The sequence below is a fragment of the Apodemus sylvaticus genome, chromosome 13 (assembly GCF_947179515.1).
Source record: "Apodemus sylvaticus chromosome 13, mApoSyl1.1, whole genome shotgun sequence".
NCBI lineage: Eukaryota > Metazoa > Chordata > Mammalia > Rodentia > Muridae > Apodemus > Apodemus sylvaticus.
The window spans coordinates 97656735-97800913 of NC_067484.1; positions in this window are offsets into that span (position 1 = coordinate 97656735).

Here is a 144179-nt window from a genome sequence, read left to right on the forward strand (position 1 = left end):
AACGCATCGTACAAAATTAGCGTGTATCGCCTAAACAACACGTTGTAACTCGAAAAGATTTGGTATGGCGTGTACGTCTAAACGTGCAGCCTCAAAAGAGAACCCACAGGAGAATTTTCTTTCTGCAAAATTTTTCAGAAACCCACGTTTTAAGGAAATCCCGCATCGTGCGAAATTATCGTGTTTTTCCTAAACAACACGTTGTAACTCGAAAAGCTTTGGTGTTGTGTGTATTTGTAAGCGTGTAGCCTCAAAAGAGAATGCACAGGAGAGTTTTCTCTCGAAAGAATGTGTAAGAATACCACGTTATGAGGAAATACAGTGTTGCAGAGTTAAGACCAATTCTTACATATTTAAACACTTTACACGAAGAAATAACGCATTGTACAAAATTAGCTTGTATCTCCTAAACAACGCATTGTAACTCGGAAGGATTTGGTGTGGCGTGTACATCTAAACATGTAGCCTCAAAAGAGAACCCACAGGAGAAATTTCTTTCATCGAAATTTGTCAGAAACCACGTTTTAAGGAAATCCCGCATCATGTGAAATTATCTTGTTTTTCCGAAACAACATGTTGTAACTCGAAAAGCTTTGGTGTTGCGTGTATGTCTAAGCGTGTAGCCTCAAAATAGAATGCACAGGAGAGTTTTCCCTCGAAAGAATATGTAAGAATACCACGTTATAAGGAAATACAGTGTTGCAGAGTAAAGACAAATATGTACGTATTGGAAACACTTTATGAGAAGAAATAACCCATCATACAAAATTAGCTTGTATCTCCTAAACAACACATTGTTACTCGAAAAGATTTGGTGTGGCGTGTACGTCTAAACGTGTAGCCTCAAAAGAGAACCCACAGGAGAATTTTCTTTCGTCAAAATTTGTCAGAAACCACGTTTTAGTTAATCCCGCATCGTGCGAAATTACCTTGTTTTTCATAAACAACACGTTGTAACTCGGAAAGATTTGGTGTGGCGTATACGCCTAAACGTGTAGCCTCAAAAGAACCCACAGTAGAATTTTCTTTTGTCAAAAATTTTCAGAAAACCACATTTTAAGGAAATCCCATATCTTGCGAAATCATCTTCTTTTTCCTAAACAACATGTTGTAACACGAATAGCTTTGGTGTTGCGTGTATGTCTAAGCGGGGAGCCTCAAAAGAGAAGGCACAGGAGAGTTTTCTCTCGAAAGAAAATGTAAGAATACCATGTTATAAGGAAATACAGTGTTGCAGAGTAAAGAAAAATACGTATGTATTGGAAACACTTTACTAGAATAATTAAAGCATCGTACAAAATCAGCTAGTATCTCCTAAACAACACGTTGTAACTCGAAAAGATTTGGTGTGACGTGTACGTCTAAACGTGTAGCCTCAAAAGAGAACCCACAGGAGAATTTTCTTTCGTCAAAATTTTTCAGAAAGCACGTTTTAAGGAAATTCCGCATCGTGCGAAATCATCTTCTTTTTCCTAAACAACATGTTGTAACTCGAATAGCTTTGGTGTTGCCTGTATGTCTAAGCGTGGAGCCTTAAAAGAGAAGGCACAGGAGAGTTTTCTCTCGATAGAATAGGTAATAATACCACGTTATAAGCAAATACAGTTTTGCAGAGTAGAGACAAATACATACGTATTGGAAACACTTTACTAGAAGAGATAACGCATCGTACAAAATTAGCTTATATCTCCTAAACAACACGTTGTAACTCGAAAAGATTTGGTGTGGTGTGTACGTCTAAACGTGTAGCCTCAAAAGAGAACTCACAGGAGAATTTACTTTCGTCAAAATTTTTCAGAAAACCACGTTTTAAGGAAATCCCGCATCATGCAAAATTATCTTGCTTTTCCTAAACAACACGTTGCAACTCGAAAAGCTTTGGTGTTGCGTATATGTCTAAGTGTGGAGCCTCAAAAGGGAACGCACAGGAGAGTTTTCTCTCGAAAGAATATGTAAGAATACCTCGTTATAAAGAAATACAGTGTTGCAGAGTAAAGACAAATACTCACATATTGGAAACACTTTATGAGAAGAATTAACGCATCGTACAAAATTAGCTAGTATCTCCTAAACAACACGTTGTAACTCGAAAAGATTTGGTGTGGCGTGTAAGTCTAAACGTGTAGCCTCAAAAGAGAACCCACAGAAGAATTTTCTTTCGTCAAAATTTTTCAGAAAACCACGTTTTAAGGAAATCCCGCATCTTGTGAAATTATCTTGGTTTTCCTAAACAACACGTTGTAACTCGAAAACCTTTGGTGTTGCGTGTATGTATAAGCATGAATCCTCAAATGAGAATGCACAGGAGAGTTTTCCCTCGAAAGAATATGTCAGAATACCACGTTATAAGGAAATACAGTGTTGCAGAGTAAAGACAAATATGTACGTATTGGAAACACTTTACGAGAAGAAATAACGAATCGTACAAAATTAAGTTGTATCTCCTAAACAACACGTTGTAACTCAAAAAGATTTGCTGTGGCTCATTCGTCTACACGGGTAGCCTCAAAAGAGAACCCACAGGAGAACTTTCTTTCGTCAAAATTTGTCAGAAAACAACGTTTTAGGGAAATCCCGCATTGTGCAAAATTATCTTGTTTTTCCTAAACAACACGTTGTAACTTGAAAAGCTTTGGTTGTGCGTGTATGTCTAAGCATGTAGCTTCAATGGGGAATGCACAGGAGAGTTTTCTCTGGAAAGAATATATAAGAATACCAGGTTATATGGAAATACAGTGTTGAAGAGTAAAGACAAATACGTACGTATTGGAAACACTTTATGAGAAGAAATAACACATCGTAAAAAATTAGCTTGTATCTCCTAAACAACACGTGGTACCTCGAAAAGATTTGGTGTGGCGTGTACGTCTAAACGTGTAGCCTCAAAAGAGAACCCACAGAAGAACTTTCTTTCGTCAAAATTTGTCAGAAAAACACGTTTTAAGGACATCCCGCATCATGCGAAATTATCTTGTTTTTCCTAAACAACACGTTGTAACTCGAAAAGCTTTGGTGTTGCGTGTATGTCTAAGCGTGTAGCCTCAAAAGAGAATGCACAGGAGAGTTTTCTCTCGAAAGAATATGTAAGAATGCCACGTTATAAGGAAATACAGTTTTGGAGAGTAACGACAAATACGTACTTATTGGAAACACTTTACGAGAAGAAATAACACATCTTACAAAATTAGCTTGTATCTCCTAAACAACACGTTGTAACTCGGAATGATTTGGTGTGGCGTGTACGTCTAAACGTGTAGCGTCAAAAGAGAACCCACAGGAGAATTTTCTTTTGTCAAAATTTGTCAGAAACCACGTTTTAAGGAAATCCCGCATCATGCGAAATTATCTTGTTTTTCCGAAACAACATGTTGTAACTCGAAAAGCTTTGGTGTTGCGTGTATGTCTAAGCGTGTAGTCTCAAAAGAGAATGCAAAGGAGAGTTTCCTCTCGAAAGAATATGTAAGAATACCACGTTATAAGGAAATACAGTGTTGCAGATTATAGACAAATACGTATGTATTGGAAACACTTTACGAGAAGAAATAAGGCATCATACAAAATTAGCTTGTATCTCCTAAACAACACGTGGTAACTCGAAAAGATTTGGTTTGGCGTGTACGTCTAAACGTGTAGCCTCAAAAGAGAACCCACAGGAGAATTTTCTTTCGTCAAAATTTGTCAGAAAACCACGTTTTAAGGAAATCCCGCATCGTGCGAAAGTATCTTGCTTTTCCTAAACAACACGTTGTAACTCGAAAAGCTTTGGTGTTGCGTGTATGTCTAAGTGTGTAGCCTCAAAAGGGAACGCACAGGAGAGTTTTTTCTCGAAAGGATATGTAAGAATACCACGTTATAAAGAAATACAGTGTTGCAGAGTAGAGACAAATACGTACATATTGGAAACACTTTACGAGAAGAAATAACGCATCGTACAAAATTAGCTTTTATCTCCTAAACAACACGTTGTAACTCGGAAAGATTTGGTGTTGCCTGTACGCCTAAACGTGTAGCCTCAAAAGAGAACCCACAGGAGAATTTTCTTTCGTCAAAATTTGTCAGAAACCACGTTTTAGTTAATCCCGCATCGTGCGAAATTATCTTGTTTTTCCTAAACAACATGTTGTAACTCGGAAAGATTAGGTTTGGCGTGTACACCTAAACGTGTAGCCTCAAAAGACAACCCACAGTAGAATTTTCTTTCGTCAAAATTTTTCAGAAAACCACGTTTTAAAGGAAATCCCGCATCGTGCGAAATCATCTTCTTTTTCCTGAACAACATGTTGTAACTCGAATAGCTTTGGTGTTGCGTGTATGTCTAAGCGGGGAGCCTCAAAATAGAAGGCACAGGAGAGTTTTCTCTCAAAAGGAGATGTAAGAATACCATGTTATAAGGAAATACAGTGTTGCAGAGTAAAGAAGAATACGTACGTATTGGAAACACTTTACTAGAAGAATTAATGCATCGTACAAAATTAGCTTGTATCTCCTAAACAACACGTTGTAACCCGGAAAGATTTGGTGTGGCGTGTACGTCTAAACGTGTAGCCTCAAAAGAGAACCCACAGGAGAATTTTCTTTCGTCAAAATTTTTCAGAAAACCACGTTTTAAGTAAATCCCGCATCGTGCGAAATCATCTTCTTTTTCCTAAACAACATGTTGTAACTCGAATAGCTTTGGTGTTGCCTGTATTTCTAAGCGTGGAGCCTCAAAAGAGAAGGAACAGTAGAGTTTTCTCTCGATAGAATAGGTAAGAATACCACGTTATAAGGAAATACAGTGTTGCAGAGTAGAGACAAATACATACCTATTGGAAACACTTTACTAGAAGAAATAAGGCATCGTACAAAATTAGCTTGTATCTCCTAAACAACACGTTGTAACGCGAAAAGATTTGGTGTGGCGTGTATGTCTAAACGTGTAGCCTCAAAAGAGAACCCACAGGAGAATTTTCTTTTGTCAAAATTTGTCAGAAAACCACGTTTTAAGGAAATCCCGCATCGTGCGAAATTATCTTGCTTTTCCTAAACAACACGTTGCAACGCGAAAAGCTTTGGTGTTGCGTGTATGTCTAAGTGTGTAGCCTCAAAAGGGAAAACACAGGAGAGTTTTCTCTCAAAAGAATATGTAAGAATACCACGTTATAAAGAAATACAGTGTTGCAGAGTAAAGACAAATACATAAGTATTGGAAACACTTTACGAGAAGAATTAAAGCATCGTAAAAATTAGGTAGTATCTCCTAAACAACACGTTGTAACTCGATAATATTTGGTGTGGTGTGTACGTCTAAACTTGTAGCCTCAAAAGAGAACCCACAGGAGAATTTTCTTTCGTCAAAATTTTTCAGAAAACCACGTTTTAAGGAAATCTTGCATCATGCGAAATCATCTTCTTTTTCCTAAACAACATGTTGTAACTCGAATAGCTTTGGTGTTGTGTGTATGTCTAAGCATGGAGCCTCAAAAGAGAAGGCACAGGAGAGTTTTCTCTCGAAAGAATAGGTAAGAATACCACGTTATAAGGAAATACAATTTTGCACAGTTAAGACAAATAAGTACATATTGGAAACACTTTACGAGAAGAAATAACGCATCGTACAAAATTAGGTTGTATCTCCTAAACAACACGTTGTAACTCGAAAGGATTTGCTGGGACGTGTATGTCTAAACATGTAGCCTCAAAAGAGAACCCACAGGAGAATTTTCTCTCATCAAAATTTGTCAGAAACCACGTTTTAAGGAAATTTCGCTTAGTGCGAAATTATCTTGTTTTTCCTAAACAACACGTTGTAACTCGAAAAGTTTTCGTGTTGCGTGTATATCTCAGCTTGTAGCCTCAAAAGAGAAAGCACAGGAGAGTTTTCCCTCGAAAGAATGTGTAAGAATACCACGTTATAAGGAAATACAATGTTGCAGAATAAAGACAAATAAGTACATATTGGAAACACTTTATGAGAAGAAATAACGCATCGTACAAAATTAGTTGTATCTCCTAAACAACACGTTGTAACTCGAAAAGATTTGGTGTGGCTCGTACGTCTACACGTGTAGCTTCAAAAGAGAACCCACAGGAGAACTTTTTTCATCAACATTTCTCAGAAAACCACGTTTTTAGGAAATCCCGCATTGTGAAAAATTATCTTGTTTTTCCTAAACAACACGTTGTAACTCGAAAAGCTTTGGTGTTTCCTGTACGTTTAAGTGTGTAGCCTCAAGGGAACGCACAAGATAGTTTTCCCTCGAAAGAATATGTCAGAATACCACGTTATAAGGAAATACAGTGTTGCAGAGTAAAGACAAATACGTACGTATTGGAAACACATTAAGAGAAGAAATAATGCATCGTACAAATTAGCTTGTATCTCCTAAACGACACGTTGTAACTCCAAAAGATTTGGTGTGGCACGTACCTCTACAAATGTAGCCTTAAAAGAGAACCCACAGGAAAACTTTCTTTCGTCAAAATTTTTCAGAAAATCACTTTTTATAGAAATCTCACATCATGCGAAATTGTCTTGTTTTTCCTAAACAACACGTTGTAACTCGAAAAGCTTTGGCGTTGCGTGTTTGTCTAAGCATGTAGCCTCAAAAGAGAACGCACAGGAGAGTTTTTCCTCAAAAGAATATGTAAGAATACCACGTTATAGGAAATACAGTGTTGCAGAATAAAGACAAATAAGTACGTATTGGAAACACTTTACGAGAAGAAATAAAGCATCGTACAAAATTTGCTTGTATCTCCTACACAGCACGTTGTAACTCGAAAAGATTTGGTGTGGCTCGTACGTCTACACGTGTAGCCTCAAAAGAGAACCCACAGGAGAACTTTCTTTCGTCAAAATTTGTCAGAAAAACACGTTTTAAGGAAATCCCGCATCATGCAAAATTATCTTGTATTTCCTAAACAACACGTTGTAACTCGAAAAGCTTTGGTGTTGCGTGTATGTCTAAGCATGTAGCCTCAAAAGAGAAGGCACAGGAGAGTTTTCTCTAGAAAGAATATGTAAGAATACCACGTTATATGGAAATAGAGTGTTGCAGAGTAAAGACAAATAGGTACGTATTGGAAACACTTTACGAGAAGGAATAACGCATCGTACAAAATTAGCTTGTATCTGCTAAAGAGCACGTGGTAACCTGAAAGGATTTGGTGTGGCGTGTAAGTCTTAACATGTAGCCTCAAAAGAGAACCCACAGGAGAATTTTCTTTGGTCAAAATTTGTCAGAAAACCACGTTTTAAGGAAATCCCGCATCGTGCGAAATTATCTTGTTTTTCATAAACAACTCGTTTTAACTCGAAAAGCTTGGGTGTTGCCTGTATGTCTAAGTGTGTAGCCTCAAAAGGGAACGCACAGGACAGTTTTCTTTCGAAAGAATATGTAAGAATACCACGTAATAAGGAAATACAATGTTGCAGAGTAAAGACAAATACATACATATTGGAAACACTTTACTAGAAGAATTAACGCATCATACAAAATTAGTTTGTATCTCCTAAACAACACGTTGTAACTCGAAAAGATTTGGTGTGACGTGTACGTCTAAACGTGTAGCCTCAAAAGAAAACCCACAGGAGAATTTTCTTTCATCAAAATTTGTCAGAAACCACGTTTTAAGGAAACCTCGCATCGTGTGAAATTATCTTGTTTTTCCTAAACAACACGTTGTAACTCGAAACGCTTTGGTGTTGCATGTATGTCTAAGCGTGTAGCCTCAAAAGAGAACGTACAGGAGAGTTTTCTCTCGAAAGAATATGTAAGAATACCACGTTATAAGGAAATACAGTGTTTCAGAGTAAAGGCAAATACATACGTATTAGAAACACTTTAAGAGAAGAAATAATGCATCGTACACAATTAGCTTGTATCTCCTAAACAACACGTTGTAACTCGAAAGGATTTGGTGTGGCTCGTACCTCTACAAGTGTAGCTTCAAAAGAGAACCCACAGCAGAACTTTCTTTAGTCAAAATTTTTCAGAAAACCACGTTTTATGGAAATCTCGCATCGTGCGAAATTATCTTGTTTTTCCTAAACAACACGTTGTAACTCGAAAAGCTTTGGCATTGCATGTTTGTCTAAGTGTGTAGCCTCAAAACAGAATGAACAGGAGAGTTTTCCCTCGTAAGAATATGTACGAATACCACGTTATAAAGTAATAAAGTGTTGCAGAATAAAGACAAATAAGTACGTATTGGAAACACATTATGAGAAGAAATAACGCATCGTACACAATTTGCTTGTATCTCCTAAACAACATGTTGTAACTCGAAAAGATTTGGTGTGGCTCGTACGTCTACACATGTAGCCTCAAAAGAGAACACACAGGAGAACTTTCTTTCGTCAAAATTTGTCAGAAAACCACGTTTTAAGGAAATCCCGCATCGTGCAAAATTATCTTGTTTTTCCTAAACAACACGTTGTAACTCGAAAAGCTTTGGTGTTGCGTGTATGTCTAAGCATGTAGCCTCTAAAGAGAATGCACAGGAGAGTTTTCTCTCGAACGAACATGTAAGAATACAACGTTATTAGGAAATACAGTGTTGCAGAGTAAAGACAAAAACGTACATATTGGAAACACTTTACGAGAAGGAATAAGCATCGTACAAAATTAGCTTGCATCTCCTAAACAACACGTGGTAACTCGAAAGAGTTTGGTGTGGCATGTACGTCTAACCGTGTAGCCTCCAAACAGAACCCAAAGGGGAATTTTCTTTCATCAAATTTGTCAGAAACCACGTTTAAAGAAATCTCGCATCGTGCGAAATTATCTTGTTTTTCCTAAACAACACGTTGTAACTTGAAATGCTTTGGTGTTGCGTGTATGTCTAAGCGTGTAGCCTCAAAATAGAATGCACAGAGAGTTTTCTCTCGAAAGAATATGTAAGAATACCACGTTATAAGGAAATACATTGTTGCAGAGTAAAGACAAATAAGTACAAATTGGAAACACTTTAAGAGAAGAAATAACGCATCGTACAAAATTAGCTTGTATTTCTTAAACATCACGTTGTAACTCGAAAATATTTGGTGTGGCTCGTATCTCTACACGTGTAGCTTCAAAAGAGAACCGACAGGAGAACTTTCTTTTGTCAAAATTTTTCAGAAAACCACGTTTTATGGAAATCTCGCATCGTGCAAGATTATCTTGTTTTTCCTAAACAACACGTTGTAACTCGAAAAGCTTTGGCGTTGCGTGTATGTCTAAGCGTGTAGCCTCAAAAGAGAACGCACAGGAGAGTTTTCCCTCGTAAGAATATGTAAGAATACCACGTTATAAGGAAATACAGTGTTGCAGAGTAAAGACAAATAAGTACATATTGGAAACTCTTTAAGAGAAGAAATAATGCATCGTACAAAATTTGCTTGTATCTCCTAAACAATACGTTGTAACTCGAAAAGGTTTGGTGTGGCATGTACTTCTAAACATGTAGCCTCAAAAGAGAACCCACAGGAGAATTTTCTTTTGTCAAAATTTTTCAGAAAACCACGTTTTAAGGAAATCCCGCATCGTGCGAAATCATTTTCTTTTTCCTAAACAACATGTTGTAACTCGAAAAGCTTTAGTGTTGCGTGTATAATTAAGCGTGGAGACTCAAAAGAGAAGGCACAGGAGAGTTTTCTCTCGAAAGAATATGTAAGAATACCACGTTATAAGGAAATAAAATACAGTGTTGCAGAGTAAAGACAAACACGTATGTATTGGAAACACTTTACAAGAAGAAATAACGCATCGTACAAAATTAGCTTGTATCTCCTAAACAATACGTTGTAACTCGAAAAGGTTTGGTGTGGCGTGTACTTCTAAACATGTAGCCTCAAAAGAGAACCCACAGGAGAATTTTCTTTCGTCAAAATTTTTCAGAAAACCACGTTTTAAGGAAATCCTGCATCGTGCGAAATCATTTTCTTTTTCCTAAACAACATGTTGTAACTCGAAAAGCTTTAGTGTTGCATGTATAATTAAGCGTGGAGACTCAAAAGAGAAGGCACAGAAGAGTTTTCTCTCGATAGAATATGTAAAAATACCACGTTATTAGGAAATACAATTTTGCAGAGTAAAGACAAATAAGTACATATTGGAAACACTTTACGAGAAGAAATAATGCATCATACAAAATTAGCTTGTATCTCCTAAAGAACACGTGGTAACTCGAAAGATTTGGATTTGGCGTGTACGTCTAAACATGTAGCCTCAATAGAGAACCAACAGGAGAATTTCTTTCATCAAAATTTGTCAGAAAACCACGTTTTAAGGAAATCCCGCATCGTGCGAAATTATCTTGTTTTTCCTAAACAACACATTGTAACTCGGAAAGCTTTGTTGTTGCGTGTATGTCTAAGCATGCAGCCTCAAAAGCGAACGCACAGGAGAGTTTTCTCTCGAAAGAATGTGTAAGAATACCACGTTATAAGGAAATACAGTGTTGCAGAGTAAAGACAAATACGTACGTATTGGAAACACTTTAAGAGAAGAAATAATGCATCGTACAAATTAGCTTGTATCTCCTAAACAACACGCTGTAACTCGAAAATATTTGGTGTGGCACGTACCTCTACACATGTAGCCTTAAAAGAGAACCCACAGGAAAACTTTCTTTCGTCAAAATTTTTCAGAAAATCACTTTTTATAGAAATCTCGCATCATGCGAAATTATCTTGTTTTTCCTAAACAACACGTTGTAACTCGAAAAGCTTTGGCGTTGCGTGTTTGTCTAAGCATGTAGCCTCAAAAGAGAATGCACAGGAGAGTTTTTCCTCAAAAGAATATGTAAGAATACCACGTTATAAGGAAATACAGTGTTGCAGAATAAAGACAAATAAGTACGTATTGGAAACACTTTACGAGAAGAAATAAAGCATCGTACAAAATTTGCTTGTATCTCCTAAACAGCACGTTGTAACTCGAAAAGATTTGCTGTGGCTCGTATGTCTACACGTGTAGCCACAAAAGAGAACCCACAGGAGAACTTTCTTTCGTCAAAATTTGTCAGAAAAACACGTTTTAAGGAAATCCCGCATCATGCAAAATTATCTTGTATTTCCTAAACAACACGTTGTAACTCGAAAAGCTTTGGTGTTGCGTGTATGTCTAAGCGTGTAGCCTCAAAAGAGAACGTACAGGAGAGTTTTCTCTCGAAAGAATATGTAAGAATACCACGTTATAAGGAAATACAGTGTTTCAGAGTAAAGACAAATACGTACGTATTGGAAACACTTTAAGAGAAGAAATAATGCATCGTACACAATTAGCTTGTATCTCCTAAACAACACGTTGTAACTCGAAAGGATTTGGTGTGACTCGTACCTCTACAAGTGTAGCCTCAAAAGAGAACCCACAGCAGAACTTTCTTTCGTCAAAATTTTTCAGAAAACCATGTTTTATGGAAATCTCGCATCTTGCGAAATTATCTTGTTTTTCCTAAACAACACGTTGTAACTCAAAAAGCTTTGGCATTGCATGTTTGTCTAAGCGTGTAGCCTCAAAACAGAACGAACAGGAGAGTTTTCCCTCGAAAGAATATGGACGAATACCACGTTATAAGGAAATACAGTGTTGCAGAATAAAGACAAATAAGTACGTATTGGAAACACATTATGAGAAGAAATAACGCACCGTACAAAATTTGCTTGTATCTCCTAAACAACATGTTGTAACTCGAAAAGATTTTGTGTGGCTCGTATGTCTACACGTGTAGCCTCAAAAGAGAACACACAGGAGAACTTTCTTTCATCAAAATTTGTCTGAAAACCACGTTTTAAGGAAATCCCGCATCGTGCAAAATTATCTTGTTTTTCCTAAACAACACATTGTAACTCGAAAAGCTTTGGTGTTGCGTGTATGTCTAAGCGTGTAGCCTCTAAAGAGAACGCACAGGAGAGTTTTCTCTCGAAAGAACATGTAAGAATACAACGTTATATGGAAATACAGTGTTGCAGAGTAAAGACAAAAACGTACATATTGGAAACACTTTACGAGAAGAAATAAGCATCGTACAAAATTAGCTTGCATCTCCTAAACAACACGTGGTAACTCGAAAGAGTTTGGTGTGGCATGTACGTCTAACCATGTAGCCTCCAAACAGAACCCACAGGGGAATTTTCGTTCATCAAAATTTGTCAGAAACCACGTTTTAAGGAAATCTCGCATCGTGCGAAATTATCTTGTTTTTCCTAAACAACACGTTGTAACTTGAAATGCTTTGGTGTTTCGTGTATGTCTAAGCGTGTAGCCTCAAAAGAGAATGCACAGAGAGTTTTCTCTCGAAAGAAATGTAAGAATACCACGTTATAAGGAAATACATTGTTGCAGAGTAAAGACAACTACTTACTTATTGGAAACACTTTAAGAGAAGAAATAACGCATCGTACAAAATTAGCTTGTATTTCCTACACATCACGTTGTAACTCGAAAATATTTGGAGGGGCTCGTATCTCTACACGTGTAGCCTCAAAAGAGAACCGAAAGGAGAACTTTCTTTTGTCAAAATTTTTCAGAAAACCACGTTTTATGGAAATCTCGCATCGTGCGAGATTATCTTGTTTTTCCTAAACAACACGTTGTAACTCGAAAATCTTTGGCGTTGCGTGTATGTCTAAGCCTGTAGCCTCAAAAGAGAACGCACAGGAGAGTTTTCCCTCGTAAGAATATGTAAGAATACCACTTTATAAGGAAATACAGTGTTGCAGAGTAAAGACAAATAAGTACATATTGGAAACACTATAAGAGAAGAAATAACGCATCATACAAAATTTGCTTGTATCTCCTAAACAACACGTTGTAACTCGAAAAGATTTGGTGTGGCTCGTACGTCTACACGTGTAGCCTCAGAAGAGAACCGACAGGAGAATTTTCTTTCGTCAAAATTTGTCAGAAAACTACGTTTTAAGGAAATCTCGCATCGTGTTAAATTATCTTGTTTTTCCTAAACAACACGTTGTAACTCGAAAAGCTTAGGTGTTGCGTGTATGTCAAAGCATGTTGCCTCAAACAGAACGCACAGGAGAATTTTCTCTCGAAAGAATATGTATGAATACCACGTTATAAGGAAATACAGTGTTGTAGAGTAAAGACAAACACGTACATATTGGAAACACTTTACGAGAAGAAATAACGCATCGTATAAAATTAGCTTGTATCTCCTAAACAACACATTGTAACTCGAAAAGGTTTGGTGTGGCGTGTACTTCTAAACATGTATCCTCAAAACAGAACCCACAAGAGAATTTTCTTTCGTCAAAATTTTTCAAAAAACCACGTTTTAAGGAAATCCCGCATCGTGCGAAATCATTTTCTTTTTCCTAAACAACATGTTGTAACTCGAAAAGCTTTAGTGTTGCGTGTATAATTGAGCGTGGAGACTCAAAAGAGAAGGCACAGGAGAGTTTTCTCTCGATAGAATATGTAAAAATACCACGTTATCAGGAAATACAATTTTGCAGAGTAAAGACAAATAAGTACATACTGGAAACACTTTACGAGAAGAAATAATGCATCATACAAAATTAGCTTTTATCTCCTAAAGAACACGTGGTAACTCGAAAGATTTGGATTTGGCGTGTACGTCTAAACGTGTAGCCTCAATAGAGAACCAACAGGAGAATTTCTTTCATCAAAATTTGTCAGAAAACCACGTTTTAAGGAAATCCTGCATCGTGCGAAATTATCTTGTTTTTCCTAAAAAACACGTTGTAACTCGAAAAGCTTTGGTGTTGCGTGTATGTCTAAGCGTGTAGCCTCAAAAGAGAATGCACAGGAGAGTTTTCTCTCGAAAGAACATGTAAGAATGCAACGTTATAAGGAAATACAGTGTTGCAGAGTAAAGACAAAAACGTACATATTGGAAACACTTTACGAGAAGAAATAACGCATCATAAAATTTTAGCTTGTATCTCCTAAACAACAAGTGGTAACTCGAAAAGATTTGGTTTGTCGTGTACGTCTATAAGTGTAGCCTCAAAAGAGAACCCACAGGAGAATTTTCTTTCTTCAAAATTTGTCAGAGAACCACATTTTAAGGAAATCCCGCATCGTGCGAAATTATCTTGTTTTTCCTAAACAACACGTTTTAACTCGAAATGCTTTTGTGTTGCGTGTATGTCTAAGTGTGTAGCCTCAAAAGGGAATGCACAGGAGAGTTTTCTCTTGAAAGAATATGTAAAAATACCACGCTATAAGGAAATGCAGTGTTGCAGAGTAAAGAGAAATACGTACGTATTGGAAATACTTTATGAGAAGAAATAACGCATCGTAAAAAATTAGCTTGTATCTCCTAAAAAACACGTTGTAACTTGAAAAGATTTGGTGTGACATGTACGTCTAAACGTGTAACCTCAAAAGAGAACCCACAGGAGAATTTTCTTTCTTCAAAATTTGTCAGAAACCACGTTTTAAGGAAATCTCGCATCGTGCGAAATTATCTAGTTTTTCCTAAACAACACATTGTAACTCAAAAAGATTTGGAGTTACGTGTATGTCTAAGCGTGTAGCCTCAAAAGAGAACGCACAGGAGAATTTTCTCTAGAAAGAATATGTAAGAATACCACGTTATAAAGAAATACAGTGTTGCAGAGTAAAGACAAATACGTACCTATTGGAAACACTTTTAGAGAAGAAATAACGCATCTTAAAAAATTAGCTTGTATCTCCTAAACAACACGTTGTAACTCGAAAAGATTTGGTGTGGCTCGTACGTCTACACGTATAGCCTCAAAAGAAAACCCACAGGAGAACTTTCATTCGTCAAAATTTGTCAGAAAACCACGTTTTAAGGAAATCCCACATCGTGCAAAATTATCTAGTTTTTCCTAAACAACACGTTGTAACTGGAAAAGCTTTGGTGTTGCGTGTATGTCTAAGCGTGTAGCCTCAAAAGAGAACGCACAGGAGAGTTTTCTATCGAAAGAATATGTAAGAATACCACGTTATAAGGAAATACAGTGTTGCAGAGTAAAGACAAACACGTACGTATTGGAAACACTTTACGAGAAGAAATAACGCATCATACAAAATTAGCTTGTATCTCCTAAACAACACATTGTAACTCGAAAAGGTTTGGTGTGGCGTGTACTTCTAAATATGTAGCCTCAAAAGAGAACCCACAGGAGAATTTTCTTTCGTCAAAATTTTTCAGAAAACCACGTTTTAAGGAAATCCCGCATCGTGCGAAATCATTTCCTTTTTCCTAAACAACATGTTGTAACTCGAAAAGCTTTAGTGTTGCGTGTATAATTGAGTGTGGAGACTCAAAAGAGAAGGCACAGGAGAGTTTTCTCTCGATAGAATATGTAAAAATACCACGTTATCAGGAAATACAATTTTGCAGAGTAAAGACAAATAAGTACATATTGGAAACACTTTACGAGAAGAAATAATGCATCATACAAAATTAGCTTTTATCTCCTAAAGAACACGTGGTAACTCGAAAGATTTGGATTTGGCGTGTACGTCTAAATGTGTAGCCTCAATAGAGAACCAACAGGAGAATTTCTTTCATCAAAATTTGTCAGAAAACCACGTTTTAAGGAAATCCCGCATCGTGCGAAATTATCTTGTTTTTCCTAAACAACACGTTGTAACTCGAAAAGCTTTGGTGTTGCGTGTATGTCTAAGCGTGTAGCCTCAAAAGAGAATGCACAGGAGAGTTTTCTCTCGAAAGAACATGTAAGAATGCAACGTTATAAGGAAATACAGTGTTGCAGAGTAAAGACAAAAATGTACATATTGGAAACACTTTACGAGAAGAAATAACGCATCATAAAATATTAGCTTGTATCTCCTAAACAACAAGTGGTAACTCGAAAAGATTTGGTTTGTCGTGTACGTCTATAAGTGTAGCCTCAAAAGAGAACCCACAGGAGAATTTTCTTTCTTCAAAATTTGTCAGAGAACCACGTTTTAAGGAAATCCCGCATCGTGCGAAATTATCTTGTTTTTCCTAAACAACACGTTTTAACTCGAAAAGCTTTGGTGTTGCGTGTATGTCTAAGTGTGTAGCCTCAAAAGGGAATGAAAAGGAGAGTTTTCTCTTGAAAGAATATGTAAGAATACCACGTTATAAGGAAATGCAGTGTTGCAGAGTAAGACAAATACGTACGTATTGGAAACACTTTATGAGAAGAAATAACGCATCGTAAAAAATTAGCTTGTATCTCCTAAAAAACACATTGTAACTTGAAAAGATTTGGTGTGACATGTACGTCTAAACGTGTAACCTCAAAAGAGAACCCACAGGAGAATTTTCTTTCTTCAAAATTTGTCAGAAACCACGTTTTAAGGAAATCTCGCATCGTGCGAAATTATCTAGTTTTTCCTAAACAACACATTGTAACTCGAAAAGATTTGGAGTTGCGTGTATGTCTAAGCGTGTAGCCTCAAAAGAGAACGCACAGGAGAATTTTCTCTAGAAAGAATATGTAAGAATACCACGTTATAAGGAAATACAGTGTTGCAGAGTAAAGACAAATACGTACCTATTGGAAACACTTTAAGAGAAGAATTAACGCATCTTACAAAATTAGCTTGTATCTCCTAAACAACACGTTGTAACTCGAAAAGATTTGGTGTGGCTCGTACGTCTACACGTGTAGCCTCAAAAGAAAACCCACAGGAGTACTTTCATTCGTCAAAATTTGTCAGAAAACCACGTTTTAAGGAAATCCCATATCGTGCAAAATTATCTAGTTTTTCCTAAACAACACGTTGTAACTCAAAAAGCTTTGGTGTTGCGTGTATGTCTAAGCGTGTAGCCTCAAAAGAGAATGCACAGGAGAGTTTTCTATCGAAAGAATATGTAAGAATACTACGTTATAAGGACATACAGTGTTGCAGAGTAAAGACATATAAGTATGTATTGGAAACACTTTACGAGAAGAAATAAAGCATCGTACAAAATTTGCTTGTATCTCCTAAACAACACGTTGTAACTCGAAAGATTTGGTGTGGCGTGTACGTCTAAACGTGTAGCCTCAAAAGAGAACCCACAGGAGAATTTTCTATCGTCAAAATATGTGAGAAAACCACGTTTTAAGGAAATCCCTCATCGTGCAAAATTATCTTGTTTTTCCTAAACAACAAGTTGTAACTCGAAAAGCTTTCATGTTGCGTGTATGTCTAAGCATGTAGCCTCAAAAGAGAATGCAAAGGAGAGTTTTTTCTCAAAAGAATATGTAAGAATACCACGTTATAAGGAAATCAGTGTTGCAGAGTAAAGACAAATATGAAAGTATTGGAAACACTTTACGAGAAGAAATATCGCACCATACAAAATTAGCTTATATCTCCTAATCAACACGTTGTAACTCGAAAAGATTTGGTGTGACGTGTACGTCTAAAAGTGTAGCCTCAAAAGAGAACCGACAGGAGAATTTTCTTTGGTCAATTTTGTCTGAAAACTACATATTAACGAAATCCTGTATCGTGGGAAATTATCTTGTTTTTCCTAAACAACACGTAGTAACTCGAAAAGCTTTGGTGTTGCGTGTATGTCTCAGCGTGTAGCCTCAAAAGAGAACACACAGGAGAGTTTTCTCTCGAAAAATATGTATGATTACCACGTTATACGGAAATACAGTGTTGCAGAGTAAAGACAAATACGTACTTATTGGAAACACTTTACGAGAAGAAATAACGCATCATACAAAATTAGCTTGTATCTCCTAATCAACAGGTTGTAACACGAAAGGATTTGGTGTGGTATGTACGTCTAAACGTGTAGCCTCAAAAGAGAACCCACAGGAGAATTTTCTATCGTTAAAATTTTTGAGAAAACCACGTTTTACGGAAATCCCTCATCGTGCAAAATTATCTTGTTTTCCTAAACAACACGTTGTAACTCGAAAAGCTTTGGTGTTGCATGTATGTCTAAGCGTGTAGCCTCAAAGGAGAACGCAAAGGAGTGTTTTTTCTCGAAAGAATATGTAAGAATACCACGTTATAAGTAAATACAGTGTTGCAGATTAAAGACAAATACATACCTATTGGAAACACTTTACGAGAAGTTATAACGCATCTTAAAAATTAGCTTGTATTTCCTAATCAACACGTTGTAACTCGAAAGGATTTGGTGTGGCGTGTACGTCTAAACGTGTAGCCTCAAAAGAGAACCCACAGGAGAATTTTTTTTGGTCAAAATTTGTCAGAAAACCACAATTATTAAGGAAATCCTGCATCGTGCGAAATTATCTTGTTTTTCCTAAACAACACGTTGTAACTCGTAAAGCTTTGGTGTTGCGTGTATGTCTAAGCGTGTAGCCTCAAAGGAGAACTCACAGAATAGTTTTCTCTCAAAAGAATATGTAAGAATACCACGTTATAAGAAAGTACAGTGTTGCAGAGTAAAGAGAAATACTTACTTATTGGAAACACTTAAACTTTACGAGATGAAATAAAGCATCGTACAAAATTAGCTTGTATCTCCTAAACAACACGTTGTAACTCGAAAGGATTTGGTGTGGCGTGTTCGTCTAAACGTGTAGCCTCAAAAGAGAACCCACAGGAGAATTTTCTTTCGTCAAAATTGGTCAGAAAACCACGTTTTAAGCAAATCCCGCATCGTGCGAAAGTATCTTGTTTTTCCTAAACAACACGTTGTAACTCGAAAAGCTTTGGTGTTGCATGTATGTCTAAGCGTGTAGCCTCAAAAGAGAATGCAAAGGAGAGTTTTTTTCTCGAAAGAATATGTAAGAATACCACGTAATTAGGAAAAACAATGTGGCAGAGTAAAAAAAAAAAAATACGTACATATTGGAAACACTTTACGATAAGAAATAACGCATCATAAAAAATTAGCTTGTATCTCCTTAACAACACATTGTAACTTGAAAAGATTTGGTGTGGCGTGTACGTTTAAACGTGTAGCCTCAAAAGAGAACCGACAGGAGAATTTTCTTTGGTCAAAATTTTTCAAAAAAACATGTATTAAGGAAATCCCGCATCTTCCGAAATTATCTTGTTTTTCCTAAACAACACGTTGTAACTCGAAAAGCTTTGGTGTTGCGTGTATTCCTAAGCGTGTAGCCTCAAAAGGGAACACACAGGAGAGTTTTCTCTCGAAAGAATATGTAAGAATACCACGTTATAAGGAAATACAGTGTTGCAGAGTAAAGACAAATACGTACGTATTGGAAACCCTTAAACTTAACGAGATGAAATAAAGCATCGTACAAAATTAGCTTGTATCTCCTAAACAACACGTTGTAACTCAAAATGATTTGGTGTGGTGTGTACGTCTAAATGTGTAGCCTCAAAAGAGAACCCACAGGACAATTTTCTTTCGTCAAAATTTGTCAGAAAACCAAGTTTTAAGGAAATCCCGCATCGTGAGAAATTATCTTGTTCTTCCTAAACAACACGTTGTAACTTGAAAAGCTTTGGTGGTGGGTGTATGTCTAAGTGTGTAGCCTCAAAAGAGAACGCACAGGAGAGTTTTCTCTCGAAAAAATATGTAAGAATACCATGTTATAAGGAAATACAGTGTGGCAGAGTAAAGACAAATACGTACGTATTGGAAACACTTTATGAGAGAAATAACGCATCTTGCAAAATTAGCATGTATCTCCTAAACAACACGTTGTAACTCGAAAAGATTTCGTGTGGCGTGTGCCTCTAAACATGTAGCCTCAAAAGAGAACCCACAGGAGAGTTTTCTTTCGTCAAAATTTGTCAGAAAACCACGTTTTAAGGAAATCTCGCATCATGCGAAATTATCTTGTTTTTCCTAAACAACACGTTGTAACTCGAAAAGCTTTGGTGTTACATGTATGTCTAAGCGTGTAGCCTCAAAAGAGAACGCACAGGAGAGTTTTCTCTCGAAAGAATATGTAAGAATAACACGTTATAAGGAAAAACAGTGTTGCAGAGTAAAGGCAAATACGTACATATTGGAAACACTTAAACATTACGAGAAGAAATAACGCATCTTAATAAATTAGCTTGTATCTCCTAAACAACACGTTGTAACTCAAAAAGATTTGGTGTGCTGTGTACCTCTAAACGTGTAGCCTCAAAAGAGAACCCACAGGAGAGTTTTCTTTCGTCAAAATTTGTCAGAAAACTACGTTTTTAGGAAATCCCGCATCGTGTGAAATTATCTTGTTTTTCCTAAACAACACATTGTAACTCCAAAAGCTTTGGTGTTGCGTGTATGTCTAAGCGTGTAGCCTCGAAAGAGAAAGCACAGGAGAGTTTTCTCTCGAAAGAATATGTAAGAATACCACGTTATAAGGAAGTACAGTGTTGCAGAGTAAAGACAAATATGTACTTATTGGAAACACTTAAACTTTACAAGAATAAATAACGCATCGTACATAATTAGCTTGTATCTCCTAAACAACACGTTGTAACTCAAAAAGATTTGTTGTGACGTGTACGTCTAAACGTGTATCCTCAAAAGAGAACCCATAGGAGAATTTTCTTTCCTCAAAATTTGTCAGAAAACCACGTTTTAAGGAAATCCAGCATCGTGCGAAATTATCTTGTTTTTCCTAATCAACACGTTGTAACTCGAAAAGGTTTGGTGTTGAGTGTATGTCTAAGCGTGTAGCCTCCAAAGAGAACGCACCAGAGAGTTTTCTCTCGAAAGAATATGAAAGAATACCACGTTATAAGGAAATACAGTGTTGTAGAGTATAGACAAATACGTACTTATTGGAAACACTTAAACTTTACGAGAAGAAATAACGCATCGTACAAAATTAGCTGTATCTCCTAAACAACATGTTGTAACTCGAAAGGATTTGGTGTGGCGTGTATGTCTAAACTTGTAGCCTCAAAAGAGAACGCACAAGAAAGTTTTCTCCCAAAAGAATGTGTAGGAATACCACGTTATAAGGAAATACAGTGTTGCAGAGTAAAGACAAATATATACTTATTGGAAACACTTAAACTTTACGAGAAGAAATAACGCATCGTACAAAATTAGCTTGTATCTCCTAAACAACACTTTATAACTCGAAAAGATTTGGTGTGGCGTGTACGTCTAAAAGTATAGCCTCAAAAGAGAACCCACAGGAGAATTTTCTTTCGTCAAAATTTGTCAGAAAATCACGTTTTACCGAAATCCCGCATCGTGCGAAATTATCTTGTTCTTCCTAAACAACACGTTGTAACTCAAAAAGCTTTGGTGTTGCGTGTATGTCTAAGCGTGTAGCCTCAAATGAGAACGCACAAGAGAGTTTTTTCTCGAAAGAATATGTAAGTATACGATGTTATAAGGAAATACAGTGTGGCAGAGTAAAGACAAATACGTACATATTGCAAATACCTTGTGAGAAGAAATAACGCAACCTACAAAATTAGCTTGTATGTCCTAAACAACACGTTGTAACTCGAAAAGATTTGGTGTGGCGTGTACGTCTAAACGTGTAGCCTCAAAAGAGACCCCAAGGGAGTATTTTCTTTCGTCAAAATTTGTCAGAAAACCACCTTTTAAGGAAATCCCGCATCGTGCGAAATTATGTTGTTTTTCATAAACAACACATTGTAACTCGAAAAGCTTTGGTGTTGCGTGTATGTCTAAGGGTATAGCCTCAAAAGAGAACGCACAGGAGAGTTTTCTCTCGAAAGAATAAGTAAGAATTCCACATTATAAGGAAATACAGTGTTGCAGAGTAAAGACAAATAAGTACTTATTGGAAACACTTACGAGAAGAAATAACGCATCTTACAAAGTTAGCTTCTATCTCCTAAACAACACGTTGTAAATCGAAAAGATTTGGTGTGGTGTGTACGTCTAAACGTGTAGCCTCAAAAGAGAACCCACAGGAGAATTTTCTTTCTTCAAAATTGATCAGAAAACCACGTTTTAAGGAAATCCCGCATCGTGCGAAATTATCTTATTTTGTCCTAAACAATACGTTGTAACTCGAATAGCTTTGGTGTTGCGTGTATGTCTAAGTGTGTAGCATCAAAAGAGAATGCACAGGAGAGTTTTCTCTTGAAAGAATATATAGGAATACCACATTATAAGGAAATACAGTGTAGCAGAGTAAAGGCAAATACGTACGTATTGGAAACACTTAAACTTTACGAGAAGAAATAACGCATCTTAAAAAATTAGCTTGTATCTCCTAAACAACACGTTATATCTCGAAATGATTTGGTGTGGCACGTACGTCTAAACATGTAGCCTCAAAAGAGAACCCACAGGAGAATTTTCTTTCGTCAAAATTTGTCAGAAAACCACGTTTTAAGGAAATCCCGCATCGTGCGAAATTATCTTGTTTTTCATAAACAACACATTGTAACTCGAAAAGCTTTGGTGTTGCGTGTAAGTCTAAGCGTGTAGCCTCAAGAGAAAACACACAGGAGAGTTTTCTCTAAAGGATATGTAAGAATACTACGTTATAAGGAAATACAGTGTTGCAGATTAAAGTCAAATAAGTATGTATTGGAAACAATTTATTAGAAGAAATAATGTATCATACAAAATTAGCTTGTATCTCCTAAACAACACGTTGTAACTCGAAAAGATTTGGTGTGGCGTGTACGTCTAAAGGTGTAGCCTCAAAAGAGAACCCACAGGAGAATTTTCTTTAGTCAAAATTTGTCAGAAAACCACGTTTTAAGGAAATCCCGCATCGTGAGAAATTATCGTGTTTTTCCTAAACAACACATGGTAACTCGAAAAGCTTTGGGGTTGCGTGTATGTCTAAGTGTGTAGCCTCAAAGGAGAAGGCACAGGAGAGTTTTCTCTCCAAAGAATATGTAAGAATACCACGTTATAAGGAAATGCAGTGTTGCAGAGTAAAGGCAAATACGTACGTATTGGAAACACATAAACTTTTCGACAAGAAATAACGCATCTTATAAAATTAGCTTGTATCTCCTAAACAACACGTTGTAACTCAAAATGATTTGGTGTGGCCTATACGTATAAACGTGTAGCCTCAAAAGAGAACCCACAGGAGAATTTTCTATCGTCAAAATTTGTCAGAAAACCACGTTTTAAGGAAATCCCGCATCGTGCGAAATTATCTTGTTATTCTTAAACATCACGATGTAACACGAAATGCTTTGGTGTTGTGTGTATGTCGAAGCGTGTAGCCTCAAAAGAAAACGCACAGGAGAGTTTTCTCTCGAAAGAATATGTAAGAATACCACGTTATAAGGAAATACAGTGTTGCAGAGTAAAGACAAATATGTACTTATTGGAAACACTTAATCTTTACGAGAAGAAATAATGCATCGTACAGAATTAGTTTGTATTTCCTAAACAACACGTTATAACTTGAAAAGATTTGGTGTGGCGTGTACGTCTAAACGTGTAGCCTCAAAAGAGAACCCACAGGGGAATTTTCTTTCGTCAAACTTTGTCAGAAAACCACGTTTTAAGCAAATCCCGCATCGTGCGAAATTATCTTGTTTTTCCTAAACAACACGTTGTAACTCGAAAAGCTTTGGTGTTGCGTGTATGTCTAAGCGTGTAGCCTCAAAAGAGAACACACAAGAGAGTTTTCTCCCAAAAGAATATGTAGGAATACCACGTTATAAGGAAATACAGTGTTGCAGAGTAAAGACAAATATGTACTTATTGGAAACACTTAAACTTTACGAGAAGAAATAACGCATCAAACAAAATTAGTTTGTATTTCCTAAACAAAACGTTATAACATGAAAAGATTTGGTGTGGCGTGTACGTCTAAACGTGTAGCCTCAAAAGAGAACCCACAGGGGAATTTTCTTTCGTCAAAATTTGTCAGAAAACCACGTTTTAAGCAAATCCCGCATCGTGCGAAATTATCTTGTTTTTCCTAAACAACTCGTTGTAACTCGAAAAGCTTTAGTGTTGCGTGTATGTCTAAGCATGTAGCCTCAAAAGAGAACGCACAAGAGAGTTTTCTCCCAAAAGAATATGTAGGAATTCCACGTTATAAGTAAATACAGTGTTGCAGAGTAAAGACAAATATGTACTTATTGGAAACACTTAAACTTTACGAGAAGAAATAACGCATCGAACAAAATTAGTTTGTATTTCCTAAACAAAACATAATAACATGAAAAGATTTGGTGTGGCGTGTACGCCTAAACGTGTAGCCTCAAAAGAGAACCCACAGGGGAATTTTCTTTCGTCAAAATTTGTCAGAAAACCACGTTTTAAGCAAATCCCGCATCGTGCGAAATTATCTTGTTTTTCCTAAACAACACGTTGTAACTCGAAAAGCTTTGGTGTTGCGTGTATGTCTAAGCGTGTAGCCTCAAAGGAGAACGCACAAGACAGTTTGCTATCGAAAGAATATGTAAGAATACCACGTTATAAGGAAATACAGTGTTGCAGAGTAAAGGCAAATATGTACTTATTGGAAACACTTAAACTTTACGAGAAGAAATAACGCATCTTAAAACATTAGCTTGTAACTCCTAAACAACACGTTGTAACTCGAAAATATTTGGTGTGGGGTGTACAACTAATCGTGTAGCTTCAAAAGAGAACCCACAGGACAATTTTCTTCTGTCAAAATGTGTCAGAAAACCACGTTGTAAGGAAATCCCACATCGTGCGAAATTATCTTGTTTTTTCTAAACAACACGTTGTAACTTGAAAAGCTTTGGTGTTGCGTGTATGTCTAAGCGTGTGGCCTAAAAAGAGAACGCACAGGAGAGTTTTCTCTCTAAAGAATATGTAAGAATACCACGTTATAAGGAAATACAGTGCTGTAGAGTAAAGACAAATACATATGTATTGGAAACACTTTATGACAAGAAATAACGCATAGTACAAAATTAGCTTGTATCTCCTAAACAACACGTTGTAACTCGAAAAGAATTAGTGTGGCGTGTACGTCTAAACGTGTAGCCTCAAAAGAGAACCCATAGGAGAATTTTCTTTCGTCAAAATTTTTCAGAATATCACATTTTAAGGAAATCCCGCATCCTGCGAAATTATCTTGTTTTTCCTAAACAACAAGTTGTAACTCGAAAAGCTTTCGCGTAGCGTGTATGTCTAAGTGTGTAGCCTCAAAAGAGAAGGCAAAGGAGAGTCTTCTCTCGAAAGAATACGTAAGAATACCACATTATAAGGAAATACAGTGTTGCAGAGTAAAGACAAAGACGTACGTATTGGAAACACTTTAAGAGAAGAAATAACGCATCGTACAAAATTAGCTTGTATCTCCTAAACAACACGTTGTAACTCGAAAAGAATTAGTGTGGCGTGTACGTCTAAACGTGTAGCCTCAAAAGAGAACCCATAGGAGAATTTTCTTTCGTCAAAATTTTTCAGAATATCACATTTTAAGGAAATCCCGCATCGTGCGAAATTATCTTGTTTTTCCTAAACAACAAGTTGTAACTCGAAAAGCTTTCGTTTAGCGTGTATGTCTAAGTGTGTAGCCTCAAAAGAGAAGGCACAGGAGAGTCTTCTCTCGAAAGAATACGTAAGAATACCAAGTTATAATGAATTACAGTGTTGCAGAGTAAAGACAAATACTTATGTATTGGAAACACTTTATGAGAAGAAATAACGCATCGTACAAAATTAGGTTGTATCTCCTAAACAACACGTTGTAACTCGAAAAGAATTGGTGTGGCGTGTACGTCTAAACGTGTAGCCTCAAAAGAGAACCCATAGAAGAATTTTCTTTCGTCAAAATTTTCAGAAAATCACGTTTTAAGGAAATCCCGCATCTTGTGAAATTATCTTATTTTTCCTAAACAACACTTTGCAACTCGAAAAGCTTTGGAGTTGCGTGTATGTCTAAGCGTGTAGCCTCAAAAACGAAGGCACAGGATAGTTTTCTCTCGAAAGAATATGTAAGAATACCAAGTTATAATGAAATACAGTGTTGTAGAGTAATGACAAATACATATGTATTGGAAACACTTTATGAAAAGAAATAACGCATCTTACAAAATTAGCTTGTATCTCCTAAACAACATGTTGTAACTCGAAAAGAATTGGTGTGGAGTGTACGTCTAAACGTGTAGCCTCAAAAGAGAACCCATAGAAGAATTTTCTTTCGTCAAAATTTTCAGAAAATCACGTTTTAAGGAAATCCCGCATCTTGCGAAATTATCTTATTTTTCCTAAACAACACTTTGCAACTCGAAAAGCTTTGGTGTTGCGTGTATGTCTAAGCATGTAGCCTCAAAAGTGAAGGCACAGGATAGTTTTCTCTCGAAAGAATATGTAAGAATACCAAGTTATAATGAAATACAGTGTTGCAGAGTAAAGACAAATACATACGTATTGGAAACACTTTATGAAAAGAAATAACGCATCTCACAAAATTAGCTTGTATCTCCTAAACAACACGTTGTAACTCGAAAAGATTTGGTGTGGCATGTACGTCTAAACGTGTGGCCTCAAAAGAGAACCCATAGGAGAATTTTCTTTAGTCAAAATTTTTCAGAAAATCACTTTTATGGAAATCCCGCATCGTGCGATATTATCTTATTTTTCCGAAACAACAATTTGCAATTCGAAAAGCTTTGGTGTTGCTTGTATGTCTAAGCGTGTAGCCTCAAAAGAGAAGGCACAGGATAGTTTTCTCTCGAAAGAATATGTAAGAATACCAAGTTATAATGAAATACAGTGTTGCAGAGTTAAGACAAATACATATGTATCGAAACACTTTATGAGAAGAAATAATGCATCGTACAAAATTAGGTTGTATCTCCTAAACAACACGTTGTAACTCGAAAAGAATTGGTGTGGCGTGTACGTCTAAACGTGTAGCCTCAAAAGAGAACCCATAGGAGAATTTTCTTTCGTCAAAATTTTCAGAAAATCACGTTTTAAGGAAATCCCGCATCGTGCGAAATTATCTTATTTTTCCTAAACAACACTTTGCAATTCGAAAACCTTTGGTGTTGCGTGTATGTCTAAGCATGTAGCCTCAAAGGCGAAGGCACAGGATAGTTTTCTCTCGAAAGAATATGTAAGAATACCAAGTTATAATGAAATACAGTGTTGCAGAGTAAAGACAAATACATACGTATTGGAAACACTTTATGAGAAGAAATAACGCATCGTACAAAATTAGGTTGTATCTCCTAAACAACACGTTGTAACTCGAAAAGAATTGGTGTGGTGTGTACGTCTAAACGTGTAGCCTCAAAAGAGAACCCATAGGAGAATTTTCTTTCGTCAAAATTTTCAGAAAATCACATTTTAAGGAAATCCCGCATCCTGCGAAATTATCTTGTTTTTCCTAAACAACACGTTGTAACTCGAAAAGCTTTCGTGTAGCGTGTATGTCTAACTGTGTAGCCTCAAAAGAGAAGGCACAGGGGAGTTTTCTCTCGAAAGAATACATAAGAATACCACGTTATAAGGAAATACAGTGTTGCAGAGTAAAGACAAAGACGTACGTATTGGAAACACTTTACGAGAAGAAATAACGCATAATACAAAATTAGCTTGTATCTCCTAAACAACATGTTGTAATTCGAAAAGAATTGGTGTGGCCTGTACGTCTAAACGTGTAGCCTCAAAAGAGAACCCATAGGAGAATTTTCTTTCGTCAAAATTTTTCAGAAAATCACACTATAAGGAAATCCCGCATCATGCGAAAATATCTTATTTTTCCTAAACAACACGTTGCAACTCGAAAAGCTTTGGTGTGGCGTGTAAGTCTAAGCGTGTAGCCTCAAAAGAAAAGGCACAGGATAGTTTTCTCTCGAAAGAATATGTAAGAATACGTCGTTATAAGGAAATACAGTGTTGCAGAGTAAAGACAAATACATACATTGGAAACACTTTATGAGAAGAAATAACGCATCATACAAAATTAGCTTGTATCTCCTAAACAACACGTTGTAACTCAAAAAGATTTGGTTTTGCGTGTACGTCTAAACGTGTAGCCTCAAAAGGGAACCGATAGGAGAATTTTGTTTCGTCAAAATTTTTCAGAAAATCACGTTTTAAGGAAATCCCGCATCGTGCGAAATTATCTTGTTTTTCCTAAACCACACGTTGCAACTCGAAAGGCTTTGGTGTTGCGTGTATCTCTAAGCGTGTAGCCTCAAAAGAGAAGGCACAGGATAGCTTTCTCTCGAAAGAATATGTAAGAATACCAAGTTATAAGGAAATACAGTGTTGCAGAGTAAAGACAAATACATACGTATTAGAAACACTTTACGAGAAGAAATAACACATCGTACAAAATTAGCTTGTATCTCCTAAACAACACGTTGTAACTCGAAAGATTTGGTGTGGCGTGTACGTGTAAACATGAAGCCTCAAAAGAGAACCCATAGGAGAATTTTCTTTCGTCAAATTTTTCAGAAAATCACGTTTTAAGGAAATCCCGCATAGTGCGAAATTATCTTGTTTTTCCTAAACAACACGTTGTAACTCGAAAAGCTTTCGTGTAGCGTGTATGTCTAACTGTGTAGCCTCAAAAGAGAAGGCACAGGGGAGTTTTCTCTCGAAAGAATACGTAAGAATACCACGTTATAAGGAAATACAGTGTTGCAGAGTAAAGACAAAGACGTAAGTATTGGAAACACTTTAAGAGAAGAAATAACGCATAATACAAAATTAGCTTGTATCTCCTAAACAACACGTTGTAATTCGAAAAGAATTGGTGTGGCGTGTACGTCTAAATGTGTAGCCTCAAAAGAGAACCCATAGGAGAATTTTGTTTCATCAAAATTTTTCAGAAAATCACGTTATAAGGAAATCCCGCATAGTGCGAAAATATCTTATTTTTCCTAAACAACACGTTGCAACTCAAAAAGCTTTGGTGTTGCGTGTAAGTCTAAGAGTGTATCCTCAAAAGAAAAGGCACAGGATAGTTTTCTTTCGAAAGAATATGTAAGAATACCAAGTTATAACGAAATACAGTGTTGCAGAGTAAAGACAAATACATACATATTGGAAACACTTTATGAGATGAAATAATGCATCGTACAAAATTAGCTTGTATCTCCTAAACAACACGTTGTAACTCGAAAAGATTTGGTGTGGCGTGTACGTCTAAACCTGTAGCCTCAAAAGAGAACCGATAGGAGAATTTTGTTTCGTCAAAATTTTTCAGAAAATCACGTTTTAAGGAAATCCCGCATCGTGCGAAATTATCTTGTTTTTCCTAAACCACACGTTGCAACTCGAAAAGCTTTGGTGTTGCGTGTATCTCTAAGCATGTAGCCTCAAAAGAGAAGGCACAGGTAAGTTTTCTCTCGAAAGAATATGTAAGAATACCAAGTTATAAGGAAATACAGTGTTGCAGATTAAGACAAATACATACGTATTAGAAACACTTTACGAGAAGAAATAACGCGTCGTACAAAATTAGCTTGTATCTCCTAAACAACACGTTGTAACTCGAAAAGATTTGGTGTGGTGTGTACGTCTCAACGTGTAGCCTCAAAAGAGAACCCATATGAGAATTTTCTTTCGTCAAAATTTTTCAGAAAATCACGTTTTAAGCAAATCCCGCATCGTGCGAAATTATCTCGTTTTTCCTAAACAACACGTTGTAACTCGAAAAGATTTGGTGTGGCGTGTACGTCTAAACGTGTAGCCTCAAAAGAGAACCGATAGGAGAATTTTGTTTCGTCAAAATTTTTCAGAAATCACGTTTTAAGGAAATCCCGCATCGTGCGAAATTATCTTGTTTTTCCTAAACCCACACGTTGCAACTCGAAAAGCTTTGGTGTTGCGTGTATCTCTAAGCGTGTAGCCTCAAAAGAGAAGGCACAGGTAAGTTTTCTCTCGAAAGAATATGTAAGAATACCAGTTATAAGGAAATACAGTGTTGCAGAGTAAAGACAAATACATACGTATTAGACATTACACTTTACGAGAAGAAATAACGCATCGTACAAAATTAGCTTGTATCTCCTAAACAACACGTTGTAACTCGAAAAGATTTGGTGTGGCGTGTACGTCTAAACATGTAGCTTCAAAAGGAGAACCCATAGGAGAATTTTCTTTCGTCAAAATTTTTCAGAAAATCACGTTTTAAGCAAATCCCGCATCATGCGAAATTATCTTGTTTTTCCTAAACAACCACGTTGTAACTCAAAAAGCTTTTGTGTAGCGTGTATGTCTAAGTGTGTAGCCTCAAAAGAGAAGGCAAAGGAGAGTCTTCTCTCGAAAGAATACGTAAGAATACCACATTATATGGAAATACAGTGTTGCAGAGTAAAGACAAAGACGTACGTATTGGGAAACACTTTAAGAGAAGAAATAACGCATCGTACAAAATTAGCTTGTATCTCCTAAAAAACACGTTGTAACTCGAAAAGATTGTTGTGGCATGTACGTCTAAACGTGTGGCCTCAAAAGAGAACCCATAGGAGAATTTTCTTTGGTCAAAATTTTTCAGAAAATCACGTTTTAAGGAAATCCCGCATCGTGCGAAATTATCTTATTTTTCCTAAACAACACTTTGCAACTCGAAAAGCTTTGGTGTTGCGTGTATGTCTAAGAGTGTAGCCTCAAAGAGAAGGCACAGGATAGTTTTCTCTCGAAAGAATATGTAAGAATACCAAGTTATAATGAATTACATTGCTGCAGAGTAAAGACAAATACATATGTATGGAAACACTTTATGAGAAGAAATAACGCATTGTACAAAATTAGGTTGTATTTCCTAAACAACACGTTGTAACTCGAAAAGAATTGGTGTGGCGTGTACGTCTAAACGTGTAGCCTCAAAAGAGAACCCATAGAAGAATTTTCTTTCGTCAAATTTTTCAGAAAATCACGTTTTAAGGAAATCCCGCATCGTGCGAAATTATCTTATTTTTCCTAAACAACACTTTGCAACTCGAAAAGCTTTGGTGTTGCGTGTATGTCTAAGCGTGTAGTCTCAAAAGTGAAGGCACAGGATAGTTTTCTCTCGAAAGAATATGTAAGAATACCAAGTTATAATGAAATACAGTGTTGCAGAGTAAGACAAATACATGCGTATTGGAAACACTTTATGAGAAGAAATAACGCATCGTACAAAATTAGGTTGTATCTCCTAAACAAAACGTTGTAACTCGAAAAGAATTGGTGTGGCATGTACGTCTAAACGTGTATCCTCAAAAGAGAACCCATAGGAGAATTTTCTTTCGTCAAAAATTTTCAGAAAATCACGTTATACAGGAACTCCTGCTTCGTGCGAAAATACCTTATTTTTCCTAAACAACACGTTGCAACTCGAAAAGCTTTGGTGTTGCGTGTATGTCTAAGCGTGTAGCCTCAAAAGAAAAGGCACAGGATAGTTTTCTCTCGAAAGAATATGCAAGAATACCAAGTTATAACGAAATACAGTGTTGCAGAGTAAAGACAAATACATACATATTGGAAACACTTTATGAGAAGAAATAACACATCGTACAAAATTAGGATGTATCTCCTAAACAACACGTTGTAACTCGAAAAGATTTGGGGTGGCGTGTACGTCTAAACGTGTAGCCTCAAAATAGAACCGATAGGAGAATTTTCTTTCGTCAAAATTTTTCAGAAAATCACGTTTTAAGGAAATCCCGCATCGGGCGAAATTATCTTGTTTTTCCTAAACCACACGTTGCAACTCGAAAAGCTTTGGTGTTGCGTGTATCTCTAAGCGTGTAGCCTCAAAAGAGAAGGCACAGGATAGTTTTCTCTCGAAAGAATATGTAAGAATACCAAGTTATAAGGAAATACAGTGTTGCAGAGTAAAGACAAATACATATGTATTAGAAACACTTTATGAGAAGAAATAACGCGTCGTACAAAATTAGCTTGTATCGCCTAAACAACACGTTGTAACTCGAAAAGATTTGGTGTGGCGTGTACATCTAAACGTGTAGCCTCAAAAGAGAACCCATAGGAGAATTTTCTTTCGTCAAAATTTTTCAGAAAATCACGTTTTAAGCAAATCCCGCATCGTGCGAAATTATCTTGTTTTTCCTAAACAACACGTTGTAACTCGAAAAGCTTTCGTGTTGCGGGTATGTCTAAGTGTGCAGCCTCAAAAGATAAGGCACAGGAGAGTTTTCTCTCGAAAGAATATGTAAGAATACCTCGTTATAAGGAAATACAGTGTTGCAGAGTAAAGACAAATAAGTACGAATTGGAAACACTTTATGAGAAGAAATAATGCATCATACAAAATTAGCTTGTCTCTCCTAAACAACACGTTGTAACTCGAAAAGATTTGGTGTGGCATGTACGTCTAAATGTGTAGCCTCAAAAGAGAACCCATAGGAGAATTTTCTTTCGTCAATATTTTTCAGAAATCACGTTTTAAGGAAATCCCGCATCGTGCGAAATTATCTTGTTTTTCCTAAACAACACGTTGTAACTCGAAAAGCTTTCGTGTTGCATGTATGTCTAAGTGTGTAGCCTCAAAAGAGAAGGCACAGGAGAGTTTTCTCTAGAAAGAATATGTAAGAATACCAAGTTATAACGAAATACAGTGTTGCAGAGTAAAGACAAATACGCACCTATTGGAAACACTTTACGAGAAGAAATAGAGAACCCACAGGAGAATTTTCTTTCGTCAAAATTTGTCAGAAACCACTTTTTAAGGAAATCCCGCATCTTGCGAAATTATCTTGTTTTTCCGAAACAACACGTTGTAACTCGAAAAGAATTGGTGTGGCGTGTACGTCTAAACGTGTAGCCTCAAAAGAGAACCCATAGAAGAATTTTCTTTCGTCAAAATTTTCAGAAAATCACGTTTTAAGGAAATCCCGCATCTTGTGAAATTATCTTATTTTTCCTAAACAACACTTTGCAACTCGAAAAGCTTTGGAGTTGCGTGTATGTCTAAGCGTGTAGCCTCAAAAACGAAGGCACAGGATAGTTTTCTCTCGAAAGAATATGTAAGAATACCAAGTTATAATGAAATACAGTGTTGTAGAGTAATGACAAATACATATGTATTGGAAACACTTTATGAAAAGAAATAACGCACCTTACAAAATTAGCTTGTATCTCCTAAACAACATGTTGTAACTCGAAAAGAATTGGTGTGGAGTGTACGTCTAAACGTGTAGCCTCAAAAGAGAACCCATAGAAGAATTTTCTTTCGTCAAAATTTTCAGAAAATCACGTTTTAAGGAAATCCCGCATCTTGCGAAATTATCTTATTTTTCCTAAACAACACTTTGCAACTCGAAAAGCTTTGGTGTTGCGTGTATGTCTAAGCATGTAGCCTCAAAAGTGAAGGCACAGGATAGTTTTCTCTCGAAAGAATATGTAAGAATACCAAGTTATAATGAAATACAGTGTTGCAGAGTAAAGACAAATACATACGTATTGGAAACACTTTATGAAAAGAAATAACGCATCTCACAAAATTAGCTTGTATCTCCTAAACAACACGTTGTAACTCGAAAAGATTTGGTGTGGCATGTACGTCTAAACGTGTGGCCTCAAAAGAGAACCCATAGGAGAATTTTCTTTAGTCAAAATTTTTCAGAAAATCACTTTTATGGAAATCCCGCATCGTGCGATATTATCTTATTTTTCCGAAACAACAATTTGCAATTCGAAAAGCTTTGGTGTTGCTTGTATGTCTAAGCGTGTAGCCTCAAAAGAGAAGGCACAGGATAGTTTTCTCTCGAAAGAATATGTAAGAATACCAAGTTATAATGAAATACAGTGTTGCAGAGTTAAGACAAATACATATGTATCGAAACACTTTATGAGAAGAAATAATGCATCGTACAAAATTAGGTTGTATCTCCTAAACAACACGTTGTAACTCGAAAAGAATTGGTGTGGCGTGTACGTCTAAACGTGTAGCCTCAAAAGAGAACCCATAGGAGAATTTTCTTTCGTCAAAATTTTCAGAAAATCACGTTTTAAGGAAATCCCGCATCGTGCGAAATTATCTTATTTTTCCTAAACAACACTTTGCAATTCGAAAACCTTTGGTGTTGCGTGTATGTCTAAGCATGTAGCCTCAAAGGCGAAGGCACAGGATAGTTTTCTCTCGAAAGAATATGTAAGAATACCAAGTTATAATGAAATACAGTGTTGCAGAGTAAAGACAAATACATACGTATTGGAAACACTTTATGAGAAGAAATAACGCATCGTACAAAATTAGGTTGTATCTCCTAAACAACACGTTGTAACTCGAAAAGAATTGGTGTGGTGTGTACGTCTAAACGTGTAGCCTCAAAAGAGAACCCATAGGAGAATTTTCTTTCGTCAAAATTTTCAGAAAATCACATTTTAAGGAAATCCCGCATCCTGCGAAATTATCTTGTTTTTCCTAAACAACACGTTGTAACTCGAAAAGCTTTCGTGTAGCGTGTATGTCTAACTGTGTAGCCTCAAAAGAGAAGGCACAGGGGAGTTTTCTCTCGAAAGAATACATAAGAATACCACGTTATAAGGAAATACAGTGTTGCAGAGTAAAGACAAAGACGTACGTATTGGAAACACTTTACGAGAAGAAATAACGCATAATACAAAATTAGCTTGTATCTCCTAAACAACATGTTGTAATTCGAAAAGAATTGGTGTGGCCTGTACGTCTAAACGTGTAGCCTCAAAAGAGAACCCATAGGAGAATTTTCTTTCGTCAAAATTTTTCAGAAAATCACACTATAAGGAAATCCCGCATCATGCGAAAATATCTTATTTTTCCTAAACAACACGTTGCAACTCGAAAAGCTTTGGTGTGGCGTGTAAGTCTAAGCGTGTAGCCTCAAAAGAAAAGGCACAGGATAGTTTTCTCTCGAAAGAATATGTAAGAATACGTCGTTATAAGGAAATACAGTGTTGCAGAGTAAAGACAAATACATACATTGGAAACACTTTATGAGAAGAAATAACGCATCATACAAAATTAGCTTGTATCTCCTAAACAACACGTTGTAACTCAAAAAGATTTGGTTTTGCGTGTACGTCTAAACGTGTAGCCTCAAAAGGGAACCGATAGGAGAATTTTGTTTCGTCAAAATTTTTCAGAAAATCACGTTTTAAGGAAATCCCGCATCGTGCGAAATTATCTTGTTTTTCCTAAACCACACGTTGCAACTCGAAAGGCTTTGGTGTTGCGTGTATCTCTAAGCGTGTAGCCTCAAAAGAGAAGGCACAGGATAGCTTTCTCTCGAAAGAATATGTAAGAATACCAAGTTATAAGGAAATACAGTGTTGCAGAGTAAAGACAAATACATACGTATTAGAAACACTTTACGAGAAGAAATAACACATCGTACAAAATTAGCTTGTATCTCCTAAACAACACGTTGTAACTCGAAAGATTTGGTGTGGCGTGTACGTGTAAACATGAAGCCTCAAAAGAGAACCCATAGGAGAATTTTCTTTCGTCAAATTTTTCAGAAAATCACGTTTTAAGGAAATCCCGCATAGTGCGAAATTATCTTGTTTTTCCTAAACAACACGTTGTAACTCGAAAAGCTTTCGTGTAGCGTGTATGTCTAACTGTGTAGCCTCAAAAGAGAAGGCACAGGGGAGTTTTCTCTCGAAAGAATACGTAAGAATACCACGTTATAAGGAAATACAGTGTTGCAGAGTAAAGACAAAGACGTAAGTATTGGAAACACTTTAAGAGAAGAAATAACGCATAATACAAAATTAGCTTGTATCTCCTAAACAACACGTTGTAATTCGAAAAGAATTGGTGTGGCGTGTACGTCTAAATGTGTAGCCTCAAAAGAGAACCCATAGGAGAATTTTGTTTCATCAAAATTTTTCAGAAAATCACGTTATAAGGAAATCCCGCATAGTGCGAAAATATCTTATTTTTCCTAAACAACACGTTGCAACTCAAAAAGCTTTGGTGTTGCGTGTAAGTCTAAGAGTGTAGCCTCAAAAGAAAAGGCACAGGATAGTTTTCTTTCGAAAGAATATGTAAGAATACCAAGTTATAACGAAATACAGTGTTGCAGAGTAAAGACAAATACATACATATTGGAAACACTTTATGAGATGAAATAATGCATCGTACAAAATTAGCTTGTATCTCCTAAACAACACGTTGTAACTCGAAAAGATTTGGTGTGGCGTGTACGTCTAAACCTGTAGCCTCAAAAGAGAACCGATAGGAGAATTTTGTTTCGTCAAAATTTTTCAGAAAATCACGTTTTAAGGAAATCCCGCATCGTGCGAAATTATCTTGTTTTTCCTAAACCACACGTTGCAACTCGAAAAGCTTTGGTGTTGCGTGTATCTCTAAGCATGTAGCCTCAAAAGAGAAGGCACAGGTAAGTTTTCTCTCGAAAGAATATGTAAGAATACCAAGTTATAAGGAAATACAGTGTTGCAGATTAAGACAAATACATACGTATTAGAAACACTTTACGAGAAGAAATAACGCGTCGTACAAAATTAGCTTGTATCTCCTAAACAACACGTTGTAACTCGAAAAGATTTGGTGTGGTGTGTACGTCTCAACGTGTAGCCTCAAAAGAGAACCCATATGAGAATTTTCTTTCGTCAAAATTTTTCAGAAAATCACGTTTTAAGCAAATCCCGCATCGTGCGAAATTATCTCGTTTTTCCTAAACAACACGTTGTAACTCGAAAAGATTTGGTGTGGCGTGTACGTCTAAACGTGTAGCCTCAAAAGAGAACCGATAGGAGAATTTTGTTTCGTCAAAATTTTTCAGAAAATCACGTTTTAAGGAAATCCCGCATCGTGCGAAATTATCTTGTTTTTCCTAAACCACACGTTGCAACTCGAAAAGCTTTGGTGTTGCGTGTATCTCTAAGCGTGTAGCCTCAAAAGAGAAGGCACAGGTAAGTTTTCTCTCGAAAGAATATGTAAGAATACCAAGTTATAAGGAAATACAGTGTTGCAGAGTAAAGACAAATACATACGTATTAGAAACACTTTACGAGAAGAAATAACGCATCGTACAAAATTAGCTTGTATCTCCTAAACAACACGTTGTAACTCGAAAAGATTTGGTGTGGCGTGTACGTCTAAACATGTAGCTTCAAAAGAGAACCCATAGGAGAATTTTCTTTCGTCAAAATTTTTCAGAAAATCACGTTTTAAGCAAATCCCGCATCATGCGAAATTATCTTGTTTTTCCTAAACAACACGTTGTAACTCGAAAAGCTTTTGTGTAGCGTGTATGTCTAAGTGTGTAGCCTCAAAAGAGAAGGCAAAGGAGAGTCTTCTCTCGAAAGAATACGTAAGAATACCACATTATATGGAAATACAGTGTTGCAGAGTAAAGACAAAGACGTACGTATTGGAAACACTTTAAGAGAAGAAATAACGCATCGTACAAAATTAGCTTGTATCTCCTAAAAAACACGTTGTAACTCGAAAAGATTTGTTGTGGCATGTACGTCTAAACGTGTGGCCTCAAAAGAGAACCCATAGGAGAATTTTCTTTGGTCAAAATTTTTCAGAAAATCACGTTTTAAGGAAATCCCGCATCGTGCGAAATTATCTTATTTTTCCTAAACAACACTTTGCAACTCGAAAAGCTTTGGTGTTGCGTGTATGTCTAAGAGTGTAGCCTCAAAGAGAAGGCACAGGATAGTTTTCTCTCGAAAGAATATGTAAGAATACCAAGTTATAATGAATTACATTGCTGCAGAGTAAAGACAAATACATATGTATTGGAAACACTTTATGAGAAGAAATAACGCATTGTACAAAATTAGGTTGTATTTCCTAAACAACACGTTGTAACTCGAAAAGAATTGGTGTGGCGTGTACGTCTAAACGTGTAGCCTCAAAAGAGAACCCATAGAAGAATTTTCTTTCGTCAAATTTTTCAGAAAATCACGTTTTAAGGAAATCCCGCATCGTGCGAAATTATCTTATTTTTCCTAAACAACACTTTGCAACTCGAAAAGCTTTGGTGTTGCGTGTATGTCTAAGCGTGTAGTCTCAAAAGTGAAGGCACAGGATAGTTTTCTCTCGAAAGAATATGTAAGAATACCAAGTTATAATGAAATACAGTGTTGCAGAGTAAAGACAAATACATGCGTATTGGAAACACTTTATGAGAAGAAATAACGCATCGTACAAAATTAGGTTGTATCTCCTAAACAAACGTTGTAACTCGAAAAGAATTGGTGTGGCATGTACGTCTAAACGTGTATCCTCAAAAGAGAACCCATAGGAGAATTTTCTTTCGTCAAAAATTTTCAGAAAATCACGTTATAAGGAACTCCTGCTTCGTGCGAAAATACCTTATTTTTCCTAAACAACACGTTGCAACTCGAAAAGCTTTGGTGTTGCATGTATGTCTAAGCGTGTAGCCTCAAAAGAAAAGGCACAGGATAGTTTTCTCTCGAAAGAATATGCAAGAATACCAAGTTATAACGAAATACAGTGTTGCAGAGTAAAGACAAATACATACATATTGGAAACACTTTATGAGAAGAAATAACACATCGTACAAAATTAGGATGTATCTCCTAAACAACACGTTGTAACTCGAAAAGATTTGGGGTGGCGTGTACGTCTAAACGTGTAGCCTCAAAATAGAACCGATAGGAGAATTTTCTTTCGTCAAAATTTTTCAGAAAATCACGTTTTAAGGAAATCCCGCATCGGGCGAAATTATCTTGTTTTTCCTAAACCACACGTTGCAACTCGAAAAGCTTTGGTGTTGCGTGTATCTCTAAGCGTGTAGCCTCAAAAGAGAAGGCACAGGATAGTTTTCTCTCGAAAGAATATGTAAGAATACCAAGTTATAAGGAAATACAGTGTTGCAGAGTAAAGACAAATACATATGTATTAGAAACACTTTATGAGAAGAAATAACGCGTCGTACAAAATTAGCTTGTATCGCCTAAACAACACGTTGTAACTCGAAAAGATTTGGTGTGGCGTGTACATCTAAACGTGTAGCCTCAAAAGAGAACCCATAGGAGAATTTTCTTTCGTCAAAATTTTTCAGAAAATCACGTTTTAAGCAAATCCCGCATCGTGCGAAATTATCTTGTTTTTCCTAAACAACACGTTGTAACTCGAAAAGCTTTCGTGTTGCGGGTATGTCTAAGTGTGCAGCCTCAAAAGATAAGGCACAGGAGAGTTTTCTCTCGAAAGAATATGTAAGAATACCTCGTTATAAGGAAATACAGTGTTGCAGAGTAAAGACAAATAAGTACGAATTGGAAACACTTTATGAGAAGAAATAATGCATCATACAAAATTAGCTTGTCTCTCCTAAACAACACGTTGTAACTCGAAAAGATTTGGTGTGGCATGTACGTCTAAATGTGTAGCCTCAAAAGAGAACCCATAGGAGAATTTTCTTTCGTCAATATTTTTCAGAAATCACGTTTTAAGGAAATCCCGCATCGTGCGAAATTATCTTGTTTTTCCTAAACAACACGTTGTAACTCGAAAAGCTTTCGTGTTGCATGTATGTCTAAGTGTGTAGCCTCAAAAGAGAAGGCACAGGAGAGTTTTCTCTAGAAAGAATATGTAAGAATACCAAGTTATAACGAAATACAGTGTTGCAGAGTAAAGACAAATACGCACCTATTGGAAACACTTTACGAGAAGAAATAGAGAACCCACAGGAGAATTTTCTTTCGTCAAAATTTGTCAGAAACCACTTTTTAAGGAAATCCCGCATCTTGCGAAATTATCTTGTTTTTCCGAAACAACAGGTTGTAACTCGAAAACTTTGGTTTTGCGTGTAAGTCTAAGTGTGTAGCCTCAAAAGGGAACGCACAGGATACTTTTCTCTCGAAAGAATATGTAAAAATACCACGTTATTAAGAAATACAGTGTTGCAGATTAAAGACAAATATGTACGTATTGGAAACACTTTAAGAGAAGAAATAACGCATCGTACAAAATTAGCTTGTATCTCCTATACAGCACCTTGTAACCCGAAAAGATTTGGTGTGGCGTGTACGTCTAAACATGTAGCCTCAAAAGAGAACCCACAGGAGAATTTTCTTTCTGCAAAATTTTTCAGAAAACCACGTTTTAAGGAAATCCCGCATCGTGCGAAATTATCTTGTTTTTCCTAAACAACACGTTGTAACTCGAAAACCTTTGGTGTTGCGTGTATGTGTAAGCGTGTAGCCTCAAAAGAGAATACACAGGAGAGTTTTCTCTCGAAAGAATGTGTAAGAATACCACGTTATAAGGAAATACAGTGTTGCAGAGTAAAGACCAATACTTACATATTTTAAACACTTTACAAGAAGAAATAACGCATCTTACAGAATTAGCTTGTATCTCCTAAACAACACGTTGTAACTCGGAAGGATTTGGTGTGGCATGTACGTCTAAACGTGTAGCCTCATAAGAGAACCCACAGGAGAATTTTCTTTCATCGAAATTTGTCAGAAACCACGTTTTAAAGAAATCCCGCATCATGCGAAATTATCTTGTTTTTCCGAAACAACACGATGTAACTCAAAAAGCTTTGGTGTTGTGTGTATGTCTAAGCGTGTAGCCTCAAAAGAGAACGCACAGGAGGCTTTTCTCTCGAAAGAATATGTAAGAATACCACGTTATAAGGAAATACAGTTTTGCAGAGTAAAGACAAATACGTACATATTGGAAACACTTTCTGAGAAGAAATAAAGCATCGTAAAAAATTAGCTTCTATCTCCTAAACAACACCTTGTAACTCGAAAAGATTTGGTATGGCTCGTAGGTCTCCACGTGTAGCCTCAAAGGAGAACCGACAGGAGAACTTTCTTTCCTCAAAATTTGTCAGAAAACCACGTTTTAAGGAAATCCCGCATCTTGCAAAATTATCTTGTTTTCCCTAAACAACACGATGTAACTCGAAAAGCTTTGGTGTTGCGTGTATGTTTAAGTGTGTGAACTCAAAAGGGAACGCACAGGATAGTTTTCTCTCGAAAGAATAACTAAGAATACCACGATATAACGAAATACAGTGTTGCAGAATAAAGACAAATACATACGTATTTGAAACACATTAAGAGAAGAAATAATGCATCGTACAAAATTAGCTTGTATCTCTTAAACAACACCTTGTACCTCGAAAACATTTGGTGTGGGGTATACGTCTAAACATGTAGCCTCAAAAGAGAACCCACAGGAGAATTTTTTTCGTCAAAATTTGTCAGAAACAACGTTTTAAGGAAATCCTGCATCGTGCGAAATTATCTTGTTTTTCCTAAACAACACCTTGTAACTTGAAATGCTTTGGTGTTGCGTGTATGTCTAAGTGTGCATCCTCAAAAGGGAAAGCACAGGATAGTTTTCTCTCGAAAGAATATGTAAGAATAAGACGTTATAAGGAAATACAGTGTTGCAGAGTAAAGGCAAATACGTACGTATTGGAAAAACTTTATGAGAATAAATAACCCATCGTACAGTATTAGCTTGTATCTCCTAAACAACACGTTGTAACTCGAAAAGATTTGGTGTGGCGTGTACGTCTAAACGTGTAGCTTCAAAAGAGAACCCACAGGAGAATTTTCTTTCATCAAAATTTGTCAGAAAACCACGTTTAAAGAAATCCCGCATCGTGCGAAATTATCTTGTTTTTCTTAAATAACACGTTGTCACTCGAAAAGCTTTGGTGTTGCGTATATGTCTAAGCGTGTAGCCTCAAATGAGAATGCACAGGAGAGTTTTCCCTCGAAAGAATATGTAAGAATACCACGTTATAAGGAAATACAGTGTTGCAGAGTAAAGACAAATATGTAGGTATTTGAAACCATTTACAAGAAGTAATAACGGATCGTACAATATTAGCTTGTATCTCCTAAACAACACGTTGTAACTGGAAAAGATTTGGTGTGGCTCGTACGTCTACACGGGTAGCCTCAAAAGAGAACCCACAGGAGAACTTTCTTTCATCAAAATTTTTCAGAAAACAACATTTTAGGGAAATCCCGCATCGGGCAAAATTATCTTATTTCCTAAACAACACGTTGTAACTCGAAAAGCTTTCGTGTTGCGTGTATGTCTAAGCGTGTAGCCTCAAGGGGAAACGCACAGGAGAGTTTTCTCTCGAAAGAATATGTAAGAATACCACGTTATAAGGAAATACAGTGTTGCAGAGTAAAGACAAATACGTACATATTGGAACCACTTTATGAGAAGAAATAACCCATTGTACAAAATTAGCTTGTATGTCCTAAACAACACGTTGTAACTCGAAAAGATTTGGTGTGGCATGTACGTCTAAACGTGTAGCCTCAAAAGAGAACCCACAGGAGAATTTTCTTTCCTCAAAAATTTTCAGAAAACCACATTTTAAGGAAATCCCGCATTGTGCGAAATTATCTTGTTTTTCCTAAACAACACATTGTAACTCGAAAAGCTTTCGTGTTGCGTGTATGTCTAAGCGTGTAGCCTCCAAAGAGAATGCACAAGAGAGTTTTCTCTCAAAAGAATATGTAAGAATACCACGTTATAAGGAAATACAGTTTTGCAGACTAAAGACAAATACGTACATATTGGAAACACTTTACAATAAGAAATATCGCATATTACAAAATTAGCTTGTATCTCCTAAACAACACATTGTAACTCGGAAAGATTTGGTGTGGCGTGTATGCCTAAACGTGTAATCTCAAAAGAGAACCCACAGAAGAATTTTCTTTCGTCAAAATTTTTCAGAAAACCACGATAAAGGAAATCCCGCATCGTGCATAATCATATTCTTTTTCCTAAACAACATGTTGTAACTAGAATAGCTTTGGTGTTGCCTGTATGTCTAAGCGGGGAGCCTCAAAAGAGAAGGCACAGGAGAGTTTTCTCTTGAAAAAATATGTAAGAATACCATGTTATAAGGAAATACAGTGTTGCAGAGTAAAGAAAAATACTTACGTATTGGAAACACTTTACTAGAAGAATTAAAGCATCGTACAAAATTAGCTTGTATCTCCTAAACAACACGTTGTAACTCGAAAAGATTTGGTGTGGCGTGTACGTTTAAATGTGTAGCCTCAAAAGAGAACCCACAGGAGAATTTTCTTTCGTCAAAATTTTTCAGAAAACGACGTTTTAAGGAAATCCCGCATCGTGCGAAATCATCTTCTTTTTCCTAAACAACATGTTGTGACTCGAATAGCTTTGGTGTTGCCTATATGTCTAAGCATGGAGCCTCAAAAGAGAAGGCACAGGAGAGTTTTCTCTTGATAGAATAGGTAAGAATACCACGTTATAAGGAAATACAGTGTTGCAGAGTAGAGACAAATACATATGTATTGGAAACACTTTATGAGAAGAAATAACGCATCGTACAAAATTAGCTTGTATCTCCTAAACAACACGTTGTAACTCGAAAGGATTTGGTGTGGCGTGTACGTCTAAACCTGTAGCCTCAAAAGAGAACCCACAGGAGAATTTTCTTTCGTCAAAATTTGTCATAAAACCACGTTTTAAGGAAATCCCGCATCGTGCGAAATTATCTTGCTTTTCCTAAACAACACGCTGCAACTAGAAAAGCTTTGGTGTTGCGTGTATGTCTAAGTGTGTAGCCTCAAAAGGGAACGCACAGGAGAGTTTTCTCTCGAAAGAATATGTAAGAATACCACGTTATAAAGAAATACACTGTTGCAGAGTAAAGACAAATACGTACGTATTGGAAACACTTTACGAGAAGAATTAACGCATCATACAAAATTAACTAGTATCTCCTAAACAACACGCTGTAACTCGAAAAGATTTGGTGTGGCGTGTACTTCTAAATGTGTAGCCTCAAAAGAGAACCCACAGGAGAATTTTCTTTCATCAAAATTTTTCAGAAAACCACGTTTTAAGGAAATCCCGCATCATGCGAAATCATCTTCTTTTTCCTAAACAACATGTTGTAACTCGAATAGCTTTGGTGTTGCGTGTATGTCTAAGCGTGGAGCCTCGAAAGATAAGGCACAGGAGAGTTTTCTCTCAAAAGAATAGGAAAGAATACCACGTTATAAGGAAATACAGTGTTGCAGAGTAATTACAAATACGTACATATTGGAAACACTTTACAAGGAGAAATAACGCATCGTAAAAAATTAGCTTGTATCTCCTAAACAACACGTGGTAACTCGAAAGGAGAAGGTGTGGCGTGTACGTCTAAATGTGTAGCCTCAAAAGAGAACCAAAAGGAGAATTTTCTTTCGTCAAAATTTGTCAGAAAACCACGTTTTAAGGAAATCCCGCATCGTGCGATATTATCTGGTTTTTCATAAACAACACGTTGTAACTCGAAAAGCTTTGGTGTTGCCTGTATGTCTAAGTGTGTAGCCTCAAAAGGGAACACACAGGATAGTTTTCCCTCGAAAGAATATGTAAGAATACCACGTTATAAGGAAATACAGTGTTGCAGAGTAAAGACAAATACGTACCTATTGGAAACACTTTACTAGAAGAATTAACGCATCGTACAATATTAGCTTGTATCTCCTAAACAACACATTGTAACTCGAAAAGATTAGGTGTGGCGTGTACGTCTAAACGTGTAGCCTCAAAAGAAAACCCACAGGAGAATTTTCTTTGGTCAAAATTTTTAAGAAAACGACGTTTTAAGGAAATACCGCATCGTGCGAAATCACCTTCTTTTTCCTAAACAACATGTTTTAACTCGAAAAACTTTGGTGTTGCGTGTATGTCTAAGCGTGGAGCCTCAAAAGAGAAGGCACAGGAGAGTTTTCTCTCGAAAGAATAGGTAAGAATACCACGTGATAAGGAAATAGAGTGTTGCAGAGTAGAGACAAATACGTACTTATTGGAAACACTTTACGAGAACAAATAACGAATCGTACAAAATGAGCTTGTATCTCCTAAACAATACGTTGTAACTCGAAAAGATATGGTGTGGCGTGCACGTCTAAACGTGTAGCCTCAAAAGAGAACCCACAGGAGAATTTTCTTTTGTCAAAATTTTTCAGAAAACCACGTTTTAAGGAGATCCCGCATCGTGCGATATTATCTTGTTTTTCCTAAACAACAAGTTGTATCTCGAAAAGCTTTGGTGCTGCCTGTACATCTAAGTGTATAGCCCCAAATGGGAACGCACAGGATAGTTTTCTGTCGAAAGAATATGTAAGAATACCACGTTATAAGGAAATAAAGTGTTGCAGAGTAAAGACAAATACGTATGTATTGGAAACAATTTACGAGAAGAAATAACGCATCGTAAAAAATTAGCTTGTATCTCCTAAACAACACGTTGTAACTCGAAAAGATTTGCTGTGGCGTGTACGTCTAAACATGTAGCCTCAACAGCGAACCCACAGGAGAATTTTCTTTCGTGAAAATTTTTCAGAAAACCACTTTTTAAGGAAATCCCGCATCGTGCGAAATCATCTCCTTTTTCCTAAACAACATGTTGTAACTCGAATAGCTTTGGTGTTGTGTGTATGTCTAAGCGTGGAGCCTCAAAAGAGAAGGCACAGGAGAGTTTTCTCTCGAAAGAATATGTAAGAATACCACGCTATAAGGAAATACAATTTTGCAGAGTTAAGACAAATAAGTACATATTGGAAACACTTTACGAGAAGAAATCACACATCGTACAAAATTAGCTTGTATCTCCTAAACAACACGTTGTAACTCGAAAGGATTTTGTGTGACGTGTATGTCTAAACATGTAGCCTCAAAAGAGAACCCACAGGAGAATTTTCTTTCATCAAAATTTGTCAGAAACCAGGTTTTAAGGAAATCTCGCATCGTGCGAAATTATCTTGTTTTTCCTAAACAACATCTTGTAACTCGAAAAGCTTTGGTGTTGCGTGTATGTCTAAGCGTGTAGCCTCAAAAGAGAATGCACAGGAGAGTTTTCCCTCGAAAGAATATGTAAGAATACCACGTTATAAGAAAATACAGTGTTGCAGAATAAAGACAAATAAGTACATATTGGAAACACTTTATGAGAAGAAATAACGCATCGTACAAAATTAGCTTGTATCTCCTAAACAACACGTTGTAACTCGAAAAGATTTGGTGTGGCTCGTAAATCTACACGTGTAGCTTCAAAAGAGAACCCACAGGAGAACTTTCTTTCGTCAAAATTTCTCAGAAAACTACGTTTTAAGGAAATCCTGCATCGTGAAAAATTATCTTCTTTTTCCTAAACAACACGTTGTAACTCGAAAAGCTTTGGTGTTTCCTGTACGTCTAAGTGTGTAGCCTCAAAAGGGAACACACAGGTCAGTTTTCTCTCGAAAGAATATGTAAGAATACCACGTTATAAGGAAATACAGTGTTGCAGAGTAAAGACAAATACATACGTATTGGAAACACTTTACTAGAAGTATTAACACATCGTAAAATATTAGCTTGTATCTCCTAAACAACACGTTGTAACTCGAAAAGATTTGGTGTGGCATGTACGTATAACATGTAGCTTCAAAAGCAAACCCACAGGAGAATTTTCTTTCGTCAAAATTTTTTCAGAAAAACACTTTTTAAGGAAATGCCGCATCGTGCAAAAGCATCTCCTTTTTCCTAAACAACATGTTGTAACTCGAATAGCTTTGGTGTTGTGTGTATGTCTAAGCGTGGAGCCTCAAAAGAGAAGGCACAGGAGAGTTTTCTCTCGAAAGAATATGTAAGAATACCACGCTATAAGGAAATACAATTTTGCAGAGTTAAGACAAATAATTACATATTGGAAACACTTTACGAGAAGAAATCACACATCGTACAAAATTAGCTTGTATCTCCTAAACAATACGTTGTAACTCGAAAGGATTTTGTGTGACGTGTATGTCTAAACATGTAGCCTCAAAAGAGAACCCACAGGAGAATTTTCTTTCATCAAAATTTGTCAGAAACCACGTTTTAAGGAAATCTCACATCGTGCGAAATTATCTTGTTTTTCCTAAACAACACCTTGTAACTCGAAAAGCTTTGGTGTTGCGTGTATGTCTAAGCGTGTAGCCTCAAAAGAGAATGCACAGGACAGTTTTCCCTCGAAAGAATATGTAAGAATACCACGTTATAAGAAAATACAGTGTTGCAGAATAAAGACAAATAAGTACGTATTGGAAACACTTTATGAGAAGAAATAACGCATAGTACAAAATTAGCTTGTATCTCCTAAACAACACGTTGTAACTCGAAAAGATTTGGTGTGGCTCGTAAGTCTACACGTGTAGCTTCAAAAAAGAACCCACAGGAGAACTTTCTTTCGTCAAAATTTCTCAGAAAACTACGTTTTAAGGAAATCCTGCATCGTGAAAAATTATCTTCTTTTTCCTAAACAACACGTTGTAACTCGAAAAGCTTTGGTGTTGCCTGTACGTTTAAGTGTGTAGCCTCAAAAGGGAACGCACAGGTTAGTTTTCTCTCGAAATATTATGTAAGAATACCACGTTATAAGGAAATACAGTGTGGCAGAGTAAAGACAAATACATACGTATTGGAAACACTTTACTAGAAGTATTAACACATCGTACAAAATTAGCTTGTATCTCCTAAACAACACGTTGTAACTCGAAAGGATTTGGTGTGGCGTGTACATCTAAACGTGTAGCCTCAAAAGAGAACCCACAGGAGAATTTTCATTTATCAAAATTTTTCAGAAAACCACGTTTTAAGGAAATCCCGCATCATGCGAAATCATCTCCTTTTTTCTAAACAACATGTTGTAACTCGAATAGCTTTGGTGTTGCGTGTATGTCTAAGCATGGAGCCTCAAAAGAGAAGGCACAGGAGAGTTTTCTCTTGAAAGAATAGGTAAGAATACCACGTTATAAGGAAATACAATTTTGCACACTTAAGGCAAATAAGTACATATTGGAAACACTTTCTGAGAAGAAATAACGCATCGTACAAAATTAGCTTGTATCTCCTAAACAACACGTTGTAACTCGAAAGGATTTGGTGTGACGTGTATGTCTAAACATGTAGCCTCAAAAGAGAACCCACAGGAGAATTTTCTTTCATCAAAATTTTTCAGAAACCACGTTTTAAGGAAATCTCGCATCGTGCGAAATTATCTGGTTTTTCCTAAACAACACATTGTAACTCGAACAGCTTTGTTGTTTCGTGTATGTCTAAGCGTGTAGCCTCAAAAGAGAATGCACAGGAGAGTTTTCTCTCGAAAGAATATGTAAGAATACCACGTTATAAGGAAATACAGTGTTGCTGAGTAAAGACAAATAAGTACATATTGGAAACACTTTAAGAGAAGAAATAACGCATCGTACAAAATTAGCTTGTATCTCCTAAACAACACGTTGTAACTCGAAAATATTTGGTGTGGCTCGTACCTCTACACGTGTAGCCTCAAAAGAGAACCCACAGGAGAACTTTCTTTCGTCAAAATTTTTCAGAAAACCATGTTTTATGGAAATCTCGCATCGTGCGAAATTATCTTGTTTTTCCTAAACAACACGATGTAACTCGAAAAGCTTTGGTGTTGCGTGTTTGTCTAAGCGTGTAGCCTCAAAAGAGAACCCACAGGAGAGTTTTCCCTCGAAAGAATATGTAAGAATACCACGTTATAAGGAAATACAGTGTTGCAGAATAAAGACAAATAAGTACGTATTGGAAACACTTTACGAGAAGAAATAACGAATCATACAAAATTTGCTTATATCTCCTAAACAACACATTGTAACTTGAAAAGATTTAGTGTGGCTTGTACGTCTAAACGTGTAGCATCAAAAGGGAACCCATAGGAGAATTTTCTTTCGTCAAAAATTTTCAGAAAATCACGTTTTAGGGAAATCCCGCATTGTGCGAAATTATCTGGTTTTTCCTAAACAACACGTTGTAACTCGAAAAGCTTTCGTGTTGCATGTATGTCTAAGTGTGTAGCCTCAAAAGAGAAGGCACAGGAGAGTTTTCTCTCAAAAGAATATGTAAGAATACCACATTATATGGAAATACAGTGTTGCAGAGTAAAGACAAATAAGTACGTATTGGAAACAGTTTAAGAGAAGAAATAACGCATAGTACACCAAATCTTTTCGAGTTATAACGTGTTATTTAGGAGATACAAGCTAATTTTGTACGATGCGTTATTTCTTCTCATAAAGTGTTTCCAATATGTACGTATTTTTCTTTTTTCCGCAACACTGTATTTCCTTATAACGTGGTATTCTTACATATTCTTTCGAGAGAAAACTCTCCTGTGCGTTCTCTTTTGAGGCTACATGCTTAGACATACACGCAACACCAAAGCTTTTCGAGTGACAATGTGTTGTTTAGGAAAAACAAGATAATTTCACATGATGCGGGATTTCCTTAAAACGTGGTTTTCTGACAAATTTTGACGAAAGAAAATTCTCCTGTTGGTTCTCTTTTTAGGCTACACATTTAGACGTACACGCCACATCAAATCTTTTTGAGTTACATCTTGTTGTTTAGGAGATACAAGCTAATTATGTACGATGCATTATTTCTTCTCGTAAAGTGTTTCCAATATGTATGTATTTGTCTTTTCTCTGCAACACTGTATTTCCTTATAACGTGGTATTCTTACATATTATTTCGAGAGAAAACTCTCCTGTGCGTTCTCTTTTGAGGCTACACGCTTAGACATACACGCAACACCAAAGCTTTTCGAATTATAACGTGTTGTTTAGGAAAAACCAGATAACTTCTCACGATGCAGGATTTCCTTAAAACGTGGTTTTCTGACAAATTTTGACATAAGAAAATTCTCCTGTGGGTTCTCTTTTGAGGCTACACGTTTATACTTACAGGCCACACCAAATCCTTTCGAGTTTCAACGTGTTGTTTAGGAGATACAAGCTAATTTTGTTTGATGCGTTATTTCTTCTCGTAAAGTGTTGCCAATACGTACGTATTTTTCTTTACTCTGCAACACTGTATTTCCTTAAAACGTGCTATTCTTACATATTCCTTCGAGAGAAAACTCTCCTGTGCCTTCTCTTATGAGGCTACACGCTTAGACATACACGCAACAGCAAAGATTTTCGAGTTACAATGTGTTGTTTAGGAAAAACAAGATCATTTCGCACGATGCGAGATTTCCTTAAAATGTGGTTTTCTGAAAAATTTTGACGAAGGAAAATTCTCCTGTGGGTTCTCTTTTGAGGCTACATGTTTAGTTGTAAACACCACACCAAATCTTTTCGAGTTACAACGTGTTGTTTAGGATATACAAGGTAATTTTTTATGATGCGTTATTTCTTCTCGTAAAATGTTTCCAATACGCATGTATTTGTCTTTACTCTGCAACACTGTATTTCCTTATAACGTGGTATTCTTACATATCCTTTCGAGAGAAAACTCTCCTGTGCCTTCTCTTTTGAGGCTACATGCTTAGACATACAGGCAACACCAAAGCTTTTCGAGTTACGACCTGTTGTTTAGGAAAAACAAGATAATTTCACACGATGTGGGATTTCCTTAAAACTTTGTTTTCTGACAAATTTTGACGAAAGAAAATTCTCCTGTGGGTTCTCTTTTGAGGCTAAATGTTTAGACGTACACACCACAGCAAAACTTTTTGAGTTACAACGTGTTGTTTAGGAGATATTAGCTAATTTTGCACGAAGTGTTATTTCTTCTCGTAAACTCTTTCCAATACGTATGTATTTGTCTTTACTCTGCAACACTGTATTTCCTTATAACGTGGTATTTGTACATATTCGTTCAAGAGAAAACGCTCCTGTGCCTTCACTTTTGAGCCTACACGCTTAGACATACACGCAACACCAATGCTTTTCGAGTTACAACGTGTTGTTTAGGAAAAACAAGATAATTTCGCACGATGTGGGATTTCCTTAAAACGTGCTTTTCTGACAAATTTTGACGAAAGAAAATTCTCCTGTGGGTTCTCTTTTGAGCCTAAACGTTTAGATGTACACGCCACATCAAATCTTATCGAGTTACAACGTGTTGTTTAGGAGATACAAGCTAATTTTTACGATGCATTATTTCTTCTCGTAAAGTGTTTCCAATACATAAGTATTTGTCTTTACTCTGCAACACTGTATTTCCTTATAATGTGGTATTCTTACATATTCTTTCGAGAGAAAACTCTCCTGTGCCTTCTCTTTTGAGGCTACACGCTTAGACATAAACGCAACACCAAAGCTTTTGGAGTTACGTGTTGATTAGGAAAACCAAGATAATTTTGCACGATGCCGGATTTCCTTAAAACGTGGTTTTCTGATAAATTTTGACGAAAGAAAATTCTCCTGTGGGTTCTCTTTTGAGGCTACACGTTTAGACGTACACGCCACACCAAATCTTTTCGAGTTACAACGTGTTGTTTAGGAGATATAAGCTAATTTTGTACGAAGCGTTATTTCTTCTCGTAAAGTGTTTCCAATACATACTTATTTGTCTTTACTCTGCTACACTGTATTTCCTTATAACGTTGTATTCTTAGATATTCTTTCGAGAGAAAACTCTCTTGTGCCTTCTCTTTTGAGCCTACATGATTAGACATACACGCAACACCAAAGCTTTTCGAGTTACAACTGATGTTTAGGAAAAACAAGATAATTTCGCACGATGTGGGATTTCCTTAAAATGTGGTTTTCTGAAATTTTTACAAAAGAAAATTCTCCTGTGGGTTCTCTTTTGAGGCTACACGTTTAGACGTACATGCCACACCAAATCTTTTCGAGTTACAACGAGTTGTTTAGGAGATACAAGCTAATTTTGTACGATGCCTTATTTCTTCTCGTAAAGTGTTTCCAATATGTAAGTATCTGTCTTTACTCTGCAACACTGTATTTCCTTATAACGTGGTATTCTTACCTATTCTTTCGAGAGAAAACTCTCCTGTGCCTTTTCTTTTGAGGCTGCACGCTTAGACATACAAGCAACACCAAAGCTTTCGAGTTACAACGTGTTGTTTAGGAAAAACAAGATAATTTCGCACGATGCGAGATTTCCTTAAAACGTGGTTTTCTGAAAAATTTTGACGAAAGAAAATTCTCCTGTGGGTTCTCTTTTGAGCCTTCATGTTTAGTTGTAAATGCCACACCAAATTTTTTCGAATTATAACGTGTTGTTTAGGAGATAGAAGGTAATTTTGTACGATGCTTTATTTCTTCTCCTAAAGTGTTTCCAATATACGTATTTGTCTTTACTCTGCAACACTGTATTTCCATAAAACCTGGAATTCTTACATATTCTTTCGAGAGAAAACTCTCCTGTGCCTTCTCTTTTGAGGCTACACGCTTAAACATACACGCAACACCAAAGCTTTTCGAGTTACAACGTGTTGTTTAGAAAAAACAAGATATTTTCTCACGATGCGGGAATTCCTTAAAACGTGGTTTTCTGAAAAATTTTGACGAAAGAAAATTCTCCTTTGGGTTCTCTTTTGAGGCTACATGTTTAGTTGTTAATGCCACACCAAATCTTTCGTGTTACAATGTGTTGTTTAGGAGATACAAGCTAATATTTTACGATGCGTTATTTCTTCTCGTAAAGTGTTTCCAATACGTACTTATTTGTCTTTACTCTGCAACACTGTATTTCCTTATAACGTGGTATTCTTACATATTCTTTCGAGAGAAAACTCTCCTGTGTCCTCTCTTTTGAGGCTACATGCTTAGACATACATGCAACACCAAAGCTTTTCGAGTTACGACACGTTGTTTAGGAAAAACAAGATAATTAAGCACGATGTGGGATTTCCTTAAAACGTGGATTTCTGACAAATTTTGACGAAAGAAAATTCTCCTGTGGGTTCTCTTTTGAGGCTCCATGTTTAGACGTACATGCCACACCAAATATTTTCGAGTTACAACGTGTTGTTTAGGAGATACAAGCTAATTTTGTAAGATGCGTTATTTCTTCTCGTAAAGTGTTTCCAATACATACGTATTTGTCTTTACTCTGCAACATTGTATTTCCTTATAACGTGGTATTCTTACATATTCTTTCGAGAGAAAACTCTCCTGTGCATTCTCTTTTGAGGCTACACGCTTAGACATAAACGCAACACCAAAGCTTTTCGAGTTAAAACGTGTTGATTAGGAAAAACAAGATAATTTTGCACAATGCCGTATTTCCTTAAAACGTGGTTTTCTGACACATTTTGACAAAAGAAAATTCTCCTGTGGGTTCTCTTTTGAGGCTACACGTTTAAACGTACACGCCACACCAAATCTTTTCGAGTTACAACGTGTTGTTTAAGAGATACAATCCAATTTTGTACGAAGCTTTATTTCTTCTCCTAAAATGTTTCCAATATGAAAATATTTGTCTTTACTAAGCAACACTGTATTTCCTTATAATGTGGTTTTCTTACATATTCTTTCCAGAGAAAACTCTCCTCTGCCTTCTGTTTTGAGGCTACACGCTTAGCCATACACACAACACCAAAGCTTTCGAGTTACAAAGTGTTGTTTAGGAAAAACAAGATAATTTCGCACGATGCGGGATTTCCTTAAAACGTAGTTTTCTGACAAATTTTGACGAAAGAATATGCTCCTGTGGGTTCTCCTTTGAGGCTACACGTTTAGAATCTTTTCAGTTACAACGTGTTGTTTAGGAGATAAAAGCTAATTTTGTACGATGTGTTATTTCTTCTTTAAAGTGTTTCCAATACATACATATTTGCTTTACTCTGCAACACTGTATTTCCTTATAACGTGGTATTCTTACATATTCTTTCTAGAGAAAACTCTCCTGTGCCTTCTCTTTTCAGGCTACACGCTTAGACATACACGCAACACCAAAGCTTTTCGAGTTACAAAGTTTTGTTTAGGAAAAACAAGATAATTTCGCACGATGCGGGATTTCCTTAAAACATGGTTTTCTGACAAATTTTGAATGTACAGAGCCATATTGGGGCAGTCTTGCACTTGGTCAGAGTTTGACTTTGGTCAAGGTTAACTTCTCCCAGTTAGCCAGGATTCTGCTCCACCTAGGGTGGAGTGCACGTAGTAAAGGTTAAGTTCATTGTTCTTCCTGGTATAGGGATTCCTGAATTAAACAGGTGACCCACCCAGCTGCCGGAGCAGTCAAGACGAAGACCTCCAAGAGAAGCTAGACAACTTCCACCGGAACTCAGCCTGGAGTCTGGGGGGAGGGTTTGCCCAAACTGTTAAAAGGTCCGGCGCCATTAAAGTTTACGGCTTTGATCAGTGAACATTGACTTAGCCATACGTTCTTTTCGCCGCTCTTCCCTATGACCCCAAAATTCTCTCAACAGGTAACCCAGTTTACATGTAGCTGCTGGCGGCTACATAGTGGCGCCTGAACGTGGGAAGACCTGGCACGAGAGAATTTCTTGAGGTAGCCCTATCCAGCGAAGCTTCGTGGAAAAGGTGAAAATTAATGGTGTCCGCACGGTAAGCAACATAGAGGGCAAAACTAGCGCTAGTGAATTCGTGTCTATGGTTGTGAGTGCAGGAATGGATACAGTTTTTCAAGCATACTGCGTGGACCCAGCGCAGGACTGCTTGGGTTGATAAGATAGGGAAATATGGGGAAGGAATTTGGTAGGCATTTGCCCAAAGCTCGTAAGAGCTGATTTCGGCGAAAAGAAAGGGGTTTTTAAAAATAGGCATATGTCCACAGCTTCTAAGAGCTGTTTAAAGAGGAAAATGGATGCAATTGCTTAACAAGCACGCTTAACTTTCTGTGTATCTTTCCGTGTTTGTCCCGGTGCACCGACCGACTGTCTATGTGTATGTTTATGTCCTCTCTGTGTCTTTGTGTGAATGACTGTTTCATGTTAAAAAGAAAAAATTGGTAAAGATTACATCTGCTGGTAACCTCTTGAGCTAGCCACAGTTTGTGTGGGGATTGATTCAAAGCCACGCCGCGGCAGCGTAGCTCACTCACCCAAGACAGAAACATGGCTGGGGAAAAAGCCGCTCTTAAAAGCCCAGAAACCTCGAGATTTGGGAAGACCTTGGTTTGGCTTGTGAAATTCATGTAGTCGCTTTATACATGTTTCTAATTGGTTTTAATGATATAAGGCTTTACATTTCTTGACTAAAGAGTTATAAATTAATTGGTTATTATGTAAAAGGTATAGTGTTATTAAGAAAAGGTTAGTTTAAAACTGGTGATTCAGTGTTAGAGCTATCTTAACTAACTACACGTGGCCTAACGCCACTCATGCTTTGTTCTTGTTTATAATTGGATTTAAAGGTATATTTTGCATGTCTTGACTATAGAGTATTGGCTTAAGTCACTGCACATGATTTAAAAGGTATAATGTTATTAACAAAAGTCAGGTTAAGGCTGGTAGTTTAGGGTAGTCGCCATTTTGAACACGTGGCATGATGGTTAAGGCTGGTAGTTTAGGGTAGTCGCCATTTTGAACACGTGGCATGATGGTTAAGGCTGGTAGTTTAGGGTAGTCGCCATTTTGAACACGTGGCATGATGGTTAAGGCTGGTAGTTTAGGGTAGTCGCCATTTTGAACACCACATGGCATGACGCAATCCAGGAAATACAGGCCTTTGGGACGCTCCTAAATTGGCATGGTGTTTCATGTGAATCTTGGCCTGGAGATTAGACTTAATGAAGATTAAGATTTAAAATATTGTCTCTTTAATAAGTTACACTGTTATACACTTGAACATAAGAACTGGCAGACAAACCTTGTGCTGTAAATATGTGTTTGCCATTAATTTTAAAGAAAATAGATTGTTTAAAATTGGGATTTGCTTCCAAAATTACAATTGTGCTCTAATATTGCAAGAAAACATTGAGTTACAATAAAAATCAGTGTGTCATTGGCTACAGTTTTCAGTTTGCAGGCTCGTAGTTAACATTTTGTAATTAAGATAATTTTGAGAGTGATGCAGCTATGGGTTTTAGAGGCCCATTGCCTCTTTTCCACAAGTTTATAGGCTACAATGGTAGGAGCAAAATTTAACCCTCCAAGATTAAAAAGGAGATCTCTGTAGAAATGTATTTGATATCAAGTAGGTTCCTTTGACCATGAAATTACAGGTTTCTTTTGTTTAATCCTTAAATTGTCCTTGTAGGTTTGGGTCTGGTCTTAGATAAAAGGCTCAGATTAGAAGATATTTACATTTGAGGAATCTCATACAATGTCCTTGCCAAGGACTCAAGGTGGATCCTAGGGCAGATAAAAAAAATTTACATTTGAGTTAATGCAAAGCTTAGAGTTGCCTCAGGGGAAGCTAGTGAGGAAGTTTTGAGAAATTGTTTCTGCCTTACAGGCCCCACCTAGGGAGTGTTTGGTTTAAAAAAAAAAAAAAAAAAAAAGGTTTTTGACTTATCCAGGTGTGGGTTAAAATGCAGTTCAAATCTATGAAAGGTCAAGGAGGCTATAAAAGCATTAACATTTGGCCTGTCTACTCCCTATAAAATTATTGTAAATTTAAAGGGTTGGTTTTTTGCTTTACATTCTGATAATTATAAAAGCATTTGCTTCTAATTTTAAAGAGACAACAAAACAATTTCATTAGAAAGTTTTGCCTCAGGGAATGGCTAACCGCCTTATGTCTTGTGAGAAAAAGTGTTTTGTCTCTGTTTCAATACTAGAAGTTAAGATCTTAAAATTTTCAGTGTATAATGTTCATAGAATGTTTGTTACAGGCCCTTGCTCCTATAGACTTTTAGAATTTTTAGGTAAATGATTTTCAAAGGTTGTTAAGATATATTAATTGGCTTTATCTTATTTACCTCATTTTAAGCTTGCCACAGAAGGTCTTAAACCTCTGTTTTCAAGGTAGGAAACGTTTGTTCCTTGCTTCAAGCAACAATCAAATTTATTATTAATGGTTGGTCTATTACATGGTAAGCATTTTTAGGCAAAATTAATAATTGTTATCCAAAAGATAATTTGTACTATCAGATCACATGTTTATTCCTTTAAGTTTCTCCCTGCTTCAACACAGATACCTGAATTGGGTGCTATAGCAGCTATTTTTAAGATGTTAAAGGTCAAGCTTTTAATAATAGTAGATATACATAGCTCATGGTTTATAATTGCTTAAAATTGGTCCATTTTTAATACTGCAAATTCTTAATTTCTACAGTTTGTACAAATGTGATTCAAATTTCTAAGAACAAAGGATATATTCTCTAAATGACTGTCCTTTAGGTATTTGAAATAATTTTATATTTTGTGCACATCAAATTATAAAGATTTGTTCTTGATGTCCTCAATTTCTACCTCTACCACGTAATGGTGTTAATCCTAGAGGACTTAGTTATTACAGATAAATGATATTCATATTTCTAATTTAAAAGATTAAAAAAATATGTACATGTGACTAATGATTCATTTTTAGGCTGTCTAGTTGCAACTGCTCTAACAGAAAAAGCAACTATATTTTATATAATTACATAGTTATTGCCTATGTTATGGTTTATACTTTGTGTTCCAACTTAAATTAATAAAACAATATCTTGGAAGAAAGAAGAGAGGGGAAATTGTGTCCCTGTGCATATAATTTAAATTATGCTTGCATGTTTTTAAAAAAATTTTAAAAATTGGATGCCAAGAAACTCCTTGCTAAATGTATATGACATCTTGTAATTAGGCATATTGATGTCTAGGTGAAATGAAGGAATTCACTTACTAACATATGCCATGATCCTGATTTAATATTGGGGGAGAAGGCATGTCCTCTGTTTTTTCCACAGAATGCTGCAGAAGATATGCTGACTGTGCTTGCTGAATGCCCAGACCATGGTAACATAAGAGCTATATTGGATATATGTTCTTGACTTACCTCAATTGTTAAATGTCCCAGGTTAGATAAATTGCCTAGCTTCAAGCTTTTAGACTTTGTGGGACAGAACATGGAGACTGTTATGCTAGCTTAGGAAAAATTAATTAGAAGAGTTAAAATGACTCTTCTCCTTATTGTGCTCAGCTGACTCAACCATAGACTGGTCTAGAAATAATTCCAATTTTGAAGATTCCAATTTTGAAGATGGCTAACAATCTTCAGCCAGCTGTGTTAATTTAACATATAGTCTCCACTTTTCCTGAGAAGTAACAGCATATCTCTTGATTCACAAGGCTACCTCTCCCACCTCAGAGGCCAAGCTTTGGATCCTTAAAGTTGTTAATTTACAACTGAATTGGATACTTCTGGGACAAGTTAATCCTATTCCACCTTTAACTCTTGACCTTGTCTGTTAAGCAGACTGGCTGTCTCCACCCAGGCTCACCTGGATGGAGAGATTACATGTCTGTTAAAGACACTTGCAGACCCCCCTGGCTTCAAAACTTACACAAGTGGATCTCCAAAGAGGGAGCCACATAGAACTCAGATCTATGTGTGTTTGTTTATGAACAAACATGGGTACCAGCGAGACGTGCGAGGCAAAGCACTGCATGGGGAGGTGAATTTCTGCTTCTGAGTCCCCAGGAAGTACACCTAATTGCATAGGGGTTAACGTCGAGAGGCTGTCCTTAAAATAATAAGGGAGCCTATTACCCCTCCTCTGAAAAAGACGTTATACAATATTTAAGAGGAATTACGGTCAATGCTTCCCCTCCTGGTTAAGGCCCGCCTTCTTATGAAGGATATTTATCCACTTGTTTTCTACCTCCTCGTGTTCAAATTAATAAAAAAAGGGAGGACATGTACAGAGCCATATTGGGGCAGTCTTGCACTTGGTCAGAGTTTGACTTTGGTCAAGGTTAACTTCTCCCAGTTAGCCAGGATTCTGCTCCACCTAGGGTGGAGTGCACGTAGTAAAGGTTAAGTTCATTGTTCTTCCTGGTATAGGGATTCCTGAATTAAACAGGTGACCCACCCAGCTGCCGGAGCAGTCAAGACGAAGACCTCCAAGAGAAGCTAGACAACTTCCACCGGAACTCAGCCTGGAGTCTGGGGGGAGGGTTTGCCCAAACTGTTAAAAGGTCCGGCGCCATTAAAGTTTACGGCTTTGATCAGTGAACATTGACTTAGCCGTACGTTCTTTTCGCCGCTCTTCCCTATGACCCCAAAATTCTCTCAACAGGTAACCCAGTTTACATGTAGCTGCTGGCGGCTACATTTGAAGAAAGAATATTCTCCTGTGGGTTCTCCTTTGAGGCTACACGTTTAGACGTACAAGCCACATCAAATCATTCCGAATTACAACGTGTTGTTTAGGAGATACAAGCTATTTTTGTAAGATGCGTTATTTCTTATTTAAAGTGTTTCCAATACATACGTATTTGCTTTACTCTGCAACACTGTATTTCCTTATAATGTGGTATTCTTACATATTCTTTAGAGAGAAAACTCTCCTGTGCCTTCTCTTTTGAGGCTACACGCTTAGACATACATGCAACACCAAGCGATTTTCGGGTTACAAGGTCTTGTTTGGGAAAAACAAGGTAATTTCGCACGATGCGGGATTTCCTTAAAACGTGGTTTTCTGAAATATTATGACGAAAGAAAATTCTCCTGTGGCTACTCTTTTGAGGCTAGACGTTTAGACGTACACGCCACACCAAATCTTTTCGAGTTACAACGTGTTGTTTAGGAGATACAAGGTAATTTTGTATGATGCGTTATTTCTTCTCCTAAAGTGTTTCCAATACGTACGTATTTGTCTTTACTCTGCAACACTGTATTTCCTTATAACGTGGTATTCTTACATATTCTTTCGAGAGAAAACTCTCCTGTGCCTTCTCTTTTGAGGCTACACATTTAGACATACACGCAACACCAAAGCTTTTTGAGTTACGACGTGTTGTTTAGGAAAAAGAAGATAATTTCGCACGATGTGGAATTTCCTTAAAACTTGGTTTTCTGACAAATTTTGACGAAAGTAATTTCTCCTGTGGGTTCTCTTTTGAGGCTACACGTTTAGACGTTCACGCCACACCAAATCTTTTCGAGTTACAACTTGTTGTTTAAGAGATACAAGCTAATTTTGTACGAAGCTTTATTTCTTCTCCTAAAATATTTCCAATATGTACATATTTGTCTTTACTCTGCAACGTTGTATTTGCTTATAACGTGGTTTTCTTACATATTCTTTCCAGAGAAAACACTCCCGTGCCTTCTCTTTTGAGGTTACACGCTTAGGCATACACACAACACCAAAGCTTTCGAGTTACAAAGTTTTGTTTAGGAAAAACAAGATAATTTGGCACGATGCGGGATTTCCTTAAAACGTGGTTTTCTGACAAATTTTGACGAAAAAATATTCTCCTGTGGGTTCTCCTTTGAGGCTACACGTTTAGAATCTTTTCAGTTACAACGTGTTGTTTAGGAGATAAAAGCTAATTTTGTACGATGTGTTATTTCTTCTTTAAAGTGTTTCCAATACATACATATTTGCTTTACTCTGCAACACTGTATTTCCTTATAACGTGGTATTCTTACATATTCTTTCTAGAGAAAACTCTCCTGTGCCTTCCCTTTTCAGGCTACACGCTTAGACATACACGCAACACCAAAGCTTTTCGAGTTACAAAGTTTTGTTTAGGAAAAACAAGATAATTTCGCACGATGCGGGATTTCCTTAAAACATGGTTTTCTGACAAATTTTGAAGAAAGAATATTCTCCTGTGGGTTCTCCTTTGAGGCTACACGTTTAGACGTACAAGCCACATCAAATCATTCCGAATTACAACGTGTTGTTTAGGAGATACAAGCTATTTTTGTAAGATGCGTTATTTCTTATTTAAAGTGTTTCCAATACATACGTATTTGCTTTACTCTGCAACACTGTATTTCCTTATAATGTGGTATTCTTACATATTCTTTAGAGAGAAAACTCTCCTGTGCCTTCTCTTTTGAGGCTACACGCTTAGACATACATGCAACACCAAGCGATTTTCGGGTTACAAGGTCTTGTTTGGGAAAAACAAGGTAATTTCGCACGATGCGGGATTTCCTTAAAACGTGGTTTTCTGAAATATTATGACGAAAGAAAATTCTCCTGTGGCTACTCTTTTGAGGCTAGACGTTTAGACGTACACGCCACACCAAATCTTTTCGAGTTACAACGTGTTGTTTAGGAGATACAAGGTAATTTTGTATGATGCGTTATTTCTTCTCCTAAAGTGTTTCCAATACGTACGTATTTGTCTTTACTCTGCAACACTGTATTTCCTTATTACGTGGTATTCTTACATATTCTTTCGAGAGAAAACTCTCCTGTGCCTTCTCTTTTGAGGCTACACATTTAGACATACACGCAACACCAAAGCTTTTTGAGTTACGATGTGTTGTTTAGGAAAAAGAAGATAATTTCGCACGATGTGGAATTTCCTTAAAACTTGGTTTTCTGACAAATTTTGACGAAAGTAATTTCTCCTGTGGGTTCTCTTTTGAGGCTACACGTTTAGACGTTCACGCCACACCAAATCTTTTCGAGTTACAACTTGTTGTTTAAGAGATACAAGCTAATTTTGTACGAAGCTTTATTTCTTCTCCTAAAATATTTCCAATATGTACATATTTGTCTTTACTCTGCAACGTTGTATTTGCTTATAACGTGGTTTTCTTACATATTCTTTCCAGAGAAAACACTCCCGTGCCTTCTCTTTTGAGGTTACACGCTTAGGCATACACACAACACCAAAGCTTTTCGAGTTACAAAGTTTTGTTTAGGAAAAACAAGATAATTTGGCACGATGCGGGATTTCCTTAAAACGTGGTTTTCTGACAAATTTTGACGAAAAAATATTCTCCTGTGGGTTCTCCTTTGAGGCTACACTTTTAGATATACAAGCCACATCAAATCTTTCTGAGTTACAACGTGTTGTTTAGGAGATACAAGCTAATTTTGTACGATGCGTTATTTCTTCTTTAAAGGGTTTCCTATACGTACATATTTTCTTTATTCTGCAACACTATATTTCCTTATAACGTGGTATTCTTACATATTCTTTCGTAAGAAAACTCTCCTGTGCATTCTCTTTTGAGAGTACACGCTAAGACATACACGCAACACCAAAGCTTTTCGAGTGACAACTTGTTGTTTAGGAAAAACAAGATAATTTCGCACGATGTGGGATTTCCTTAAAACCTGGTTTTCTGACAAATATTGACTAAAGAAAATTCTCCTGTCAGTTCCCTTTTGAGGCTACATGTTTAGACGTACACACCACACCAAATATTTTCGAGTTACAACGTGTTGTTTAGGAGATACAAGCTAATTTTGTACGATTAGTTATTTCTTCTCGTAAAGTGTTTCCAATACCTACGTATTTGTCTTTACTCTGCAACACTGTATTTCCCTATAACGTGGTATTCTTACATATTCTTTCGAGAGAAAACTCTCCTGTGCCTTCTCTTTTGAGGCTACACGCTTAGACATACAAGCAAAATCAAAGCTTTTTTAAATACAACGTGTTGATTAGGAAAAACAAGATAATTTCTCAGGATGCGGGATTTCCTTAAAACGTGGTGTTCTGACAAATTTTGATGAAAGAAAATTCTACTATGGGTTATCTTTTGAGGCTACACCTTTAGACGTACACGCCACACCAAATCTTTTCGAGTTACAACATGATGTTTAGGAGATATAAGCTAATTTTGTACAAAGAGTTATTTCTTCTCGTAATGTGTTTCCAATACATACGTATTTGTCTTTACTCTGCAACACTGTATTTCCTTATAACGTGGTATTCTTTCATATTCTTTCGAGAGAAAACTATCCTGTGCCTTCTCTTTTGAGGCTACACACTTAGACATACACGCAACACCAAAGCTTTGCGAGTTACAACGTATTGTTCAGGATAAACAGGATAATTTCGCACGATGTGGGATTTCCTTAAAACGTGGTTTTCTGACAAATTTTGACGAAAGCAAATTCTCCTTTGGGTTCTCTTTTGATGCTACACTTTTAGACTTACACGCCACATCAAATCTTTCCGAGTTACAACGTGTTGTTAAGGAGATACAAGCTAATTTTGTAGGATGAGTTATTTCTTCTTTAAAGTGTTTCAAATACGTATGTATTTCCTTTACTCTGCAACACTGTATTTCCTTATAACGTGGTATTCTTACATATTCTTTCGAGAGAAACCTCTCCTGTGCGTTCTCTTTTGAGGCTACACGCTTAGACATACACGCCACACCAAAGCTTTTCGAGTGACAACGTGTTGTTTAGGAAAAACAAGATAATTTCACACAATGCGGGATTTCCTTAAAACGTGGTTTTATGACAAATTTTGACGAAAGAAAATTCTCCTGTGGGTTCTCATTTGAGGATACATGTTTAGATGTACACGCCACATCAAATCTTTTCGAGTTACAACTTGTTGTTTAGGAGATACAAGCTAATTTGTACAATGTGCTATTTCTTCTCGTAAAGTGTTTCCAATATGTACGTATTTGTCTTTATTCTGCAACACTATATTTCCTCATAACGTGGTATTCTTACATATTCTTTCGAGAGAAAACTCTCCTGTGCGTTCTGTTTTGAGGCTACACCCTTAGACATACACGCAACACCAAAGCTTTTCGAGATACAACGTGTTGTTTAGGAAAAACAAGATAATTTCGCACGATGCTGGATTTCCTTAAAACGTGGTTTTCTGACACATTTTGAGGCAAGAAAATTCTCCTGTGGGTTCTCTTTTGAGGCTACTCATTTAGATGTACTCGCCACACCAAATCTTTTCGAGTTACAACGTGTTGTTTAGGAGATACAAGCTAATTTTGTACCAAGCCTTATTTCTTCTCGTAAAGTGTTTCCAATATGTACGTATTTGTCTTTACTCTGCAACACTGTATTTCTTTATAACGTGGTATTCTTTCATATTCGTTTGAGAGAAAACTCTCTTGTGCCTTCTCTTTTGAGGTTACACGCTTAGGCGTACACGCAACACCAAAGCTTTTCGAGTTAGAACGTGTTGTTAAGGAAAAATAAGATAATTTTGCATGATGCAGGATTTCCTAAAAACGTGGTTTTCTGAAAAATTTTGACGAAAGAAAATTCTCCTGTGGGTTCTCTTTTGAGGCTACACGTTTAGTCATACACACCACATCAAATCTTTTCGAGTTACAACGTGTTGTTTAGGAGATAAAAGCTAATTTTGTATGATGTGTTATTTCTTCTCGGAAAGTGTTTCCAATACGTACGTATTTGTCTTTACTCTGCAACACTGTATTTCCTTATAACGTGGTATTCTTACAAATTCTTTCGAGAGAAAACTCTCCTGTGCCTTCTCATTTCAGGCTACACGCTTAGACATACACGCAACACCAAAGCTTTTCAAGTTACAAGGTGTTGTTTAGGAAAAACAAGATAATTTCTTTTGATGCAGGATTTCCTTAAAACATGGTTTTCTGAAAAATTTTGTCGAAACAAAATTCTCTTGTGGGTTCCCTTTTGAGGCTACATGTTTAGATGTAAGCACCACACCAAATCATTTCGAGTTACAACGTGTTGTTTAGGAGATACAAGCTAATTTTGTTCGATGCGTTATTTCTTCTCATAAAGTGTTTCCAATACGTTATTATTTGTCTTTATTCTGCAACACTGTATTTCCTTATAACGTGGTATTCTTACATATTCTATCGAAAGAAAACTCTCCTGTGCATTCTCTTTTGAGGCTACACGCTTAGACATACACGCAACACCAAAGCTTTTCGAGTTACAACGTGTTGTTTAGGAAAAACAAGATAATTTCGCACGATGCTGGATTTCCTTAAAACGTGGTTTTCTGACAAATTTTGATGAAAGATAATTCTCCTGTGGGTTCTCTTTAGAGGCTACACGTTTAGATGTAAATGCCTCACCAAATCTTTTCGAGTTACAACGTGTTGTTTAGGAGATACAAGCTAATTTTGTACGATGCGTTATTTCTTCTCGTAAAGTGTTTCCAATACCTACTTATTTGTCTTTGCTCTGCAACACTGTATTTCCTTATAACGCGGTATTCTTACATATTCTTTCGAGAGAAAACTCTCCTATGCCTTCTCTTTTGAGGCTACACGCTTAGACATAAACGCAAAACCAAAGATTTTTGAGTTACAAGTTGTTGTTTAGGAAAAACAAGATAATTTCGCAGGATGCGGGATTTCCTAAAAACGTGGTTTTCTGACAAATTTTGACGAAAGAAAATTCTCCTGTGGGTTCTCTTTTGAGGCTACACGTTTAGACGTACATGCCACACCAAATCTTTTCAAGTTACAACATGCTGTTTAGGAGATACAAGCTAATTTTGCACGAAGCATTATTTCTTCTCGTAAAGTGTTTCTAATACTCGTGTATTTGTCTTTACTCTGCAACACTGTATTTCCTTATAACGTGGTATTCTTACATATTCTTTAGAGAGAAAACTCTCCAGTGCGTTCTCTTTTGAGGCTACACGCTTAGACATACAGGCAACACCAAAGGTTTTCGAGTGACACCGTGTTGTTTAGGAAAAACTAGATAATTTCACACGATGCGGGATTTCCTTAAAACGTGGTTTTCTGTCAAATTTTGACGAAAGAAAATTCTCCTGTGGGTTCTCTTTTGATGCTACATGTTTAGACGTACACACCACAGCGAATCTTTTCGAATTACAACGTGTTGTTTAGGAGATACAAGCTAATTTTGTACGATGCATTATTTCTTCTCGTAAAGTTTAAGCGATTCCAATATGTACGTATTTGTCTTTAGCTGCAACAATGTATTTCCTTATAACGTGGTATTCTTACATATTCTTTCGAGAGAAAATTCTCCTGTGCCTTCTCTTTTGAGGCTACACACTTAGACATACAAGCAACACCAAAGCTTTTCGAGTTACGATGTGTTGTTTAGGAAAAACAAGATAATTGCGCACGATGCAGGATTTCCTTAAAACATGGTTTTCTGACAAATTTTGACGAAAGAAAATTCTCCTCTGGGTTCTTTTTTGAGGCTACACGTTTAGATGTACACGCCACATCAAATCTTTTCGAGTTACAACTTGTTGTTTAGGAGATACAAGCTAATTTTTAGGATGCGTTATTTCTTCTCTGAAAGTGTTTCCAATATATAAGTATTTGTCTTTACTCTGCAACACTGTATTTCCTTATAACGTGGTATTCTTACATATTCTATCCAGAGAAAATTCTCCTTTCCCTTCTCTTTTGAGGCTACACGCTTAGACATACACGCAACAACAAAGCTTTTCGAGTTACAACGTGTTGATTAGGAAAAACATAATTTCGCACGATGCGGGATTTCCTTAAAACGTGGTTTTCAGACAAATTTTGACGAAAGAAAATTCTCCTATGGGTTCTCTTTTGAGGCTACATGTTTAGACGTACACGTCACACCAAATCTTTTCGTGTTACAACGTGTTGTTTAGGAGATACAAGCTAATTTTGCAAGATGCGTTATTTATTCTCGTAAAGTGTTTCCAATACATACGTATTTTTCTTTACTCTGCAACATTGTATTTCCTTATAATGTGGTATTCTTACATATTCTTTCGAGAGAAAACTCTCCTGTGCCTTCTCTTTTGAGGCTTCACGCTTAGACATACACGCAACACCAAAGCTTTTCGAGTTACGATGTGTTGTTTAGGAAAAACAAGATAATTTCGCACAATCCGGGATTTCCTAAAAAGGTGGTTTTCTGACAAATTCTGACGAAAGAAAATTCTCCTGTGGGTTCTCTTTTGAGGCTACACGTTTAGACGTAAACGCCACACCAAATCTTTTCGAGTTACAACGTGTTGTTTAGGAGATACAAGCTAATTTTGCACGAAGCGTTATTTCTTTTCGTAAAGTGTTTCCAATACTTATGTATTTGTCTTTACTCTGCAACAATGTATTTCCTTATAACATGTTAATCTTACATATTCTTTCAAGAGAAATCTCTACTGTGCCTTCTCTTTTGAGGCTACATGCTTAGACATACACGCAACACCAAAGCTTTGTGAGTTTCAACATGTTGTTTAGGAAAAACAAGATTATTTCGCACGATGTGGGATTTCCTTAAAACGTGGTTTTCTAACAAATTTTGACGAAAGAAAATTCTCCTGTGGGTTCTCTTTTGAGGCTACACCTTTAGACCTACACGCCACATCAAATCTTTGCGAGTTACAACTTGTTGTTTAGGAGATACAAGCTAATTTTGTACGATGCGTTTTTTCTTCTCGTAAAGTGTTTCTAATACGTATGTATTTGTTTTTCCTCTGCAACACTGCATTTCCTTATAACGTGGTATTCTTACATATTCTTTCGAGAGAAAACTCTCCTGTACCTTCTCTTTTGAGGCTACACGCTTAGACATACACGCAACACCAAAGCTTTTCGAGTTACAAGGTGTTGTTTAGGAAAAACAAGATAACTTCGCACGATGCGGGATTTCTTTAAACATGGTTTTCTGATAAATTTTGAGGAAAGAAAATTCTCCTGTGGGTTCTCTTTTGAGGCTACACGTTTAGACGTATACGCCACACCAAATCGTTTTGAGTTACAACGTGTTGTTTAGGAGATAAAAGCAAATTTTGTATGATGCTTTATTTTTTCTCGTAAAGTTTTTCCAATACGTACATATTTGTCTTTACTCTGCAATATTGTATTTCCTTATAACGTGGTATTCTTACATATTCTTTTGAGAGAAAACTCTCCTTTGGCTTCTCTTTTGAGGCTACACGCTTAGACATACACGCAACACCAAAGCATTTCAAGTTACAACATGTTGTTTAGGAAAAACAAGATAATTTCGCATGATGCGGGATTTCCTTAAACGTGGTTTTCTGAAAAATTTTGACGAAAGAAAATTCTCCTGTGGGTTCTCTTTTGAGGCTACACGTCTAGACATACATGCCACATCAAATTTTTTCGAGTTACAACTTGTTGTTTAGGAGATACAAGCTAATTTTGTACGATGTGTTATTTCTTCTCGTAAAGTGTTTCCAATATGTAAGTATTTGTCTTTACTCTGCAACACTGTATTTCCTTATAACGTGGTATTCTTACTTTTCTTTCAAGAGAAAACTCTCCTGTGCATTCTCTTTTGAGGCTACAAGCTTAGACATACACGCAACACCAAAGCTTTTCGAGTTACAACGTGTTGTTTAGGAAAAACAAGATACTTTCGCACAATGCGGGATTTCCTTAACGTGGTTTTCTGTCAAATTTTGAAGACAGAATATTCTCCTGTTGGTTCTCTTTTGAGGCTACACGTTTAGACGTACACAGTACACCAAATATTTTCGACTTCCAACGTGTTGTTTAGGAGATACAAGCTAATTTTGAATGTTGCGTTATTTCTTCTCGTAAAGTGTTTCCAATACGTATGTATTTTTCTTTTTTCTGCAACATTGTAATTCCTTATAACGTGGTAGTCTTACATATTCTTTGGAGAGAAAACTCTCCTGTGCGTTCTCTTTTGGGGCTACACGCTTAGACATACATGCAACAGCAAAGCTTTTCGAGTGACAACGTGTTGTTTAGGAAAAACTAGATAATTTCGCATGATGCGGGATTTCCTTAAAACGTGGTTTTCTGACAAATTTTGACGAAAGAAAATTCTCCTGTGGGTTCTCTTTTGAGGCTACATGTTTAGACGTACACGCCACACCAAATATTTTCGAGTTACAACGTGCAGTTTAGGAGATACAAGCTAATTTTTTACGATGCATTATTTCTTCTCGTAAAGTTTAAGCGTTTCCAATATGTACGTATTTGTCTTTACTCTGCAATACTGTATTTCCTTATAACGTGGTATTCTTACATATTCTTTCATGAGAAAACTCTCCTTTGCCTTCTCTTTTGAGGCTACACGCTTAGACATACACGCAACACCAAAGCTTTCGAGTTACAACGTGTTGATTAGGAAAAACATGATAATTTCTCACGATATGTGATTTCCTTAAAACGTGGTTTTCTGACAAATTTTGCGAAAGAAAATTCTCCTGTTGGTTCTCTTTTGAGGCTACACGTTTAGACGTACACACCACACTACATCTTTTCGAGTTACAACGTGTTGTTTAGGAGATACTAGCTAATTTTTTAAGCTGCCTTATTTCTTCTCGTAAAGTGTTTCCAATATGTACGTATTTTTCTTTACTCTGCAACACTGTATTTCCTTATAACGTGGTATTCTTACATATTCTTTTGAGAGAAAACTCTCCTGTCTGTTCTCTTTTGAGGCTACACGCTTAGACATACACGAAACACCAAAGCTTTTAGAGTTACTACGTATTGTTTGGGAAAAACCAGATAATTTCGCACGATGCTGGATTTCCTTAAATCGTGGTTTTCTGAAAAAATTTTGACGAAAGGAAATTCTCCTGTGCGTTTTCTTTTGAGGTTACACGTTTAGACGTACACGCCACACCAAATCTTTTCGAGTTAAAACGTGTAGTTTAGGAGATACAAGCTAATTTTGTACGATGCGTTATTTCTTTTTGAAAAGTGTTTCCAATATGTACATATTTGCTTTACTCTGCAAAACTGTATTTCCTTATAACGTGGTATTCTTACATATTCTTTCGAGAGAAAAATCTCCTGTGCGTTTTCTTTTGAGGCTACATGCTTAGACATACATGCAACACCAAAGCTTTACGAGTGACAACGTGTTGTTTAGGAAAAACAAGATAATTTCGCACGAGGCCGGATTTCCTTAAAACGTGGTTTTCTGACAAATTTAGATGAAAAAAAAATTCTCCTGTGGGTTCTCTTTTGAGGCTACATGTTTAGATGTACACGTCACACTAAATCATTTCGAGTTACAACATGCTGTTTAGTAGATACAAGCTAATTTTGTACGATGCATTATTTCCTCTCATAAAGTTTAAATGTTAAGAATATGTACATATTTGTCTTTACTCTGCAACACTGTATTTCCTTATAACGTGGTTTTCTTACATATTCTTTTGAGAGAAAACTCTCCTGTGCGTTCTCTTTTGAGGCTAAACGCTTAGACATACACGCAACACCAAAGCTTTTCAAGTTACAACGTGATGTTTAGGAAAAACAAGATAATTTCGAAAGATGCGGGGTTTCCTTAAAACGTGGTTTTCTGACAAATTTTGACGAAAGAAAATTCTCCTGTGGGTTCTCTTTTGAGGCTACACGTTTAGACGTACACGCCACACCAAATCTTTTGGAATTACAACGTGTTGTTTAGGAGATACAAGCTAATTTTGTAAGATGCGTTATTTCTTCTCGTAAAGTGTTTCCAATACGTACTTATTTTTCTTTACTCTGCAACACTGTATTTCCTTATAACGTGGTGTTCTTACATATTCTTTCGAGAGAAAACTCTCCTGTGCCTTCTCTTTTGAGGCTACACACTTAGATATACACGCAACACCAAAGCTTTTCGAGTTATGATGTGTTGTTTAGGAAAAACAAGATAATTTCTCATGATGCGGGATTTCCTTAAAACATGGTTTTCTGACAAAGTTTGATGAAAGAAAATTCTCCTGTGGGTTCTCTTTTGAGGCTACACGTTTAGACGTACACGCCACACCAAATCTTTTCGAGTTACAACGTGTTGTTTAGGAGATACAAGCTAATTTTGTATGATGCGTTATTTCTTCTCATAAAGTTTTTCCAATACATACGTATTTGTCTTTACTCTGCAATACTGTATTTCCTTATAACGTGGTATTCTTACATATTCTTTCGAGAGAAAACTCTCCTTTGCCTTCTCTTTTGAGGCTACACGGTTAGACATACACGCAACACCAAAGCTTTTCGAGTTACAACGTGTTAATTAGGAAAAACATGATAATTTCGCATGATGCGGGATTTCCTTAAAACGTGGTTTTCTGACAAATTTTGACGAAAGAAAATTCTCCTGTCGGTTCTCTTTTGAGGCTACACGTTTAGACGTACACGCCACACTAAATCTTTTCGAGTTACAATGTGTTGTTTCGGAGATACTAGCTAATTTTTTAAGATGCCTTATTTCTTCTCGTAAAGTGTTTCCAATATGTACGTATTTTTCTTTTCTCTGCAACACTGTATTTCCTTATAACGTGGTATTCTTACATATTCTTTCTAGAGAAAACTCTCCTGTCCCTTCTCTTTTGAGGCTACATGCTTAGACATACACGAAACACCAAATCCTTTAGAGTTACTACGTGTTGTTTAGGAAAAACCAGATAATTTCGCACGATGCGGGATTTCCTTAAATCGTGGTTTTCTGAAAAATTTTTGACGAAAGAAAATTCTCCTGTGGGTTCTCTTTTGAGGCTACACGTTTAGACGTACACGCCACACCAAATCTTTTCGAGTTACAACGTGTTGTTTAGGAGATACAAGCTACTTTTTATGATGCGTTATTTTTTCTTTTAAAGTGTTTCCAATACGTACATATTTGCTTTACTCTGCAACACTGTATTTCCTTATAATGTGGTATTCTTACATATTCTTTCAAGAGAAAAATCTGCTGTGCGTTCTCTTTTGAGGCTACATGCTTAGACATACACGCAACACAAAAGCTTTTCGAGTGAAAACGCGTTGTTTAGGAAAAACAAGATAATTACGCAAGATGCGGGATTTCCTTAAAACGTGGTTTTCTGACCAATTTTGACGAAAGAAAATCCTCCTGTGGCTTCTCTTCTGAGGCTACAAGTTTAGACGTACACGCCACAACAAATCTTTTGGAATTACAACGCGTTATTTAGGAGATACAAGCTAATTTTGTAAGATGCGTTATTTCTTCTCGTAAAGTGTTTCCAATATGTACGTATTTTTCTTTACTCTGCAACACTGTATTTCCTTATAATGTGGTATTCTTATATATTCTTTCGAGAGGAAACTCTCCTGTGCCTTCACTTTTGAGGCTACACGCTTAGATATACACGCAACACCAAAGCTTTTCGAGTTATGATGTGTTGTTTAGGAAAAACAAGATAATTTCACACGATGCGGGATTTCCTTAAAACATGGTTTTCTGACAAAGTTTGATGAAAGAAAATTCTCCTGTGGGTTCTCTTTTGAGGCTACACATTTAGACGTACATGCCACACCAAATCTTTTCGAGTTACAACGTGTTGTTTAGGAGATACAAGCTAATTTTGTATGATGCGTTATTTCTTCTCATAAAGTTTTTCCAATACGTACGTATTTGTATTTACTCTGCAATACTGTATTTCCTTATAACGTGGTATTCTTACATATTCTTTCGAGAGAAAACTCTCCTTTGCCTTCTCTTTTGATGCTACACGCTTAGACCTACACGCAACACCAAAGCTTTTCGAGTTACAACGTGTTGATTAGGAAAAACATGATAATTTCGCACAATGCGGGATTTCCTAAAAATGTGGTTTTCTGACAAATTTTGACGAAAGAAAATTCTCCTGTGGGTTCTCTTTTGAGGCTACACGTTTAGACGTACACGTCACACTAAATCTTTTCGAGTTACAACATTTTGTTTAGGAAATACTAGCTAATTTTTTAAGATGCCTTATTTCTTCTCGTAAAGTGTTTCCAATATGTACGTATTTTTCTTTAATCTGCAACACTGTATTTCCTTATAACGTGGTATTCTTACATATTCTTTTGAGAGAAAACTCTCCTGTCTGTTCTCTTTTGAGGCTACACGCTTAGACATACACGAAACTCCAAAGCTTTTAGAGTTACTACATGTTTGTTAGGAAAAACCAGATAATTTCGCACGATGCGGGATTTCCTTAAATCGTGGTTTTCTGAAAAAATTTTGACGAAAGAAAATTCTCCTGTCGGTTCTCTTTTGAGGCTACACGTTTAGACGTACACGCCACACCAAATCTTTTCAAGTTACAACGTGTACTTTAGGAGATACAAGCTAATTTTGTACGATGCGTTATTTCTTTATGTAAAGTGTTTCCAATATGTATGTATTTTCTTTACTCTGCAACACTGTATTTCCTTATAACGTGGTATTCTTACATATTCTTTCGAGAGAAAAATCTCCTGTGCATTCTGTTTTGAGGCTACACACTTAGACATACACGCAACACCAAACTTTATGAGTGACAACGTGTTGTTTAGGAAAAACAAGATAATTTCGCACGAGGCCGGATTTCCTTAAAACGTGGTTTTCTGACAAATTTTGACGAAAGAAAATTCTCCTGTGGGTTCTCTTTTGAGGCTACACGTTTAGACGTACACGTCACACCAAATCTTTTTGAGTTACAACGTGCTGTTTAGTAGATACAAGCTAATTTTGCACGATACATTATTTCCTCTCGTAAAGTTTAAGTGTTTCCAACATGTACGTATTTGCCTTTACTCTGCAACACTGTATTTCCTTATAATATGGTATTCTTACATATTCTTTAGAGAGAAAACTCTCCTGTGCCTTCTCTTTTGAGGCTACACGCTTAGACATACACGCAACACCAAAGCTTTTCGAGTTACGATGTGTTGTTTAGGAAAAACAAGATAATTTCTCACGATGCGGGATTTCCTTAAAACATGGTTTTCTGACAAATTTTGATGAACGAAAATTCTCCTGTGGGTTCTCTTTTGAGGCTACACGTTTAGACGTACACGCCACACCAAATCTTTTCGAGTTACAACGTGTTGTTTAGGAGATACAAGCTACTTTTTATGATGCGTTATTTCTTCTCATAAAGTGTTTCCAATACGTACATATTTGTCTTTACTCTGCAACACTGTATTTCCTAATAACGTGGTTTTCTTACATATTCTTTCGAGAGAAAACTCTCCTGTGCATTCTCTTTTGAGGCTACACGCTTAGGCATACACGCAACACCAAAGCTTTTCGAGTTTCAACGTGATGTTTAGGAAAAACAAGATAATATCGCACGATGCGGAATTTCCTTAAAACGTGGTTTTCTGATAAATTTTGAGGAAAGAAAATTCTCCTGTGGGTTCTCTTTTGAGGCCACACGTTTTGACGCACACAGCACACCAAATATTTTGGAGTTACATCGTGTTGTTTAGGATATACAAGCTAATTTTGTACGTTGCGTTATTTCTTCTCATAAAGTGTTTCCAATACGTATGTATTTTTCTTTATTCTGCAACACTGTATTTCCTTATAACGTGGTATTCTTAAATATTCTTTTGAGAGAAAACTCTATTGTGCGTTCTCTTTGGAGGCTACAAGCTTAGACATACACGCAACACCAAAGCTTTTCGAGTTAAACCTGTTGTTTAGGAAAAAATAGATAATTTCGCACGATGCGGGATTTCCTTAAAACGTGGTTTTCTGACAAATTTTGACGAAAGAAAATTCTCCTGTGAGTTCTCTTTTGAGGCTACACATTTAGACGTACACGCCACACCAAATCTTTTCGAGTTACAACGTGCTGTTTAGGAGATACAAGCTAATTCTGTACGATGCATTATTTCTTCTCGTAAAGTTTAATTCTTTCCAATATGTACGTATTTGTCTTTACTCTGCAACACTGTATTTCCTTATAACGTGGTATTCTTACATATTCTTTTGAGAGAAAACTCTCCTGTGCCTTCTCATTTGAGGCTACACGCTTAGACATACACGCAACACCAAAGCTTTTCGAGTTACGACGTGTTGTTTAGGAAAAACAAGATAATTTCGCACAATACAGGATTTCCTTTAAACATGGTTTTCTGACAAATTTTGAGGAAAGAAAATTCTCCTGTGGGTTCTCTTTTGAGGCTACACGTTTAGACGTACACGCCACACCAAATCTTTTGAGTTACAACGTGTTGTTTAGGAGAAACAAGTTAATTTTGTATGATGCGTTATTTCTTCTCATAAAGTGTTTCCAATACGTACGTAGTTGTCTTTACTCTGCAATATTGTATTTCCTTATAACGTGATATTATTACATATTCTTTCAAGAGAAAACTCTCCTTTGCCTTCTCTTTGGAGGCTACACGCTTACACATACACGCAACACCAAAGCTTTTCGAGTTACAACGTGTTGATTAGGAAAAACATGATAATTTCGCACGATGGGGGATTTCCTTAAAACGTGGTTTTCTGACAAATTTTGACGAAAGAAAATTCTTCTGTGGGTTCTCTTTTGAGGCTACATGTTTAGACGTACACGCCACACCAAATCTTTTCGAGTTACAACGTGTAGTTTCGGAGATACAAGCTAATTTTGTACGATGCGTTATTTCTTCTCATAAAGTGTTTCCAATACGTACGTATTTGCTTTACTCTGCAACACTCTATATCCTTATAACGTGGTATTCTTACATATTCTTTCCAGAGAAAACTCTCCTGTGCCTTCTCTTTTGAGGCTACACGCTTAGACATACACGCATCGCCAAAGGTTTTCGAGTTACAAAGTGTTGTTTAGGAAAAACAAGATAATTTCGCACGATGCGGGATTTCCTTAAAACGTGATTTTCTGAAAAATTTTGACGAAAGAAAATTCTCCTATGGGTTCGCTTTTGAGGTTACACGTTTAGATGTACACGCCACACCAAATCTTTTCAAGTTACAACATGCTGATTAGGAGATACAAGCTAATTTTGTACGATGCATTATTTCCTCTCGTAAAGTTTAATTGTTTCCAATATGTACGTATTTGTCTTTAGTCTGCAACACTGTATTTCCTTATAACGTGGTATTCTTATATATTCTTTCGAGAGAAAACTCTCCTTTGCCTTCTCTTTTGAGGCTACACGCTTAGACATACACGCAACACCAAAGCTTTTCGAGTTGCGATGTGTTGTTTAGGAAAAACAAGACAATTTCGCAAGATGCAGGTTTTCCTTAAAACATGGTTTTCTGACAAATTTTGAGGAAAGAAAATTCTCCTGTGGGTTCGCTTTTGAGGCTACACGTTTAGACGTACATGCCACACAAAATCTTTTCGAATTAAAACGTGTTGTTTAGGAGATACTAGCTAATATTTTATGATGCGTTATTTCTTCTCGTAAAGTGTTTCCAATATGTACATATTTGTCTTTACTCTTCAATACTATATTTCCTTATAACGTGGTATTCTTACATATTCTTTCGAGAGAAAACTCTCCTGTGCGTTCTCTTTTTAGGCTACATGCTTAGACATACACACAACACCAAAGCTTTTCGAGTTACAACGTGATGTTTAGGAAAACCAAGATAATTTCGCACGATGGGGGATTTCCTTAAAACTTGGTTTTCTGTAAATTTTGACGAAAGAAAATTCTCCTGTGGGTCCTCTTTTGAGGCGACATGTTTAGACGTACACAGCACACCAAATATTTTCGAGTTACAACATGTTGTTTAGGAGATACAAGGTAATTTTGTACGTTGCGTTATTTCTTCTCATAAAGTGTTTCCAATACGTACCTATTTTTCTTTATTCTGCAACACTGTATTTCCTTATAACGTGGTATTCTTACATATTCTTTTGAGAGAAAACTCTCTTGTGCGTTCTCTTTGGAGGCTACAAGCTTAGACATACAGGCAACACCAAAGCTTTTCGAGTTACGACGTGTTGTTTAGGAAAAAATAGATAATTTCTCACGATACGGGATTTCCTTAATACGTGGTTTTCTGACAAGTTTTGACGAAAGAAAAGTCTCCTGTGGGTTCTCTTTTGAGGCTACACATTTAGACGTACAAGCCACACCAAATCCTTTCGAGTTACAACGTGCTGTTTAGGAGATACAAGCTAATTCTGTACGATGCATTATTTCTTCTCTTAAAGTTTAAGTGTTTCCAATATGTACGTATTTGTCTTTACTCTGCAACACTGTATTTCCTTATAACGTGGTATTCTTACATATTCTTTCGAGAGAAAACTCTCCTGTGCCTTCTGTTTTGAGGCTACACGCTTAGACATACATGCAACACCAAAGCTTTTCGAGTTACAATGTGTTGTTTAGGAAAAACAAGATAATGTCGCACAATACAGGATTTCCTTAAAACATGGTTTTCTGCCAAATTTTGACGAAAGAAAATTCTCCTGTGGGTTCTCTTTTGAGGCTACACGTTTAGACGTACACGCCACACCAAATCTTTCGAGTTACAACGTGTTGTTTAGGAGATACAAGCTAATTTTGTATGATGCGTTATTTCTTCTCGTAAAGTGTTTCCAATACGTACTTATTTGTCTTTACTCTGCAATACTGTATTTCCTTATAACGTGATATTCTTACATATTCTTTCGAGAGAAAACTCTCCTTTGCCTTCTCTTTGGAGGCTACACGCTTACACATACACGGAACACCAAAGCTTATCGAGTTACAACGTGTTGATTAGGAAAAACATGATAATTTCCCACGATGGGGGATTTCCTTAGAACGTGGTTTTCTGACAAATTTGGACGAAAGAAAATTCTCCTGTGGGTTCTCTTTTGAGGCTACACGTTTAGACGTACGCGCCACACCAAATCTTTTCGAGTTAAAACGTGTAGTTTAGGAGATACAAGCTAATTTTGTACGATGCGTTATTTCTTCTCATAAAGTGTTTCCAATACGTACGTATTTGCTTTACTCTGCAACACTGTATTTCCTTATAACGTGGTATTCTTACATATTCTTTCGAGAGAAAACTCTCCTGTGCCTTCTCTTTTGAGGCTACACGCTTAGATATACACGCAACACCAAAGCTTTTCGAGTTACAATGTGATGTTTAGGAAAAACTAGATAATTTCGCACGATGGGGGATTTCCTTAAAACTTGGTTTTCTGTAAATTTTGACGAAAGAAAATTCTCCTGTGGGTTCTCTTTTGAGGCGACACGTTTAGACGTACACAGCACACCAAATCTTTTCGAGTTACAACGTGCTGTTTAGGAGATACAAGCTAATTCTGTACGATGCATTATTTCTTCTCGTAAAGTTTAATTCTTTCCAATATGTACGTATTTGTCTTTACTCTGCAACACTGTATTTCCTTATAACGTGGTATTCTTACATATTCTTTTGAGAGAAAACTCTCCTGTGCCTTCTCATTTGAGGCTACACGCTTAGACATACACGCAACACCAAAGCTTTTCGAGTTATGACGTGTTGTTTAGGAAAAACAAGATAATTTCGCACAATACAGGATTTCCTTTAAACATGGTTTTCTGACAAATTTTGAGGAAAGAAAATTCTCCTGTGGGTTCTCTTTTGAGGCTACACGTTTAGACGTACACGCCACACCAAATCTTTCGAGTTACAACGTGTTGTTTAGGAGATACAAGCTAATTTTTTATGATGTGTTATTTCTCCTCATAAAGTGTTTCCAATACGTACTTATTTGTCTTTATTCTGCAACACTGTATTTCCATATAACATGGTATTCTTAAATATTCTTTCGAGAGAAAACTCTCCTGTGCGTTCTAGTTTGAGGCTACAAGCTTAGAAATACCCGCAACACCAAAGCTTTTCGAGTTACGATGTGTTGTTAAGGAAAAAATAGATAATTTCGCACGATGCGGGATTTCCTTAAAACCTGGTTTTCTGTCAAATTCTGACAAAAGAAAATTCTCCTGTGCGTACTCTTTTGAGGCTACATGTTTAGACGTACACGCCACACCAAATCTTTTCGAGTTACAACGTGCTGTTTAGGAGATACAAGCTAATTTTGTAAGATGCGTTATTTCTTATCCTAAAGTGTTTCCAATACATAAGTATTTGTCTTTACTCTGCAAAACTCTATTTCCTTATAACGTGGTATTCTTACATATTCTTTCGAGAAAAAACTCTCCTGGGCGTTCTCTTTTGAGGCTACACGCTAAGAAATACACGCAACACCAAAGCTTTTCTAGCAACAACGTGTTGTTTATGAAAAACTAGATAATTTCGCACGATGCGGGCTTTCCTTAAACGTGATTTTCTGACATATTTTGACGAAAGAAAATTCTCCTGTGGGTTCTCTTTTGAGGCTACACGTTTAGACGTACATGCCACACCAAATCTTTTGGAGTTACAACGTGGAATTTAGGAGATACAAGCTAATTTTGTACGATGCGTTATTTCTTCTTGTAAAGTGTTTCCAATACGTATGTATTTCTCTTTACTCTGCAACACTGTATTTCCTTATAACGTGGTATTCTTACATATTCTTTCGAGAGAAAACACACCTGTGCCTTCTCTTTTGAGGCTACATGCTTAGAAATACACACAACACCAAAGCTTTTCGAGTTACAAAGTGGTCTTTAGGAAAAACTAGATAATTTCGCAGGATGCGGGATTTCCTTAAAACGTGGTTTTCTGACTAATTTTGACTAAAGAATATTCTCCTGTGGGTTCTCCTTTGAGGCTACACGTTTAGACGTACAAGCCACATCAAACTTTTCGAGTTACAACGTGTTGTTTAGGAGATACAAGCTAATTTTGTATGATGCGTTATTTCTTCTTGTAAAGTGTTTCCAATACGTACGTATTTGCTTTACTCTGCAACACTGTATTTCCTTATAACGTGGTATTCTTACATATTCTTTCTAGAGAAAACTCTCCTGTCCCTTCTCTTTTGAGGCTACACGCTTAGGCATACACGCAACACCAAAGCTTTTCAAGTGAAAATGTGTTGTTCAGGAGAAACTAGATAATTACGCATGATGCGGGATTTCCTTAAAACGTGGTTTTCTGACAAATTTTGACTCAAGAAAATTCTCCTGTGGGTTCTCTTTTGAGGCTACACGTTTAGACGTACACGCCACACCAAATCTTTTCGAGTTTTAACGTGCTGTTAGGAGATACAAGCTAATTTTATACGATGCATTATTTCTTCTCGTAAAGTTTAAGTGTTTCCAATATGTACTTATTTGTCTTTATGCTGCAACACTGTATTTCCTTGTAACATTGTATTCTTACATATTCGTTCGAGAGAAAACTGTCCTGTGCCTTCTCTTTTGAGGCTACATGCTTAGACATACAAGCAACACCAAAGCTTTTCGAATTACGATGTGTTGTTAAGGAAAAACAAGATAATTTCGCACGATGCAGGATTTCCTTAAAACATGGTTTTCTGAAAAAATTTGAGGAAAGAAAATTCTCCTGTGGGTTCTCTTTTGAGGCTACACGTTTTGACGTACACGCCACACCAAAACTTTTCGAGTTACAACGTGTTGTTTAGGAGATACAAGCTAATATTTACGATGCGTTATTTCTTCATGTAAAGTGTTTCCAATACTTATGTATTTGTCTTTACTCTGCAACACTGTAATTCCTTATAACGTGGTATTTTTACATATTCTTTCGAGAGAAAACTCTCCTGTGCCTTCCCTTTTGAGGCTATACGCTTAGATCTACACGCAACACCAAAGCTTTTCGAGTCTCAACGTGTTGTTTAGGAAAAACAAGATAATTTCGCACGATGCGGGATTTCCATAAAACGTGGTTTTCTGTCAAATGTTGACGAAAGAAAATTCTCCTGTAGGTTCTCTTTGAGGCTACATGTTTAGATGTACACGCCACACCAAATCTTTTCGAGTTACAACGTGTAGTTTAGGAGATACATGCTAATTTTGTACGATGCATTATTTATTCTCGTAAAGTGTTTCCAAAACGTACGTATTTGTCTTTACTCTGCAACACTGTATTTCCTTATAACGTGGTATTCTTACATATTCTTTCAAGAGAAAACTCTCCTCTGCGTTCTCTTTTGAGGCTACACGCTTAGACATACACGCAACACCAAAGCTTTTCGAGTGACAACGTGTTGTTTAGGAAAAACTAGATAATTTCGCATGATGCAGGATTTCTTTAAAACGTGGTTTTCTGACAAATTTTGACGAAAGAAAATTCTCCTGTGGTTTCTCTTTTGAGGCTACACATTTAGACATACACGCCACACCAAATCCTTCGAGTTACAACGTGCTGTTTAGGAGATACAAGCTAATTTTGTACGATGCATTATTTCTTCTCGTAAAGTTTAAGTGTTTCCAATATGTACGTATTTGTCTTTCTCTGCAACACTGTATTTCCTTATAACGTGGTATTCTTACATATTCTTTCGAGAAAAAAACTCTCCTGTGCCTTCTCTTTTGAGACTACAGGCTTAGACATACACACAACACCAAAGCTTTTCGAGTTACAATGTCTTGTTTAGGAAAAACAAGATAATTTCGCACGATGCGGGATTTCTTTATAACATGGTTTTCTGACAAATTTTGACGAAAGAAATTTCTCATATGGGTTCTCTTTTGAAGCTACACGTTTAGATGTACACGCCACACCAAATCTTTTCAAGTTACAACGTGTTGTTTAGGAGATACAAGCTAATTTTGTATGATGCGTTATTTATTCTCGTAAAATTTAAGTGTTTCCAATACGTACCTATTTGTCTTTACTCTGCAACAGTGTATTTCCTTATAACGTGTTATGCTTACATATTCTTTCGAGAGAAAACACTCCTGTGCGTTCTTTTTTGAGGCTACACGCATAGACATACATTAAACACCAAAGCTTTTCGAGTTACAACGCGTTGTTTAGGAAAAACAAGATAAATTCGCACGATGGGGGATTTCCTTAAAACGTGGTTTTCTGAAAAAATGTTGACGAAATAGAATTCTCCTGTGAGTTCTCTTTTGAGGCTACATGTTTAGACGTACACGCCACACCAAATCTTTTCGAGTTACAACGTGTAATTTAGGAGATACAAGCTAATTTTTTACGATGCATTGTTTCTTCTTGTAAAGTGTTTCCAATACGTACATATTTGTCTTTACTCTGCAACACTTTATTTCCTTATAACGTGGTATTCTTAAATATTCTTTCGAGAGAAAACTCTCCTGTGCCTTCTCTTTTGAGGCTACATGCTTAGACATACACGCAAAACCAAAGCTTTTCGAGTTACAAAGTGGTCTTTAGGAAAAAGAAGATAATTTCGCACGATGCGGGATTTCCTTAAAACATGGTTTTCTGACAAATTTTGACGAAAGAAAATTCTCCTGTGGGTTCACTTTTGAGGCTACACGTTTAGAAGTACACGCCACACCAAATCTTTTCGAGTTACCACGTGTTGTTTAGGAGATACAAGCTAATTTTGTAAGATGCGTTATTTCTTATCGTAAAGTGTTTCCAATACATACATATTTGTCTTTACTCTGCAAAACTGTATTTCCTTATAACGTGGTATTCTTACATATTCTTTCGAGAGAAAACTCTCCTGGGCGTTCTCTTTTGAGGCTACACGCTTAGAAATACACGCAACACCAAAGCTTTTCTAGCGACAACATGTTGTTTATGAAAAACTAGATAATTTCGCACGATGCGGGATTTCCTTAAACGTGATTTTCTGACATATTTTGACGAAAGAAAATTCTCCTGTGGGTTCTCTTTTGAGGCTACACGTTTAGACGTACACGCCACACCAAATCTTTTCGAGTTACAACGTGTAATTTAGGAGATACAAGCTAATTTTGTACGATGCGTTATTTCTTCTTGTAAAGTGTTTCCAATACGTATGTATTTCTCTTTACTCTGCAACACCATATTTCCTTATAACGTGGTATTCTTACATATTCTTTCGAGAGAAAACACTCCTGTGCCTTCTCTTTTGAGGCTACATGCTTAGAAATACACGCAACACCAAACTTTTCGAGTTACAAAGTGGTCTTTAGGAAAAACTAGATAATTTCGCAGGATGCGGGATTTCCTTAAAACGTGGTTTTCTGACTAATTTTGACTAAAGAATATTCTCCTGTGGGTTCTCCTTTGAGGCTACACGTTTAGACGTACAAGCCACATCAAACTTTTCGAGTTACAACGTGTTGTTTAGGAGATACAAACTAATTTTGTATGATGCGTTATTCCTTCTTGTAAAGTGTTTCCAATACGTACGTATTTGCTTTACTCTGCAACACTGTATATCCTTATAATGTGGTATTCTTACATATTCTTTCGAGAGAAAACTCTCCTGTGGCTTCTCTTTTGAGGCTACACGCTTAGACATACACGCAACACCAAAGCTTTTCAAGTGACAACGTGTTGTTTAGGAGAAACTAGATAATTACGCATGATGCGGGATTTCCTTAAAACGTGGTTTTCTGACAAATTTTGACTCAAGAAAATTCTCCTGTGGGTTCTATTTTGAGGCTACACGTTTAGACGTACACGCCACACCAAATCTTTTCGAGTTTTAACGTGCTGTTAGGAGATACAAGCTAATTTTACACGATGCATTATTTCTTCTCGTAAAGTTTAAGTGTTTCCAATATGTACTTATTTGTCTTTATGCTGCAACACTGTATTTCCTTGTAACATTGTATTCTTACATATTCGTTCGAGAGAAAACTGTCCTGTGCCTTCTCTTTTGAGGCTACACGCTTAGACATACACGCAACACCAAAGCTTTTCGAATTACCATGTGTTGTTAAGGAAAAACAAGATAATTTCACACGATGCGGGATTTTTTTAAAACATGGTTGTCTGAAAAAATTTGAGGAAAGAAAATTCTCCTGTGGGTTCTCTTTTGAGGCTACACGTTTTGACGTACATGCCACACCAAAACTTTTCGAGTTACAACGTGTTGTTTAGGAGATATAAGCTAATATTTACGATGCGTTATTTCTTCATGTAAAGTGTTTCCAATACTTATGTATTTGTCTTTACTCTGCAACACTGTAATTCCTTATAACGTGGTATTCTTACATATTCTTTAGAGAAAAAACTCTCCTGTGCCTTCCTTTTTGAGGCTATATGCTTAGACCTACACGCAACACCAAAGCTTTTCGAGTCTCAACGTGTTGTTTAGGAAAAACAAGATAATTTCGCACGATGCGGGATTTCCATAAAACGTGGTTTTCTGACAAATTTTGATGAAAGAAAATTAATTCTCCTGTGGGTTCTCTTTTGAGGCTACACGCTTAGAGGTACACGCCACACCAAATTTTTTCGAGTTACAACGTGTTGTTTAGGAAATACAAGCTAATTTTGTACGATGCATTATTTCTTCTCGTAAAGTGTTTCCAATATGTACGTATTTTTCTTTATTCTGCAACACTGTATTTCCTTATAACGTGGTATTCTTACATATTCTTTCGAGAGAAAACTCTCCTCTGCGTTCTATTTTGAGGCTACAAGCGTAGATATACACGCAACTCCAAAGCTTTTCGAATTACAACGTGTTGTTCAGGAAAAAATAAATAATTTCGCACGATGCGGGATTTCCTTAAAACGTGGTTTTCTGTCAAATGTTGACGAAAGAAAATTCTCCTGTGGGTTCTCTTTTGAGGCTACATGTTTAGACGTACACGCCACACCAAATCTTTTCGAGTTACAACGTGTAGTTTAGGAGATACATGCTAATTTTGTATGATGCATTATTTATTCTCGTAAAGTGTTTCCAAAACGTACGTATTTGTCTTTACTCTGCAACACTGTATTTCCTTATAACGTGGTATTCTTACATATTCTTTCGAGAGAAAACTCTCCTCTGCGTTCTCTTTTGAGGCTACACGCTTAGACATACACGCAACACCAAAGCTTTTCGAGTGACAACGTGTTGTTTAGGAAAAACTAGATAATTTCGCACGATGCGGGATTTCCTTAAAACGTGGTTTTCTGACAAATTTTGACGAAAGAAAATTCTCCTGTGGTTTCTCTTTTGAGGCTACACGTTTAGACGTACACGCCACACCAAATACTTTCGAGTTACAACGTGCTGTTTAGGAGATACAAGCTATTTTTTTACGATGCATTATTTCTTCTCGTAAAGTTTAAGTGTTTCCAATATGTACGTATTTGTCTTTACTCTGCAACACTGTATTTCCTTATAACGTGGTATTCTTACATATTCTTTCGAGAAAAAACTCTCCTGTGCCTTCTCTTTTGAGGCTACAGGCTTAGACATACACGCAACACCAAAGCTTTTCGAGTTACAATGTCTTGTTTAGGAAAAACAAGATAATTTCGCACGATGCGGGATTTCCTTATAACATGGTTTTCTGACAAATTTTGACGAAAGAAATTTCTCATATGGGTTCTCTTTTGAAGCTACACGTTTAGATGTACACGCCACACCAAATCTTTTCAAGTTACAGCGTCTTCTTTAGGAGATACAAGCTAATTTTGTATGATGCGTTATTTATTCTCGTAAAGTTTAAGTGTTTCCAATACGTACCTATTTGTCTTTACTGTGCAACAGTGTATTTCCTTATAACGTGTTATGCTTACATATTCTTTCGAGAGAAAACACTCTTGTGCGCTCTATTTTGAGGCTACACGCATAGACATACATTAAACACCAAAGCTTTTCGAGTTACAAAATGTTGTTTAGGAAAAACAAGATAAATTCGCACGATGGGGGATTTCCTTAAAACGTGGTTTTCTGAAAAAATGTTGATGAAAGAGAATTCTCCTGTGAGTTCTCTTTTGAGGCTACATGTTTAGACATACACGCCACACCAAATCTTTTCGAATTACAACGTGTAATTTAGGAGATACAAGGTAATTTTTTACGATGCATTGTTTCTTCTAGTAAAGTGTTTCCAATACGTACATATTTGTCTTTACTCTGCAACACTGTATTTCCTTATAACGTGGTATTCTTAAATATTCTTTCGAGAGAAAACTCTCCTGTGCCTTCTCTTTTGAGGCTACATGCTTAGACATACACGCAAAACCAAAGCTTTTCGAGTTACAAAGTGGTCTTTAGGAAAAAGAAGATAATTTCGCACGATGCAGGATTTCCTTAAAACATTGTTTTCTGACAAATTTTGACGAAAGAAAATTCTCCTGTGGGTTCTCTTTTGAGGCTACACGTTTAGATGTACACGCCACACCAAATCTTTTCGAGTTACAACGTGTTGTTTAGGAGATACAAGCTAATTTTGTAAGATGCGTTATTTCTTCTCGTAAAGTGTTTCCAATTCATACATATTTTTCTTAACTCTGCAACACTGTATTTCCTTATAACGTGGTATTCTTACATATTCTTTCGAGAGAAAACACTCCTGTACGTTCTCTTTTGAGGATGCACGCTTAGACATACACTAAACACCAAAGCTTTTCGAGTTACAACCTGTTGTTTAGGAAAAAACAAGATAATTTCGCACGATGCGGGATTTCCTTAAAACGTGGTTTTCTGAAAAAATTTTGACGAAACAAAATTCTCCTGTCGGTGTTCTTTTGAGGCTACACGTTTAGACGGACATGTCACACCAAATTCTTCGAGTTACAACGTGTAGTTTAGGAGATACAAGCTAATTTTGTACCATGCGTTATTTCTTCTTGTAAAGTGTTTCCAATAAGTACATATTTGTCTTTAGTCTGCAACACTGTATTTCCTTATAACGTGGTATTCTTACATATTCTTTGAAGAGAAAACTCTCCTGTGCCTTCTCTTTTGAGGCTACGTGCTTAGACATACATGCAACAGCAAAGCTTTTCGAGTTACAACTTGTTTAGGAAAAACAAGATAATTTCGCACGATGCGGGATTTCCTGAAAACGTGGTTTTCTGTCAAATTTTGAGGAAAGAAAATTCTCCTGTGGGTTCTCTTTTGAGGCTACACGTTTAGACGTACACAGCACACCAAATATTTTCGAGCTACAACGTGTTGTTTAGGAGATACAAGCTAATTTTGTACGATGCGTTATTTCTTCTTGTAAAGTGTTTCCAATACGTATGTATTTATCTTTACTCTGCAACACCGTATTTCCTTATAACGTGGTATTCTTACATATTCTTTTGAGAGAAAACACTCCTGTGCCTTCTCTTTTGAGGCTACATGCTTAGAAATACACGCAACACCAAAGCTTTTCGAGTTACAAAGTGGTCTTTAGGAAAAACAAGATAATTTCCCACGATGTGGGATTTCCTTAAAACGTGGTTTTCTGACTAATTTTGACTAAAGAATATTCTCCTGTGGGTTCTCCTTTGAGGCTACACGTTTAGACGCACAAGCCACATCAAACTTTTCGAGTTACAACGTGTTGTTTAGGAGATATAAGCTAATTTTGTATGATGCGTTATTTCTTCTTGTAATGTGTTTCCAATACGTATGTATTTGCTTTACTCTGCAACACTGTATTTCCTTATAACGTGGTATTCTTACATATTCTTTCGAGAGAAAACTCTCCTGTGGCTTCTCTTTTGAAGCTACACACTTAGACATACACGCAACACCAAAGCTTTTCAAGTGACAACGTGTAGTTTAGGAAAAACAAGATAATTTCGCATGATGCGGAATTTCCTTAAAACGTGGTTTTCTGACAAATTATGACGAAAGAAAATTCTCCTGTGGGTTCTATTTTGAGGCTACACGTTTAGATGTACACGCCACACCAAATCTTTTCCAGTTACAATGTGCTGTTAGGAGATACAAGCTAATTTTGTACGGTGCATTATTTCTTCTCTTAAAGTTTAAGTGTTTCCAATATGTACGTATTTGTCTTTATTCTGCAACACTGTATTTCCTTATAACGTGATATGCTTACATATTCTTTCGAGAGAAAACACTCCTGTGCGTTCTCTTGTGAGGCTACATGCTTAGACATACACTAAACACCAAAGCTTTTCGAGTTACAGCATGTTGTTTAGGAAAAACAAAATAATTTCGCACGATGCGGGATTTCCTTAAAACGTGGTTTTCTGAAAAAAAATTGACGAAAGAAAATTCTCCTGTGGGTTCTCTTTTGAGGCTACATGTTTAGACGTACACGGCACACCAAATCCTTTCGAGTTACAACGTGTAATTTAGGAGATACAAGCTAATTTTGTACGATGCGTTATTTCTTCTTGTAAAGTATTTCCAATAAGTACGTATTTGTCTTTACTCTGCAACACTGTATTTCCTTATAACATGGTATTCTTACATATTCTTTCGAGAGAAAACTCTCCTGTGCCTTCTCTTTTGAGGCTACACGCTTAGACATACACTCAACACCAAAGCTTTTCGAGTTACAAAGTGTTCTTTAGGAAAAACAAGGTAATTTCGCACGATGCAGGATTTCCTTAAAACGTGGTTTTCTGACTAATTTTGAATAAAGAATATTCTCCTGTGGGTTCTCCTTTGAGGCTACACGTTTAGACGTACACGCCACATCAAATCTTTCCGAGTTACAACGTGTTGTTTAGGAGATACAAACTAATTTTTTATGATGCGTTATTTCTTCTTGTAAAGTGTTTCCAATACGTATGTATTTGCATTACTCTGCAACACTGTATTTCCTTATAACGTCGTATTCTTACATATTCTTTGAAGAGAAAACTCTCCTGTACCTTCTCTTTTGAGGCTACGCGCTTAGACATACACGAAACAGCAAAGCTTTTCGAGTTACAACTTGTTTAGGAAAAACAAGATAATTTCGCACCATGCGGGATTTCCTTAAAACATGGTTTTCTGTCAAATTTTGAGGAAAGAAAATTCTCCTGTGGGTTCTCTTTTGAGGATACACATTTAGACGTATACAGCACACCAAATATTTTCGAGTTACAACGTGTTGTTTAGGAGATACAAGCTAATTTTCTACGTTGCATTATTTCTTCTCGTAAAGTGTTTCCAATACGTACGCATTTTTATTTATTCTGCAATACTGTATTTCCTTATAACGTGGTATTCTTACTTATGCTTTCGAGAGAAAACTCTCCTGTGCCTTCACTTTTGAGGCTACACGCTTAGACATACACGCAAAACCAAAGCTTTTTGAGTTACAAAGTGTTCTTTAGGAAAAGTAAGATAATTTCGCACGATGTGGGATTTCCTTAAAACGTGGTTTTCTGACTAATTTTGACTAAAGAATATTCTCCTGTGGGTTCTCCTTTGAGGCTACACGTTTAGACGCACAAGCCACATCAAATCTTTTCGAGTTACAACGTGTTGTTTAGGAGATACAAGCTAATTTTTTATGATGCGTTATTTCTTCTTGTAAAGTGTTTCCAATACGTATGTATTTGCTTTACTCTGCAACACTGTATTTCCTTATAACGTGGTATTCTTACATATTCTTTCAAGAGAAAACTCTCCTGTGCCTTCTCTTTTGAGGCTACATGCTTAGACATACACGCAAAACCAAATCTTTTTGAGTTACACGTGTTGATTAGGAAAAACAATATAATTTCGGACGATGCGGGATTTCCTTAAAACGTGGTTTTCTGACAAATTTTGACGAAAGAAAATTCTCCTGTGGATTCTCTTTTGAGGCTACACGTTTAGACGTACATGCCACACCAAATTATTTCGAGTTAAAACGTGTTGCTTAGGCGATACAAGCTTGTGCGAAGCATTATTTCTTCTCATAAAGTGTTTCCATTACGTACGTATTTGTCTTTACTCTGCAACAATGTATTTACTTATAACGTGGTATTCTTACATATTCTTTCGAGAGAAAACTCTCCTGTGCCTTCTCTTTTGAGGCTACACGCTTAGACATACACGCAAAACCAAAGCTTTTCGAGTTACCACGTGTTGTTTAGGAAAAACAAGATAATTTCGCATGATGCGGGATTTCCTTAAAACGTGGTTTACTGAAAAAATTTTGACGAAAGAAAATTGTCCTGTGGGTTCTCTTTTGAGGCTACATGTTTAGACGTACACGCCACACCAAATCTTTTCGAGTTACAACGTGTTGTTTAGGAGATACAAGCTAATTTTGTACGATGTGTTATTTCTTCTCCTAAAGTGTTTCCAATAAGTACTTATTTGTCTTTACTCTGCCACACTGTATTTCCTTATAACGTGGTATTCTTACATATTCTTTTGAGAGAAAACTCTCCTGTGCCTTCTCTTTTGAGGCTACACGCGTAGACATACACGCAACACAAAGCTTTTCGAGTTACAATGTGTTGTTTAGGAAACACAAGATAATTTCTCACGATGCGGGATTTCCTTAAAACGTGGTTTTATGACAAATTTTGACTAAAGAATATTCTCCTGTGGGTTCTCCTTTGAGGCTACACGTTTAGACACACAAGCCACATCAAATCTCTCCGAGTTACAACGTGTTGTTTAGGAGATACAACCTAATTTTGTACTATGCATTATTTCTTCTCGTAAAGTTTAAGTGTTTCCAATATGTAAATATTTGTCTTTACTCTGCAACACTGTATTTCCTAATAAGGTGGTATTCTTACATATTCTTTCGAGAGAAAACTCTCCTGTGCCTTCTCTTTTGAGGCTACATGCTTAGACATACACGCAAAACCAAAGCTTTTTAAGTTACAACGTGTTGATTAGGAAAAAAAAGATAATTTCGCACGATGCGGTATTTCCTTAAAATGTGGTTTTCTAACAAATTTTGACGAAAGAAAATTCTCCTGTGTGTTCTCTTTTGAGGATACACCTTTAGACGTACTCGCCACACCAAATCAATTCGAGTTAAAATGTGTTGTTTAGGAGATACAAGCTTGTACGAAGAATTATTTCTTCTCGTAAAGTGTTTCCAATACATACTTATTTGTCTTTACTCTGCAACACTGTATTTCCTTATAACATGGTATTCTTACATATTCTTTCGAGAGAAAACTCGCCTGTGCCTTCTCCTTTGAGGCTACACGCTTAGATATACACGCAACACCAAAAATTTTCGAGTTAGGACGTTTTGTTTAGGAAAAACAAGATAATTTCGCATGATGCGGGATTTCCTTAAAACGTGGTTGTCTGAAAAATTTTGACGAAAGAAAATTCTCCTGTGGGTTCTCTTTTGAGGCTACATGTTTAGACGCACACGCCACACCAAATCTTTTCGAGTTACAACGTGTTGTTTAGGAGATACAAGCTAATTTTGTACGATGCGTTATTTCTTCTCGTAAAGTGTTTCCAATATGTACTTATTTGTCTTTACTCTGCAACACTGTATTTCCTTATAACGTGGTATTCTGACATATTCTTTCAAGAGAAAACTCTTCTGTGCCTTCTCTGTTGAGGCTACACACTTAGACATACACGCAACACCAAAGCTTTTCGAGTTACAACGTTTTGTTTAGGAAAAACAAGATAATTTTGCACGATGCAGGATTTCCTTAAAATGTGGTTTTCTGACAAATTTTGACCAAAGAAAATTCTCCTATGGGTTTTCTTTTGAGGCTACACGTTTAGTCATACATGCCACACCAAATCTTTTCGAGTTACCACGTGTTCTTTAGGAGATACAAGCTATTTTTTACGATGTGTTATTTTTTCTCATAAAGTTTAAGTGTTTCCAAAACGTAAGTATTTGTCTTTACTCTGCAACACTCTATTTCCTTATAACGTGGTATTCTTACATATTCTTTCGAGAGAAAACTCTCCATTGCCTTCTCTTTTGAGGCTACATGCTAAGACTTACACGCAACACCAAAGGTTTTCGAGTTGCAATGTGTTGTTTAGGAAAAACAAGATAATTTCACAGGATGCGGGATTTCCTTAAAACGTGGTTTTCTGACAAATTTTGACGAAAGAAAATTCTCCTGTGGGTTCTCTTTTGAGGCTACACGTTTAGACGTACACGCCACACAAAATCTTTTCGAGTTACAACCTGTTGTTTAGGAGATATAAGCTAATTTTTTACGATGTGTTATTTCTTGTCGTAAAGTTTAAGTGTTTCCAATAAGTACATATTTGTCTTTACTCTGCAACACTGTATTTCCTTATAACGTGGTATTCTTACATATTCTTTCGAGAGAAAACTCTCCTTTGCCTTCTCTTTTGAGGCTACACGCTTAGACTTACACGCAACACCAAAGCTTTTCGAGTTACAACGTGTTGTTTAGGAAAAACAAGATAATTTCGCACGATGTGGGATTTCCTTAAAACGTGGTTTTCTGACAAATTTTGACAAAAGAAAATTCTCCTGTGGGTTCTCATTTAAGGCTACATGTTTAGACGTACATGCCACACTAAAACTTTTCGAGTTACAACGTGCTGTTTAGGAGATACAAGCTCATTTTTTACGATGCGTTATTTCTTCTAGTAAAGTGTTTCCAATCCGTATGTATTTGTCTTTCCTCTGCAACACTGTATTTCCTTATAATGTCGTATTCTTACATATTCTTTCGAGAGGAAACTCTCCTGTTCCTTCTCTTTTGAGGCTACATGCTTAGACATACACGCAAAACCAATGCTTTTCGAATTACAACGTGTTGATTAGGAAAAACAAGATAATTTCCCACGATGCGGGATTTCCTTAAAACGTGGTTTTCTGACAAATTTTGAAGAAAGAAAATTCTCCTGTGGGTTCTCTTTTGAGGCTACACGTTTAGACGTACACGTCACACTAAATCATTTCGAGTTAAAACGTGTTGTTTAGGAGATACAAGCTTTTATGAAGCGTTATTTCTTCTCGTAAAATGTTTCCAATACGTACGTATTTGTCTCTGCTCTGCAACAATGTATTTCCTTATAACGTGGTATTCTTACATATTCTTTCGAGAAAAAACTCTCCTGTGCCTTCTCTTTTGAGGCTACACGCGTAGACATACACGCAACACAAAGCTATTCGAGTTACAATGTGTTGTTTAGGAAAAACAAGATAATTTCTCACGATGCGGGATTTCCTTAAAACGTGGATTTCTGACAAATTTTGACTAAAGAATATTCTCCTGTGGGTTCTCCTTTGAGGCTACACGTTTAGACGTACAAGCTACATCAAATCTCTCCGAGTTAAAACGTGTTGTTTAGGAGATACAAGCTAATTTTGTACGATGCATTATTTCTTCTCGTAAAGTTTAAGTGTTTCCAATATGTACATATTTGTCTTTACTCTGCAACACTGTATTTCCTAATAAGTTGGTATTCTTACATATTCTTTCGAGAGAAAACTCTCCTGTGCCTTCTCTTTTGAGACTACATGCTTAGACATACACGCAAAACCAAAGCTTTTCGAGTTACAACGTGTTGATTAGGAAAAAAAGATAACTTCGCACGATGCGGTATTTCCTTAAAATGTGGTTTTCTAACAAATTTTGACGAAAGAAAATTCTCCTGTGGGTTCTATTTTGAGGCTACACCTTTAGACGTACACGCCACACCAAATTAATTCGAGTTAAAACGTGTTGTCTAGGAGATACAAGCTTGTACGAAGAATTATTTCTTCTCGTAAAGTGTTTCCAATACGTACTTATTTGTCTTTACTCTGCAACATTGTATTTCCTTATAACACGGTATTCTTACATATTCTTTCGAGAGAAAACTCTCCTGTGCCTTCTCCTTTGAGGCTACACGCTTAGACATACACGCAACACCAAAGATTTTCGAGTTAGGACGTTTTGTTTAGGAAAAACAAGATAATTTCGCACGATGCGGGATTTCCTTAAAACGTGGTTGTCTGAAAAATTTTGACGAAAGAAAATTCTCCTGTGGGTTCTCTTTTGAGGGTACACGTTTAGACGCACACGCCACACCAAATCTTTTCGAGTTACAACGTGTTGTTTAGGAGATACAAGCTAATTTTGTAAGATGCCTTATTTCTTCTCGTAAAGTGTTTCCAATATGTACTTATTTGTCTTTACTCTGCAACACTGTATTTCCTTATAACGTGATATTCTGACATATCCTTTCGAGAGAAAACTCTCCTGTGCCTTCTCTTTTGAGGCTACACGCTTAGACATACATGCAACACCAAAGCTTTTCGAGTTACACCGTGCTGTTTAGGAAAAAAACAAGATAATTTCGCACGATGCAGGATTTCCTTAAAATGTGGTTTTCTGAGAAATTTTGACCAAAGAAAATTCTCCTATGGGTTCTCTTTTGAGGCTACACGTTTAGTTATACATGCCACACCAAATCTTTTCGAGTTACCACGTGTTCTTTAGGAGATACAAGCTAATTTTTTACGATGTGTTATTTCTTGTCATGAAGTTTAAGTGTTTCCAATAAGTACATATTTGTCTTTACTCTGCAACACTGTATTTCCTTATAACGTGGTATTCTTACATATTCTTTCGAGAAAAAACTCTCCTTTGTCTTCTCTTTTGAGGCTACATGCTTAGACTTACACGCAACACCAAAGCTTTTCAAGTTACAACGTGTTGTTTAGGAAAAACAAGATAATATCGCACGATGCGGGATTTCCTTAAAACGTGGTTTTCTGACAAATTTTGACAAAAGAAAATTCTCCTGTGGGTTCTCTTTTAAGGCTACATGTTTAGACGTACACGCCACACTAAATCTTTTCGAGTTACAACGTGCTGTTTAGGAGATACAAGCTAATTTTTTACGATGCGTTATTTCTTCTAGTAAAGTGTTTCCAATCTGTATGTATTTGTCGTTACTCTGCAACACTGTATTTCCTTATAACGTCGTATTCTTACATATTCTTTCGAGAGGAAACTCTCCTGTTCCTTCTCTTTTGAGGCTACATGCTTAGACATACACGCAAAACCAAAGCTTTTCGAGTTACAACGTGTTGATTAGGAAAAACAAGATAATTTCCCACGATGCGGGATTTCCTTAAAACGTGGTTTTCTGACAAATTTTGAGAAAAGAAAATTCTCCTGTGGGTTCTCTTTTGAGGCTACACGTTTAGACGTACTCGCCACACCAAATCATTTCGAGTTAAAACGTGTTGTTTAGGAGATACAAGCTTTTATGAAGCATTATATCTTCTCGTAAAATGTTTCCAATACGTACGTATTTGTCTCTGCTCTGCAACGATGTATTCTCTTATAACGTGGTATTCTTACATATTCTTTCGAGAAAAAACTCTCCTGTGCCTTCTCTTTTGAGGCTACACGCTTAGACATACAAGAAACACCAAAGGGTTTCGAGTTACCACGTTTTGTTTACGAAAAACAAGATAATTTCGCACGATGCGGGATTTCCTTAAAACGTGCTTTTCTGAAAAATTTTGACGAAAGAAAATTCTCCTGTTGGTTCTCTTTTGAAGCTACACGTTTAGACGCACACGCCACACCAAATCCTTTCGAGTTACAACGTGTTGTTTAGGAGATATGAGCTAATTTTTTATGATGCGTTATTTCTTCTCCTAAAATGTTTCCAATACATACGTTCTTGTCTTTACTCTGCAACAGTGTATTTCCTTATCACGTGGTATTCTTACATATTCTTTCGAGAGAAAACTCTCCATTGCCTTCTCTTTTGAAGCTACACGCTAAGACTTACACGCAACACCAAAGCTTTTCGAGTTAGACATTTTGTTTAGGAAAAACAAGATAATTTCACACGATGCAGGATTTCCTTAAAACGTGGTTTTCTGAAAAATTTTGACGAAAGAAAATTCTCCTGTGGGTTCTCTTTTAAGGCTACATGTTTAGATGTACACGCCACACCAAATCTTTTCGAGTTACAACGTGCTGTTTAGGAGATACAAGCTAATTTTGTATGATAAGTTATTTCTTCTCGTAAAGTTTAAGTGTTTCCAGTACGTACGTATTTGTCTTTACTCTGCAACACTGTATTTCCTTATAACGTGGTATTCTTACATATTCTTTTGAGAGAAAACTCTCCTGTGCCTTCTCTTTTGAGGCTACACGTTTAGACATACACGCAACACCAAAGCTTTTCGAGTTACAACGTGTTGATTAGGAAAAACAAGATAATTGAACACGATGCGAGATTTCCTTAAAACGTGGTTTTCTGACAAATTTGACCAGAGAAAATTCTCCTGTGGGTTCTCTTTTAAGGCTACACTTTTAGACGTACACACCACACCAAATCTTTTCGAGTTACAACTTGCTGTTTAGGAGATACAAGCTAATTTTGTAAGATGCGTTATTTCTTCTCGTAAAGTGTTTCCAATACGTACATATTTTTCTTTACTCTGCAAACACTGTATTTCATTATAACATGGTATTCTTACATATTCTTTAGAGAGAAAACTCTCCTGAGCCTTGACTTTTGAGGCTACATGCATAGATATACACGCAAAACCAAAGCTTTTCGAGTTACAACGTGTTGATTAGGAAAAACAAGATAATTTCGCACGGTGCGGGATTTCCTTAAAACGTGGTTTTCTGACAAATTTTGACGAAAGAAAATTCACCTGTGGGTTCTCTTTTGTGGCTACATGTTTAGACACACACGCCACACCAAATCATTTCGAGTAAAAATGTGTTGTTTAGGAGATACAAGCTTGTACGAAGCGTTATTTCTTCTCGTAAAGTGTTTCCAATACGTACGTATTTGTCTTTACTTTGCAACACTGTATTTCCTTATAACGTGGTATTCTTACATATTCTTTCGAGAGAAAACTCTCCTGTGCCTTCTCTTTTGAGGTTACACGCTTAGACATACACGCAACACCAAAGCTTTTCGAGTTACAACGTTTTGTTTAGGAAAAACAAGATAATTTCACACTATGCGGGATTTCCTTAAAACGTGGTTTTCTGAAAATTTTGACGAAAGAAAATTCTCCTGTGGTTTCTCTTTTGAGGCTACACGTTTAGACGCACATGCCACACCAAATCTTTTCGAGTTACAACGTGTTGTTTAGGAGATACAAGGTAATTTTGTATGATGCGTTATTTCTTCTTCTAAAGTGTTTCCAATATGTACATATTTGTCTTTACTCTGCAACACTGTATTTCCTTAAACGTGGTATTCTCACATATTCTTTCGAGGAAAACTCTCCTGTGCCTTCTCTTCTGAGGCTACATGCTTAGACATACATGCAACACCAAAGCTTTTCGAGTTACAACGTGTTGTTTAGGAAAAACAAGATAATTTCGCATGATGCTGGATTTCCTTAAAACGTGGTTTTATGACAAATTTTGAAGAAGGAAAATTCTCTTGTGGGTTCTCCTTTGAGGCTACACGTTTAGACGTACACGCCACACCAAATCTTTTCGAGTCACAACGTGCTGTTTAGGAGATACACGCTAATTTAGTACGATGCGTTATTTCTTCTCCTAAAGTGTTTCCTATATGTACGTATTTTTCTTTATTCTTCAACACTGTATTTCCTTATAACGTGGTATTCTTACATATTCTTTCAAGAGAAAACTCTCCTGTGCATTCTCTTTTGAGGCTACACGCTTAGATATACACGCAACACCAAAGTTTTTCGAGTTAAAACATGTTGTTTAGGAAAAACAAGATAATTTCGCACGATGCGGGATTTCCTTAAAACGTGGTTGTCTGAAAAAATTTTGACGAAAGAAAATTCTCCTGTGGGTTCTCTTTTGAGGCTACACGTTTAGACGTACACGCCACACCAAATCTTTTCGAGTTACAACGTGTAGTTTAGGAGATACAAGCTAATTTTGTACGATGCTTTATTTATTCTTGTAAAGTGTTTCCAATAAATACGTATTTGTCTTTACTGTGCAACACTGTATTTCCTTATAACGTGGTATACTTACATATTCTTTCGAGAGAAAACTCTCCTGTGCCTTCTCTTTTGAGGCTACACGCTTAGACATACACGCAACACCAAAGCTTTTCGAGTTACAACGTGTTGTTTAGGAAAAAAAGGTAATATCGCACGATGCTGGATTTCCTTAAAATGTTGTTTTCTGAAAAAAATTGACGAAAGAAACTTCTCCTGTGGGTTCTCTTTTGAGGCTACACGTTTAGGCGTAAACGCCACACCAAATATTTTTGAGTTACAACGTGTTATTTAGGAGATACAATTTAATTTTGTACGATGCGTTATTTCTTCTCTTAAAGTGTTTCCAATACGTACATATTTGTCTTTACTCTGCAACACTGTATTTCCTTATAACGTGGTACTTTACATATTCTTTCGAGAGAACTCTCCTGTGCCTTCTCTTTTGAGGCTACACGTTTAGACATACACGCAACACCAAAGCTTTTCGAGTTACAACATGTTGTTTAGGAAAAACAAGATAATTTCGCACGATGCAGGATTTCCTTAAAACGTGGTTTGCTAAAAAAATTGACGAAAGAAAATTCTCCAGTGGGTTCTGTTTTGAGGATACACGTTTAGACGTACACGCCACACCTAATCTTTTCGAGTTACAAAGTGTTGTTTAGGAGATACAAGCTAATTCTGTATGATGCGTTATTTCTTCTCGTAAAGTGTTTCCAATATGTACATATTTGTCTTTACTCTGCAACACTGTATTTCCTTATAACGTGGTATTCTTATAATTCTTTCGAGAGAAAACTCTCCTGTGCGCTCTCTTTTGAGGCTACACGCTTAGACATACACGCAGCACAAAAGCTTTTCGAGTTACAACGTGTTGTTTAGGAAAAACAAGATAATTTCGCACGATGCAGGATTTCCTTAAAACGTGGTTTTCTGAAAAATTTTGACGAAAGAAAATTCTCCTGTGGGTTCTCTTTTGAGGCTACACGTTTAGACGCACACGCCACACCAAATCTTTTCGAGTTACAACGTGTTGTTTAGGAGATACAAGCTAATTTTGTACGATGCGTTATTTCTTCTCGTAAGTGTTTCCAATACGTACGTATTTGTCTTTACTCTGCAACACTGTATTTCCTTATAACGTGGTATTCTTACATATTCTTTCGAGAGAAAACTCTCCAGTGCCTTCTCTTTTGAGGCTACACGCTTAGACATACACGCAACACCAAAGCTTTTCGAGTTAAAACATGTTGTTTAGGAAAAACAAGATAATTTCGCACAATGCGGGATTTCCTTAAAATGTGGATTTCTGACAAATTTTGAGGAAAGAAAATTCTCCCTTGGGTTCTCTTTTGAGGCTACACATTTAGTCATACACGCCACACCAAATCTTTTCGAGTTACAACGTGTTGTTTAGGAGATACAAGCTAATTTTGTAAGATGCGTTATTTCTTCTCCTAAAGTGTTTCCAATATGTAAGTATTTGTCTCTACTCTGCAACACTGTATTTCCTTATAACATGGTATTCTTACATATTCTTTCGAGAGAAAACTCTCCAGTGCCTTCTCTTTTGAGGCTACACTCTTAGACATACACGCAACACGAAAGCTTTTCGAGTTACAACGTGTTGTTAACAAAAAACAAGATAATTTCGCACGATGCTGGATTTCCTTAAAACATGGTTTTCTGACAAATTTTGAAGAAAGAAAATTCTTCTGTGGGGTCTCTTTTTAGGCTACACGTGTAGACGTACACGCCACACCAAATCTTTTCGAGTTATAACGTGCTGTTTAGGAGATACAAGCTAATTTTGTAGGATGCTTTATTTCTTCTCCTAAAGTTTAACTGTTTCCAATATGTAAGTATTTGTCTCTACTCTGCAACACTGTATTTCCTTATAACATGGTATTCTTACATATTCTTTCGAGAGAAAACTCTCCTGTGCCTTCTCTTTTGAGGCTACACTCTTAGACATACACTCAACACGAAAGCTTTTCGAGTTACAACGTGTTGTTAACAAAAAACAAGATAATTTCGCACGATGCTGGATTTCCTTAAAACATGGTTTTCTGACAAATTTTGAAGAAAGAAAATTCTTCTGTGGGGTCTCTTTTTAGGCTACACGTGTAGACGTACACGCCACACCAAATCTTTTCGAGTTATAACGTGCTGTTTAGGAGATACAAGCTAATTTTGTAGGATGCTTTATTTCTTCTCCTAAAGTTTAACTGTTTCCAATATGTACTTTTTGTCTTTACTCTGCAACAATGTATTTCCTTATACCGTGGTATTCTTACATATTCTTTTGAGAGAAAACTCTCCTGTGCCTTCTCTTTTGAGGTTACACGCTTAGACATACACGCAACACCAAAGCTTTTCGAGTTACAACGTGTTGTTTAGGAAAAACAAGATAATTTCGCACGATGCAGGATTTCCTTAAAACGTGGTTTTCTGAAAAATTTTGACGAAAGAAAATTCTCCTGTGTGTTCTCTTTAGAGGCTGCACGTTTAGACGTACACGCCACACCAAATCTTTTCGTGTTACAACGTGTTGTTTAGGAGATACATGCTAATTTTTTACGATGCCTTTTTTTTTAATTTTTTTATTTGATATAATTTATTTACATTTCAAATGATTTCCTCTTTTCTAGCCCCCCCACTCCCCGAAAGTCCCGTAAGCCCCATTCTCTTCCCCTGTCCTCCCTCCCACCCATTCCCACTTCCCCGTTCTGGTTTTGAAGAATACTATTTTACTGAGTCTTTCCAGAACCAGGGGCCACTCCTCCTTTCTTCTTGTATCTCATTTGATGTGTGGATTATGTTTTGGGTATTCCAGTTTTCTAGGTTAATAACCACTTATTAGTGAGTGCATACCATGATTCACCTTTTGAGTCTGGGTTACCTCACTTAGTATGATGTTCTCTAGCTCCATCCATTTGCCTAAGAATTTCATGAATTCATTGTTTCTAATGGCTGAATAGTACTCCATTGTGTAGATATATCACATTTTTTGCATCCACTCTTCTGTTGAGGGATACCTGGGTTCTTTCCAGCATCTGGCAATTATAAATAGGGCTGCTATGAACATAGTAGAGAGTGTATCCTTATTACATGGTGGGGAATCCTCTGGATATATGCCCAGGAGTGGTATAGCAGGATCTTCTGGAAGTGAGGTGCCCAGTTTTCGGAGGAACCACCAGACTGATTTCCAGAGTGGTTGTACCAATTTGCAACCCCACCAGCAGTGGAGGAGTGTTCCTCTTTATCCACACCCTCTCCAACACCTGCTGTCTCCTGAATTTTTAATCGTAGCCATTCTGACTGGTGTAAGATGAAATCTTAGGGTTGTTTTGATTTGCATTTCCCTAATGACTAATGAAGTTGAGCATTTTTTAAGATGCTTCTCCGCCATCCGAAGTTCTTCAGGTGTGAATTCTTTGTTTAACACTGTACCCCATTTTTAATAGGGTTGTTCGGTTTTCTGGAGTCTAACTTCTTGAGTTCTTTATATATATTGGATATTAGCCCTCTATCTGATGTAGGATTGGTGAAGATCTTTTCCCAGTTTGTTGGTTGACTATCTGTCCTCTTGATGGTGTCCTTTGCCTTACAGAAACTCTGTAACCTTATGAGGTCCCATTTGTCAATTCTTGCTCTTAGAGCATACGCTATTGGTGTTCTGTTCAGAAACTTTCTCCCTGTACCGATGTCCTCAAGGGTCTTCCCCAGTTTCTTTTCTATTAGCTTCAGTGTGTCTGGCTTTATGTGGAGGTCCTTGATCCATTTGGATTTGAGCTTAGTACAAGGAGACAAGAATGGATCAATTCGCATTCTTCTGCATGCTGACCTCCAGTTGAACCAGCACCATTTGTTGAAAAGGCTATCTTTTTTCCATTGGATGTTTTCAGCCTCTTTGTCAAGGATCAAGTGGCCATAGATGTGTGGGTTCATTTCTGGATCTTCAATCCTGTTCCATTGATCCTCCTGCCTGTCACTGTACCAATACCATGCAGTTTTTAACACTATTGCTCTGTAGTATTGCTTGAGGTCAGGGATACTGATTCCCCCAGATTTTCTTTTGTTGCTGAGAATATTTTTAGCTATCCTGGGTTTTTTGTTGTTCCAGATGAATTTGATAATTGCTCTTTCTATCTCTGTGAAGAATTGAGTTGGGATTTTGATGGGTATCCATTGAATCTGTATATTGTTTTTGGCAAAATGGCCATTTTAACTATATTGATTCTACCGTTCCATGAGCATGGGAGGTTTTCCCATTTTTTGAGGTCTTCTTCCATTTCCTTCTTCAGAGTCTTGAAGTTCTTGTCATACAGATCTTTCACATGTTTGGTAAGAGTCACCCCAAGATACTTTATACTGTTTGTGGCTATTGTGAAGGGGGTCATTTCCCTAATTTCTTTCTCAGCCTGCTTATCCTTTGAGTATAGGAAGGCCACTGATTTGCTTGAGTTGATTTTATAACCTGCCACTTTGCTGAAGTTGTTTATAAGCTGTAGGAGCTCTCTAGTGGAGTTCTTTGGGTCACTTAGGTAGAAGATCATGTCGTCTGCAAATAATGATAGTTTGACTTCTTCCTTTCCAATTTGTATCCCTTTGACCTCCTTATGTTGTCGAATTGCCCAAGCTAGTACCTCAAGTACAATATTGAAAAGATAAGGAGAAAGGGGACAGCCTTGTCTGGTCCCTGATTTCAGTGGGATTGCTTCAAGTTTTTCTCCATTTAGTTTGATGCTGGCTACCGGTTTGCTGTATATTGCTTTTACTATGTTTAGGTATGGGCCTTGAATTCCTGTTCTCTCCAAGACTTTAAGCATGAAAGGTTGCTGAATTTTGTCAAATGCTTTTTCAGCATCCAATGAAATGACTATGTGGTTTTGTTCTTTGAGTTTGTTTATGTAGTGGATTGTATTGATGGATTTCCGTATATTGAACCAACCCTGCATTCCCGGGATAAAGCCTACTTATCATGGTGGATGATCATTTTTATGTGTTCTTGGATTCGGTTGGCAAGAATTTTATTGAGTATTTTTGCATTGATGTTCATAAGGGAAATTGGTCTGAAGTTCTCTGTCTTTGTTGGATCTTTTTGTGGCTTTGGTATCACCGTAATTGTGGCTTCGTAGAAGGAATTGGGGAGTCTTCCTTCTGTTTCTATTTTGTGGAATAGTTTGAAGAGTATTGGTGTTAACTCTTCTTTGAAGGTCTGGTAGAATTCTGCACTGAAACCATCTGGTCCTGTGCTTTTTTTGGTTGGAAGACTTTCTATGACTCCTTCTATTTCTTTAGGCTTTATGAGATTGTTTAGATGGTCTAGTTGGTCCTGATTTAATTTTGGTATTTGGTATCTGTCAAGGAAATTGTCCATTTCCTCCAGATTCTCCAGTTGTGTTGAGTACAGGCTTTTGTAGTAGGATCTGATGAATTTTTGGATTTCCTCAGTTTCCGTTGTTATATCGCCCTTTTCATTTCTAAGTTTGTTAATTTGGATACTTTCTCTGTGCCCTTTGGTCAGTCTGGCTAAGGGTTTATCTATCTTGTTGATTTTCTCAAAGAACCAGCTCCTGGTTTTGTTGATTTTTTGTATGGTTCTCTTTGTTTCTACTTGATTGATTTCGGCCCTGAGTTTGATGATTTCCTGCCTTCTACTCCTCCTGGGTGAAATAGCTTCTTTTTGTTCTGGGGCTTTCAGGTGTGTCATTAAGCTGATAATGTATGCTCTCTCCGTTTTCTTTTTGGAGGCACTCAGGGCTATGAGTTTTCCTCTTAGCACTGCTTTCATTGTGTCCCATAGATTTGGGTATGTAGTGTTTTCATTTTCATTTTGTTCTAAAAAGTCTTTAATTTCTTTCTTTATTTCTTCCTTGACCAAGGTATCATTGAGTAGAGTATTGTTCAGTTTCCATGTGTATGTGGGTTTTCTCTTGTTTCTGTTGCTATTGAAGACCACTTTTACTCCATAGTGATCAGATAGGAGGCATGGGATTAGTTCTATCTTCTTATATTTGTTGAGGTCTGTCTTGTGACCAATTATATGGTCGATTTTGAGAAGGTACCATGAGGTGCTGAAAAAAAGGTATATTCTTTTGTTTTAGGATAGAATGTTCTATATATATCTGTTAAATCTAATTGGTCCAAAGCTTCAATTAGTTTCATTGTGTCCTTGTTTAGTTTCTGTTTTCCTGATCGGTCCATTGAGGAAAGTGCAGTGTTGAAGTCACCCACAATTATTGTGTTAGGTGCAATGTGTGCTTTGAGTTTTAATAAAGTTTCTTTTATGAAAGAGGGTGCCCTTGCATTTGGAGCATAGATGTTCAGGATTGAGAGTTCTTCTTGTTGTATTTTTCCCTTGACCAGCAAGAAGTGTCCCTCAGAGTCTCTATTGATGACTTTGGATTGAAAGTCAATTTTATCTGATATTAAAATGGCTACTCCAGCTTGTTTCCTGAGACCATTTGCTTGTAAAATTGTCTTCCAGCCTTTTACTCTAAGGTTGTGTTTGTCTTTGACCCTGAGGTGTGTTTCCTGTAAGCAGCAAAATGTAGGGACCTGATTACGTATCCAGTCAGTTAGTCTGTGTCTTTTTATTGGGGCATTAAGTCCATTGATGTTAAGAGATATTAAGGAATAGTGATTGTTACTTCCTATCATTTTTGACGTTATTTTTTAAATTTGATTGCTTAACTTCTTTTGGGTTTGAGGAAAGGTTACTATTTTGCTTTTTCCAGGGTGAAGTTTCCCTCCTTGTATTGGTGTTGTCCTCCTATTATCCTTTTTAGGGCTGGGTTTGTGGATAGATATTGGGTATACTTGGTTTTGTCGTGAAATATCCTAGTTTCTCCATCTATGGTGATTGAGAGTTTTGTTGGATATAGTAATTTTGGTTGGCATTTGTGTTCTCTTAGAGTCTGCATGAGACCCTCCAGGACCTTCTAGCCTTCATAGTCTCAGATGAAAAGTCTGCTGTGATTCTGATAGGTCTTCCTTTATATGTTACTTGGCCTTTTTCTCTTACTGCCTTTAATATTCTTTCTTTGTTTAGAACATTTGGTGTTTTGATTATTATGTGATGGGAAGTATTTCTGTTCTAGTCCAGTCTGTTTGGAGTTCTGTAGGCTTCTTGTATATTCATGGGCATCTCTCTCTTTAGGTTAGGGAAGTTTTCTTCCATAATTTTATTGAAGATATTTGCTGGCCTTTTAAGTTGTAAATCTTCACTCTCATCTATGCCTATAATCCTTAGGTTTGGTCTTCTCATTGTGTCCTGGATTTCCTGGATATTTTGGGTTACAAGCTTTTTGCATTTTGCATTTTCTTTAACTGTTGAGTCCATGGTTTCTATGGAATCTTCAGCATCTGAGATTCTTTCTTCTATCTCTTGTATTCTGTTGTTGATATTTGCATCTCTGTCCCCTGATTTCTTCCCAAGGCTTTCTATCTCCAAAGTTGTCTCCCTTTGAGTTTTCTTTGTTGTTTCTACTTCTGATTTTAGATCCTGGATGGTTTTGCTTAGCTCCTTCACTTGCTTGTTTGTGCTTTCCTGTAATTCTTTAAGAGATTTTTGTGTTTCCTCTTTCATGACCTCAGCCTGTTGACCAAAGTTCTCCTGTATTTCTTTAAGTGATTTTTGCGTTTCCTCCTGGTTGGCTTTTATATTCTCTCGGATTTCTTTCAATGATTTTTGTGTTTCCCTAGTAAGGGCTTCTAACTTTTGATCCATTTTCTCCTGAATTTCTTTAAGTATGTCCTTCATGTGTTCCTGTACCAGCATCATAACCAGTGATTTTAAATACAAATCTTGTTTTACTGGTGTGATGGGGTATCCAGGATATGCTGGTAGAGGAGAATTGGGTTCAGATGTTGCCATATTGCCTTGATTTCTGTTAGTGACGTTCCTGCGTTTCCCTTTTGCCATCTAGTTCTCACTGGTGTTACTTGGTCTTGTCAGTGCTGGATTCACCAGTGCAAGGTGCCCCTTCCCCGTTGGCCTCTGGTGCAGAGCTTACACCCTGCACTGCCTGTAGACAGGGTGCTGCTGTCCAGGCTGTTCAGATTCCGAAGCAGGCACCTGAAGGCTCCCGCTGGGGCCCGCAGGATTTACCAGAGCACACCGTCTTCTCCCAGCTGGCCGCCCGGAAGCCCCCGCTAGCCTCGTGAGGGACCTGGAGATGTGGTGTGGCCGCCCAGGCTGATCTGAAGCAGAGAGAGTTGAGCTGAGGGCTTCCGCCTGAGGCCTTGCCCCAGATTGTGTCTGTGGACCAGATGGAGCCCGTGTGCACCCCCAGGGAGCACCGATGGTGTATGCTACTGTGACCTCCCCTGTGTTCAGCTCACTCTGCTGGGCAGCTGATTCCCCAACCGGGCTGACACACACAAAGTTAGCCTGGTCGCCCAGGCCCTGAGTCCAGGCAAAAGCCTGGGAGGCCAAGGTCGGAGCAAAGTTCCCCTGGGGCTATGACTGTTAATTGGGTCTGCCAGGTGACCCGGATGCCCGGCGGGCGCGCCCGCGCTCCCCGAAAGCACTGGGAGAGTCTGCTGTGCTAACAACCTCCTGGGCGGGTTGACACACAGATGGCCCACCAAGCCGCCCAGTTCTTGGGGTCAGTCCTGTGCCTTTTGGGGCCTAGACCCCCATTTTGTTAGCCTCGGGCTACGCTTGTTAGCCTTCTCTGCCCTCCCGAGCACTCTGGGTCCTGTAGGCAAAATGGCGGCGCGTGCGCTGGCCAGGGCAAAAAAACCTCCTGGCTGGGTTGGCACCCCGATGGCCACCCGAACAGCCCAGGGCCTGGGTGCAGGCCAATGCCCGTCGGGCTCAGACCCCTGCGGTGTTGGCCTCAGATTATGTTTGTGTACCTCAGTCTGTCCGATCTCTGGAGTCCGAAATCAAGATGGAGGTGAGTCTCTCCTGACTGGTGGGAGGCCGCGTTCTGAAGTGGCTTCCGTGCAGCGAAAGGCACTGCACAACCGCAGCTGCTTGCCGCCCGGCTGGTCAGCGAAGGTCAGTGGTCGTGGGCGCAGGGCCTAACTGGACACTGTGTCGCCTTGGTTCCACTGCTGATGGCCCTTCAGCTGGAACAGCCACTGCTGCACTGCTGCCTCCGCCACCGCCCGTGCATTATTTCATCTCGTAAAGTGTTTCCAATATGTACGTATTTGTCTTTATTCTGCAACACTGTATTTCCTTATAACGTGGTATTCTTTTCGAGTTACAACGTGTTGTTTAGAAAAAACAAGATAATCTCGCACGATGCGGGATTTTCTTACAACCTGGTTTTCTGACAAATTTTGACGAAAGAAAATTCTCCTGTGGGTTCCCTTTTGAGGCTACATGTTTAGACGTACACGCCACACCAAATATTTCGAGTTACAACGTATGGTTTAGGAGATACAAGCTAATTTATTACGATGCGTTATTTCTTCTTGTAAAGTGTTTCCAATACGTAAGTATTTGTCTTTACTCTGCCACACTGTATTTCCTTATAACGTGATATTCTTACATATTCTTTCGAGAGAAAACTCTCATGTGTCTAATTAAAAAATTAGATAATTTCGCACGATGCGGGATTTCCTTAAAACGTGGTTTTCTGAAAAATTTTGACGAAAGAAAATTCTCCTGTGGGTTCTCTTTTGAGGCTACACGTTTAGACGTACACGCCACACCAAATATTTTCGATTTACAACGTGTTGTATAGGAGATACAAGTTAATTTTTATGATGCGTTATTTCTTCTCGTAAAGTGTTTCCAAAACGTACTTATTTGTCTTTATTCTGCAACACTGTATTTCCTTATAAGGTGGTATTCTTAAATATTGTTTCGAGAGAAAACTCTCCTGTGCCTTCGCTTTTGAAGCTACGCGCATAGTCATACACGCAACACCAAAGCTTTTCGAGTTACAACGTGTTGATTAGGAAACACAAGATATATTCGCACGATGCGTGATTTCCATAAAAACGTGGTTTTCTGAAAAATTTTGACGAAAGAAAATTCTCCTGTGGGTACTCTTTTGAGGCTACACGTTTAGACGTACACGCCACACCAAATCTTTTCGAGTTACAATGTGTTGTTTAGGAGATACAAGCTAATTTTTTACAATTCGTTATTTCTTCTCATAAAGTGTTTCCAATACGTACATATTTGTCTTTACTCTGCAACTCTGTATTTCCTTATATTGTGGTATTCTTACATATTCTTTCGAGAGAAAACTCTCCTGTGCATTCTCTTTTGAGGCTACACGCTTAGACATACACGCAACACCAAAGCTTTTCGAGTTACGACGTGTTGTTTAGGAAAAACAAGATAATTTTGCACGATGCGGGATTTCCTTAAAACGTGGTTTTCTGACAAATTTTGACGAAAGAAAATTATCCTGTGGGTTCTCTTTTGAGGCTACATGTTTAGACGTACACGCCACACCAAACCTTTTCGAGTTACACCGTGTTGTTTAAGAGATACAAGCAAATTTTGTACGATGCATTATTTCTTCTCATAAAGTGTTTCCAATATGTATGTATTTGTCTTTACTCTGCAACACTGTATTTCCTTATAACGTGGTATTCTTACATATTCTTTCGAGAGAAAACTGTCATGTGCGGTCTCTTTTGAGGCTACACGCTTAGACATACACGAAACACCAAACCTTTTCGAGTTACAACATGTTGTTTAGGAAAAACAAGATTATTTCGCACGATGCGGCATATCCTTAAAACATGGTTTTCAGACAAATTTTGACGAAAGAAAATTCTCCTGTGTGTTCTCTTTTGAGGCTAAATGTTTAGACGTACACGCCACACCAAATATTTTCAAGTTACAACGTGTTGTTTAGGAGATACAAGCTAATTTTTAAGATGCGTTATTTCTTCTGGTAAAGTGTTTCCAATACGTACCTATTTGTCTTTACTCTGCAACACTGTATTTCCTTATAATGTGGTATTCTTACATATTGTTTCAAGAGAAAACTCTCCTATACCTTCTCTTTTGATGCTACACGCTTAGACATACACACAACACCAAAACTTTTTGAGTTACAACGTGTTGTTTAGGAAAAACAAGATAATTTCGCATGATGCTGGATTTCCTTAAAACGTGGTTTTCTGACAAATTTTGACGAAAGAAAATTCTCCTGTGGGTTCTCTTTTGAGGCTACACGTTTAGACGTACACGCCACACCAAATCTTTTCGATTTACAACATGTTGTTTAGGAGATACAAGTTAATTTTGTATGATGTGTTATTTCTTCTCGTAAAGTGTTTACAATACGTACATATTTGTCTTTACTCTGCAACACTGTATTTCCTTATATTGTGGTATTCTTCTCGTAAAGTGTTTACAATACGTACATATTTGTCTTTACTCTGCAACACTGTATTTCCTTATATTGTGGTATTCTTACATATTCTTTTGAGAGAAAACTCTCCTGTGCGTTCTCTTTTGAGGCTGCACGCTTAGATATACATGCAACACCAAAGCTTGTCGAGTTACAACGTGTTCTTTAGGAAAAACAAGATAATTTCGCACGATGCTGGATTTCCTTAAAACGTGGTTTTTTGAAAAAATGTTGACGAAAGAAAATTTTCCAGTGGGTTCTCTTTTGAGGCTACACATTTAGACGTAAACGACACACTAAATCTTCTCGAGTTACAACGTGTAGTTTAGGAGATTCAAGCTCATTTTGTACGATGCGTTATTTTTTCTTGTAAAGTGTTTCCAATACGTACGTATTTGTTTTTACTCTGCAACACTGTATTTCCTTATAACGTGGTATTCTTACTTATTGTTTCGAGAGAAAAATCTGCTGTGCCTTCCCTTTTGAGTCTACACACTTAGACATACACGCAACACCAAAGCTTTTCGAGTTACAACGTGTTGTTTAGGAAAAACAAGATAATTTCGCATAATGCTGTATTTCCTAAAACGTGGATTTCTGGCAAATTTTGACGAAAGAAAATTCTCCTGTGGGTTCTCTTTTGAGGCTACACGTTTAGACGTACACGCCACTCCAAATGTTTTCGAGTTACAGCGTGCTGTTTAGGACATACAAGCTAATTTTGTACAATTCGTTATTTCTTCTCGTAAAGTTTAAGTGTTTCCAATATGTATGTATTTGTCTTTACTCTGGAACACTGTATTTCCTTATAACGTGGTATTCTTACATATTCTTTCGAGAGAAAACTCTCCGGTGCCTTCTCTTTTGAGGCTACACGCTTAGACAAACACGCAACACCAAAACTTTTCGAGTTACGTGTTGTTTAGGAAAAACAAGATAATTTCGCATGATGCGGGATTTCCTTAAAACGTGGTTTTCTGACAAATTTTGACGAAAAAATTCTCCTGTGGATTCTCTTTTGAGCCTACACGTTTAGACGTACACGCCACACCAAATCTTTTCGAGTTACAACGTGTTGTTTAGGAGATACAAACTAAGTTTTTACAATGCGTTATTTCTTCTCAAAAAAGTGTTTCCAATCCGTACGTATTTGTCTTTACTATGCAACTCTGGATTTCCTTATAACGTGGTATTCTTACATATTCTTTCGAGGGAAAACTCTCCTGTGTGTTCTCTTTTGAGGCTACATGCTTAGACATACACACAACACCAAAGCTTTTCGAGTTACAACATGTTGTTTATGAAAAACAAGATAATTTCGCACGATGCGGGATTTCCTTAAAACGTGGTTATCTGACAAATTTTGACGAAAGAAAATTCTCCTGTGGGTTCTCTTTTGAGGCTACACGTTTAGACTTACACGCCACACCAAATATTTTCGAGTTACAACGTGTTGTTTAGGAGATACAAGCTAATTTTGTACGATGCTTAGACATACAGGCAAAACCAAAGCATTTCCTGTTACATCGTGTTGATTAGGATAAATATGATAATTTCGCACGATGCGGGATTTCCTTAAAACGTGGTTTTCTGACAAATTTTGATGAAATAAAATTCTCCTGTGGGTTCACTTTTGAGGCTACACGTTTAGACGTACACGCCACACCAAATCTTTTCGAGTTACAACGTGTTGTTTAGGAGACACAAGCTAACTTTTTACGATGCATTATTTCTTCTCTTAAAGTGTTTCCAATACATACGTATTTGTCTTTACTATGCAACACTTTATTTCCTTATAACGTGGTATTCTTACATATTCTTTCGAGAGAAAACTCTCCTGTGCCTTCTCTTTTGAGGCTACATGCTTAGACATACAGGCAAAACCAAAGCATTCGTGTTACAACGTGTTGATTAGGAAAAATAAGATAATTTCGCACGATGCGGGATTTCCTTAAAACGTGGTTTTCTGACAAATGTTGACGAAAGAAAATTCTCCTGTGGGTTCTCTTTTGAGGCTACACGTTTAGACATACACGCCACACCAAATCTATTCGAGTTACAACGTGTTGTTTAGGAGATACAAGCTAATTTTGTACGATGCGTTATTTCTTCTAGTAAAGTGTTTCCAATACTTACGTATTTGTCTTTAATCTGCAACACTGTACTTCCTTATAACGTGGGTTCTTACATATTCTTTCGAGAGAAAACTCTCCTGTGCCTTCTCTTTTGATGCTACACGCTTAGACATACTCGCAACAACAAAGCTTTTTGAGTTACAACGTGTTGTTTAGGAAAAAACAAGATAATTTCGCTTGATGCGGGATTTCCTTAAAACGTGGTTTTTTGACAAATTTTGACCAATGAAAATTCTCCTGTGGTTTCTCTTTGGGGCTACATATTTAGACGTACAGGCCACACCAAATCTTTTCGAGTTACAACGTGTTTTTTGGAGATACAAGCTAATTTTGTAAGATGCGTTATTTCTTCTCGTAAAGTGTTTCCAATACGTACGTATTTGTCTTTACTCTGCAACACTGTATTTCCTTATAACGTGGTATTCTTACATATTCTTTCAAGAGAAAACTCTCCTGTGCCTTCTCTTTTGAGGCTACAGGCTTAGATATACAGGCAAAACCAAAGCATTTCGTGTTACATTGTATTGATTAGGAAAAATAAGATAATTTCGCATGATGCGGGATTTCCTTAAAACGTCGTTTTCTGACAAATTTTGACGAAATAAATTTCTCCTGTGGGTTCTCTTTTGAGGCTACACATTTAGACGTACATGCCACACCAAATCATTTCGAGTTATAACGTGTTGTTTAGGAGATACAAGCTACCTTTGTACGATGCATTATTTCTTCTCTTAAAGTGTTTCCAATACATATGTATTTGTCTTTACTATGCAACACTGAATTTCCTTATAACGTGGTATTCGTACATATTCTTTCGAGAGAAAACTCTCCTGTGCCCTCTCTTTTGAGGCTACATGCTTAGACATACACGCAACACCAAACTTTTCGAGTTACAACGTGTTTTTTAGGAAAAACGAGATAATTTCGCACGATGCTGGATTTCCTTAAAACGTGGTTTTCTGAAAAAATTTTGACGGAAGAAAATTCTCCTGTGGGTTCTGTTTTGAGGCTACACATTTAGACGTACATGCCACAACAAATCTTTTCGAGTTACAACGTGTAGTTTAGGAGATACAAGCTAATTTTGTACGATGCGTTATTTCTTCTCGGAAAGTGTTTCCAATACTTAAGTATTTGTCTTTACTCTGCCACACTGTATTTCCTTATAACGTGGTATTCTTACATATTCTTTCGAGAGAAAACTCTCCTGTGCCTTCTCTTTTGAGGCTACACGTTTAGACATACACGCAACACCAAAGCTTTTCGAGTTACAACGTGTTGTTTAGGAAAAACAAGATAATTTCGCACGATGCGGGATTTCCTTAAAACGTGGTTTTCTGACGAAATTTGACGAAAGAAAATTCTCCTGTGGGTTCTCTTTTGAAGCTACATGTTTAGACGTACACGCCACACCAAATCTTTTCGAGTTACAACGTGTTGTTTAGGAGATGCAAGTTAATTTGTTTGATGCGTTATTTCTTCTCTTAAAGTGTTTCCAACATGTACGTTTTGTCTTTACTCTGCAACACTGTATTTCCTTATAAAGTGGTATGCGTACATATTCTTTCGAGAGAAAACTCTCCTGTGGCTACTCTTTTGAGGCTACACGCTTACCCATACACGCAACAATAAAGCTTTTCGAGTTAATACGTGTTGTTTAGGAAAAACAAGATAATTTCGCACGATGCAGGATTTCCTTAAAACGTGGTTTTCTGACAAAATTTGACTAAATAAAATTCTCCTCTTGGTTCTCTTTTGAGGCTACACGTGTAGACATACACGCCACACAAATCTTTTCGAGTTACAACGTGTTGTATAGGAGATACAAGCTAATTTTGTACGAAGCATTATTACATCTTGTAAAGTGTTTCTAATACGTACGTATTTGTCTTTACTATGCAACACCGGATTTCCTTATAATGTGGTATTCTTACATATTCTTTCGAGAGAAAACTCTCCTGTGCCTTCTCTTTTGAGGCTACACGCTTAGACATACACGGAACACCAAAGCTTTTCGAGTTACAACGTGTTGTTTAGGAAAAACAAGATAATTTCGCACGATGCGGGATTTCCTTAAAACGTGGTTTTCTGACGAATTTTGACGAAAGAAAATTCTCCTGTGGGTTCTCTTTTGAGGCTACACATTTAGACGTTCACGGCCACAACAAATCTTTTCGAGTTACAACGTGTTTTTTAGGAGATACAAGCTAATTTTGTAAGATGCGTTATTTCTTTTCGTAAAGTGTTTCCAATACGTACGTATTTGTCTTTACTCTGCAACACTGTATTTCCTTATAACGTGGCATTCTTACATATTCTTTCGAGAGAAAACTCTCCTGTGCCTTCTCTTTTGAGGCTACACGCTTAGAAATACAGGGAAAACCAAAGCATTTCGTGTTACAACGTGTTGAATAGGAAAAATAAGATAATTTCGCACGATGCGGGATTTCCTTAAAACGTGGTTTTCTGACAAATTTTGACGAAAGAAAATTCTCCTGTTGGTTCTCTTTTGAGGTTACACATTTAGACGTACACACCACACCAAATCTTTTTGAGTTACAACGTGTTGTATAGTAGATACAAGCTAGTTTTGTACGAAGCATTATTTCTTCTCGTAAAGTGTTTCCAATACATATGTATTTGTCTTTACTCTGCAACACTGGATTTCCTTATAACGTGGTATTCTTACATATTCTTTCGAGAGAAAACTCTCCTGTGCATTCTCTTTTGAGGGTACAGGCTTAGACATACACGCAACACCAAAGCTTTTCAAGTTACAGCGTGTTGTTTAGGAAAAACAAGATAATTTTGCAAGATGCGGGATTTCTTTAAAACGTGGTATTCTGAAAAATTTTGACGAAAGAAAATTCTCCTGTCGGTTCTCTTTTGAGGCTACACGTTTAGACGTACACGCCACACCAAATCTTTTCGAGTTACAACGTGTTTTTTAGGAGATACAAGCTAATTTTGTACGATGCATTATTTCTTCTCGTAAAGTGTTTCCAATACGTACGTATTTGTCTTTACTATGCAACACTGGATTTCCTTATAACGTGGTATTCTTACATATTCTTTCGAGAGAAAACTCTCCTGTGCGTTCTCTTTTTAGGCTACACGCTTAGACATACATGCAACACCAAAGCTTTTCGTGTTACAACGTGTTGTTTTGGAAAAACAAGATAATTTTGCACGATGCGTAATTTCATTAAAACGTGGTTTTCTGAGAAATTTGGACGAAAGAAAATTCACATGTGGGTTCTCTTTTGAGGCTACACGTTTAGACGTACATGCCACACCAAATCTTTTCGAGTTACAACGTGTTGTATAGGAGATACAAACTGATATTGTAGGAAGCGTTATTTCTTCTCGTAAAGTATTTTCAATACATATGTATTTGTCTTTACTCTGCAACACTGTATTTCCTTATAACGTGGTATTCTTACATATTCTTTCGAGAGAAAACTCTCCTGTGCCTTCTCTTTTGAGGCTAAACGCTTAGACATACACGCACACGAAAGCTTTTCAAGTTACAACGTGTTGTTTAGGAAAAACAAGATAATTTCGCATGATGCGGGATTTCCTTAAAACGTGGTTTTCTGACAAATTTTGACGAAAGAAAATTCTCCTGTGGGTTCTCTTTTGAGGCTACACATTTAGACGTACACGCCACACCAAATCTTTTCGAGTTACAACGTGTTGTTTAGGAGATACGAGTTAATTTTGCACGATGCGTTCTTTCTTCTCTTAAAGTGTTTCCAATAAGTACGTATTTGTCTTTACTCTGCAACACTGTATTTCCTTACAAAGTGGTATGCGTACATATTCTTTCTAGAGAAACCTCTCCTGTGCCTACTCTTTTGAGGCTACACGCTTACCCATACACGCAACACCAAAGCTTTTCGAGTTACGACGATTTATTTAGGAAAAACAAGATAATTTCGCATGATGCGGGATTTCCTTAAAACGTGGTTTTCTGACAAATTTTGACGAAATAAAATTCTCCTGTGGGTTCTCTTTTGAGGCTACGCGTTTAGACGTTCACAGCACACCAAATCTTCTCGAGTTACAACATGTTGTTTAGGAGATAGAAGCTAATTTTGTATGATGTGTTATTTATTCTCGTAAAGTGTTTCCAATACGTACGTATTTGTCTTTACTCAGCAACACTGTATTTCCTTATAACGTGGTATTTTTACATATTTTTTTCGACAGAAAACTCTCCTGTGCCTTCTCTTTTGAGGCTACACGCTTAGACATAGAGGCAAAACCAAAGCATTCGTGTTACAACGTGTTGATTAGGAAAAATAAGATAATTTCGAACGATGCGGGGTTTCCTTAAAACGTGGTTTTCTGACAAATCTTGACGAAAGAAAATTCTCCTGTGGGTTCTCTTTTGAGGCTACACGTTTAGACGTACACGCCACACCAAATCTATTCGAGTTACAACGTGTTGTTTAGGAGATACAACCTAATTTTTGTAGGATGCGTTATTTCTTCTAGTAAAGTGTTTCCAGTACTTACGTATTTGTCTTTAATCTGCAACACTGAATTTCCTTATAACATGGTATTCTTATAAATTCTTTCGAGAGAAAACTCTCCTGTGCCTTCTCTTTTGAGGCTACACGCTTAGACATACTCGGAACACCAAAGCTTTTCGAGTTACAACTTGCTGTTTAGGAAAAAGAACATAATTTCGCACGATGCGGGATTTCCTTAATATGTGGTTTTCTGACAAATTTTGACGAAAGAAAATTCTCCTGTGGGTTCTCTTTTGAGGCTACACGTTTAGACGTACATGCCACACCAAATTGTTTCGAGTTACAACGTGTTGTTTAGGAGATACAAGCTAATGTTGTAAGAAGCGTTATTTCTTCTCGTAAACTGTTTCCAATACGTACATATTTGTCTTTACTCTGCAACACTGTATTTCCTTATAACGTGGTATTCTTACATATTCTTTCGAGAGAAAACTCTCCTGTGCCTTCTCTTTTGAAGCTACAGGTTCAGATATACAGGCAAAACCAAAGCATTTCATGTTACAACGTGTTGATTAGGAAAAATAAGATAATTTCGCACGATGCAGGATTTCCTTAAAACGTGGTTTTCTGACAAATTTTGACCAAAGAAAATTCTCCTGTTGGTACTCTTTTGAGGCTACACATTTAGACGTACACGCCACACCAAATCTTTTCGAGTTACAACGTGTTGTATAGGAGATACAAGCTAATTTTGTACAAAGCGTTATTTCTTCTCGTAAAGTGTTTCCAATACGTACATATTTGTCTTTACTCTACAACACTGTATTTCCTTATAACCTGGTATTCTTACATATTCTTTCGAGAGAAAACTCTCCTGTGCCTTCTCTTTTGAGGCTACACGCTTAGACATACACGCAAAACCAAAGCATTTCGTGTTACAACGTGTTGATTAGGAAAAATAAGATAATTTCGCACGATGCGAGATTTCCTTAAAACGTGGTTTTCTGACAAATTTTGAGGAAAGAAAATTCTCCTGTTGGTTCTCTTTTGAGGCTCCACATTTAGACGTACACGCCACACCAAATCTTTTCGAGTTACAACGTGTTGTATAGGAGATACAAGCTAAATTTTACGAAGCGTTATTTCTTCTCGTAAAGTGTTTCCAATACCTAAGTATTTGTCTTTACTATGCAACACTGGATTTCCTTATAACGTGGTATTCTTACATATTCTTTCAAGAGAAAACTCTCCTGTGCCTTCTCTTTTGAGGCTACATGCTTAGACATATACGCAACACGAAAGCTTTTCGAGTTACAACGTGTTGTTTAGGAAAAACAAGATAATTTCGCACGATGCGAGACTTCCTTAAAACGTGGTTTTCTGACAAATTTTGACGAAAGAAAATTCTCCTGGGGGTTCTCTTTTGAGGCTACACATTTAGACGTACAGGCCACACCAAATATTTTCGAGTTACAACGTGTTGTTTAGGAGATACAAGTTAATTTTGTACGATGCGTTCTTTCTTCTCTTAAAGTGTTTCCAATACGTACGTATTTATCTTTACTCTGCAACACTGTATTTCCTTACAAAGTGGTATGCGTACATATTCCTTCGAGAGAAACCTCTCCTGTGCCTACTCTTTTGAGGCTACACGCTTACCCATACACGCAACACCAAAGCTTTTCGAGTTACGACGAGTTGTTTAGGAAAAACAAGATAATTTCGCATGATGCGGGATTTCCTTAAAACAGGGTTTTCTGACAAATTTTGATGAAATTAAATTCTCCTGTGGGTTCTCTTTTGAGGATACACGTTTAGACGTTCACGTCACACCAAATCTCGAGTTACAACGTGTTGTTTAGGAGATACAAGCTAATTTTGCATGATGTGTTATTTATTCTCGTAAAGTGTTTCCAATACGTACGTATTTGTCTTTACTCAGCAACACTGTATTTCCATATAACATGGTATTCTTAAATATTCTTTTGAGATAAAACTCTCCTGTGCCTTCTCTTTTGAGGCTACATGCTTAGACATACAGGTAAAACCAAAGCATTACGTGTTACAACGTGTTGATTAGGAAAAATAAGTTAATTTCGCACGATGCGTGATTTCCTTAAAACGTGGTTTTCTGACAAATTTTGACGAAAGAAAATTCTCCTGTTCGTTCTCTTTTGAGGCTACATGTTTAGACGTACATGCCACACCAAATCTTTTCGAATTACAACATGTTGTATAGGAGATACAAGCTAATTTTGTACGAAGCGTTATTCCTTCTCCTAAAGTGTTTCCAATACGTAAGTATTTGTGTTTACTCTGCAACACTGTATTTCCTTATAACGTGGTATTGTTACGTATTTTTTCGTGAGAAAACTCTCCTGTGCCTTCTCTTTTGAGGCTACACGCTTAGACATACAGGCAAAACCAAAGCCTTCGTGTTACAACGTGTTGATTAGGAAAAATAAGATAATATCACACGATGCGGGATTTCCTTAAAACGTGGTTTTCTGACAAATTTTGACGAAAGAAAATTCTCCTGTGGGTTCTCTTTTGAGGCTACACGTTTAGACGTACACGCCACACCAAATCTATTCGAGTTACAACGTGTTGTTTAGGAGATACAACCTAATTTTTGTAAGATGCGTTATTTCTTCTAGTAAAGTGTTTCCAATACTTACGTATTTGTCTTTAATCTGCAACACTGTATTTCCTTATAACGTGGTATTCTTACAAATTCTTTCGAGAGAAAACTCTCCTGTGCCTTCTCTTTTGAGGCTACATGCTTAGACATACTCGCAACACCAAAGCTTTTCGAGTTACAACGTGTTGTTTAGGAAAAACAAGATAATTTCGCACGATGCGGGATTTCCTTAATACGTGGTTTTCTGACAATTTTGACGAAAGATAATTCTCCTGTGGGTTCTCTTTTGAGGCTACACGTTTAGACGTACATGCCACACCAAATCTTTTCGAGTTACAACGTGTTGTTTAGGAGATACAAGCTAATGTTGTAAGAAGCGTTATTTCTTCTCCTAAACTGTTTCCAATACGTACATATTTGTCTTCACTCTGCAACATTGTATTTCCTTATAACGTGGTATTCTTACATATTCTTTCGAGAGAAAATTCTCCTGTGCCTTCTCTTTTGAGTCTACACGCTTACCCATACAGGCAACACCAAAGCTTTTCTAGTTACGACGTGTTGTTTATGAAAAACAAGATAATTTCGCATGATGCGGGATTTCCTTAAAACGTGGTTTTCTGACAAATTTTGAAGAAAGAAAATTCTCCTGTGGGTTCTCTTTGGAGGCTACACGTTTAGACGTTCATGCCACACCAAATCTTCTCGAGTTACAACGTGTTGTTTAGGAGATACAAGCTAATATTTTACGAAGCGTTATTTCTTCTCGTAAAGTGTTTCCAATACGTACATATTTGTCTTTACTCTGCAACACTGTATTTCCTTATAATATGGTATTCTTACATATTCTTTCGAGAGAAAACTCTCCTGTGCATTCTCTTTTGAGGCTACACGCTTAGACATACACGCAAAACCAAAGCATTTCGTGTTACAACGTGTTGATTAGGAAAAATAAGATAATTTCGCACGATGCGAGATTTCCTTAAAACGTGGTTTTCTGACAAATTTTGAGGAAAGAAAATTCTCCTGTTGGTTCTCTTTTGAGGCTCCACATTTAGACGTACACGCCACACCAAATCTTTTCGAGTTACAACGTGTTGTATAGGAAATACAAGCTAAATTTTACGAAGCGTTATTTCTTCTCGTAAAGTGTTTCCAATACCTAAGTATTTGTCTTTACTATGCAACACTGGATTTCCTTATAACGTGGTATTCTTACATATTCTTTCAAGAGAAAACTCTCCTGTGCCTTCTCTTTTGAGGCTACATGCTTAGACATATACGCAACACGAAAGCTTTTCGAGTTACAACGTGTTGTTTAGGAAAAACAAGATAATTTCGCACGATGCGAGACTTCCTTAAAACGTGGTTTTCTGACAAATTTTGACGAAAGAAAATTCTCCTGGGGGTTCTCTTTTGAGGCTACACATTTAGACGTACAGGCCACACCAAATATTTTCGAGTTACAACGTGTTGTTTAGGAGATACAAGTTAATTTTGTACGATGCGTTCTTTCTTCTCTTAAAGTGTTTCCAATACGTACGTATTTATCTTTACTCTGCAACACTGTATTTCCTTACAAAGTGGTATGCGTACATATTCCTTCGAGAGAAACCTCTCCTGTGCCTACTCTTTTGAGGCTACACGCTTACCCATACACGCAACACCAAAGCTTTTCGAGTTACGACGAGTTGTTTAGGAAAAACAAGATAATTTCGCATGATGCGGGATTTCCTTAAAACAGGGTTTTCTGACAAATTTTGATGAAATTAAATTCTCCTGTGGGTTCTCTTTTGAGGATACACGTTTAGACGTTCACGTCACACCAAATCTTCTCGAGTTACAACGTGTTGTTTAGGAGATACAAGCTAATTTTGCATGATGTGTTATTTATTCTCGTAAAGTGTTTCCAATACGTACGTATTTGTCTTTACTCAGCAACACTGTATTTCCATATAACATGGTATTCTTAAATATTCTTTTGAGATAAAACTCTCCTGTGCCTTCTCTTTTGAGGCTACATGCTTAGACATACAGGTAAAACCAAAGCATTACGTGTTACAACGTGTTGATTAGGAAAAATAAGTTAATTTCGCACGATGCGTGATTTCCTTAAAACGTGGTTTTCTGACAAATTTTGACGAAAGAAAATTCTCCTGTTCGTTCTCTTTTGAGGCTACATGTTTAGACGTACATGCCACACCAAATCTTTTCGAATTACAACATGTTGTATAGGAGATACAAGCTAATTTTGTACGAAGCGTTATTCCTTCTCCTAAAGTGTTTCCAATACGTAAGTATTTGTGTTTACTCTGCAACACTGTATTTCCTTATAACGTGGTATTGTTACGTATTTTTTCGTGAGAAAACTCTCCTGTGCCTTCTCTTTTGAGGCTACACGCTTAGACATACAGGCAAAACCAAAGCCTTCGTGTTACAACGTGTTGATTAGGAAAAATAAGATAATATCACACGATGCGGGATTTCCTTAAAACGTGGTTTTCTGACAAATTTTGACGAAAGAAAATTCTCCTGTTGGTTCTCTTTTGAGGTTACACATTTAGACGTACACACCACACCAAATCTTTTTGAGTTACAACGTGTTGTATAGTAGATACAAGCTAGTTTTGTACGAAGCATTATTTCTTCTCGTAAAGTGTTTCCAATACATATGTATTTGTCTTTACTCTGCAACACTGGATTTCCTTATAACGTGGTATTCTTACATATTCTTTCGAGAGAAAACTCTCCTGTGCATTCTCTTTTGAGGGTACAGGCTTAGACATACACGCAACACCAAAGCTTTTCAAGTTACAGCGTGTTGTTTAGGAAAAACAAGATAATTTTGCAAGATGCGGGATTTCTTTAAAACGTGGTATTCTGAAAAATTTTGACGAAAGAAAATTCTCCTGTCGGTTCTCTTTTGAGGCTACACGTTTAGATGTACACGCCACACCAAATCTTTTCGAGTTACAACGTGTTTTTTAGGAGATACAAGCTAATTTTGTACGATGCATTATTTCTTCTCGTAAAGTGTTTCCAATACGTACGTATTTGTCTTTACTATGCAACACTGGATTTCCTTATAACGTGGTATTCTTACATATTCTTTCGAGAGAAAACTCTCCTGTGCGTTCTCTTTTTAGGCTACACGCTTAGACATACATGCAACACCAAAGCTTTTCGTGTTACAACGTGTTGTTTTGGAAAAACAAGATAATTTTGCACGATGCGTAATTTCATTAAAACGTGGTTTTCTGAGAAATTTGGACGAAAGAAAATTCACATGTGGGTTCTCTTTTGAGGCTACACGTTTAGACGTACATGCCACACCAAATCTTTTCGAGTTACAACGTGTTGTATAGGAGATACAAACTGATATTGTAGGAAGCGTTATTTCTTCTCGTAAAGTATTTTCAATACATATGTATTTGTCTTTACTCTGCAACACTGTATTTCCTTATAACGTGGTATTCTTACATATTCTTTCGAGAGAAAACTCTCCTGTGCCTTCTCTTTTGAGGCTAAACGCTTAGACATACACGCACACGAAAGCTTTTCAAGTTACAACGTGTTGTTTAGGAAAAACAAGATAATTTCGCATGATGCGGGATTTCCTTAAAACGTGGTTTTCTGACAAATTTTGACGAAAGAAAATTCTCCTGTGGGTTCTCTTTTGAGGCTACACATTTAGACGTACACGCCACACCAAATCTTTTCGAGTTACAACGTGTTGTTTAGGAGATACGAGTTAATTTTGCACGATGCGTTCTTTCTTCTCTTAAAGTGTTTCCAATAAGTACGTATTTGTCTTTACTCTGCAACACTGTATTTCCTTACAAAGTGGTATGCGTACATATTCTTTCTAGAGAAACCTCTCCTGTGCCTACTCTTTTGAGGCTACACGCTTACCCATACACGCAACACCAAAGCTTTTCGAGTTACGACGATTTATTTAGGAAAAACAAGATAATTTCGCATGATGCGGGATTTCCTTAAAACGTGGTTTTCTGACAAATTTTGACGAAATAAAATTCTCCTGTGGGTTCTCTTTTGAGGCTACGCGTTTAGACGTTCACAGCACACCAAATCTTCTCGAGTTACAACATGTTGTTTAGGAGATAGAAGCTAATTTTGTATGATGTGTTATTTATTCTCGTAAAGTGTTTCCAATACGTACGTATTTGTCTTTACTCAGCAACACTGTATTTCCTTATAACGTGGTATTTTTACATATTTTTTTCGACAGAAAACTCTCCTGTGCCTTCTCTTTTGAGGCTACACGCTTAGACATAGAGGCAAAACCAAAGCATTCGTGTTACAACGTGTTGATTAGGAAAAATAAGATAATTTCGAACGATGCGGGGTTTCCTTAAAACGTGGTTTTCTGACAAATCTTGACGAAAGAAAATTCTCCTGTGGGTTCTCTTTTGAGGCTACACGTTTAGACGTACACGCCACACCAAATCTATTCGAGTTACAACGTGTTGTTTAGGAGATACAACCTAATTTTTGTAGGATGCGTTATTTCTTCTAGTAAAGTGTTTCCAGTACTTACGTATTTGTCTTTAATCTGCAACACTGAATTTCCTTATAACATGGTATTCTTATAAATTCTTTCGAGAGAAAACTCTCCTGTGCCTTCTCTTTTGAGGCTACACGCTTAGACATACTCGGAACACCAAAGCTTTTCGAGTTACAACTTGCTGTTTAGGAAAAAGAACATAATTTCGCACGATGCGGGATTTCCTTAATATGTGGTTTTCTGACAAATTTTGACGAAAGAAAATTCTCCTGTGGGTTCTCTTTTGAGGCTACACGTTTAGACGTACATGCCACACCAAATTGTTTCGAGTTACAACGTGTTGTTTAGGAGATACAAGCTAATGTTGTAAGAAGCGTTATTTCTTCTCGTAAACTGTTTCCAATACGTACATATTTGTCTTTACTCTGCAACACTGTATTTCCTTATAACGTGGTATTCTTACATATTCTTTCGAGAGAAAACTCTCCTGTGCCTTCTCTTTTGAAGCTACAGGTTCAGATATACAGGCAAAACCAAAGCATTTCATGTTACAACGTGTTGATTAGGAAAAATAAGATAATTTCGCACGATGCAGGATTTCCTTAAAACGTGGTTTTCTGACAAATTTTGACCAAAGAAAATTCTCCTGTTGGTACTCTTTTGAGGCTACACATTTAGACGTACACGCCACACCAAATCTTTTCGAGTTACAACGTGTTGTATAGGAGATACAAGCTAATTTTGTACAAAGCGTTATTTCTTCTCGTAAAGTGTTTCCAATACGTACATATTTGTCTTTACTCTACAACACTGTATTTCCTTATAACCTGGTATTCTTACATATTCTTTCGAGAGAAAACTCTCCTGTGCCTTCTCTTTTGAGGCTACACGCTTAGACATACACGCAAAACCAAAGCATTTCGTGTTACAACGTGTTGATTAGGAAAAATAAGATAATTTCGCACGATGCGAGATTTCCTTAAAACGTGGTTTTCTGACAAATTTTGAGGAAAGAAAATTCTCCTGTTGGTTCTCTTTTGAGGCTCCACATTTAGACGTACACGCCACACCAAATCTTTTCGAGTTACAACGTGTTGTATAGGAGATACAAGCTAAATTTTACGAAGCGTTATTTCTTCTCGTAAAGTGTTTCCAATACCTAAGTATTTGTCTTTACTATGCAACACTGGATTTCCTTATAACGTGGTATTCTTACATATTCTTTCAAGAGAAAACTCTCCTGTGCCTTCTCTTTTGAGGCTACATGCTTAGACATATACGCAACACGAAAGCTTTTCGAGTTACAACGTGTTGTTTAGGAAAAACAAGATAATTTCGCACGATGCGAGACTTCCTTAAAACGTGGTTTTCTGACAAATTTTGACGAAAGAAAATTCTCCTGGGGGTTCTCTTTTGAGGCTACACATTTAGACGTACAGGCCACACCAAATATTTTCGAGTTACAACGTGTTGTTTAGGAGATACAAGTTAATTTTGTACGATGCGTTCTTTCTTCTCTTAAAGTGTTTCCAATACGTACGTATTTATCTTTACTCTGCAACACTGTATTTCCTTACAAAGTGGTATGCGTACATATTCCTTCGAGAGAAACCTCTCCTGTGCCTACTCTTTTGAGGCTACACGCTTACCCATACACGCAACACCAAAGCTTTTCGAGTTACGACGAGTTGTTTAGGAAAAACAAGATAATTTCGCATGATGCGGGATTTCCTTAAAACAGGGTTTTCTGACAAATTTTGATGAAATTAAATTCTCCTGTGGGTTCTCTTTTGAGGATACACGTTTAGACGTTCACGTCACACCAAATCTTCTCGAGTTACAACGTGTTGTTTAGGAGATACAAGCTAATTTTGCATGATGTGTTATTTATTCTCGTAAAGTGTTTCCAATACGTACGTATTTGTCTTTACTCAGCAACACTGTATTTCCATATAACATGGTATTCTTAAATATTCTTTTGAGATAAAACTCTCCTGTGCCTTCTCTTTTGAGGCTACATGCTTAGACATACAGGTAAAACCAAAGCATTACGTGTTACAACGTGTTGATTAGGAAAAATAAGTTAATTTCGCACGATGCGTGATTTCCTTAAAACGTGGTTTTCTGACAAATTTTGACGAAAGAAAATTCTCCTGTTCGTTCTCTTTTGAGGCTACATGTTTAGACGTACATGCCACACCAAATCTTTTCGAATTACAACATGTTGTATAGGAGATACAAGCTAATTTTGTACGAAGCGTTATTCCTTCTCCTAAAGTGTTTCCAATACGTAAGTATTTGTGTTTACTCTGCAACACTGTATTTCCTTATAACGTGGTATTGTTACGTATTTTTTCGTGAGAAAACTCTCCTGTGCCTTCTCTTTTGAGGCTACACGCTTAGACATACAGGCAAAACCAAAGCCTTCGTGTTACAACGTGTTGATTAGGAAAAATAAGATAATATCACACGATGCGGGATTTCCTTAAAACGTGGTTTTCTGACAAATTTTGACGAAAGAAAATTCTCCTGTGGGTTCTCTTTTGAGGCTACACGTTTAGACGTACACGCCACACCAAATCTATTCGAGTTACAACGTGTTGTTTAGGAGATACAACCTAATTTTTGTAAGATGCGTTATTTCTTCTAGTAAAGTGTTTCCAATACTTACGTATTTGTCTTTAATCTGCAACACTGTATTTCCTTATAACGTGGTATTCTTACAAATTCTTTCGAGAGAAAACTCTCCTGTGCCTTCTCTTTTGAGGCTACATGCTTAGACATACTCGCAACACCAAAGCTTTTCGAGTTACAACGTGTTGTTTAGGAAAAACAAGATAATTTCGCACGATGCGGGATTTCCTTAATACGTGGTTTTCTGACAAATTTTGACGAAAGATAATTCTCCTGTGGGTTCTCTTTTGAGGCTACACGTTTAGACGTACATGCCACACCAAATCTTTTCGAGTTACAACGTGTTGTTTAGGAGATACAAGCTAATGTTGTAAGAAGCGTTATTTCTTCTCCTAAACTGTTTCCAATACGTACATATTTGTCTTCACTCTGCAACATTGTATTTCCTTATAACGTGGTATTCTTACATATTCTTTCGAGAGAAAATTCTCCTGTGCCTTCTCTTTTGAGTCTACACGCTTACCCATACAGGCAACACCAAAGCTTTTCTAGTTACGACGTGTTGTTTATGAAAAACAAGATAATTTCGCATGATGCGGGATTTCCTTAAAACGTGGTTTTCTGACAAATTTTGAAGAAAGAAAATTCTCCTGTGGGTTCTCTTTGGAGGCTACACGTTTAGACGTTCATGCCACACCAAATCTTCTCGAGTTACAACGTGTTGTTTAGGAGATACAAGCTAATATTTTACGAAGCGTTATTTCTTCTCGTAAAGTGTTTCCAATACGTACATATTTGTCTTTACTCTGCAACACTGTATTTCCTTATAATATGGTATTCTTACATATTCTTTCGAGAGAAAACTCTCCTGTGCATTCTCTTTTGAGGCTACACGCTTAGACATACACGCAAAACCAAAGCATTTCGTGTTACAACGTGTTGATTAGGAAAAATAAGATAATTTCGCACGATGCGAGATTTCCTTAAAACGTGGTTTTCTGACAAATTTTGAGGAAAGAAAATTCTCCTGTTGGTTCTCTTTTGAGGCTCCACATTTAGACGTACACGCCACACCAAATCTTTTCGAGTTACAACGTGTTGTATAGGAGATACAAGCTAAATTTTACGAAGCGTTATTTCTTCTCGTAAAGTGTTTCCAATACGTACGTATTTGTCTTTACTCAGCAACACTGTATTTCCTTATAACGTGGTATTTTTACATATTTTTTTCGACAGAAAACTCTCCTGTGCCTTCTCTTTTGAGGCTACACGCTTAGACATAGAGGCAAAACCAAAGCATTCGTGTTACAACGTGTTGATTAGGAAAAATAAGATAATTTCGAACGATGCGGGGTTTCCTTAAAACGTGGTTTTCTGACAAATCTTGACGAAAGAAAATTCTCCTGTGGGTTCTCTTTTGAGGCTACACGTTTAGACGTACACGCCACACCAAATCTATTCGAGTTACAACGTGTTGTTTAGGAGATACAACCTAATTTTTGTAGGATGCGTTATTTCTTCTAGTAAAGTGTTTCCAGTACTTACGTATTTGTCTTTAATCTGCAACACTGAATTTCCTTATAACATGGTATTCTTATAAATTCTTTCGAGAGAAAACTCTCCTGTGCCTTCTCTTTTGAGGCTACACGCTTAGACATACTCGGAACACCAAAGCTTTTCGAGTTACAACTTGCTGTTTAGGAAAAAGAACATAATTTCGCACGATGCGGGATTTCCTTAATATGTGGTTTTCTGACAAATTTTGACGAAAGAAAATTCTCCTGTGGGTTCTCTTTTGAGGCTACACGTTTAGACGTACATGCCACACCAAATTGTTTCGAGTTACAACGTGTTGTTTAGGAGATACAAGCTAATGTTGTAAGAAGCGTTATTTCTTCTCGTAAACTGTTTCCAATACGTACATATTTGTCTTTACTCTGCAACACTGTATTTCCTTATAACGTGGTATTCTTACATATTCTTTCGAGAGAAAACTCTCCTGTGCCTTCTCTTTTGAAGCTACAGGTTCAGATATACAGGCAAAACCAAAGCATTTCATGTTACAACGTGTTGATTAGGAAAAATAAGATAATTTCGCACGATGCAGGATTTCCTTAAAACGTGGTTTTCTGACAAATTTTGACCAAAGAAAATTCTCCTGTTGGTACTCTTTTGAGGCTACACATTTAGACGTACACGCCACACCAAATCTTTTCGAGTTACAACGTGTTGTATAGGAGATACAAGCTAATTTTGTACAAAGCGTTATTTCTTCTCGTAAAGTGTTTCCAATACGTACATATTTGTCTTTACTCTACAACACTGTATTTCCTTATAACCTGGTATTCTTACATATTCTTTCGAGAGAAAACTCTCCTGTGCCTTCTCTTTTGAGGCTACACGCTTAGACATACACGCAAAACCAAAGCATTTCGTGTTACAACGTGTTGATTAGGAAAAATAAGATAATTTCGCACGATGCGAGATTTCCTTAAAACGTGGTTTTCTGACAAATTTTGAGGAAAGAAAATTCTCCTGTTGGTTCTCTTTTGAGGCTCCACATTTAGACGTACACGCCACACCAAATCTTTTCGAGTTACAACGTGTTGTATAGGAGATACAAGCTAAATTTTACGAAGCGTTATTTCTTCTCGTAAAGTGTTTCCAATACCTAAGTATTTGTCTTTACTATGCAACACTGGATTTCCTTATAACGTGGTATTCTTACATATTCTTTCAAGAGAAAACTCTCCTGTGCCTTCTCTTTTGAGGCTACATGCTTAGACATATACGCAACACGAAAGCTTTTCGAGTTACAACGTGTTGTTTAGGAAAAACAAGATAATTTCGCACGATGCGAGACTTCCTTAAAACGTGGTTTTCTGACAAATTTTGACGAAAGAAAATTCTCCTGGGGGTTCTCTTTTGAGGCTACACATTTAGACGTACAGGCCACACCAAATATTTTCGAGTTACAACGTGTTGTTTAGGAGATACAAGTTAATTTTGTACGATGCGTTCTTTCTTCTCTTAAAGTGTTTCCAATACGTACGTATTTATCTTTACTCTGCAACACTGTATTTCCTTACAAAGTGGTATGCGTACATATTCCTTCGAGAGAAACCTCTCCTGTGCCTACTCTTTTGAGGCTACACGCTTACCCATACACGCAACACCAAAGCTTTTCGAGTTACGACGAGTTGTTTAGGAAAAACAAGATAATTTCGCATGATGCGGGATTTCCTTAAAACAGGGTTTTCTGACAAATTTTGATGAAATTAAATTCTCCTGTGGGTTCTCTTTTGAGGATACACGTTTAGACGTTCACGTCACACCAAATCTTCTCGAGTTACAACGTGTTGTTTAGGAGATACAAGCTAATTTTGCATGATGTGTTATTTATTCTCGTAAAGTGTTTCCAATACGTACGTATTTGTCTTTACTCAGCAACACTGTATTTCCATATAACATGGTATTCTTAAATATTCTTTTGAGATAAAACTCTCCTGTGCCTTCTCTTTTGAGGCTACATGCTTAGACATACAGGTAAAACCAAAGCATTACGTGTTACAACGTGTTGATTAGGAAAAATAAGTTAATTTCGCACGATGCGTGATTTCCTTAAAACGTGGTTTTCTGACAAATTTTGACGAAAGAAAATTCTCCTGTTCGTTCTCTTTTGAGGCTACATGTTTAGACGTACATGCCACACCAAATCTTTTCGAATTACAACATGTTGTATAGGAGATACAAGCTAATTTTGTACGAAGCGTTATTCCTTCTCCTAAAGTGTTTCCAATACGTAAGTATTTGTGTTTACTCTGCAACACTGTATTTCCTTATAACGTGGTATTGTTACGTATTTTTTCGTGAGAAAACTCTCCTGTGCCTTCTCTTTTGAGGCTACACGCTTAGACATACAGGCAAAACCAAAGCCTTCGTGTTACAACGTGTTGATTAGGAAAAATAAGATAATATCACACGATGCGGGATTTCCTTAAAACGTGGTTTTCTGACAAATTTTGACGAAAGAAAATTCTCCTGTGGGTTCTCTTTTGAGGCTACACGTTTAGACGTACACGCCACACCAAATCTATTCGAGTTACAACGTGTTGTTTAGGAGATACAACCTAATTTTTGTAAGATGCGTTATTTCTTCTAGTAAAGTGTTTCCAATACTTACGTATTTGTCTTTAATCTGCAACACTGTATTTCCTTATAACGTGGTATTCTTACAAATTCTTTCGAGAGAAAACTCTCCTGTGCCTTCTCTTTTGAGGCTACATGCTTAGACATACTCGCAACACCAAAGCTTTTCGAGTTACAACGTGTTGTTTAGGAAAAACAAGATAATTTCGCACGATGCGGGATTTCCTTAATACGTGGTTTTCTGACAAATTTTGACGAAAGATAATTCTCCTGTGGGTTCTCTTTTGAGGCTACACGTTTAGACGTACATGCCACACCAAATCTTTTCGAGTTACAACGTGTTGTTTAGGAGATACAAGCTAATGTTGTAAGAAGCGTTATTTCTTCTCCTAAACTGTTTCCAATACGTACATATTTGTCTTCACTCTGCAACATTGTATTTCCTTATAACGTGGTATTCTTACATATTCTTTCGAGAGAAAATTCTCCTGTGCCTTCTCTTTTGAGTCTACACGCTTACCCATACAGGCAACACCAAAGCTTTTCTAGTTACGACGTGTTGTTTATGAAAAACAAGATAATTTCGCATGATGCGGGATTTCCTTAAAACGTGGTTTTCTGACAAATTTTGAAGAAAGAAAATTCTCCTGTGGGTTCTCTTTGGAGGCTACACGTTTAGACGTTCATGCCACACCAAATCTTCTCGAGTTACAACGTGTTGTTTAGGAGATACAAGCTAATATTTTACGAAGCGTTATTTCTTCTCGTAAAGTGTTTCCAATACGTACATATTTGTCTTTACTCTGCAACACTGTATTTCCTTATAATATGGTATTCTTACATATTCTTTCGAGAGAAAACTCTCCTGTGCATTCTCTTTTGAGGCTACACGCTTAGACATACACGCAAAACCAAAGCATTTCGTGTTACAACGTGTTGATTAGGAAAAATAAGATAATTTCGCACGATGCGAGATTTCCTTAAAACGTGGTTTTCTGACAAATTTTGAGGAAAGAAAATTCTCCTGTTGGTTCTCTTTTGAGGCTCCACATTTAGACGTACACGCCACACCAAATCTTTTCGAGTTACAACGTGTTGTATAGGAGATACAAGCTAAATTTTACGAAGCGTTATTTCTTCTCGTAAAGTGTTTCCAATACCTAAGTATTTGTCTTTACTATGCAACACTGGATTTCCTTATAACGTGGTATTCTTACATATTCTTTCAAGAGAAAACTCTCCTGTGCCTTCTCTTTTGAGGCTACATGCTTAGACATATACGCAACACGAAAGCTTTTCGAGTTACAACGTGTTGTTTAGGAAAAACAAGATAATTTCGCACGATGCGAGACTTCCTTAAAACGTGGTTTTCTGACAAATTTTGACGAAAGAAAATTCTCCTGGGGGTTCTCTTTTGAGGCTACACATTTAGACGTACAGGCCACACCAAATATTTTCGAGTTACAACGTGTTGTTTAGGAGATACAAGTTAATTTTGTACGATGCGTTCTTTCTTCTCTTAAAGTGTTTCCAATACGTACGTATTTATCTTTACTCTGCAACACTGTATTTCCTTACAAAGTGGTATGCGTACATATTCCTTCGAGAGAAACCTCTCCTGTGCCTACTCTTTTGAGGCTACACGCTTACCCATACACGCAACACCAAAGCTTTTCGAGTTACGACGAGTTGTTTAGGAAAAACAAGATAATTTCGCATGATGCGGGATTTCCTTAAAACAGGGTTTTCTGACAAATTTTGATGAAATTAAATTCTCCTGTGGGTTCTCTTTTGAGGATACACGTTTAGACGTTCACGTCACACCAAATCTTCTCGAGTTACAACGTGTTGTTTAGGAGATACAAGCTAATTTTGCATGATGTGTTATTTATTCTCGTAAAGTGTTTCCAATACGTACGTATTTGTCTTTACTCAGCAACACTGTATTTCCATATAACATGGTATTCTTAAATATTCTTTTGAGATAAAACTCTCCTGTGCCTTCTCTTTTGAGGCTACATGCTTAGACATACAGGTAAAACCAAAGCATTACGTGTTACAACGTGTTGATTAGGAAAAATAAGTTAATTTCGCACGATGCGTGATTTCCTTAAAACGTGGTTTTCTGACAAATTTTGACGAAAGAAAATTCTCCTGTTCGTTCTCTTTTGAGGCTACATGTTTAGACGTACATGCCACACCAAATCTTTTCGAATTACAACATGTTGTATAGGAGATACAAGCTAATTTTGTACGAAGCGTTATTCCTTCTCCTAAAGTGTTTCCAATACGTAAGTATTTGTGTTTACTCTGCAACACTGTATTTCCTTATAACGTGGTATTGTTACGTATTTTTTCGTGAGAAAACTCTCCTGTGCCTTCTCTTTTGAGGCTACACGCTTAGACATACAGGCAAAACCAAAGCCTTCGTGTTACAACGTGTTGATTAGGAAAAATAAGATAATATCACACGATGCGGGATTTCCTTAAAACGTGGTTTTCTGACAAATTTTGACGAAAGAAAATTCTCCTGTTGGTTCTCTTTTGAGGTTACACATTTAGACGTACACACCACACCAAATCTTTTTGAGTTACAACGTGTTGTATAGTAGATACAAGCTAGTTTTGTACGAAGCATTATTTCTTCTCGTAAAGTGTTTCCAATACATATGTATTTGTCTTTACTCTGCAACACTGGATTTCCTTATAACGTGGTATTCTTACATATTCTTTCGAGAGAAAACTCTCCTGTGCATTCTCTTTTGAGGGTACAGGCTTAGACATACACGCAACACCAAAGCTTTTCAAGTTACAGCGTGTTGTTTAGGAAAAACAAGATAATTTTGCAAGATGCGGGATTTCTTTAAAACGTGGTATTCTGAAAAATTTTGACGAAAGAAAATTCTCCTGTCGGTTCTCTTTTGAGGCTACACGTTTAGACGTACACGCCACACCAAATCTTTTCGAGTTACAACGTGTTTTTTAGGAGATACAAGCTAATTTTGTACGATGCATTATTTCTTCTCGTAAAGTGTTTCCAATACGTACGTATTTGTCTTTACTATGCAACACTGGATTTCCTTATAACGTGGTATTCTTACATATTCTTTCGAGAGAAAACTCTCCTGTGCGTTCTCTTTTTAGGCTACACGCTTAGACATACATGCAACACCAAAGCTTTTCGTGTTACAACGTGTTGTTTTGGAAAAACAAGATAATTTTGCACGATGCGTAATTTCATTAAAACGTGGTTTTCTGAGAAATTTGGACGAAAGAAAATTCACATGTGGGTTCTCTTTTGAGGCTACACGTTTAGACGTACATGCCACACCAAATCTTTTCGAGTTACAACGTGTTGTATAGGAGATACAAACTGATATTGTAGGAAGCGTTATTTCTTCTCGTAAAGTATTTTCAATACATATGTATTTGTCTTTACTCTGCAACACTGTATTTCCTTATAACGTGGTATTCTTACATATTCTTTCGAGAGAAAACTCTCCTGTGCCTTCTCTTTTGAGGCTAAACGCTTAGACATACACGCACACGAAAGCTTTTCAAGTTACAACGTGTTGTTTAGGAAAAACAAGATAATTTCGCATGATGCGGGATTTCCTTAAAACGTGGTTTTCTGACAAATTTTGACGAAAGAAAATTCTCCTGTGGGTTCTCTTTTGAGGCTACACATTTAGACGTACACGCCACACCAAATCTTTTCGAGTTACAACGTGTTGTTTAGGAGATACGAGTTAATTTTGCACGATGCGTTCTTTCTTCTCTTAAAGTGTTTCCAATAAGTACGTATTTGTCTTTACTCTGCAACACTGTATTTCCTTACAAAGTGGTATGCGTACATATTCTTTCTAGAGAAACCTCTCCTGTGCCTACTCTTTTGAGGCTACACGCTTACCCATACACGCAACACCAAAGCTTTTCGAGTTACGACGATTTATTTAGGAAAAACAAGATAATTTCGCATGATGCGGGATTTCCTTAAAACGTGGTTTTCTGACAAATTTTGACGAAATAAAATTCTCCTGTGGGTTCTCTTTTGAGGCTACGCGTTTAGACGTTCACAGCACACCAAATCTTCTCGAGTTACAACATGTTGTTTAGGAGATAGAAGCTAATTTTGTATGATGTGTTATTTATTCTCGTAAAGTGTTTCCAATACGTACGTATTTGTCTTTACTCAGCAACACTGTATTTCCTTATAACGTGGTATTTTTACATATTTTTTTCGACAGAAAACTCTCCTGTGCCTTCTCTTTTGAGGCTACACGCTTAGACATAGAGGCAAAACCAAAGCATTCGTGTTACAACGTGTTGATTAGGAAAAATAAGATAATTTCGAACGATGCGGGGTTTCCTTAAAACGTGGTTTTCTGACAAATCTTGACGAAAGAAAATTCTCCTGTGGGTTCTCTTTTGAGGCTACACGTTTAGACGTACACGCCACACCAAATCTATTCGAGTTACAACGTGTTGTTTAGGAGATACAACCTAATTTTTGTAGGATGCGTTATTTCTTCTAGTAAAGTGTTTCCAGTACTTACGTATTTGTCTTTAATCTGCAACACTGAATTTCCTTATAACATGGTATTCTTATAAATTCTTTCGAGAGAAAACTCTCCTGTGCCTTCTCTTTTGAGGCTACACGCTTAGACATACTCGGAACACCAAAGCTTTTCGAGTTACAACTTGCTGTTTAGGAAAAAGAACATAATTTCGCACGATGCGGGATTTCCTTAATATGTGGTTTTCTGACAAATTTTGACGAAAGAAAATTCTCCTGTGGGTTCTCTTTTGAGGCTACACGTTTAGACGTACATGCCACACCAAATTGTTTCGAGTTACAACGTGTTGTTTAGGAGATACAAGCTAATGTTGTAAGAAGCGTTATTTCTTCTCGTAAACTGTTTCCAATACGTACATATTTGTCTTTACTCTGCAACACTGTATTTCCTTATAACGTGGTATTCTTACATATTCTTTCGAGAGAAAACTCTCCTGTGCCTTCTCTTTTGAAGCTACAGGTTCAGATATACAGGCAAAACCAAAGCATTTCATGTTACAACGTGTTGATTAGGAAAAATAAGATAATTTCGCACGATGCAGGATTTCCTTAAAACGTGGTTTTCTGACAAATTTTGACCAAAGAAAATTCTCCTGTTGGTACTCTTTTGAGGCTACACATTTAGACGTACACGCCACACCAAATCTTTTCGAGTTACAACGTGTTGTATAGGAGATACAAGCTAATTTTGTACAAAGCGTTATTTCTTCTCGTAAAGTGTTTCCAATACGTACATATTTGTCTTTACTCTACAACACTGTATTTCCTTATAACCTGGTATTCTTACATATTCTTTCGAGAGAAAACTCTCCTGTGCCTTCTCTTTTGAGGCTACACGCTTAGACATACACGCAAAACCAAAGCATTTCGTGTTACAACGTGTTGATTAGGAAAAATAAGATAATTTCGCACGATGCGAGATTTCCTTAAAACGTGGTTTTCTGACAAATTTTGAGGAAAGAAAATTCTCCTGTTGGTTCTCTTTTGAGGCTCCACATTTAGACGTACACGCCACACCAAATCTTTTCGAGTTACAACGTGTTGTATAGGAGATACAAGCTAAATTTTACGAAGCGTTATTTCTTCTCGTAAAGTGTTTCCAATACCTAAGTATTTGTCTTTACTATGCAACACTGGATTTCCTTATAACGTGGTATTCTTACATATTCTTTCAAGAGAAAACTCTCCTGTGCCTTCTCTTTTGAGGCTACATGCTTAGACATATACGCAACACGAAAGCTTTTCGAGTTACAACATGTTATTTATGAAAAACAAGATAATATCGCACTATGCGGGATTTCCTTAAAACGTGGTTTTCTGAAAAAATTTTGACGAAAAATAATTCTCCTGTGGGTTCCCTTTTGAGGCTAAACATTTAGACATACACGCCACACCAAATCTTTTCGAGTTACAACGTGTAGTTTAGGAGATACAAGGTAATTTTTACGATGCGTTATTTCTTCTTGTAAAGTGTTTCCAATACTTATGTAGTTGTCTTTACTCTGCAACACTGTATTTCCTTATAACGTGGTATTCTTACATATTCTTTCGAGAGAAAACTCTACTGTGCCTTTCCTTATGAGGCTACATGCGTAGACATACACGCAACACCAAAGCTTTTCGAGTTACAACGTGTTGTTTAGGAAAAACAAGATAAATTCGCACGATGCGGGATTTCCATAAAACGTGGTTTTCTGACAAATTTTGACGAAACAAAATTCTCCTGTGGGTTCTGTTTTGAGGCTACACGTTTAGACATACACGCGACACCAAATCTTTTCGAGTTACAACTTGTTGTTTAGGAGATACAAGCTAATTTTGTACTATGCTTTATTTCTTCTCGTAAAGTGTTTCCAATACGTACGTATTTGTCTTTACTCTGCAACAATGTATTTCCTTATAACGTGGTATTCTTACATATTCTTTCGAGAGAAAAATCTCCTGTGCCTTCTCTTTTGAGGCTACATGCTTAGACATACAGGCAAAACCAATGCATTTCGTGTTACAACGTGTTGATTAGGAAAAATAAGATAATTTCGCCCGATGCGGGATTTCCTTAAAACGTGGTTTTCTGACAAATTTTGACGAAAGAAAATTCTCCTGTTGGTTCTCTTTTGAGGCTACAGGTTTAGACGTACACGCCACACCAAATCTTTTCGAGATACAACTTGTTGTATAGGAGATACAAGCTAATTTTGTACAAAGTTTTATTTCTTTTCCTAAAGTGTTTCCAATACATACGTATTTGTCTTTACTCTGCAACACTGTATATCTTTATAACGTGGTATTCTTACATATTCTTTCGAGATAAAACTCTCCTGTGCCTTCTCTTTTGAGGATACACGCTTAGACATACACGTAACACCAAAGCTTTTTGCTTTACAACGTGTTGATTAGGATAAACAAGATAATTTCGCACGATGCGGGATTTCCTTAAAACGTGGTTTTCTGACAAATTTTGAGGAAAGAAAATTCTCCTGTGGATTCTCTTTTGAGGCTACACGTTTAGACATACACGCGACACCAAATCTTTTCGAGTTACAACGTGTTGTTTAGGAGATACAAGCTAATATTTTACGATGCATTATTTCTTCTCGTAAAGTGTTTCCAATACGTACATATTTGTTTTTACTATTCAACACTGTATTTCCTTATAACGTGGTATTCTTACATATTCTTTTGAGAGAAAACTCTCCTGTGCCTTCTCTTTTGAGGCTACACGCTAAGACATACACGCAACAGCAAAGTTTTTCAAGTTACAACGTGTTTTTTAGGAAAAACATGATAATTTCGCACGATGCCAGATTTCCTTAAAACATGGTTTTCTGAAAAAATTTTGACGAAAGAAAATTCTCCTGTGGGTTCTGTTTTGAGGCTAAACATTTAGAAATACACGCCACACCAAATCTTTTCGAGTTACAAGGTGTAGTTTAGGAGATACAAGCTAATTTTTACGATGCCTTATTTCTTCTTGTAAAGTGTTTCCAACACTTATGTATTTGTCTTTACTCTGCAATACTGTATTTCCTTATAACGTGGTATTCTTACATATTCTTTCGAGAGAAAACTCTCCTGTGCCTTCCCTTTTGAGGCTACATGCTTAGACATACACGCAACACCAAAGCTTTTCGAGTTACAACGTGTTGTTTAGGAAAAACAAGATAAATTCGCACGATGCGGGATTTCCATAAAACGTGGTTTTCTGACAAATTTTGACGAAAGAAAATTCTCCTGTGGGTTCTCTTTTGAGGCTACACGTTTAGACGTACACGCCACACCAAATCTTTTCGAGTTACAACGTGTTGTATAGGAGATACAAGCTAATTTTGTACGAAGCGTTATTTCTTCTCGTAAAGTTTTTCCAATAAGTACCTATTTGTCTTTACTCTGCAACACTGTATTTCCTTATAACGTGGTATGCTTACATATTCTTTCGAGAAAAAACTCTCCTGTGCCTACTCTTTTGAGGCTACACGCTTACCCATACACGCAACATCAAAGCTTTTCGAGTTACGACGTGTTGTTTAGGAAAAACAAGATCATTTCGCACGATGCCGGATTTCCTTAAAACGTGGTTTTCTGACAAATATTGACGAAAGAAAATTCTCCTGTGCGTTCTCTTTTGAGGCTACATGTTTAGACGTACATGCCACACAAAATCTTTTCAAATTACAACTTATTGTTTAGGAGATACAAGCTAATTTTGTACTATGCTTTATTTCTCCTCGTAAAGTGTTTCCAATATGTATATATTTGTCTTTACTCTGCAACACTGTATTTCCTTATAACGTGGTATTATTACATATTCGTTTGAGAGAACACTCTCCTGTGCCTTCTCTTTTGAGGCTACACGCTTAGACATATAGGCAAAACCAAAGCATTTCGTGTTACAACGTGTTGATTAGGAAAAATAAGATAATTTCGCACGATGCGGGATTTCCTTAAAACGTGGTTTTCTGACAAATTTTGAGGAAAGAAAATTCTCCTGTAGGTTCTCTTTTGAGGCTACACGTTTAGACGTACATGCCACACCAAATCTTTTCGAGTTACAACTTGTTGTATAGGAGATACAAGCTAATTTTGTATGAAGCGTTATTTCTTCTCGTAAAGTGTTTCCAATACGTACGTATTTGTCTTTACTATGCAACACTGTATTTCCTTATAACGTGGTATTCTTACATATTCTTTCGAGAGCAAACTCTCCTGTGCCTTCTCTTTTGAGGCTACACGCTAAGAAATACACGCAAGACCAAAGCTTTTTGAGTTACAAAGTTTTTTTTAGGAAAAACATAATAATTTCGCACGATCCGGGATTTCCTTAAAACGTGGTTTTCTGAAAAAATTTTGACGAAAGAAAATTCTCCTGTGGGTTCTGTTTTGAGGCTAAACATTTAGACATACACACCACACCAAATCTTTTCGAGTTACAACGTGTAGTTTACGAAATACAAGCTAATTTTTACTATGCGTTATTTCTTCTTGTAAAGTGTTTCCAATACTTATGTATTTGTCTTTACTCTGCAACACTGTATTTCCTTAAAACGTGGTATTCTTACATATTCTTTCGAGAGAAAAACTCTCCTGTGCCTTCCCTTTTGAGGCTACACGCTTAGACATACACGCAACACCAAAGCTTTTCGAGTTAAAACATGTTGTTTAGGAAAACCAAGATAATTTCGCACGATGCGGGATTTCCATAAAACGTGGTTTTGTGACAAATTTTGACGAAAGAAAATTCTCCAGTGGGTTCTCTTTTGAGGCTACACGTTTAGACGTACACGCCACACCAAATGTTTTCGAGTTACAACGTGTTATTTAGGAGATACAAGTTAATTTTGTACGATGCATTATTTCTTCTCTTAAAGTGTTTCCAATACGTACATATTTGTCTTTACTCTGAAACACTGTATTTCCTTATAACGTGGTATGCTTACATATTCTTTCGAGAAAAAACTCTCCTGTGCCTACAATTTTGAGACTACACGCTTACCCATACACGCAACACCAAAGCTTTTCGAGTTACGATGTGTTGTTTAGGAAAAACAAGATAATTTCGCACGATGCCGAATTTCCTTAAAACGTGGTTTTCTGACGAATTTTGACAAAAGAAAATTTTCCTGTGGGTTCTCTTTTGAGGCTACACGTTTAGACGTACACGCCACACCAAATCCTTTCAAGCTACAACGTGTTGTTTAGGAGATACAAGCTAATTTTGTATGATGCTTTATTTCTTCTCATAAAGTATTTCCAATACGTACGTATTTGTCTTTACTCTGCAACACTGTATTTCCTTATAACGTGGTGTTCTTACATATTCTTTCGAGAGAAAACTCTCCTGTGCCTTCTCTTTTGAGGCTACATGCTTAGACATACAGGCAAAACCAAAGCATTTCGTGTTACCACGTGTTGATTAGGAAAATAAGATAATTTGGCACGATGCGGGATTTCCTTAAAATGTGGTTTTTCTGACAAATTTTGACGAAAGAAAATTCTCCTGTTGGTTCTCTTTTGAGGCTACACGTATAGATGTACACGCCACATCAAATCTTTTTGAGTTACAACGTGTTGTATAGGAGATATAAGCTAATTTTTTACAATGCCTTATTTCTTCACGTAAAGTGTTTCCAATACGTACGTATTTGTCTTTACTCTGCAACACTGTATTTCTTTATAACGTGGTATTCTTACATATTCTTTCGAGAGAAAACTCTCATGTGCATTCTCTTTGAGGCTACACACTTAGACATACACGCAACACCAAAGTTTTTCGAGTTAAAATATGTTGTTTAGGAAAAACAAGATAATTTCGCACGATGCGGGATTTCCTTAAAACGTGGTTTTCTGACAAGTTTTGACAGAAGAAAATTCTCCTGTGGGTTCTCTTTTGAGGCTACACGGTTAGACGTACACACCACACCAAATCTTTTCGAGTTACAACGTGTTGTTTAGGAGTTACAAGCTAATTTTCTACAAAGCGTTATTTCTTCTCGTAAAGTGTTTCCAATACGTACGTATTTGTCTTTACTGTGCAACACTGTATTTCCTTATAACGTGGTATGCTTACATATTCTTTCGAGAGAAAACTCTCCTGTGCCTTCTCTTTTGAGGCTACACCCTTAGACATACACGCAACACCAAAGCTTTTCAAGTTACATTGTGTTGTTTAGGAAAAACAAGATAATTTCGCACGATGCGGGATTTCCATAAAACGTGGTTTTCTGACAAATTTTGACGAAAGAAAGAATATTCTCCTGTGGGTTCGCTTTTGAGGCTACACGTTTAGATGTACACGCCACACCAAATATTTTTGAGTTACAACTTGGTGTTTAGGAGATACCAGCTAATTTTGTAAGATGCTTTATTTCTTCTCAAAAAGTTTTTCCAATACGTACATATTTGTCTTTACTCTGAAACACTCTATTTCCTTATAACGTGGTATTCTTACATATTCTTTCGAGAGAAAACTGTCCTGTGCCTTTTCTTTTGAGGCTACACGCTTAGACATACACGCAACACCAAAGCTTTTCGCGTTACAACGTGTTGATTAGGAAAAACAAGATAATTTCGCACGATGCGGGATTTCCTTAAAATGTGGTTTTCTGACAAATTTTGACGAAAGAAAATTCTCCTGTAGGTTCTCTTTTGAGGCTACATGTTTAGACGTACACGCCACACCAAATCTTTTCCAGTTACAATGTGTTGTTTAGGAGATACAAGCTATTTTGTACTATGCGTTATTTCTTCTCGTAAAGTGTTTCCAATACATACATATTTGTCTTTACTATGCAACACTGTATTTCTTTATAACGTGGTATTCTTACATATTCTTTCAAGAGAAAACTCTCCTGTGCCTTCTCTTTTGAGGCTACACGCTAAGACATACACGCAACACCAAAGCTTTTCGAGTTACAACGTGTTGTTTAGGAAAAACAAGATAATTTTGCACGATGCGGGATTTCCTTAAAACGTGGTTTTCTGAAAAAATTTTGAGGAAAGAAAATTCTCCTGTGGGTTCTGTTTTGTGGCTACACATATAGATGTACACGCCACACCAAATCTTTTCGAGTTACAACGTGTAGTTTAGGAGATACAAGCTAATTTTTACGATGCATTATTTCTTCTTGTAAAGTGTTTCCAATACGTACGTATTTTTCTTTATTCTGCAACACTGTATTTCCTTATAACGTGGTATTCTTACATATTCCTTCAAGAGAAAACTCTCCTGTGCCTTCTCTTTTGAGGTTACACGCTTAGACATACACGCAACACCAAAGCTTTTCGAGTTACGACCTGTTGTTTAGGAAAAACAAGATAATTTCGCACGATGCGGGATTTTCATTAAACGTGGTTTTCTGAAAAATTTTGACGAAAGAAAATTCTCGTGTGGGTTCTCCTTTGAGGCTACACGTTTAGACGTACATGCCACACCAAATCTTTTTGAGTTACAACGTGTTGTTTAGGAGATACAAGCTAATTTTGTATGATGCGTTATTTCTTCTCGTAAAGTGTTTCCAATACGTACATATTTGTCTTTACTCTGCAACACTGTATTTCTTTATAACGTGGTATTGTTACATATTCTTTCGAGAGAAAACTCTCCTGTGCCTTCTCTTTTGAGGCTACACGCTTAGACATACAGGCAAAACCAAAGCATTTTGTGTTACAACGTGTTGATTAGGAAAAATAAGATAATTTCGCACGATGTGGGATTTCCTTAAATTGTGGTTTTCTGACAAATTTTGACGAAAGAAAATTCTCCTGTTGGTTCTCTTTTGAGGCTACACGTATAGACGTACACGCCACACCAAATCTTTTCGAGTTACAACGTGTTGTATAGGAGATATAAGCTAATTTTTTACAATGCCTTATTTCTTCACGTAAAGTGTTTCCAATACGTACGTATTTGTCTTTACTCTGCAACACTGTATTTTCTTATAACGTGGTATTCTTACATATTCTTTCGAGAGAAAACTCTCCTGTGCGTTCTCCTTTGAGGCTACACGCATAGACATAAACGCAACATCAAAGCTTTTCGAGTTATGACCTGTTGTTTAGGAAAAAGAAGATAATTTCGCACGATGCAGGATTTGCTTAAAACGTGGTTTTCTGGCAAATTTTGACGAAAGAAAATTCTTCTGTGGGTTCTCTTTTGGGGCTACATGTGTAGACGTACACGCCACACCAAATCTTTTCGAGTTACAACGTGTTGTTTAGGAGTTACAAGCTAATTTTGTACGAAGCATTATTTCTTCTCGTAAAGTATTTCCAATACGTACGTATTTGTCTTTACTGTGCAACACTGTATTTCCTTATAACGTGGTATTCTTACATATTCTTTCGAGAGAAAACTCTCCTGTGCCTTCTCTTTTGAGGCTACACCCTTAGACATACACGCAACACCAAAGCTTTTCGAGTTACAACGTGTTGTTTAGGAAAAACAAGATAATTTCGCACGATGCGGGATTTCCATAAAACGTGGTTTTCTGACAAATTTTGACGAAAGAAAATTCTCCTGTGGGTTCTCTTTTGAGGCTACACGTTTAGATGTACACGCCACACCAAATCTTTTTGAGTTACAACTTGTTGTTTAGGAAATACAAGCTAATTTTTACGATGCATTATTTCTTCTTGTAAAGTGTTTCCAATACGTACGTATTTTTCTTTATTCTGCAACACTGTATTTCCTTATAACGTGTTATTCGTACATATTCTTTCGAGAGAAAACTCTCCTGTGCCTTCTCTTTTGAGGCTACACGCTTAGACATACACGCAACACCAAAGCTTTTCGAGTTACGACGTGTTGTTTAGGAAAAACAAGATAATTTCGCACGATGCGGGATTTGCTTAAAACGTGGTTTTCTGGCAAATTTTGACGAAAGAAAATTCTCCTGTGGGTTCTCTTTTGAGGCTACATGTGTAGACGTACACGCCACACCAAATCTTTTCGAGTTACAACGTGTTGTTTAGGAGTTAAAAGCTAATTTTGTACGAAGCATTATTTCTTCTCATAAAGTGTTTCCAATACGTACGTATTTGTCTTTACTGTGCAACACTGTATTTCCTTATAACGTGGTATTCTTACATATTCTTTCGAGAGAAAACTCTCCTGTGCCTTCTCTTTTGAGGCTACACCCTTAGACATACACGCAACACCAAAGCTTTTCGAGTTACAACGTTTTGTTTAGGAAAAACAAGATAATTTCGCACGATGCGGGATTTCCATAAAACGTGGTTTTCTGACAAATTTTGACGAAAGAAAATTCTCCTGTGGGTTCTCTTTTGAGGCTACACGTTTAGACGTACATGCCACACCAAATCTTTTTGAGTTACAACTTGTTGTTTAGGAAATACAAGCTAATTTTTACGATGCATTATTTCTTCTTGTAAAGTGTTTCCAATACGTACGTATTTTTCTTTATTCTGCAACACTGTATTTCCTTATAACGTGGTATTCTTACATATTCTTTCAAGAGAAAACTCTCCTGTGCCTTCTCTTTTGAGGCTACACGCTTAGACATACACGCAACACCAAAGCTTTTCGAGTTACGACGTGTTGTTTAGGAAAAACAAGATAATTTTGCACGATGCGGGATTTCCATAAAACGTGGTTTTCTGACAAATTTTGACGAACAAAAATTCTCCTGTGGGTTCTCTTTGAGGCTACATGTTTAGACGTACACGCCACACCAAATCTTTTCGAGTTACAACGTGTTGTTTAGGAGATACAAGCTAATTTTGTTCGATGTGTTATTTCTTCTCGTAAAGTGTTTCCAATATGTACGTATTTGTCTTTACTCTGCTACACTGTATTTCCTTATAACGTGGTATTCTTACATATTCTATCGAGAGAAAACTCTCCTGTGCCATCTCTTTTGAGGCTACACGCTTAGACATACACACAACATCAAAGCTTTTCGAGTTACAACGTGTTGTTTACGAAAAACAAGATAATTTCGCACGTTGCGGGATTTCCATAAAACGTGGTTTTCTGACAAATTTTAACGAAAGAAAATTCTCCTGTGGGTTCTCTTTTGAGGCTACACGTTTAGATGTACATGCCACACCAAACCTATTCGAGTTAAAACATGTTGTTTAGGGGATACAAGTTAATTTTGTACAATGCGTTGTTTCTTCTCTTTAAGTGTTTCCAATAAGTACATATTTGTCTTTACTCTGCAACACTGTAGTTCCTTATAACGTGGTATGCTTACATATTCTTTCGAGAGAAAACTCTCCTGTGCCTACTCTTTTGAGGCTACACGCTTACCCATACACGCAACACCAGAGTTTTTCTAGTTACGACCTGTTGTTTAGGAAAAACAAGATAATTTCTCACTATGCTGGATTTTCTTAAAAAGTGGTTTTCTGACGAATTTTGACGAAAGAAAATTCTCCTGTGGGTTCTCTTTTGAGGCTACACGTTTAGACGTACACGCCACACCAAGTCTTCTCGAGTTACAATGTGTTGTTTCGGAGATACAAGCTAATTTTGTATGATGCTTTATTTCTGCTCATAAAGTGTTTCCAATACGTACGTATTTGTCTTTACTCGGCAACACTGTATTTCCTTATAACGTGGTATTCTTACATATTCTTTCGGGAGAAAACTCTCCTGTGCCTACTCTTTTGAGGCTACACGCTTAAACATACAAGCAAAACCAAAGCATTTCGTGTTACAACGTGTTGATTAGGAAAAATAAGATAATTTCGCACGATGCGGGATTTCCTTAAAACGTAGTTTTCTGACAATTTTTGACGAAAGAAAATTCTCCTGTGGGTTCTCTTTTGAGTCTACACGTTTAGAGGTATACGTCACACCAAATCTTTTCGAGTTACAACGTGTTGTTTAGGAGATACAAGCTAATTTTGTATGATGCATTATTTCTTCTCTTAAAGTGTTTCCAATACGTATGTATTTGTCTTTACTCTGCTACACTGTATTTCCTTATAACGTGGTATTCTTACATATTCTTTCAAGAGAAAACTCTCCTGTGCGTTCTCTTTTGAGGTTACAGGCTTAGAAATACACGCAACACCAAAGATTTTCGAGTTACAACGTTTTGTTTAGGAAAAACAAGATAATTTCGCAGGAGGCGGGATTT